Raw genomic sequence first — 144,179 nt, forward strand, 5'->3', positions numbered from 1 at the left:
AAGACCTCTGGCGAACGGGCGACTGTTTCGTCCATCCCCTCTCCACCTCCCGGTTAAATAATCTGCTGGAAGGCATGCAGTACACACTTTAAGACAGAAATCCGAGTAAATTGTTTGGTGGAATGGCTATATATTCAGCAACATAATACAAATCTTTACGCAGATACAACGCATTGTATTGATCAAGTTAGTCTCAGGAATAAATGCTTTTTGCAGAAACGTTGTCTATAAAATAACATTATTTTCGAAGCATTTGTAGTATGGTGTTACACGCTGTACTGAGGTTCACCTTTATATTTTGTTTGCGTAAGTCAAATATAATTCTTGGTGAACTTAAAATATATTTCTCAGTTAGTCTAAACAACTAAGTCTAATAAAAGAATCTCTAATATTTCAAAGCACATAAGGCAATAATTGTGTAATCGCGCACAATTCAGTTCTTGTATAGTTTAAAGGTTTTACAAAAGGCTTAGTGACAAGTGATATAATTACAGATGCATGTGCCAGTAAAGGATAGTAGAACATGTAAAACATTTTCAAGCTTTCGATATAACATGACCGTCCTTGATTCGTGTTCCTTCTTTCTCGTGACCTTACGCATTTGTTTTGAGATCCTGATGTCATCAGCTGGGTCAGTATTTTTCGCTGACAGTGATTTTAAGTGCTGATTAAGAAATATTCAACAAATAAAATTTTCAAAATAGCACTGCAATTCAAATGAAAGAAAACCTATTGGAAATGTTCAGTTGAACTAATGCCATGCTTGTCACATGTTTGTGGCCTTGGGGGGAATGTTAGCTGTTCAAGTCAGAGCCGCTGTTCACATTGGTTTTCTCTACGTTTATATTAGCGGGGAACCCAAATGAGACATTTTTATTAATACAAAAGCAAAGGTTACAATAAGATGCACTTCTTACATCATTTATCATATTATTTTTTTATATTGTTTTTATCATTATTTATAAATGTTGTATTGCAATTAATATAGCGTGAAAGGCATGCAATATATTTTGTACACAAATATTATTAACAAGGAACATCATAAACGATCAAATTATACTCCTTGGCCTAATTGTCACATTCCAATATTACGTCACGTGTAACTTATTGTCTGGGGCACGAACCATGGAAGTACTTCCAGAAATAGACAAATTTTTGGCACGCTAGGAGAAAACGGTAGCTGTCAAGGAATTTCGCGAGTTTATAAACATTTGTTCAAATGTTGAATACATTGAGCAGATATAGTTGAACACTTTCTAAAACGATTTTTATTAGTTCCACGCAATTATTATAAGATGAACGTTAAAATTAACGTCATGGGCACGAACCATGACAGGTCGAGGATACATTTATTCGACTTAACCTAGAGTATTCGAAACACTATCAATATACATATTTTTGAAAATATTTGAAATTATACAGCAAAATAGTATGCTTCTCTATGCTTTATTCCATAATTCTCGGTTTTACGAATGTAAATAATTTATATAAATGCTTCATACATTTTTCACTCCATATTATAAGCAGCCTAGGTCCATAAATCAAGCCAAGTTCTTGCTTGTTATATTTTGTTAAGAGGACGGTGCATTTTATTTTTATTAGGAAAGTATATATTGCTTAACAGATCGCGTATGATACACACCTTGCTGCATAACACCCTACGTGAAGCCAACTTTGTTGTCATGCCATGTTTCGTAGCCAACATATTGTTACGACTCTATAGTCTTAAACTAAGACAAAAGAGCAAAAACTACCATGTTTTGCAAAACTCAACAAATAATTTTCTCCTAGAGCACTAAGTGAAAATTTAAAACAAAATTACAGTACTGTGTATTAAATCCCAAATAGTCCTAAAAGTTATATTACAAGCCCAAAACTGAGAAGTAGGGCAATTGAAGTACACATTATGGGTCTCCCACTTGAAGTAACAACGGAAGAAGTAGTGCAGAAAGTAGAGACAAAGTTCCATGCCAAAGTAATAACCCATAAAATAGCAACAATATGGGGCTTTGCCCCAATAAAATCTGGTGTCAGAGTAATCTACGTGGCTAAAGAAGATGCAAAAAAAATTCCGATGTACTTTTATGTACTTGGATTAAGATTTAAAAACCTGGTATCGGGGCTCAGAGCATGATAGAAAGTGCCCAAGATGTTTTCAAACAGGCCATGGACCTAGAGAGTGCTCCTGTCCAACAACAGCGACCGCAGCACCAAATACAGCCACGTACGCAAGCAATGTTGCTACACCGACAAACTTCCAAACTATGGACCCACAAGACCAGATAATAACCCTGATAAAACAAATTAGATCAGAAAAAGAAAAGAACGGAAACAACGGAAATAACAACAATGAGGACGAAAATAAGATAGTAAACTCCCTACCGACAATTGATTTGACTGAGATCAGAGAGGATACACACAAAAATTAGAATGAGAACACATTTTGAGTCCAAATAAAACGGGAAAGTCGAAAACCCCGGCCAAAGAAGACCCATTGACACTAAGAAACAGATTTGATGGGCTACGAGAGGAGGATATACAAGAGGAAAGAGAAAGTCTAACAGAGAAGGGAGACAATGACCTGTTAGGAATAAAACCGTTAGCATCCACTCCTTTACCAAAATGGAATAGGAAAAAAAGGAAAGCTGATTCAGGATTGGAATCACCCCAAGAGAAAGAGGGAGAGTGCAACAGTAACCACACACCGAACACAGCCCACGAAAAAAACGAGACCATGATGCTAAAAACCCAACTCAAAAAGAAAAGAGCAGAAGGAGGAAAAGAGGAAAGCGAGTTAGAAAGCGAAATAGAAAGCGAACATGAAAATGATGACGAGGACGACGACGAAGACGAAAAATTTGAAACGGGAACAGAATACGAAAGTGACACACAGGACACACAAGACACGAAAATGACTGACAACACAATAGAAAACACAATAAAGGAAACAAATAAGACAGAAAGTATTACAACGGGGGAAGAAACCACTCTCAATAGCATTTCTGGGGGGGGGGGAGACCAGTGCCCCCAAATAGTAACAAATTAAAATAAATTCTAAAACCACTTTTGGGAAATATACACTCTAGAACAATAATATAAAAAGAAGTTTAACGATAACCATTACTGCGGCAACCTGGAGGAGACAAAAGTTTTGTCAATAAATGTAAATGGGATCAATAAGGATAAACTCTCAAAATTTGGAAATGATTTGATTTATGACATATTATTTATACAGGAGACACATAATGATTTTACTAATGATTTAAAAGCCTTATGCGAGGATCAACTAAACGGGATTTTAATAACAAATGATTACGAATGGAAGGATATAAAAGGGTGAGTGGCTACTTTAATAAAAAAACAAAAGGGGGATAAACTGGGAAAGGATAGATGAAGGTAAATATTTTAAAGGTAGATTGCCACACATAGTAATTGAGAACACACATTTCATAAACTTATACATGCCTGCAAATAAATATCACAAACAAGAATTTTTGGGAAAATTAACAAAATACTTAGAAATATACTCTGTGTAAAATGTAATACTAGGTGGGGATTTTAACTGGGTTGGGGATAATATAGATAGAGCAGGGGGATTAACAACAAATGACATTAGGTTCAAACCGGAAATAGAAAACTTCATGAAAAAAAACAAATTTACAGACGTATATAGATATTTAAATATGCCAAGGCAAGAATTTACATTTGAATATAAAACTAACAAGGGTAGTAGATTAGATAAATTTTTATGCACTAATTATGATGAAAAAATATAGAGAGAAGCAGGGATTACCGATTTTAAAGTTTCAGACCATAATCTTGTATATATAAGATTAGAACTTAAAAACAAAAGCATTTGGGGCAAAGGGAGCTGGAAGCTTAATAACAGGATACTAGAAGATCCAGAATTTGTATTGGAAATAGGGATATAATTAGGGAATGGGACCATTTAAAACAAAAATTTAAAAACATAGCAATTAAAATTTCACAAATAAGAAGTAAAAAAATGAAATTGGAGAAGGAAGCAATTGAACTACAACTTAAGAAAAACAACTCAGCAGTATTAGACAGACAACTCAAAGATAGATTAAATAAAATAATAGACGAAGGAAAGAGGGGTAGAGAAATAAGAACAGGAAAGTACACTCAACTATATAAAAAAGCGGAGGGTTTATACAAACGCGAGGAAATAAGGAGGGGGGGGGGGACTTTTGACAGCCTGAAAATAAATGGAAACAAGCGAACTAAATCTTACACCACATTAAAGATTTTTATATCCAACTATATACATCACAGGAAATTGTAGATGGTACAATAGAGGAATATCTAGAAGAGATTAAATGCGAGATGATATCAGCAGAACATAAAGACTTATGAGATAATTTCATCTCGCAAGAAGAAATTATGAAAAGCATCCAATCTTTCACTAATGGAAAATCCCCAGGTGGAGATGGACTCACCCCAGACTTCTATATGAAATTCTGTGGTGAGTTGTTGCCCATATTAGAATGGTCATACCACAATATTTGCTTAGAAATGAAACAATGACAGAAAGTATGAGGGAAGGGATTATAATATTAATATACAAAGGGAAAGGAGATAGGGAAGATTTGAAAAATTGGACGCCCATCTCCCTCCTAAACATGGACTATAAAATTTTAAGTAAGTTACTAGCGGAAAGAATCAAGAAAGGAATGGGAAAAATTATAAATAATAACCAGACATGTGGAGCGAAAATAATATATTGAGTATTAAAACAAATATAGAATACATAAATGAAAATGGCCAAAACGGTGCCATAGTACTTTTTGATCAGGAAAAAGCTTTTGACAGATTGGAGCATAACTATATACAAAAAGTGCTAGATAAATTTGGTTTTGGATACAATTTCCAGAAATGGACTAAAATCCTGTATAATAAAATAACCTAAAAAGTGCAGGTAAATGGAGCAAAGACAGGTAAATTTGACATCAAAAGATCGGCTAGGCAAGGTTGCCCACTAGCTATGCTATTATACATAATAGCAATTGAAATTCTAAGTATAAGCATAAAATTTAACAAAGATATAGAAGGTATAAAAGTTCCAAATATAAAAGAAGAGGTAAAAATGCTGCAACATACTGATGATTGCACCAACTTTATAAGAGATCCAAATTCCTTTAAACACTTCATCAAGGAATTCGAAAAATTTGGAAAAGCATCAGGATCCCAAATCAATCATGATAAAACGGAAATCCTAAAAATAGGGAACTGGCGGGAAAATCACTCAGGATTACCCCACATCTAATCAGAGAAAAGGTCAAACCATTAGGTATCTATTTTGGAGTAGGCGATGAGAAGGAAAACTGTAAAAAAAATGAAAGAAGAAATTGAAAAAAATGTGAAGATCTGGGCACTAACGCCGTTATGCCTCATGGAACGGGCCCAAGTGGCCAAAACGTATATGTATGCTAATATTAATTATATTTTAAAATCTACAGATATTAGTAATGCTACACTAAATATAATTGATACTAAAATAATAGACTACATTTGGGATTTTAAAATGCATTACATTAATAAAGAAACTCTATATAGGGCCAGGGAAGGGGAGGGGCTAGCTTTACCTAGTCCCATACTACTAAAATGCTCAAATATTCTACACAGATTTAACAAAATACAAGCAGAACCCAAGTCACCGTGGGAATGGATTTATATATATATTGGTATGGGTTTACGATAAGAAATAGATTAGACATATATAAAAATAACAAACTCACTAAAAAAAATGGAAGTACCCCGAAAATTTAGAAATATAAAAGAATTATTGCAAAAATACAGAGATAAAAAGATTTATGGGCTCTAGATGACAAATTAACTTATAAGTGGATAAGGTTGGATATTACAAAGAAAATAAAAAGTAAAATAGAACAAGAAAACATACATGTTAATTGGAACAGAGCATGGGGGCACTGGGTCGAACTAAGCTCCCTAAAAATGCAAAGCCTCTGCTTCAAATACATGCATAATGCATGGTTGACAGGAGAGGTTGCAGTGAGACGGTGTATAGTCAGAGCATCGCCTAAATGTCCACTGTGTAAACACGGGCCCTTCAGTAAAGAGCACACAGTGACACAATGTGAAAAAACTAGAGATAATAGAGTAAGGATTATAGCGGAAATATGCAAAAATGAAAACTATAGGAAACAAAACATATTATATATAGACGGTACTTTTAATTTAAAAAAAAAAAACACTGTACGCGTCATCAGAATACATTATCACAACAATGAGGGCCTGTGGCCAAATAATAGTTATAGGCAAATAGCAGGAGTGGACAGTGACAAAAGGGGGAGGGGTGGAGGCAATGAGACTACCCTTGGGGGATAGTTACCCAAAAGGGACATTGCCCCACCCCACCCTAGGGTAGTTTTAATTAATTAATTATATTTACCACTAAATAGGAAATTTAATACAATTACTATTTAAGAAATATAAATTTAATATGTTATGAAATAAAAGTTTCATAAGTATACTAGTAATCTATGTCTGAATGACTAAACAGGGGGGTCAGGGACCACCTATGGGGAAAGTACGAGACAAGGACGCCATGGAGCTATGTCACACGGCGCCACGCGAAGTGAACAGGCCCATGGAAGAGTCTAAGAAAAACAAACCCATGGGTGAATTCACTACATACAAAACAAAGAAACAAGGACTCTCTCTCTCTCTCTCTCTCTCTCTCTCTCTCTCTCTCTATATATATATATATATATATATATATATATATATATATATATATATATATATATATATATATATATATATATATATATAATACTAACACAGCATATTCCCGTAGTGGGAAACTAAAACAATTTCGGAAAGATTTTTGGCAATGAAATAATAAATAACTAAAGGCAGACAAATTCGAGGTGGGTCAAGTATAATAAATAAAGGAAATATGGAGCCCACTCGAACACAGCTGACCCTATCTAATAAATGTATGTGCGAAGAACGACACACAATATAGCAGACACCAATACAATAAGAAATTTTTTCCTGTAAAACCATTATCACACCGTTACTTCGCCAAAATTCAAAAACAACAAAATAATTACTTAATCACATTAAATAAAAATCAAATTGGATCCAATAATAAGGATCATAGGACAACTGGGAAAGAATTTGAAATAGAAGGTTATCCCCACATGAAGACATATATAGCATTCACAACATATAGCACACACACAAATAACATACATGGGATATAGGATACCTCTAGCCAAGGTCAAAGAAAATTAGGAAAGGAACTCCAAGCAAGGTGATAAAAACCTAATCGGATGAACAATCCTATAAATAACATTAGGGACTCTAAATACCCCGTCAAAAATTCAATGAAAATTTTTGAGCGAAATTCTGTTTATAAACATACAAACAAAACAATACATAAGGGGGACACAAAAGCACATAAAAACACTTTTTACTTTGGTTAAGTAGCGGGGGCATCTGTCTGGTGCCCCCCCCCCCCCAAAAAAAAGATTGAAACTCTCAGATGTTATTAATCTGAATGATGATCAGAAAGCAGATTATTTGGAAAGTTGTTTTCTCATATTGAGCTAACTAGGTGTGGTTAACTGGGTGCGGGCTAACTAGATGTAGCTAGAGGCCGCTGTAGTGAGGAGATATAAAGACCACCAGAAGTACCAACTCCTGCGCGCATTGGAGGGCCTGGGTAGTTAAAGTGACAGAGCCGAGAAAGCGGGCCAAGAGTATAATATGAAATGTTTAAGTAAACATTTGCCATATGTACGAGAAATGTCAGTATAGTGTTTGACTATAAAGACAAATGTCAGTACATTGGTTGACTATAGAGACAAGAGGCACGGTAGTGTTTGACTAAGCTAATGTCAGTCGGTGAATATTCCCAATAATTATTTATTTGTTCTTCTCCGTTGTTTTACACTGGGTTCATACTATGCACTCTTTTATTTATTTCAGTGTCCTGTTTCTTATTTTATAATTATTAGTACGTGAGGATAATTTATTTTTTTCCATTGTCACTCACATGTGTTTGTTACCTATCAAATCCCATTCAGTCTCAAAGGGTGATGGCTCGATTACGTTACAATCATCGATTCAATAGAATAGAACCAAGACATAAAACATGCATGATCTTCACGGGTGCTCCTTTCAAATAAAACTTGAAAATGACTTGATTAATGATTGACATAAATTCCTTTTGAAATGAGTACACATATGATGAAATGTAATGTTTTCATTTAATATTACTGCAGCATAATGTAGTGAAATGAATGAAAACCGTTCGATGCCTCGAACGCGTTTGTTTTTGCCACGTCATTAAGATATTTGCGACTTCATGAAGTACTTTCATATGATTTAATAATACTGGATATTCTATAGTTTTGTTGAGCGAACTCTGAATACTATTAGCGGTTCCAAACAAACCAACACGTGATCCATGCACTGTAAGACTCATTTGTCCAAATGATCAACTGTATGTAGGCTACATGCATATCGAGAAACCGAGAGTTGTTGTTGTTGTAGGGTTTAACGCCATTTTTCAGCACACGATAGGCTATACATGGCGGCCAGTATTAATGGTGGATGAAGAACCCGGGAAAACCCCAGAAAGAACCACCGACCCACGAGAAGCTAATGGAAAGCTTTCTCACATACCCACATTGGCTGAATCCGAGACTCGAACCCACGCAGACAGAGGTGAGATGGCAGTGATCCGTAACGGAGAGCGCTTTAGACCACTCGGCCACTCGGGGCCCCCGAGAAACCGAGAGACATTTGCGTAACTTTAAAAACTGTCCTTTAACTGGTAAATCAACCTGATGATATAAAAACATAAATGCAGTTTTAAATTGATGTCACCATGCTTGAAGTTGTACTTGTCGGATAACCTATCACCTTTTTTAAGGAGCATCACTCATTTAATATGTAGAGACTTTTATCACTCAACGACAACAATGGTCGTGAGGAGCATTTAGGCCAAGTTGTTAACAAGTTTTCGATTGATAAATTATTATTATACTATAGGCATATTACAGATGTGTATCTCATACATTTATTGCAAAACATTTATTACCTTTCAGTGTTAATTGTTTATCTTCTCCATCATTTTTGTAATGGAAAGAATCAATCACCATATCTTACCCAAAGAATTACAAAATAATACTTCAACAAGCTTTTATTGGTCCTGATCTCTAGATTTTATAACTGTGTTCATACGTACTGATACCACCATCAAAAGTAGCCTGAAAACAACCCATCGTATATGACATTCCGAAGTTTATTAGTAGGCGTGTATAGTACCTTTAATTGAAACAAGCGAAACAAAAGATTATGGAAAAGAATCAATGTACTCAACACCCAAATGTAAAGAAATATCTTTAAATTAAGATACAATAAATCAAACAAGGTCAATAACTATTTTCCAAACTGGAAACAACGTCGTGTACGTGTTTGTAAGTAAGAGAACTAAGGACAAATCCAGTACTCTTGCTCACAAGAATAAGTGTTCTACACATCAATATATATATATATATATATATATATATATATATATATATATATATATATATATATATATAGAGAGAGAGAGAGAGAGAGAGAGAGAGAGAGAGAGAGAGAGAGAGATAGATAGATAGATAGATAGATATATGACAAACATTTTTCACCATTGTGTTTTTGTGTCTATTATAACGAATGAAAATGGAAATATAACTTGAATTTTTTTAATTTAATTCTAACAATCTGAAAATGTATCAGTTCGAATAGACATGAAGAGAACAGAGTTTATTAATTCACAAACATTCTTGATTTCTCTTTCTTCCGCTCATATAATTTTTTTTAACTACCTCATATATGAGTAGGAATTTAATAATTTTAGCTATTGCCGCATTTCTGTAAGCAGTATTTGTGTATATATCGTTTGATTATAAAGTACTGTAAATGACCCTATAGATGTGCTTGGTATTAACATCATAAAACCATCGTAGAATGAATTATACCATGTATTTAGTATCTCGTAAATGAAAGTAAATAATTGATCATTCTTAGTACAGACTTAGAGAAAACGTTTGAAATTCTTATCCTCAGATAATTTATACAGACTACGCTCAATCTGTTTGAGCTAAGAGCCAGTCATTACTAGTCGATCCTAATAACTTCTCCCTGCATGATGATACTATCATCAGCTGTTAGCAAAGCTGGACATACAACTGCTACGATATGACCTGGAAGAGTATCAAGTGACTGTACTTTGTTCTGAGTTGTAAACACTCTAAAAGCTTTCTTGATCCATGACTCATACTTCAGATTCTCGACATCAAATTGTAGGTGTAACGCGGGCCAACACGTGGCAATTAACCAGCAGGTTTCAGTACACATCTGAAGAAACGATTTTACTGCAGCTATCTTGGTTTCGTCTGCGTATAAATCGGAATATTTGTCGTCATTAAATGAAAATGTGCCCGAGAGTTCCTGAAAAACAATTATTTTCTTTAATAATACCAAGTTTACCTGTTTTGTCAATTGCTGTAATACTATTAAAAATACAGCTTTAGCATATTATTTTCTCTACAAATCTAAAACCTGCATATTGATATTTCAAAGAGATAATTTAAATTTGCACATAGTGAAATTTCACCATTTACTGTCAACTGTCCGCACTTCCTGGAGGACATAGGTAGAGGTAATATAAAAAGTGTTTATGTGGCACGGACATATGAAAACCGACTTTACACTTCAAAGCAATAATTTTCGGAAGTAATAGGAATGATTGTGTGATTCCTACAGACAATGCTCAATACGGGCATATTAGTTAGCTCTGTTCTTGTAAAGTTAGCCTGAATAATTACAGCCAGGAGAATAAAACGTTATGGCAATCGTATCATATGCAAAGGACAATATATAAGCTTCTTTGGGGTTATTTTACGTAGAGCATGCATGAAGGCCGTTAATGTTTAAACGATTCAAACCTGCTTGACGCGGTCAATTGCTCCTTTCGATGTTGCAGTTTTCCATCGAAGATAATACATGTACTCGAACTCATCTTCGCGCATCATCTGTAAATAAATAAAAGATAACATATTAGTTTGACATCTAGTACGCTAAGAATTTTGCCAGCTAGAACTTGCAACAAATATCAAGAGAAAAGCTTCTCTATGAAAAAATTTGAATCAGGTATCATTGAAAGAAGACTAGCTCGCTGATAAAATATTTCCCTTTTATTTAACCTAATATTTGCAACAAATGGATCGGGGTAAGATATTATAACGATTAGACAGTGGTTTTGCACATCTTTGGTTTAGAGTTCATTTCCCAGTTCATGCACGTGAAAGAGAAAGTGATTGCCATTCTAAGGTCGATGGATTTCTCTCGGGTCTCTAGTTACCTAAATGGTAATGGATCAAACCTAATATCTACACCGCCAAGTGTATATCGTATATGCTGATACAACACAGTGTGCTAGACAAAAGCAAGAAAATACAACTACTAATTTGAACCACGACTGCCAAATGATGAAATATATGATCTTTCGAAATACGACAAGACTGTGGTGCCAGTGAATACGTGCGTGCACATAAAGTTTTGTCCCATTGCTTCAGGACATTTATTTGCATGGTACACAAAACGGACAACTAATGATGGCCTGTGACATTTGACTGTAATGATGTGTCCTTGTTTACGATATTGTTCACATCCTCTGGTCATGGGGTAAATATAGTTGTTGTTGTTGTTGTTGTGGGGTTTAACGCCATTTTTCAGCACGATAGGCTATACATGGCGGCCAGTATTAATGGTGGAGGAAGAACCCGGAAAACCCCGGAAAGAACCACCGACCCACGAGAAGCTACTGGCAAGCTTTCTCACATGCCCACATTGGCTGAATCTTTGACTCGAACCGCCGCAGACAGAGGTGAGATGGCAGTGATCCGTAACGAAGAGCGCTTTAGACCACTCGGACACTCGGGGCCCCGGTAAATATAGTAAATATCATCAGATTATTTCAAAGAGCTTCAGATATCAGGCTGAAAAACTATAGTTGTTTGACTACTGTCCGTTACCTATAAACGTTTAAGGAATAAAAACCTGTGGTACCCCTACCCTGGAACTAATATCACTATTGACCTCAGTATCCTGGTTAAACAACTACACACTGACGACCACACTGCTACCCTACCCACCCACCCCCCATCGTTTCTGACATGATTCATCTGTAATGTGACCATACCGAGAAAAAAATATCGTGTAGGTACAGGGAATTCGAGCTACACAGGTTCTCCGTTATCGTCGCTTTTTGTGCGTATTTAAGTGAGTGCACAGGAATCAGTCTTTCGGAATCGCTAAGGATTATTACTATACGCCCCGGCACGAAGCTATTCGCTGCAACGAAACCCATCTACAATTTAGTTCATATAGAATATAAATATTTTTTCTTACACTCAATTCCGTCACAATAAGTCGAGGAATTATTTTAATTTTATGTTACCTTAAACGGTATTATAAGTAACTTGTAAAAAAGAGTGCCAAGAGTACACGATGCAAATTTGGAAGGTAGTTGGAATTGTACATAGAGGTAATAAATGATACGGTGACCTTGTTTCACAGGAACGATTTCAACGGTTATTCCCGGTATTCAGAACTCGTGACTGTTTTAACAGATTTTACGAGTGTTCTATTAGCTGTGTAAGATCCGAGTCAATGCAGAAATCCAATTTCAGTAACTACAGAAGGCAAATAGCTGGCAAACAATATTGAAATGATATGAAACGGTACATTACGAAATAGTACGGAAACAAACGAAACTGGAAATCACAATGAATGATTGAACGAATCAGTAGTGGTACGGTACGGTGATGCCACTAATACACGTGTTCCTCAGTACTTTCAAGATTGGACTGTTATAAAATTTATTTCTGTCTGGTTCGTCTCAGTATCTACTACAAAAGCTTTAAAAGTTCAAAACACGGCTGTTTGGATCATCCTTAGAGTAAGAAGAACTGAGCACACTTCCCCCAACCTATGTAACCTTCACTGGCTACCCGTTTGATACAGAATGAAACACAAAATCCGTCCACTATGGTACATTTAGCTGACTGGTTCCAGTCCAATATACCTATCGGACATCACTTATGTGTACACTCCATCTATAAATTTACGCTCCTCTTCCGAAACTCGTATTCTCATTGTTCCCATTGTTAAAAGCCATACAGACAACGTTCTTATGCTTACCAGGTTCCGGCAACGTGAAACAAACTGCACATAGATCTTACACTTCCGTATTATGGTAATATGTTATTTACCATTGTTTTGCTATACATATATTTTACAGATTTTTAGTATTATTCATATTTAGTTTATCTTATAGTCATTATATTTATATTTATTTAGAAGACTTTATCTTTCTAGAGGTTGTTGTGAAAATCATAGTATCTGAACATTTTAGAACTTTAATTTTAGTCGCTCTTTGAAATTAAAATCATAAACTATATTTTACAAAAAAAATTTGTACGTAGACTAGCTCATTGTGTCACACTTTGCATTCATTAAATCTGTACACAGAAAGAACGTACTTGTTTATCTTACAGCTTGCAAACAGGGTATATATACAAATACTAGGACTTAATTTAGAAGCAATAGACAAATCCTAAGCATTTCAGTTTCAAGATGATCTTGGCATTTCATTAAGTGCAGAATGCATAACAGTAAGGGAAATACTAGTCGTCATGACTTTTGTAAATGGCGTGTATAATCTACGGGTAGCTTTCGACAAACATGTCACATCAGCTAGGGTTCCCTATAGCTGCCAGTAGTTAAGTGGGGTACATTAGCGACAATGGGAATTAGCATTACAGAGACCCCTGGGTCAGATTAGCGACAAGGGAAATTTAACATGGTGAAAAATCGTGGGTCAGATTAGCGACAAGGGAAATTAACATGGAGAAAAATCGTGGGTCACTCTAGCGACAAAGGGAATTTAACATGGAACTATAGTGTGGGTCTGTCTAGCGACAAGGGGAAATTAACATGGGGAATAGAGTTTGGGCTTTTGGGATTTTTTTAAAATTTTTTTAAATTTAAATTTAAATTTAAATTTTAAAAAAGGGTAGGCAATGGAAAGGCTATCTCTTTTCGAGAAATATGGCTGGCCCTGAAAAGGGCCTTTGGGTTTTCTTCTTCTTCTGCTTCTAATTTCTTCTTTTTCTCCACCAAGTTCTTATTTTATCTCCAACACTCTTTCTCTTCTTCTCTTTCTTTTTCTCCTGCTCTTCTTTCTTCTTCTTCTCTTCCTCCTCTTCTTTCTTCCTCTTCTCATTTTCTTCTTCTTTTTCAATCTTTTCGTTCCATTTGCTTATTCTTATTCTTTCCTCTTCATCCTCCTTCTCCTCCTTTATCTCTTTCATGACACCACTAATCTTGTCCTTTACCTTTTTTAAGTTATTAATTTCCATCTTTACACGATGGGGACTATAGGAATAATGGTCTTCAACCAGTCTTATTAACATCTGCTCCATCATTCCTAAGTTGTCTAAAACGTCTTGTAATGTTTGTATTTTGTCCATTTGGTTAGAAGCCATCTTCTTTTTTTATTCTTTGCAGAATGGTTTGAACGACGAATACTGTGGGTTCTTATACTTAAAGCGCGTACGTGAAGGAAAACATCCCCCTAAAACGTAAAATTGATCTTACCTAGATCATGACCAAACAACGCGCGAACGTGAAGGAAAACATCCCCCTACTTTTTCATTTCATATAATAAAACCCAAACTATACTTTCTCATTTCATATAATAAAAACCCAAACTATACTCTCCACATACGCTAAGAAACAATAAACAAAATCCATAATCTACTATCCACACAATCTTACGTGAGCGCTTACAAAACCCAAACTATACTCTTCACATACGCTAAGAACAATAAACAAATCCATAATCTACTATTCACACAATCGTACGTGAGCGGGTACAAACACAAACACACAAACACAAACACACAAACACATACGCTAAGAAACAATAAACAAATCCATAATCTACTATCCACACAATCGTACGTGAGCGGGTACAAACACAAACACACAAACACAAACACATACGCTAAGAAACAATAAACAAATCCATAATCTACTATTCACACAATCGTACGTGAGCGGGTACAAACACAAACACACAAACACAAACACATACGCTAAGAAACAATAAACAAATCCATAATCTACTATCCACACAATCGTACGTGAGCGGGTACAAACACAAACACACAAACACAAACACACAAACACATACCCTCACACTATCTTAAAAAAGAGTTAGTGTTTATATTCACACTACTCTACCTACACATTGGCAAATTGATGGTTATTTCTTTTCTAGAGTATTGGGTAGCCCTGAAAAGGGCTGTTTTTTTGGAACTTCATGGACACCTGGTTAATGGTGGCACCTTCCAGGCCTGGCGCCACATACACATCTTATCCCCCAGTTACTTTTTACTTTTTTGGGGGAGAGAGCAGAGGCAGGATATGTCGCTTCAGAATCCCAATTTTCGCTCTCTGGGATTCTGAAATGTATTCTTCTTCTCTTCTTTTCCTTCTCCTCCTCCTCTTCTTTGTTTCTTCTCTCCTCCTCTTTGTATCTTCTTTCCTCTTCTTCTTTATATCTTCTCTCCTCCTCTTCTTTTTTTCTTCTTTCCTCCTCCTCTCTTATCCTTCCCTCCTCCACAATGGCTTCCGCGGCCAGTTCATTCAACAGGCGCCTGGCATATTCCAGATGCACATGAAGTTCCAACAGTTTAGACAGTCTCGTGTTCATTTTTGGTGTTGATCAATCAACAAGGGTAGCTAGACTGCCCAGCGAGTTTCAATTTATAGTGAAAGCGCGGACGTGAAGGAAAACATCCCCCTAAAAAAACATAAAATTGATGTTACCTACATCATGACCAAAAACAACAACGCGCGGACCTAAAAGAAACACTCACTCACTTTTTTATGCTACCCATCACTATTTTAAAATTTTTTATAAATCACTTCATTAGACTATCCACATACGCAAAGCAATCCAATCTAACTCCAAATATACACCTCAAACACCAAAAAAACATGATTTTAATCTACTATTCATACCAACTTACTTAAGCACTTACTAACACACAAACACATACCCTCACATTTTTTAAAAAAGAGTTAGTGTTTATTTTCACACTACTCTACCTACACACATTGGCAAATCGATCGTTATTTCTTTTCTAGAGTATTGGGGTAGCCCTGAAAAGGGCTGTTTTTTTGTTTGCTATGGCATTCTTTTTTTAGTTTCTAAGAATGCGATGTCCTCTGAGGATAGACTTTCTGGCGATAGGTCTGCTTCTTCGGAAAGAAAAGAAGAACTCTTTGGTGTCGATACGGCAATCGACAAAGCCTCTGTCAGGTTCAGGTTGCTGCTGCTGCTGCTCTTGTTGTTGTTGTTGCTGCTGTCTCTGAAGTCTGTACTTCTCTGTCCATTCTTCTTTTTCCCTGTTCATTTCTTCTCTGAAGAGCTCTTCTATCAGGTCTTCAGTGATTTTTAACATTCTCACATTCTCTATTTCTTCTGGCTTCGGTATCAGACTGTGTCTGACCCTATGCAAATTCACGTAGGCTTCGTTGAGTTTAGCTAGTTTGGAGCACATCTTCTTAGGAGGATGAGTCGACAATGGATGGTTAGACTGGAAACAACCCGGTTCTTAAAGTTAAAGCGCGGACGTGAAGGAAAACATCCCCCACACGGTTTTTGAGTCGCAACGTTTAGTGAGTGTCATGAGAGGGATAGTAAGAAATGAAAGAGCATCAATCCAACATTCTTATAGCTAAACAAAAGACAAAGGCATTTTTTTCAAAACACAACATTTTTTATTCAAAAATCACTTAACACTAAACAACAACTCTAACATTTTTAACAATAATCCAACAATATAACATCAAACAATTTTTTTCAAAACACAACATTTTTTAATTCAAAAATCACTTAACACTAAACAACAAGAACTCTAACATTTTTTAACAATAATCCAACACTAAAAGTTTCTCCACTAGGTAAAGAGGGATAACAGTCTTCCATGGTTTCTAGTAATCTAGGATGACTTCTCTCAAACTGTTGATTTCTATGGTATTATCGAATTCTGCATACAGGATGACGTTCACCGTTTCATCAGGGTCTCGGTCTTTAAACTGAATTTCCACACGAATCTGGCCGGATTTTATAGGGTGGAAATGTCCCTCGTCGCTGCCTTGGTCTGGAGTGAAATCGAAAGCCCACAAAGCGTAGCCTCCTGCATAATCCTCGTACGTAATACCGTGACTGGTATTGGTTCCTAACTGTCCGGTGGCTTCGTACAGGGACAAGTACGATCTCAAGTAATTCTTCTTGGTAAAGTCAGGTTCGAAAGGTCGGGTACACAAGGTCTTGCCATCGCGACTGACTTCGATTTTGGACACGCCAAAGTGTTGAAAGTAGAAAGGATTTTTTTCGACAGCTCCGTTGAAGGCTGTATTCTCGACGATACCAACGATCAAACGTTTGGGTAACTGTCCTTGGAACAGATGATCTTCGATCATGGATCGCTGTCCCTTGGGAATGGTGAAGGTTTTCACTTCCACGCGTCGTATGGGATACTTGGCGGTCGTTCTACTCAACGTCTGACTGATGTCGTTTCCCACTTTAGGTAACACTTCCACACGGCGTACGTAGAGTCTGGCTTCTAGGATTTTGGTTTTGTAACCGTCACTATCAGCCATCAAATGGAAAGCGGCACTGCTACGATTCAGTCTCAGGCGGACATCCACCCCGTTCAGCAAATACTTTTCTTGCAACCACACGTCCAAATGCAAACGATCCATCAGTTCTAAACTTGTGTCGGCTCCCGTGATTCTCTTTCTTCGTTCTACAAATCCATCATTGTTGTCTTTCTTTTCATCAGTTTCCAATATTTCAAACTTGGTAGGTTCGTCAGCTTCCCATACCACACAGGCATTGAGATGAGTGTTCTTGGCATCTATTCCGTACGTCAAGAGATTTTCCAGGTAGGCACGATAAGGGTAAGTATCCATGCTGCTACTGACCAGTTTGTTATTCAAGTACAAGTCCACTCCACTGAACAAGGAATGCATGAAATTGTTGACGGGAGCTACTGCTTCATCGTCTATAGCACCTCCAGTCTTATCTAGAATTTTGACTTTCAGGTACAAGTAACTGCTATTCAGATCGATGTAATCTTCGGGCTGTCCTTTGATTTCAAACTCGATGGGAGCGGAATCGGTCAGTGAGGAGACGGGGTGAAATTCCACCCACTGGGATTCTTGCATGGTCATCATGGTAGGGGGCATGGCAAACAGATCCAGTTCCGTCTTGGAACAAGCGCAAGATTCTCGGTGCATCATTTTTTTTTTGTCTCTTTTCTCAATAATCGAAAACGTCTAAGTCTCGAACGGTTCTTCTTTTCTTGGCCTTTCTCGCTTGAAGTCTGGTGAAAGGGTGTTTTCTTCGTCGTCTCTTTCTGCCTTGTCCTTGCTGAATGCCTGACTCGTTAGCGTGCAGGGCATTTATAGGTGTTTCTCGTTGGCCTAAAATGTCTTTGCCCGTTTGCAGCAAGACATTTTTGCCTGCCCTCATGAAGGCTTCTTTAGGGTTTTGTTTGTCGATGATGACATTTTGGAGAAATTCTTTGCCTTGCGTCAGTGCCACATCTTTCAAGGCGTGCAATCCGCGTGTCACCATCGGTTTCAACACCGGGGCCACCGAACGAAAGGCCGATTTTAACATGTCTCCTAAACCGTGTCCTCGCTGTCGAGCAACCCCTCGGTACACTGGATACATGACTTACTTACGAGTCGTGAGAGAACCGTTTTCGAAAATGGAGTTTCACCGTGACTTTTCCTTTGGTGAATGGAATATTTTGTCCCAGATCTCCTTTTATAGCAATGTTGACCGTGTCCAAATACGACTTACTGACAGGCAAATAGTGAGGATGGACAAATTCGCGGTGGACGTGGTAAGTGTTTCCACCTTCCTCGTCAGCGTTCGTGGCAGAATCCACTTTGAAAGGAATGACACGCAGTAACGGTACGGAGGTGTGTCCCACCACGTTGTACTCCACCACATCGGAATACACGAACATCAAATTCAGTCCTTGGTTCAGTTCTACCGGGGCACGAAATAACTTCCTAAAAGACTCGTTGTCGTAAACGATGGGTAATTCGTTTTTCTTGAGCATGGCCTTTCTCATGTCCATGTCTCCGCCCAACATGTCAAACAATTCAGGACAAAATAAAATGGACACGATTTTACTTCGTTCAAATTTCATCAAGAAGCGACGAGCTGCTTTGTGGTACTCCATGGTGACATTTTTGTTGACATGCTCCAAAGCTTTCAGAAACACGACATTAAACCTGGAGGTTATGGTGCTGACCAAATGTTGACCACTAAAATAATAGCCTGGGGGAATGAACAAGTGATAGGTGGTGTACTTTTGTGTACGGGTTTTCTTGTCATATTTGACATTGCTATCCATCCACTGTTGCATTTGCTCGTCATGAACTTCCACATCAAAAAAATTTTGATTGGGAAGGACATTGAGGACTTGGGTCGGGTGAATCATTTCTACTAAAGCCACTTCCCAATGGGCTTCGTGATCTAACTGGATGGCCTGAGGTAATTTGGCCGTGTAACAGCACAAAGTGTTCTTGGGAAACACCTCCATGGAACTGTCACTGGGTAAAGTTAAGTAAAATTGGTTTTGGTGACTCATAATTCCAGAGTTCTGTGGCTGTCCGAGGGGTTACTGGACGTCAGAGGCGTGTCTCCGTCTAAAATGGGGTTCTGGTTGTGATTGAAGTGGTGACTGGCACTGGCACTGGACACAAGGTTCCCGGGGTTCCCGTTCGAGGTGAATTTCAGGGAGGGATTAGGAAGCAGGTAACCGATGCAACTGCTCAATAAAATGGTCCACAATTGTTTGTCTCCTTGTTGCAAACTCAAATTGGCGATGGCTGCCCCGATGACACAATACACCACGAAGATTTGGCAGAAAAAGACGATTTGCGTTTTAGGCACACGTTCTCCACACCACACCCACAAGGGTTGTTTTTGTAAATCTTGCACAGAAGAACTAGGGGAAGGAGGAGTGGTCGACGTAGCTGCGTCTGCTGTGTGAAAAGGCATGATGGTCACTTCTTTTTATAGTCGATGACTTGCGAAGCGTCGATCCAAGAATCAAAACTGGGTGGATATCCTTTCCAACGTACTTTGACTTCTTTGACACGTCGTTTGCCCACTTTACGGGTTCTGCGTTCGAGAATGCTTTCGATGTCGTACACGTCGTCTTCTTTTTTGGTCACACGTTGTAACTCGGGCAAATAAAACGTTCCTTTGAGCACTTCTCCGTTCATGTCTTCCAATTTATAGACGGCAGGATGACGGCCATGCACTCGTCCAGTGACGCGAAACAATTCGGTCGTCCAGTTAGGTAAGTAACCTTTGTCGAAAGTGCGTTTGGTTTTGCCAATGCGCACCCAATCTCCTACGGCCAACTCTCCACTTTTCTTGGGAACAGCCCTCGTCGGGGACGTACCAAACAGGCGCTCAAACACCAACACTTCGTTCTCGGGAGTCACGTCTTGCGGGGCACGTCCGATGCTTCGATGGTAAGATTGGTTGTACGCTTGCACCAGGTGCGGTAAGATGTCGATGTACTTCAGAGTGTGGTGATGCGTAAAATATTTCCACATGCGTTCTTTCAAAGTGCGTTGAAAACGTTCCACGATGCTGGCTTTGGTTTCGGGATTCTCGGTGGTAAAAAAATGAATGTCACGTTTCTTTAATTCTTTTTGGAAAGCTTGGTTCAGAAATTCGGTACCTTTGTCCGTTTGCCATCGAAGAGGGTGACGACCGCTTTGTTTCAACACTCGTTGCAGGGCTCGCACTAACTCGCTGCTCGATTTGGAAGTCAAGGGCACGACCCAGGCAAATTTGGAAAAGACGTCGATGACACAAAACAAATATTTGTAGCCACGATTGTAGCTGGCCAAATGAGAGACATCGGCTAAATCGGCTTGCCATTGATGATCGATGCCTTCCACTCGGGTGCGACTTCTGGCAAACTTGCGTCGAATGGGTTTGTGTAAAGTGTAGGTAGCTTGTTCTTGTAACCATCGTTGCACTTGAGGTAAACGGAGACTTTTCAGTCGAGTTTTGGTAGCACGATACAATTTTTGAACTCCTGCGTAACCTGCAGGATGCGAGGGATCGTAGTAAATGCTGGCTAAGACTTTTTCCATTTTTTTTGTGTTGGTTGGTGTGTTAATAAGACACCCACTCTTGGAGGATGCTACTCTTTTTCTCTTGGGGTATTTTCTTGGATTGCAATGCTTTGCGTGTGCGGCCAGCAATAGGCGTCGAAGAGGAGAAGGATGTCTGAGCGGGGGATATCGGTTCTTGTTTCACTTCTGTCTTCACTTCTGTCTTCACTTTCTTTTTCTCTTGTGAGGAAGAAGGGGTGGCCATCATCTTTTTAATCCATCCAATTCTGGAGGTAGGTGGTGTTGTTAACTTGCGTACTTTTTCTGGTGGAGTTTGAAACCCTTCCTCTTCTTCTCCTTTTTCTGTCTTGGTCACGGGTACTGGTGGTACTGGTACTGGTACTGGTACTGGTGATGGTGCTGGACTTTTCATCAAGGTCTTAAAATCTTTCAGAGGGGGTAGAGCTGTTTCGTCTAAAGCTTTCTGGTGAAAGAGTTGCAGTCGTTGCAAGAGTTGACCGTACTTTTGCGATTTTTCTGTTTCGGACAAATCTTGGCGATCCATCAAGGACTGCAATTCGTGTTGTAACTGGGACATCTCGCTCAAATGGGGATTGGGAGGTAAATGCGGGGTGCGTTGTTCTTGCCACCGATGGTATTCCATCCATCGTTTGTAAGGCACTAAAGCTAGTTTTCGTCCTTCCATGGGGTTGTCAGCGGTCGATTCTGAGATCTTGGGACTTCCGAAGGCCTTTTTATCTTGCTCCCACCAGTCCTCCCAACATGGTTCCCAAGACTCCTTTCAGTATGGGGCCTAACAAGAGAGGTAAAATACCTCCACGTTGCACTAACATCTTCTTTTTTTGACGAATGGGAATTTTCTTTCGAACCATTTGGCGAAGAACGTGACGATGTTTGCTTAAGCATTGTTTCTGGTGTTTGGACAAAGGGATCGTGCCTTTCAAAACGTTCAAACAACATTCGCACATGGTATCGATGACCTCTTTGGAGGCCGTTTGAATGAGTTTTTTTCGTAGGGGTGGAGAAGCTTTGGACAGGACAGATAACATGTCCCCATGTTTGGCTAAACGTGGTGGCAGTCCTTTCCTTTTCTTTCCTTGGGGTTTTCTGGAGGGTGACATCTTTGAGTCTTCAGGAGCACCGAAAAAACACTGATACCCGACTTGGTCACAGGCCTTTTTTATACTGGAACGCGTCGCCACTGATTGTCTTTACGTCGTATCAGTTTGAGGACAGGCATGACACGTCGTGCAGGGGTACGCAACGGACTAAATCGAGCCAGTTCTTGCTTGGACAAATCCAGTAAACTTTGTAACATGCCCGATCTTTCTTGAACTTTGATTTTGGGAGAAGGTACTTTGTGAGCAGCAGCCACTGCCACTAAATTGGAAGGTCCTGCCACTGGGGAAGTTCTTTTGGGGGTCATCAACGGAGAAGTTCTTGGTGTCATCAACGTCTCCAAGTACTCTTCAGTTCTGGGTGTCATTAACGGAGAAGTGGACAAACGTGAAGCTGCCGGAGACGCAGTCACCGCCGTGGCAGGTCGTGGTTTGCGAGTGTAAGGTTGCGTCCTGGCCGAAGTGCCTCTCTTGCGACTAGTTTTCTGTGGACTTTTCTTTTTCTGGGGGCTTCTTTTCTTTTTCCGGGGTGGTGTCTGGTCAGAGGAGGGTCCTGCCACTGGAGAAGTTCTCCTTGGGGACCTGGTCTTTTTCTTCTTGGGGCTTCGTTGGACTTTTGTCTTGGGTATAACTTTGGGGGCATTAGGATCCCATCTTAAGAGTGAGCGAATGATGACCCCTCCTAGAGTACCGCTCCCTCCAGGTTTCAAAATGATTTGTTTTTTGGTTTGAGTGTCGATGCGGGGATCGGCCCGTTGGACCAAAGCGACTTTGTTTCGATCGAAAAAGCGTTTGGTTTGATGAGGAATCTGAATGATTCCTTGGAGTAATTGACGTGCCGTCACCGTGAACCATCGTAAGACTTCTTTGAGACTAGCTTCTAAGACACGAGCTCGTGTTTGTGGATCTTTTTCTCGACTGATGCCATACAAGGCACGAATCAATTTGACGGGAAGATGCGACTGAAGGGACGTCATGTTCGCACTGATAGTGAGACAGACGAAAAAGGGTCTGAGGTTTTTATAGATTTTTTATGGGGAGTGAAATGAAGTCGAGGACGGAGACGTGTACAGGACAGGCCCTCCGTCTTGGCACCAGTGGTGAAACAAGTGGGTACGAAATCGCAAATCCTCGGGAGTCGTAGGTTTCAAATCGACGAGTAAATAGGCGTGTGGAGTTTGAGTGGCATCGTCGTACGCCTGAGTCAGCCAAGGCGTTCCTAACTGTTTGGCTAAGACTTGCACTTGCGATTTATCTCGAGGGCTTTTAAACAAGACCACGTAATGCGCATTGAGACTGATGGTGCGATGGGCTTTACTTTGTTGAAACAAATTTTGGGTGATGTAAACGACACTGGCATTACGGTGATGCCCTTTGCGCGTGAACCACAGTTTAATTTCTTCTTCGTCTTCTCCTAACATGTCGTCGAAAATGACCAAATGGGTTAGACGGGAGTCAGAGACGATGCCGTCGTCTTCTTTAGGAATGCCTTCCACAAACACGATGGAATCGCCTTGACTTTCTCGCAAGAGGCTGTACGCCGATTGCCACTCTTTGTAACACCACACGATTTGTTGAGGGGGTCGATCGATCAAATGATGTTTATGTTCGATCAAACGTTTGACGAATTCGGTTTTGCCCGAACCGCTAGGTCCAGCAATGAGCATGTTAAAGGGATGGCGAAGATACAAAGCCTCCCAACTGGCACGATCTAAGTGTTCGTCGATAACTTTGACAGTAGAGGAAGAGGGAGCAGAGACAGCAGAGGTAGCCATGGTGTGAGAAATGTCACTTGTGACACGAAAAACAAACAAGACAAGAGTTTATATACTTTTTCAGAACACGTTTATTGAATGTTTCAAACATGAATACGAAAGACAAAAATACATAAAAGCCAAAGGCTTAAGTACAAGAATAAAAGGCACATGATAACCATGAACGTGGAATAAACACAAGTGTCTGTACAACATGTTTTGGGTAAAGTTCTAACCAGTTCTATAGTAGGCGGTAAGGTCACACAAGTGTCCTCCCGAAAGGGTCTTTCAGGCCTGTCCACGACAGTCCTGTCCTGGGTGACGGGTTCTTCTGGCACCGTCACTAACGCAGGTTGAAAAGTAACTTTTTTCCTTGAATAACTCTCGTGCATACTGGGCCACCTCTTGTGTCCAAGCCTCAAAACCCTGGTCTCGGTGATGTCCAACATTTGACTCCTAACCAATCTGGTTTCTTCTTCGTCAACGACATGGTAAGTTACTTCAATGAACAATGAACTATCGATCTTGCCTAGGGTTCCTTTTCATATACAGACCAATACCGACGTGACCGTACGGTAAGGTGAAGTGGTTGGGAAGTCGCACTCGCTTCTGGTATACAATTTGATAGACTTTTTCCAAGGGTCGACTGACGATGTGGTGAGTGGGTAAACGTACAATCTTGTTCGGTTGATAGGTGGTCACTTTAAAGTTTCCATCCTCTCCCGATTGCAAGGCTTCTTTCAATACCCCAAAGTTGACCACTCGACTGGTACGATGATTCAGAGTCAGTCCTTTCACTTTGCACGTCGTGTGCACTTCTCCTTGTTTGTCCCGGTATTCGTAGCCGTAATTTTTGGGACCACCACTGACGAAACTTAGAATCTTGTCGTCGGGATGCTCGTCTGTCCAGGCTCCTAAACGGTCTCCTTCGATGTCAGGGTGCTGTTGAATCGGGTGATGGATGTAAATGCAACTGTCCGTGTCAAAGTACAGGACGCGTTCTTCTAACAGTTCTAAAGCTTCGTACAATTTTAAGCGAGCATGAGCTGTCACGTAAGCCGCAATGATGACATTTCCAAAAGGGTCGTCTTGTACAAAGTCCAGATCTTCTTCGTAATTGACCAAGATCAAATCCTCTCGAACGACGTCCACGTGTTTCATGTATTTGGTTTTGTCGTGAATCATCTGGAAGTAGCGGGAAGGTTCTGTCAAATATTCCGTCTTGGGTAAACACGGTCGTTGTGCCATTTTACCCCACAAGCAATTTAACATCACTTTGGCAAAACGATCGCCTGCCTTCGTTTTTTTCGATGTGGTCTAAAGAGATGCCTTCTTGTGCATAGTATTTCTCTTTGAATTGTATTTGGTCTTCGGGAGTGTGACACCAGGAAGGATAGCCGCTGGCTTCTTGTTTCAGTTTCAAAAAGGCATCCACGTAGTCGGCGAAAATGCCTTTCTGAGTAGGGTCACCCTTGTGGTACTGTTGTGTCTTGGGAAAGTGGCAAATTTCGTACACTTCTAACAGTTGGTATCCCATGTCCAGAGCTTTGAACAATTCCACGCTGACCCAGGTTCCCGTCAAGGCACGTTCTTCCTGGCTGTGATGGCAAGGTTGGTCCTGGTTGCACGTTTCGGCACAAGTACGGCACAAGGGAAACATCAGTTTGCCTTGACAATGGTGAGGTAAGACGGGATGGTATAGGTTCGTGGGAGGCAAAACTTTACACTTGATCAAGCCTTCGTATTGTCGAATGTTTTTCAGGTCGATGTGTTCCGTGAACAATTGCGGGTGCCCTACAGGAAAGCGACAATATTTGCACACGTAGGGATACAGCGAACACACGTCCAAGTATTTGATTTCTTCTCCTTTCTCTTCGTCGGCTTGGTACAGCAAACAGGTGGCATTGGTCCTTCCTCCGTACAAACTATCCCTCGGGTTCAACGGGTCCATGAACTGGTAACTTTCCACGAGGCGTTTAAACTCGGGATCGGTTTTCAAACGGTGATCGTACTCGTGTTCCCACATTTCCACCACTTGGTATCCTTGCTGTTCTAACTTTAGGCGTCGCTGACAAGTGTCCTGGTACAAGTCTTCCATGGTTCGTTGCAAAAACTGATTTTTAGTGTCACGGTCAGGGTAGCAGACGGGACATCCGTGAAATAAGCAACCGTTAAACTCGTACACGATCTTGGGGTTTTCTAAGTCCCAGCCATCGACCGAATACGTTCCGATGGTCTTTTAGCCTCCTCCGTTGCGGGCATGCTGAATCCATTTCTCTTCCTTGTCGTACAAGTAATGTAACCAACGTAGGGCTTTGACCGAGTATTGACGCTTGACATAGTGGGTCGTTTGAGGACTGATGACAGCCACGGTGTTTTCAGGCATGAATCGTTGGCGGTACACTAAGGAACACGCTTTGGCAATGGTGCAAGATTCTTTCAAAGGATCGACCCCTCCGTGTTCCATGAACAGTTCTCGAAATTTTCCACAGCAACGCCGTAAAATGTCCACGTCGGAACGACAATACTTTAACATTTCTTCCTGAAAGTCGAAGGGGTCAGAGGCATGAGCCTGGTACCAAGCGTAGAAAGCTTCTCGTTGTTCGGTACGCATGTTGTCGGGGTCGTAATAGTGAGCCTCAGGCAAATGGGGTAGAACGGCATGTTGATTGGCTTCCGTATTGAAAAAGTGTGGAAAGTACCCTTTAGCCATTTCTGTCATTCCAAACGTTTTAGGCATTCGACTCAAAGGCATGGCTAAGTAACTCATCGAATCTTTAAACTGTACTTGTCCCACTTGCATGAAAATGATTTTGACTCCGTTCAAAATCACTTTAGGACGTTCGGTGCCATGTTCCGTATAGTACCTCAAAAGAAACTGTCCATCGTATCCGGAGAAATTGTGAGCCATCACCGTGGCATGACGATGACAATCTCCGTAACGTTCGATGTCCTCTTGGCTCCACGTCTTGTCGATGGGGTTTAAGACCCATCGGGCAAAATCGGCTAACGTGTTTGGTCCTCGAAAGATTTTTTCACGTCCTCCAGGAATCTTGCTGCAGTGAGGGCAATGACTGAAGATAGGTTCTTGAATGCACTTCTCGCACGCTCGATGAGCCACGCAGAAATTAGGAATGTGAATGCCGGTCTCTTGCATGCATTCGAAATCGAAAAAGATGAAATTGCCTTTCTTCTTGTGACCGTCCTCTTCCTCTGGTGGGGGTTGGTATTTTTGCACGTAGCATTGGTGTTCCAAGTCCACGATGTGGTGACAAATGTGACATTTTTTCTTTCCTCGACATACGTGTGCCTTGGCATTATTGGTAAGTATGCCTTGTCCACAGGTAGGGCACAATCTCAGGAGTTGACAAGCACATTTCTTCTGTGAACCTTGTGTTTTCAAATGTTGTTGGTAACAGGTAGGACTGACAAACGTGCGCAAACAAGTCGAACAAGGCACTGGTCCTTCGCTCAGACAGGGTGGAGAGGCCAAACATCCTGGGCATTTCATTCCACAATGCTTGTGTTGCTCTCGATTGTTATAACCATAGTCACATTTCTCACAATAATAACTGTATCCCAGGAATCCAGTGATACTGGTAATGGTATCGAAATGGTCATCGTGATGATAGACATGAATGTATTTTCCGTCCTTAAAATCTTGGCCTCGAAACAACAGAGTTCCACGCATTTCTTGAGGGTGCACTTTCAAGGTGTAGCGTGGAGCTAGGGCATCTTGCAATTTTTGCATCTCAGGAATGCCACAGGGTGTGTCTTTGGACAGTCCGGCTTGTTGCAACAGGAGTTCTGCTTCATTTCGTTGTTTGGCTCGATCGCATCGTTGAATAGTTTTCCAGGTTCTTTTCCATTCTACCGTGTCGTTCTTGTTGGCATAGGTTCGTCCCACCACGATGGCACGGGCTAAACACATCTGGTCTTGAGGGTTGTTAATTCGGACGAGACTCTTTTTGGTGTTGCGAAGGTCGTCCACCAATAACATCTTTTTGCATCCAGTTCCTTGAGGAGGAGAGACGTGGGCCATTTTCAGTGTGGCTTTACCATCGGTGATGTCAAACTGGTCATTAGATTGTTGCACCTGTTGTATCTTGTCCATGACTTTGGAAGGGGTCAGTTCTGCGGGTCTGCTAAACTCGATCCAAACAGGGGATTTCAAACCGTCGTGATCTATGGATAGTGTCAAGCGATCGTCTTCTTTGGCTTGACATTGTCGCTTGAGTGCGGTGAGCAAAGAATCCCACATCTCGGTGATAAACCCTTCTGCTTTCTCCAAGGGTACGTCGGCCTTGAAATCTTTAAACTTCACCGTGTAGGTGTAAGCCGTGGTTCTAAATTTTCTAGAGGAGCGCTTTTCCGTCTCTCGAATGGAATAGTACTTTTCAGGGTTGACTAAGGGTGGTGAACTTGGTTTAGAGGGTTCGGAATCTGGTTCACTCATGTCCTCTTCAAAATCACTGGCATGAATTTGTGCCAAGATTTCAGCCCTGGTACGAGGCGATAGATCACGTTTCTGCCTCTTACTTTCTTCTTCTTCTTTCTTCTCGAATGAATGGGATCGTTTCATCTTGAGTGCAAAACGTCAAATGACTCAAGTTTAAACACCATAGACTAATTTATAGTCCTGGCAAACCAGCTTATATAAAAAGGGTGTGTGTCTTGTCCTTTCACTATTCATTTCACTCTCAAGCTGAGCACAACAATGGAAGAGACTACCCAGATGTAACGTTTCGTCAGAGCTTTGCGAGGGGTCATTAGAAAATTCTCTTCAGACCAGCCCACGGACTACTCTCCTTCCTTTCGAGATAAAAGTCAAGATACTTGCTATATCTGTCAGAAGAAAGGGCATTGGTCTTCAGAGTGTCCAGACCGTCAAAAAAACAAAAAAAACAGGGGCTAAAAAAGACAAAAGTCAAGATACCTGTTATTATTGTCAAGAAAAAGGACATTGGTCTCCAGATTGCCCAAAAAAGAAACAAGAGGAGTCAGAAGAAAAGAAGGATTTTTCAGAAGAAGAGAGGGATTCTTCGGAAGAAGAGAGGGATTCTTCGAAAGAAGAGAGGGATTCTTCAGAGGAAGAAGAGGAAGAAAGAAGACAATTCTATTTACAAGAAGCAAAGAAACAGGAGAAGAAAAGAAGAAGGGAAGAAAATGAGGAAAAAAAACGGTGAAGAAATTAAAAAAACAGAGAGACTAAACAAGGAGAAAGAAGAAGTCAATGAACTTTTAATTAAAGTGTTCTGTGGTGAATTGTGAATTGGATTGTAAAAAAATGGATAAAAGAATACATGAATGATATAAGGTAAGTGTCTTTGAGTTCTGATTTTAAAATAAGAAGCTACACTCACGCACTCATACACAGACACGTACTATAAGGTAAAATGGGTGGGGTTTATTCTTGAGTTATTGGCAAATTGAAATTGTATTTCTTTTCGAGAAATGTGGGTGGCCCTGAAAAGGGCCTTTTTATTTTGGTGTAGGGGTGAGTTTAACCAATCAACTTTAACTGCCTTAAGCCTTTGCCACGGCCAAGGCCTACTTCTGATGATTGGGTTGAAATCACTAAGGGTGGTACGACAGGCTTAGTCACAGGGTTGGCGTGTTTAGCTCGGGAAGGTCGTATTCTCTTCGGTCGTGATAAAGAAGTCTGATACATTTGTTTCAGACTTCTTAACTCCGCTAAAATGTCCAACAGTACCGTAGCCGTTTGATTTTCACCCTCTTGTTTCTTTGCTGCTACTTCTTCTTGCTGTTGTTGCTGTTGTTTTTTTCTTACCTCTTCTTCTTGCTGTTGCTGTTGCTGTAGGAGAAAAGCTTGTTCCGCTTCCTTTTGTCGTTGCATAAATTTCTCCAATTCTTCTTTCTGTCTCTGTCTAAAATTCTCCACTTGCGGTAATGAAGTAGGTAACGAAGGTTCCGGAACAAATTATTGCGAGGTAAGAAAATCCACAAAATCCCAATGTACCTCTTCTGAAAGTAAGTCCGGGTTCCCTTGGGCAGTCTCCCCTGCTGGTGCACCCCAATGGATCGTTTTCTGAGTTTCCGTCATGTTGAATCACTGTCGCATAGATTGACTGCACACAAGCGCTAACGAATCTATATAGACCACGTGACGTCACAGACTGCTCTCTTCGGATTGGATGCGAGCTGACTGAATTTTGTAACGCGTGTTCGGATTGGTAAATGAATTCAATCCGTTTCAATCCTTCCTGTACCTATAAATAAGCGCAGTTCACTGCATTGATTCACTTGTTCTCGTCGCTTCAAGATGTGGACCGATGTGCAATCTTCTACGCTTGTGTCTTCCATGATGTTCCGGATGGACATGCTCATGTATGTCCGAGCCAAGTGGACCGTTGTCCACAGGACAAACACCAGCCTGTGGATACGTAGGATCTACGTTGAAAGACAAGGATGCCTGAAAAGAGTGCTGATTTACGGACCAACAGTGAGACGTAGCCTAAGGACAAGAAGAAGACCAATGCGGTACCATTTATGTTAATGAATACATTAACATAAACCCAAAGGCCCTTTTCAGGGCCAGCCATATTTCTCGAAAAGAGATAGCCTTTCCATTGCCTACCCTTTTTTAAAATTTAAATTTAAATTTAAATTTAAATTTAAAAAAATTTTTAAAAAAATCCCAAAAGCCCAAACTCTATTCCCCATGTTAATTTCCCCTTGTCGCTAGACAGACCCACACTATAGTTCCATGTTAAATTCCCTTTGTCGCTAGAGTGACCCACGATTTTTCTCCATGTTAATTTCCCTTGTCGCTAATCTGACCCACGATTTTTCACCATGTTAAATTTCCCTTGTCGCTAATCTGACCCAGGGGTCTCTGTAATGCTAATTCCCATTGTCGCTAATGTACCCCACTTAACTACTGCTGCCGTTGTGTAGCTAAGATTGCTTCAAATATGAGCTTATCAATTGTTTCTAAGAATCTTCAAACCAGATGTCCTTCTTTGAGTACAGGGTTTCGAGAAAAAGACAGAAATGAGGACAAACTCACAAAAAAATCAATCAGCATTAGCATGACAATACATATTGCATCCACGCATATGATGGTACAATTGTTACTGAAAAGAACAATGTTTCGTGTACTGCGAGAAATAGATCGTCTTTGTGAAACTCTAACAAAAATATATTTTGAAGTGTAGCGAGTTCGCCATAGAAAGAACGAAGCTTGATTGCACATTGGAGGTGAGCACATTTTAAAAAGACAAAAAATCACACATAATGGCATAAAGCTGTGTTGTGAGAAACACATCAGCTTTTAGATAGGTGATATACTATTAAAAGCATTTACTATTAAAGCAACAATGTCAGTGACCAGATATAACGTATATTGTATCATTGTTCACAGGCTTGATCTGATTAAAATTATGGTCAAAGATAGTTGTGTATCAATATAACATACCAGAGAATTAGAATGTTGTATTTGTCTACTCAAAGTATAAATACGCCATCCTGCAATTGTTCGAAAAGATGCAGATTTATATATTACGTTCATGATTTTTACTTGAAAATAAGCACCAACATCTTTGAAATTAAGATGATACTGAAGAAATAAAATTGGCGTAATTGGTAAATGAACAAATAAATAAAAAGTTACAGTACAACTTTACTGATAATGTACATACCAGAAACAGACGGTGCTTATATCTAACCATATAAATGGTAAAGTTTGCATATATTTTGTTTAAAGTAATACTTTTAAAATGATGGCTGTCGTACCTCCAAATTACAATGCATCAGGATTAGCGTATTATCTCGACGTTTCTATCTCGTTTTAGATGGCCTTGAAAGCAGTAGCTGAATAATTTGTAGGAAGATATTAAAATGAACAAAAATTTAAAAATACTCAAGTACTTTTTAAGCCAATTGGAGGTAGTTAATATATATTGGGCGTATTGTACGAAGAACTTGTATATATAAACACGTAAACAACACGACAAAAATGCAAAGCTTAAAAGATTTTAAAGTTCAATGGAAGGAATGATAAAAGCTATGTACTTATGAAATAAAACTTATAAAATTAATTATTCATTAGTTGCAAACCGGTAAAAATTATTCTTCCATTGATTTAACTGATGTGTCAAATACATATATCTTCAGAGTGCACATACCAAAAGTTCGCCCCTCCACTGCGCAAATAGCAGTAACAATGAGCATTGAAATTTGACCTTTAGAGAGATTAAGGTTTTATTAACGTGATATATGAATACAAACTGTTATTGGAAAATATAGGATTTAAACTAAGCACGGCATATGAAAGTTTCTTAACTACGAAAAGAAAGTGTAAGAAGGCAGCAAATCTAAAAGAAACAAAAGATTTGAACCCCAAAATGGTATTCATAGAAAATGCGTAAGCTTACCTAAACATAAATCCTGTCCTGAGTAAAGTATTAAGTCAAGCAGAGATTTACAGAGATATCGTTGAAAATTATGAAGTTTTCGATATATTTCGAAAAGCTAAAAACATATACAACTTAAAAGAGTACAAGCTGGTAAAACAGTTCTGGACCAACATAGGTGACAACGAAAATCATATACTCCTTGACACAAATTTTCATGTAGACTTCTGTCAAAGTGCATTCACCAAAGGTATAGTAGCAATTCATGCAGACGATCAATCAGCTATATTCATTTTATAAAGCAAAATACCTAACATTTACCATTTTAACATTTTAACGGATTTAAAACACATTCAATTGCATAGCATTACCATACAATTAACTAAATCCTTTAATGGGAATAATGTTTCACAGAATCTAGAAATATAAACCAGAAATCATTATACATTTTGCATATATGTGGATTATGAGTTTTGTTTTCAATTATCAGTGAACTGTCATTTAAAGGATAGCGTTTTATGGAATTAAGAAAATGAAATAAGTGGTTCAATCAGAAGGACTAAACAATGAGTGGTAACAGCTCTTTGCGATAAGTTTGAATCTATTTGCAATGAAAGAAGAAAATGATACAGTGGAATATAACAGATGGAACAAATACTGAATGGGTTTAAAGTTTTCCTTTAGCTATATCACATGTCCCTAAAGTAACAACCAATAAGCACTTGATGACTTGCATAGAGAATAAAAACCCGCTTATTGGGATGCAATGCATATCGCGATTGTTCGATCTTCGTAAACTCTTATCAAGATAATTTTCCTTGTGATTACATAATCTTTCTACATCTCAGAGTTGCCTTATTCTTTTGTATACCATGACAGACTTTGTGTCTTTTTTGTCTTTGTTGAATGAACAGAATGTCTATCTTCATCCATAAAACTCTTCAATAGATGTGCCGCTTAATTCAATGTTGGTAATTCAGGGTATGGTATTCTTCATTTCTGGTAAATACAACAAGCCCCTCAGATGGTCGTTATTAATACAATTTGATGTTCTGTTTCATGCCAATGTAAAAGTTGAACCTTTTTGCAGTAATGCATAATGTATCCATATCAGTCATGATAAATCAAAATCTATTACCGTATTTATTTAATTATTTATAGGTACGCATTAAAATAGAATGTCAATCTATTGGTATATTTAACAATTTAAACTCTAAAAGTTCGGATCGCTTTCCTTTCTTATTTTGTTCTTGAGACTGACTAGCATTAAATCTTCTAAAATTATTTTCCTTCTAGTGAAAAATGTATCTTTTTGACATTTTGATGCTTTGTTTCTCATCTTGACATATTTTAGTGATCTTTTTTAGGCTCTCCGTATGTTTTAATTTCTGAAAGTTTCTAGGATATAATTATAGATTTTTTGTCTCAGACAAGTATTGAGCTCTATGAAAGGTTTTGATCACGGCTGTTTCTTAAACACATCCTTGCACTTGACGCAGGCCTTATATCTAACTGCCCGTACCGGTTTAAGTTTCTGCAATATTTGTTATTTTTTAAATGTACACAATAGCTCTGGCTTAGATGGTTTTATACCCTTGTAATTATATTTTAATTTTCCTTTTTAATTAGTACTTTTTATGTTTATCTTTTTTCTTTTCTTTGATTTTGGGAACTGAGATAAAGCATCAATGTCTGCTGATTTTGTCTTGTACTAGAGGGTATTCCTTAAAATGATCACGGATACGTAATGGAGTCTACAAAACTGCTTCTAACATGCAACCAATAGTACTGTCGTGGTTCCAAAGTGACGAGACTTGCTGCTTTTCATTAACGTCATTAGGTATTTCCAAACAGATTTTCTTACATTCGTTTAACTTGTTCATTGCTTGAACATATAAAGTAATCATTTACTGGCATAGGTCGTTTGATGTTCCGCGTTACAACCTTGCTCTACTTCCGGTTGTTTTTTAAGTGATGTACGTTCTACAAGAGAATTCAATTTATAAAACATGTCTTTGGTGAATAGATGTGACAGTTTTAAAAAATATCCATAGAACTGTGATATTGTTTCTATTGTCACGTATATGTAAACGAAGAAAAGACTCGATAAAGGAACCAGACGTACTTCCTGAACATACGCATGGAATGTTGTGGTACGATCTACAGTGCATAATGAAAAATGCAGTGGCATACAAAACGAAATATTACTAATCAAGGATTCCGTTAGCAAATATGTTGTTTAAAGGTTTATACTTATGTTTTTAAAAGCCTACATTTTCAGTAAATCAACCTGATGTTTAAAGTTGTGTAACCTGCAATTCTCGAAAATTTTGTCTTTCTCCTAACGAAGCATCAATCTATATGGAAATCACATATACATACTCTGGAAAAGAATTAACATTAAAATCCTATTAAAAAATCTTCTATAGCAACTAAAACCAATAGTTCCTGTATCAATTAAAGCTACAAGCGTGTTGTTTAAACATTCGCCGGTTTTAGTAAATATTTACAGGCAGTAAATGAAACAAAGTCTTTTACACGTAAATGTTACGACATTATATATGACTGGTTCGTCACTCATTGTAATGCAGCTGTCTAATGTCTGTCATATGAAGCTAACATTATCTACAAATCTTATCGTACATTTCACTGTTAATCCTGTTTGGAATATACAACAATTAATGAAGTCGCTTCCGAATAAACTCATTTTTTTAAAACAGAAATAAATAGTTAATTAAGAAGGTTAAAACAATCTTTTCTGCAGTTATAGCATAACGCCTTAATGTAATAAAAGTTTGTTTCATTTACTGTGCGTGAGCAAATTCTATGTACCAAAATGATGTACGGAAATATCAAATCACATGTAGCATATGCGCTATTTAAGTTTGACTTTAATAGCACACTTAAGATAAGAAAATGAATGATGTAATTATTGGCCAAGTTTTCCCGTCACACAGTGATGAGTAACTTATTGATTATTGTATTCGTTTGTGTTTCTTCTATACCTTAGTCTGTTTATACTCCTGTCAATGCAAAATAAAAATATTAGTGTTTGATCATCGGGCTTGAGGTTGTTTTTCGTTTGATAAATATATGAATGGTCTAGGTCTTGGGGGTATCTTTAATTTACAGAAAATATATGTAATCCATAATATGTAGAGTCAGTGTATTTACTATGATTGCTGTAATTCGAATTTATTGATGTGCTAATTAATTTTTTGTCTGGGTTTTGTTTGTTGTTTTCTTCGATCCACCGCTCACAATTACAATTCTTTTGCTAATGCACGTGTATCTAAACATATTCGTGTCACGGAGGATTAGAAAATCAAAGGCACCTCCTAAAACTACATCGAGAAACACTTTGTAGGTTATCTACATTTAGAAAATTATTCATTTATCTGGCATATCTTTAAGACCTACCTCATCATTTAAGCTTAAGTTAAGGAAACGTTTGTAAAGTCACAAAAAGAAAACGTAATATTTGCAATTCACCATACCTACCATTCTCACTTGACTTTTGATCCAATTCTCGTCACCCTGTGATCAAAAAACAGAGTTCTAGATGATGTTTGTAATAAATAATATATGTGTCAATTGTATATGAAACATTCAGCTCGTATGCAATTACTTCATAGTAATCATCGTCATATCAAAGTTAAGAAACAATTCGATGATGATAATCCAGTGTTGTTGCTTAGTATTACCTAGAATAATGATTGGTGCCATCACGATACAAATACGTCAGTTTGTTATCTATACTGCAAAGAGTTCCTCTCGAAAATATAAATAAAAACAATGGCAAACAAACAAATTTTACATCTTCTATGACCATAGTTAGTGAATTCGAAAACTATGTTGTCTTGACTAAAGTTCTAATCCTATACATTTCAGATCAGAATGTTTCACGTTTGTGCATAAGAAAATTTATTCCGAATCCTGTATACAATTCCTCAGAAATTTCTTACACATATTTTTAAAGTTATATGTTTGGCGAAAATGAGTCTCATACTATTATTTCAATTACTGTTTGCATAATATTTGTATTAGAGTGTACTTTCGTTTCTATGCTCTTGATACGAGTTGTGCTATAAGCGTCTTCCATTAATTATATTTTATAGTGTTGGAATAATGTATTTTAGTTCATGACGAATGTTCTAAATTTCCTAACTGCTTTGGTGTTTTTCTTTTTTATTATTATGTTCATTAGGTTTACAACCATATTTGTAATTATGTTTTTTCTAGTTTCATCTTCATGCATTTATTGATATAATTTTCAGTTTGGTCAATAAAAAGGTTTTTCTAAAACAAACGTCAATATGTTCAGTGAGTTTCCAAGACTAATTTAAATTTCATGCATAAAGTTCAACAAAACAAAACACAACAGAAGTATATAAAATAACAAGCTTAGAAAGCAACGTAGTTGCAAAACATGTATTGTTATATTACACTAGGTCTATGCATGGTTGATGGTTTTATTAGAACTGTTTGGGGAAATTGAGTGATGTCATTAGAGTTTATTGATGCAAAAAATAAATTAACCTGGTCTACATTTTCCAGTTTCATTCCATCAAGGAGACAAAAGTTTGTCATTTGGGAATCTGCTTTCCTCTTGCAAACGTCATAGCAGCTCTGAAATACAGAGAGACACTACGAACTTGCATAAATGTAATTTGTGTCTTACCAGATATAGTAACCAATTATCAGCAACGCTGTAGGTAAAGTTAAATATCTTCTACATCAATTACTGTATTCAAGTGAAAATATGGGATATACAGAATCTATGTTGGGGTTTGGACCGAGACAAGGAAATCTCAGTCAAGGGGTTACATAATTTGTCTCCTCACGAGGCTTGCCGAGTGGGGAGAAATATAATGTAACCCCGCGGCTGGGAGTTCCTTGTCTCTGTCCAAACCCCAACGCTGATTATTTTTCTCACCAAATATTTTCCTTTAAAGTAACAAGAATTCTTCACTAGTGTAATATAATTTACATCTAAATGTATACATGTGCTTCATTAATACAAATATGTTAATGAGGGATGTGGTTTGACCGTTGCATCCGAAGTACACAGTTTATACGCGTGAGCAAAGAAAAACAACAACATAAAACGTGGCATAGTAATGAGGTATTATCACATTTAATGTATGGATGTTATCCGAAATTAAAAATAAATAATTAATATTTATTACAAGATAATGTTTCATTTTCATCAGTTCCAATTTTGAAAACTTATATTGTAAATATTGAAACGATACTGGGTACACATTTCTAACGCAGTTATACGTAGTACAAGCTGTAACGAAGAATAACATGCTGCATTAGATTATTCAAGGGTAATTGGAGATATGTGTCACTATCGTATATAACTCTCCTTTTCTTAGGAGGATGTGAAACTGTTTTGTGACATACTTGTGTTGTAATTAATATTGATTGTAAAATTACCCCAATGCATGAAAGACACTCCAAATACGAACCCTAGCGGATAACCATGTGCTGAACTTTCAAGTTCACAGTTTCTTTGAAAATTTATTTTTCTGTCTTGGAAATATGGCAAGTGCTACAGTGAAATTTGCTTATGGGTTAATGTGTGGACGGATAAATGATTCCCTCTGGCTGATAAGTGCGTTATGTGTCATTAAAGATTGTAGGTATATGTTTGATTCAACTGGGGCACAATTTCAGATGTGTAACAAAATTAGAACAAAGCCTGTTTGACATCACACATTTCTGGTTGTTACAAAGTTTTCTGTAGTTTTTGCGAGAGTTTGGGATTGTTGTGGCCGGTAATGTATATAGCCTGAGTGTCTCTTGATTAATATAATCTTTGTTGGGATTTTGGACCAAGACAAGGAAATTGCTGTCAAGGAGTTATATTGTTTGTCTCTCCACGAGGCTATGAAGTGTGTATGCGTAGTCTATGTGCATGAATCAGTGTTTATTGTCATAGTTCATTCCACACAGCATTAGAAGTTTATCTTATCTTTAGTACAGTCAATTTTCAGGTCAGCGTCATTAAATGTAGCTAACAGTAAATAATCTGTTTCACACGAAGTATTTAAAACTAGTTCGGTGGCTTTAGCTACATTTAATGACGCTGACCTGAAAATTTACAGAGTTAGGCCTGCATATAGGATAAAATTGACTATGATGTGCGAAACTAACAACCAAAATACCAAATAGCTCAACATCGTGTGCATGTGTGACTCTCTCTCGAAATGTTTTGTATGGTGTGTTCTCAAAGATCGATTGACCTTAGGTTACTATGTTTTTTGTTATATATTGGTTGATGTTTGATTTTAGAACAACTACGTCAGGCAAAGCAGACGACGACAATGTTTTCTTTTTTCAAACGTAGTTCTGTGCTCGTTGACACCTTGACTGAGACGACGTGTCTGAGATGACTAGACTGAGATGAGAAAAGTTTGGTTAGCAAAACAGCTAAATTTCTCTGTCGCATGGGTGAGAAAATTTAAGTATAGTTTCATGAATTTTTTATAAGCTTAAAAAATGCTTCGGTGCATCTAGGTGAGCAATGTCAAAGTTTTTCGTTAAAGGTTTGAAAGTTACATCTTCAACATTACCTGATGGATTCAGCTGAATGTTTAGAATACTATATATTACTATGGGTCTACAGCTTATACGCTTTTATGTTTTGAATTCCTGCTTAATCATAAAACCTGGTTCCGCATTATGTGCAGTATTACTGTTTTGTGTGTGTGTGTGTGTGTGTGTGTGTGTGTAAATTGGATTTTTATCTTAGCTTTAATAATTTTTCAGTCATCGCTAAGATATCTGCATTGTGGCAGCTTATAGTAATGTCTAACACTAGGGCATCATGCCGCAGATATGTAGCACCATGACCCACCCAGTCACATTAACCTGACACCAGGCTGACCAGTCCTAACACTAACCTCTTAATGCTGAGCGCCAAGCGAGGCAGCTGCTAGCTCGCGCAGATGATCTAACCACTTATGCCACCTGAGCAGTTGTAACGTTTTGTATTGCATGTTATAAAATTCAAATATCTCCCACAATTATTTCTTTATTCAAGTGAAACTTTGGTATCCTAATACACTATATTTAAACTGTATAAGCTGACATTTTAGGACTTCATTTACTGCATGTCTCGCCGGCATATCGAGAAAGCTTGGTTCATCATTGTAAACAATGTTAACAAACATGAGACGTTTCTAAAGACACATGTGCAACATCAGTTAATGTACCGAACTAAAACTTTGGGGTAATGGTAACACTAACCATAAAGTTTAATTGCTGAGGCGCTCGTCTCTTGTCTGCGTTTTCTACATAGTCAGAACAAACAAAGAATTTTCGAGCTATGGTCAGCACTGGTAACGTTTTGTGCACACATGTATAAAAGTCTGAGGCAGGGAATATAAAAAGCACTTTAAACACCGGGTTCGGAGAACACTTTTAAGGGTTTCGTCTCAAGTATGAATTTCTTTTGTAATCTCATGGACAAATTCAAAGTATTTAAAAAGCTATAATTATTCTAAAACCTTGTTGCTTTTTCGTATATAGAATATTGGATGTAATTAACAACAATTGAAGTCCGGTAAATTTCTTTGAGGATATATATACTATGGATAAAAGGGTTTAAACACTATTCTATTACTGATATGCCTAAAATAGCTTCAGACTTTCAAATGAGCACTCCAGTGGCCTAGTGGTTAGAGCGTCCACCTCGGATGCGGGACGTCGTGGGTTCTATCCCCGGTCGAGTCAAACCAATGAATTATAAAAATGGAATTAACATCTGTCCCGTTTGGCGCTCAGTATTAAGAGGTTAGTGTTAGGACTGGTCGTCCTGGGGTCAGGATAATGTGACTGGGTTGGCCATCATGCTACATGTCAATGGCAAGATGCACCAGTGCTAGACATCACTATAAACTGGTACACAGCAGATATCAGTGATATGCTTGAACATTGTCAAAGCTACGTTAGAATTCCAAATCGCACACACTCAAACTTTCAAAACGTTTTGCTTTATACAGAATATTATCTTTCTCGACAAATATATGGAAATATCACCTGGGAAGTTTTGTTAATAAATAGCTAACTTTATTCTATTACATCAATGTATAATATAATAGAAATATGGACCTCTCTCTCGGACAAGGATCATTGACAACTCTCTATAAACCGTCTACGTATATGCCGTTCATGCACGAAATGAGCAAACCTAGCCAACTCTAACACCTACATAGCTATTAACCTATATATCTATATGTGTGCATGCATACACAGATACACGGCCATACATGCTTCCATGTGACTGTGAGCAGGATTTATCATAAACAAACATTTTCCGTGATCTCTTATACACGCTTTCTAGAGAATATCAAATTAATTGAATGTGGTTAAACTGTTCACCCTCACGTCGAAAACCGTTGTGTTCGTCAAATACAATAGACATTTATCATAAAATAATTATTTAGCTTTAATGTTCTGAGCTTTAGCTTCTCTAGTAATTATTCTTAAATCATTTACCTTAATCCAGTTTGACACAAATTTAGCACCTTCAACTTCATCATCAAAATATTCCAGTAATGGAAGCCCTTGATCCTCATATACACTTTTCAATCTAGCTCCTAGCTTTGATGGTGAGAATGGATTATTGGCAGCCTCGTGTCCACCGGTATTCCTCAGCTCCATTACGTGAGACATCGCTCTAGTGTCTTCGTCAATTCTAACAAAAAGATATATCCATAAAATAAAAGTTTCATCTCTATGTCGATGTGAGATACCACTGAAAGATGAAAACTATGCACAGTGGACGATCAAATTTATACGGAATATTTCAATTAGCAAGTGGTATATTCAAACGTTTATGGAAGCGAAGAAAACGTCGGATCATTTGAGAAATCTATAACGATACTTTCCACAAAAAGAAGCATGTATTAATTATTGTAACTGAGTACAAAACTGAAACGAAAAATCAAAACTGCCTCTAAACACTAATCATTAAGTCTTACTATGGAACTGAAATTAAACTATATCAGTCATTTTGCATGAATACAGTGTTCATTAATTAAATGGAAACGGTTACGTTCGTACGACAGCGAAAGTCTCTTGCCGAAATATTTATTACAATATAGAGACATGCAAGCATGACACGAAACAAGGAAGGAACACTAAAGAAGTCACACGAGATCGTAAATCGGACGTTTGTTGACGAAGTTTAGTACAATCAGAACGAGTCACTTGTCTATGATTTTCTTCTTAGAATGTTGAAGATTATTTTACTCACTAACATAAGTGGCCATATACATTTAAAAAGAAATACTAAATTTCACGATACTTATATATATATAGATATATATATATATATATATATATATATATATATATATATATATATATATATATAGATAGATAGATAGATAGATAGATAGACAGCTAGAGAGAGAGAGAGAAACAGAGACAGACAGACAGAGAGTACATGTTATTGACACATTTACAAAGTTGTATTCAAGCGTACTTTGTAAAAGTCAATTTTTCATTTCATTGGATATAATGGCCTAATCAGACAAACTGAGAATACTTTCCAGCCATATGGGCTTTTTTATGCAGTTGACATCCTTTAGCTTCAAACCTCCCATGAAATGACTACATCATTATCGTCTTTGTACAGTGGATATAGCAATACGTCTTTGCATTAAGTATTTTCAACTACCGCTTCCCAACACACTTATATACTCTGTCGACATCTGCATACAAGAGAGAGCAATCAAGTATTGGTTCTTTAGACTTATGTCACCAATACAAAAACGACCATTTGAATGCTCTAAATCTAAATGGGGGTAAATGATAATCAACTTGGGCCCCCAAAAAGATCACTGAGGCTCTCCCTTTACGACTTCACACCTTTCATAACGTTGACATTTACATAACTCTTTCATATCCGTCACGCAAATCATTTACGCAATTGATCTCTTGATCACTGTACCGATTTAAACATTCTGTTTAAATGACAGGCTATTGTACTATTGTACTTCCAGAGGTGTTCTGATAACAGTCATGAAATAGTAGTAACATAACTTTAAATACAAGTAAACAAATTAAGAAAAGAAACTAGGCCCTGGAAGTATGAAAACAGTCTCATGCCCATTCACAGACTCAGGTCAAAGCTCTGAGATCTAATTTGGTAATGTATGAGTATTATATAATCAGGCATCAGTTTCGTCATTCGTAAAACCTCACTCAACATTTGCAATAAAAAAAACGTCACCCCAAACTAGCAATAAAAACTTACTCGGACTCAACAAATTCAGTATTTTTATTAGTTAGAATAGTCTAGAATAAGATTCTGTGCTTAAGCACGAAAAGATTCTTAAAGTCTTGAAATCAGTGCAGCCATGTAGGCAATAAGTAACCTTGTAAACATTAGCATCTGAAGTACAAGACAATGAAACATATAAGGCCACATATAATAAATACATTTTGCAGCCAAAAAATGGTTTATGGCATGATTTAACTTCAAATGAAGGATGCTCTGAAGATGAGTTGCTATGTATGTCCGTATTGTGTGCTTAGTTTGTATACATGATTGTAACATATAGTCAAAGCTAATGGTCAGGTGTAAACAAACGTTTAGGTAGATAAGTTTTGTCCATGTTTGCGGGTTGTACTTTAAGATAATATTTGTAAACATGTTGACATGGCCTTTTGACCATTAAAAGTTTGGAACCAATGACTCATATCCTGGTTATCTGATTGTGTCTTAGATTTTTATATAATGTTCTGATAAACAAAAGTATGTATTCCTATTTTAACATCAGCCTGCTAGAATCACTTTTAGTTGCATTCAGTTATAAATTGAGACGAAGTATTTATTAAATCAATCACTGGAATTAAAAAATGATCTGTTAAGTTTAGACTAAAACTTTGCTTTGGGATTATCGAGGATTCATGTAAAGGCATTATGCATTATGTCATTGTGATACAGCAATACTATATCAGCATATTCAACATTTTTTAAATTCAGTCGGAACACTCTAAATTTTGAACCTGTGACAGAACACTTAGGATTATGTGGGATTTAATTCACAATACTGTACGTTCTTCTTAAGGTTTCCCCTTGTAATTTAGGAAATTCAATTATTTTGTTGGTTTACTAAATTTGATGGTTTTGCTTCATTCTGTTGTTGTTGTTGTTGAGTTTATTTATAGTGGCGTGCGCACAATTGTGCATGCGCCACTTTTATTCTGACTGCACTGCAGCTGTTAGTTGTTCCTGGGAAAGGGCATGGTGCCACCTCCCCCAGGCTTTTATGGGTTCAAGGAACCCTGATAGTTTGGCCTTCATTCTATTAATTTGCTGAAGGCCATAGAGCTGTAGCAGAACGTTAGACTAAAGGATTATATAATTATCAAAAAGTTTTTAATAACCCTTTGTACAAAGTCCAAATACTTGTCATGAAACAATGTATATAACCCTTTGTACAAAGTCCAAATACTTGTCATGAAACAATGTATATAACCCTTTGTACAAAGTCCAAATACTTGTCATGAAACAATGTATATAACCCTTTGTACAAAGTCCTAACACTTGTCATGAAACAATGTATATAACCCTTTGTACAAAGTCCAAATACTTGTCATGAAACAATGTATAGATATGTGACTTATGTCAGTTGAGAGTCATAGACCATGCAGATATGACATTTAAAGACATTTTCACTACGCGTCAAGGTCTTTGACATTGATGATCTAACTTTAACTTTACAATAATTTCGTAGATATAACTTATACATTCAAGGCGTATCTTGAAAGGAGCAGAACTTTCTAACGAAGTGCACATATAACTTTCCCTTTAACAAACGTCATACATATATGCAAGTATTACAACAGAATGAAAGAAAACAGCATGTGCAATACTTCTAGTCATACTTCTAGTCATATTTGTAGAACCTTTAAGTCTAACTAAACTTCCATTATTTCATTTTCATAGATGTAAGCCAGGATGCATTTTGGGTATACTCTGACCATAATCATGTTTGACTTTTCACAGCTGTCTTGGCGACCTTGTTTCTGGTCATCAAATTTCGTCATAATGATGAAAGTGTATGCGAGGTTAACACTAAGTTCAGCAAAGATAACGGACCGGAAGTAACCATATTCACTCCTAATATACCCGTTTGCGAGCACGAACAATGTCATGGTTTCTAGCTCACGGGCTATCGATGGGAACAAACTCCTTGGCCCTAATTAAAACTGTAATAATCTAGGTACTCATTGATAATAAGGTTTTATTGATAGATGATTATAATTTGTTCGATCCGTACGTCGCAATATGAAGTCACCAAGCTTTGCAAAACTTTACTAGTGATTGGCAACTGTTCAAAATCATTATTCTTTCACTCTGATTTATTAAACCTAAACTTCCTGTACTTACTTTTTTCTAGCTTCTTCTAATGCGGCTCTAACCTCTTCTGTATTTCCCCTTTCTTGTAATAGTTGTTGATTTAGCGTTTCGTTTGCTTTTATTAATTTCATATTTTCAGCAAGAAGTCTTTGTTTCTCATCATTATCTTCAGACTGCTGTTTAAGCAAACCTTCTATTACATCTTGAGAGTGCTGACCATTAAAGGTTTTGTACCCACGCTGCTGAAAATAAAAATAATGTCATAAACAAATTCTACGTTTAAAGATATACTGCACTGATATTTTGATGAAGTCATTGTAATTATTAAATCATTTTACTAGTAGTTTAGTAGTTGTGCGCTTAGGCATACAACGCTAACTTACAAATTCATTCGAAACATTCCTACATTATTAGCTGTACTAGCAATATTATATATAAAAGAAAATTCATTATCAGTAAGTCTTTACATTCAGTAATGTTCTTTCTTTTACATAATGTAATATGAATATTGGCAAATAGATTCAGAAACACGCAAATTGATGCTTTGACAACCATTGTGAATCTAACGTAAGTACGAAACATGATTACTTGTGGAATTATGTTGATGTTTGATCAAACAGTTACGATTACAGTGTATATTTACTTAAAAATTATAGATACAAACTATTCATTTCAAAGAAAGTCTTAATTATTCATTTTCTTAAGACCCAATATTTGCTAACAATATTCTGACATAATCGTTATAAATTTATTTAATTCGACCATAAACAACATTTTATTTAAATACTTTTGCATAGCTTTGTGAGGTTTAAAGCATTATGGAGTTAATAAAAGCCTTTAAACAAAGCCCGAGTACACGATAGACAATAAAAAAACAAAAACAACACAGAACATCAGTATGTTGTCTCTGCATGAAATCGACATTATGACCTGTAGTTCATGGAGAAACAGACTGCATAAACACCAGAATTACCAATCGACTGCAGACACGTATCATAGACCAAGAAATGCCGCTAAAATTATGTGTACTAATGATAATAAGAATCAGTATAATTCTACTAATATATGCCATATTGTTAAACATTGGATTATAGAAACAAAATAAAACCACCTACCGCAACTTTTTAAACGCGAACTAAATGGGCACTAATGAACAAATTATGTGGTCTTAGAAATAATCAATATATTCTTAGAACTGATATTGATGAAAAGAAGTATGTAATTGTATTAAAAGGTCACTACTGACAAATGAATTAGTGCAATAAATTAAGAAAGGTTGCCTATTTAAACATAATATAAATCACCAATAGATGAGTGTGTTTAAATCCAAGCATAATGAGTTGTTCAGTACTACATTAAATAAGGATGCATTACAGTCATATCATTACAAGAGATGTTTATGGGATAAAATAAATAGTTTGCGCTTTGTTTATCACAGGAAAGTGAATCTAAACAATAGCATTACAATAAATAATCAATATGGTGGACAGCATCGTAGAAAGGTCACTAGTGGGAAAACAAACATTGTTGAGAGACTCTGAGACAGCTATATATAGGAATTGGAAACAATGCCGAAAACGTAACTATACAGACATAAGGAAGGAAAAAGTGCAAAAGAGTACAAAGTGAAAATTAAATATCAACTCATTTAGCCCCAGTCCCCCCTGTAGGCATGACGAGGCCGTACCCTATTTCCGAGCTCTGCAGCATCAAGGTCATTTAAGATACACCAAAGTGGGTGGTATTACAACAAAGCAGACAGATATAGCTCTACAATGATACCAAATAAGCTGGACGTTCTAGTTGCACTACAAAATATAGAGGGAAAAACCTAATTTTTGGACCCGTTTTTTTTCACACACAATTCGACCGTGGTCGGAATCCGATTTTGTGTCCGAATATTAGATCTTTTTGCCTCAGATCTAAGGCAGACCGGTCTGAACTGCACACAGACAGGTGAACCTTTCCAAAAAGTATGATAAGGTGGGCATTTGGAATAAAGAGTTGTCTCGATACGAAAATCATGGGTTCGTTAAGCAAAAACAAATTTTAAAATCGTACCCTTCTGCTCATGCGCAAGCAAAATAATTAAAGGAAAACAATGTTTTTAATACAACTAGGCATTAGGCTAATGGAAAATCTGTTGAATGTCAATGTTTTAGGATGTATTCAGAAAAGGCCCCGAAAATGTGTTTCCTTATCGCATTTCAGGCGAAAACGACAAAAACCTCCAGGGCTGAATTAGTTAACAAAGACAAAAAGGAAAAATATCTAAAAACTACGTTTGTAAATTACGTACACTTTACAACTTCGAGACTAACCCGAAGAAGACGACTAAAAGAACGCACAAGCAACTATGAATCTGATAAACAAAATTCAAAACTTCTTGAAGAAAGAAGTATTTCATGGTGGAGTTAACGTTTTAATTATAGAAATCTATGGTTCGTAGATGCCAAAGATAATTTGCTGAACTGACAGATATAGAGATGTACAATATTTTAGCTGATGATTTCGAAGACATGTAATATTCTTAATTTGTATAAAGTTCATATTGGAAAGGCAATTCATGCCTTATTAACAGTTTATACATTTTGTTTCCTTTCAATTTAACAACTATATCATCTACAATGACTACAGCTACTAAATCATTTGCAATGAAAACATCTTCCATCGATGTTTACTCTTTTGAATAAAAGACAACTATAAACACAACATTTTTACTAATATCTTTTATGACAGATATAAAGTTTTGCACTATCACCCTAACGGATATTCCGTTATGTCTACCACTGAATGCTAACTTGTTTAGGCTGGTTGCCTTTTTTCTTCTCTTTCTTGCGTCTTCTACATTTGCACAATCAGATATCAGAAACAAGATATTAGTTTCGTGGCATACATGTGTAATTCCAATCATTTACTTTATTTACCACCACAATCAATTGCAATTATATTGTTACTTCTAAAAAGCCACGTATGTTACAGGTCTTATCGTAATTAAATATTGGATAATACAAAGTTCTTATATTAGGTTGCAATTAAACCTAATACAATCTTTGTCATTCCACAATTTGTAAAACAAAACATAATGTCAGTAACGGCTTTATCAAATACCTAACGTTATTTAAACAGCAGATATATGATATATGTGATATATGTGAGAATAAAACTGTTTTTGGTTTCTCTAACTTTTATAAAGAAGATATCAGATTTAAGAACTAGTTCGAAAACTTGATTGCTTGTAATACATTGATTTCTGTTTTCCTCCGTGAAACAAAGAAATGCCTCCCATTTTAAGTGATTTGGTTTTTTTTATGATGGGGTTTTGATTTTCGTGGTTTTATAGACTTACTGTAATAATACTTGAAAATGTCTTGCGCAAAAAGAATGGGAAATTTGTATTATGTTTACTGTCTTTGATTTAAACAATAATGGCAAAATAACTAAACTATAATCTACAACTAGCCTGATATTTTTGAATTCGCATGCTAATTTACATTCATTTTTAATATATTGTTATATTTTACTTCTTGTTTACAAATGTACTCGAAATTCAATTTTATGACAATATCCATGTTTCTTGTCTCTGAAACATAATCAACTATTTTATAAAATTGTCTCATTTACAATGTTAAGGATAAGTAATGTGTTGCTGATAATTTCCAATTTTGGTATTGTTTGTTACTTTCGAAACTGCATATAACACAACCTTCTTGCTCAACTTTACAATTTATATGGCACGTGTTGCGCTTTCTTAAAAAAGGTAAAGCCTTGTTAATTTATTTCAATGGTAATTGTCTCAAAAAAGAAATTGCTGTTCTAAATGTTTACCTGAGGATCTGACACAATCCACATTTCCGCTTAGTTGCACGTACGTGTGCATTTTTTGTTATATGTTTGCTAATTTACGTACTCCTATATGTAATCTATTAGCATGTGTGACGCCAAATTCTAGCCATAAAGATTTATCATCCGTGTGTAATTTATCAGCATATTAACACTAATATTTCTAATTTCAGTGTGTTTTGTTTCTCGTTGATTCTGTAAACTGTGAACTAATTTATATCCCTATGATTAAACGTATCTATTAATCCTTCTGCGCTAACCATTATTATTCTCATTGCTGCAGATACATACTTTTCAATATCATTTTCCCTTCCATTTTTATGGATTATCAATACTTATTTCAACTCAACCTTCGAGGAACAAGTATATAACTGCAACAGCAATAATTTCCTCTCTTGTATTGCGATCATAGAATGAAGCAATTCCATTTCTGTACCTTTGTTTACAAAATGTACCATTGTAGTCAAAATAATTGTATCGTACTACTATCACATATTCTCCAATTGAAAATTCAGGTAAACACAAATTGTTACTTCATATTTTTCCTAGTGTAATTATAATTTTAAAACGAGAAAGGGGCTAGAAAAGGCGCTCTAGACAGTGCCTGCTTTCTCTTAACCCTGATCAGAATACCGCAATTAATGGGAATCACAAATTAGCGGTCGAAAACGTATCTTAAAAGAAGACAAAGTTGATGCAGTTTGCCATCAGTGCCTGGAATGTACGCACTCTAATGGACAGCGTATTGGCAGATAGACCATCGAGACGAACGAACAGCTATAGTTAGTGGAGAATTGGCCAGATTCAACATACAGATAGCAGCATTTAATAACACTAGCTCAGCTGAGGAAGGTAAAGTCACTGAAGAAAGTTCCTAACGCACATTTTATGGAGTAGGTGAAGCGAAATAGAGTGATGTGAAGCTACTGTTGGATATGCCAGCAAATCATAGCTAATTAGCGGTACACAAAGTTCCCATATGGCGTGAATGACAGATAATACATATGAGACATCCATTGTCTGAAAAAAGACATGCAAGTATCATCAACATATATGCATCCACCATGACCAACCCAGATTTGATCTAGGACAAATTTTATAAGAACCTGGAGTCTGTTATTGTACAACTACTGAAGGCAGACAAGCTCATTGTGTTTGGTAACTTCAATGCTAGAACTGGTACAGATGACTAGACATGGTCATTTGTCATTGACGAAAATGGTTTTCGCAAATACATTCTTCTCAGGAAATGAGTTGAACACAACAGTCTTCCGTCTGCCAAACCGCATCAAAACGTATTAAATTATACTAACGCTTCAAGCTCTGCGTCTCATTGACTTACGTCATCATCAGGATAAAAGACAGGCAGGATGTTCGAGACACGAATGCAAACGACGGCAAAGCCATCAATGATGATAGCAAACCATACTTACATAACAGAAGATTATTCTGAGTTTATTGTTTACAGATATGGAGCCTGCATTATATACAGTGTTTGAATGTTTACGATACAACACAGAAAATGTATATGAATACTTAAGACCAAAAACGATGCTGACGAACGAAGGCAGTAAACAAAATTTGTCAAACGAATAGTAAAAATATTTTGGATAGTTATCGGTTTATGAATCAAGAGTAACTTATTAAAATCTAGATAATGATAACTCACGAAAGCAATACAAGTTTTGTGCAAACAATGGAGCTAGAGTATTTAAGAAAAGATATTTATTAGCACAAAATAGTGGATTCTTTTACAAGGTTAAGGAAATTAAATTATCACCAATCGATAAATGTTATCAAAGAATCTAAGGTACAATAGATGAAGATACCATTATGGTCAAGCTATCAAGAAACACTTCAATACATTAGATTGTCTTTGATGACTTTGATTTTTTTATTTAATTGCAGCTATACAGATCTTAGCAGACACTTATTGAAACATTCGCCCTCAGATAGAATTGGTAGAATCTGCGTACATAATGAATGGTCTTGACCGTGACCTACGTCCTCCGCATTATCAGTTATTTATACTTCATCGCCAATGTTTTATGTATGAATTGACTGAACATATCTTTTTTATGTCATTCAAATTCCTGTTCCAGTTCTTGGTTCTATCATTAGGATCCAGTTTTAGTTCGTAGGAAATTTGATTCTACTTTATTTAATTTCAAACTAGCATCAAAAGCTAGACTCGGTGCTATGTAATAATGTTCTAGATTTCGTTTTTAACATTTCACACAAACATTTCTAAAGTCTCCATACATATCGCAAGACATCAAAATATTTATATTCAAGTAGTAGTCACATACGTCACCAGGATATTTCAATTTGAAATGTTCAATTACATCTTGTAAATAATTTTTGATCTCCACCGTTGTCCATGGTCTTCCGACACTTTAAAAAAGAGGTAATTTAGTTTTGTAAGAACATTTTGAATAATAAATAATAATAATAATATTTTTCCTCAAACATTTATGTTTCAAGCTTTCAAAATGTTTCATGGTTACCGCGTATTTTCCATCCTAATATTCTTTCCAAGTTGTTTAACGATTTTCAACAACCCGAAGCTATCATGCACTATGACTGTCCTCTTTACAGCGACTTCCCTGATATTCATTTGAAATATATCGTGTGAGTGTATGTGATTATGATTTTTAACGTAGCTTTAACAATTTTTCAGTCATATCGCTACGATATATGCAGTGTGGCAGTTTATAGTAATGTCTAGCACTGGGGCATCATGCTGCAGACATGTAGCATGATGTCCCACCCAGTCACATTATCCTGACACCAGGCCGACCAGTCCCAACACTAACCTCTTAATGCTGAGCGCCTAGAGAGGCAGCTGTTAGTACCATTTTTGTAAGTTTTTGATATGACTCGGCCGGGGATCAAACCCACGACCTCCCGCTTCCGCGGCGGATGCTCTTACCACCAGGCCACCGGAGCGGTCATAATATATTGTTATGTTATACTTGCTAGACACAATTTATTTTCACCAACATTTGGTATGATTGTCACTTCCTAAATATAATAGCTTTGAACAAATGTTTTGACAAGCATTTAACAATCATAACCTGACAAATTATGTATAAATAGTTGCATATACTTTGGATGTCTGTAACTCAAAGCATATTCATTGTGTACATTAGTTTTCCTTGTTCTGAATTTTTTAAATGGCCTACCAAGTACATTGTGCATTTAATTTTAGTTTATGATCTTTAAATCCCTTGATCTATGGTACAATTATAAAATACCATCAATTTTAAAGACAATCTTCCCACCATTGGACCAGATGGTAAGGAAAACCTTATTGTGCATCTGCATCATACAAATATTTAGCCTACAGAGTTTCATTAGCATCAATTTTGTCAAGGAACTTCACCAAACAGGAGACCAGAGGGAAAAAGATAAACTTTATCGCCATTATATGCCAACCATGCAGATAACATACAAAGTTTCAATAAAATTCGTCAAGCTGAATGTAGGAGATAAGAATGATATCTTTTTCATTGGCGGAACGACGGGTGCACTGGGGCAACGAAAATATTCCCATTATAAGCATAAGTACTAAGATGATAAATGTGTTAGCACTGGATCTTACTCAGTCCAATAATTTGAACACGAATTGCACCATCAAAGAGATTTGAGTAGAAGAGGGGGGAATGAGAACGATTATAAAAAAAATTTTTTAGACTGAAACGAAAATTGTAAAAAAAAGTAAATTAGAAACGGAACGTGGAAGAAGTTATTATAGTTCACCTACCTCTGTTGTTAAATCTGCGTTCTGTAACAGAGGCCCAGTGTCACCAAGACCATTCATTCCCTGACTAGAACTTTCAGCAACTCCGTTCTCATTTCTTCCATCAGAACCCTACCAGATTAAATTGCATGCAAACACTGAACAGAATAAGAAAGTCTTCCCTTTCAACGTTTGAAAAATGCTTTTTTTTGCGTTAAAATTTAGACAGAAATATGGAAATATTATCACTAAATACTTGTTTAACCAGTTTGTTTATTACGAGGTATGCTTAAACATGTAACTCTGCGAACACTTGAGAGTAGAAATCAAATAATGATGGCCATCCTCATCGTACAAAGTAAGGCGGAATATGGCATCTAAATGCTGTATATATTTATCATTTAAAGTTTAAATCTCACAATGTAGTTTTAGCCACTCAAGAGTACAAAAACTGATCTTCAAGTTAATAGCGTCTTAGTTTCAAAGGAACATCAATTTATTTATAAAGCTTTATACTCTACTCTTGGGATTACTCGTTCATAAATGCTAGAATTGCATGGATTGTAGGTTCATATTTGTTACGTGGTACAGTTTCTCTCTTGTGAAAGTAAATAGGCGTTTTCGCAAGATACGGTCTCAGATAGATGATATATCCGTTTAAAATCTTCATTGTCGATGTTCAAAAATGTAAATGATGTTGCAAAAAGAAACTTTGAATTCATATATAAAATAAATTATTACCAACTGGCCATTGTAAATACAGTCATATTACGTTGAATTCAGTGATAAATAGAAACTCTTGCTAGACCTTACACTGTATGCAGGATATCAATATCTTCAAATGAACTGGAATACAATGTCATCAGATTGTTAGACAAGATTGTCTTAATTATCAGACTGGTCTTATCAATCGACACATTTCCTTTAGGTTCATACTGAACACATAAACGATTCCTAGATACATCTATTATATCTTTCGCTTAGTTTCATTCGTGTCTCTAAAATAAAACTTGCAAATGTCCGATCTTCCTTCTATTCATAAACAAGCAGTAAATACTTACACTTAAATGCACTCAGGAATATCTTAATCACGTAAAAGTTCATTCAAATCTTAAGTATTTATCAAAATATGTTTTTTACTTTTCTGGTCACATTTTAATGTAGGGATCTTGATGTAATAATGTACATACATTTCCACTGTTTCTTCCTTCTTTCGAAACACAGCAGCAACGACAACCCATTGTTGTCCTTTCTACTTTGCATCTGCAAAGATTATAAATAAATATATATATACATTCAAACTATTAGGTCTGAGAACTAAACTTACATTCACAAACCAGCCAAACTAAATTAATTATGAAATCCATAACCGATTGGTTCTATGGTATATTTTACTTACTGAAGCATCCCTTAATGTTTCAACTGTTATAATTTCAATAGTGCTAGTTAAACAAACTTACAGTGTTGCGTGAAACTGAGATCACAAGCTATGTTACTAATAAAAATACGTATTTCATTTAGAGATGGAGCACTTCGTTAAGATTTAAACACTAAAATGAATAGCGACTAAGGAATTAATATCAATCCACACATTTACAAAAGTTAACTAAACATAAAACATAACTTATTCTTACTGTATTTTTATATAAGCTTTAAATTGAAATGCATGCTTATAAAGAGTTCCCAAAACATAGAAACATAGTGTTTAACAAATACGACTAAGTCCACAGCTGGCTAAAGTCAGTTATATATTTTAATGAAAATGACACTTATAAATGTGATTGATCCCTTAGCCATGTCTTACGAATCCCTTAGCCATGTCTTACGGATCCTATAGCCATATCTTACGAATTAGCTATCAAGTCATGTAATAATTATCGTATTCAAAAAGAAAGGGTCCCGGTCACAATAACCTAATTTACAGTAGTCTGCTATTTCGAATTTAGTAAACGATACTTCAGGATTAACATCTCAACCGAGTAAAATGGTTGGGAACATAAGATATCTAACTTACTTTGTTATATCTTCTTGCCTCACAATTTTAGCCAGCTCGTATGTAGAAACCGTGTATATAATTATAAAAGATAGTTAAATCGTTCACTGCAATAAGTAAATTTGTTCTGGTGAAAATGGATAATAATAACTATGCAACGTTTCTGGTAAGCGTGCGTGTGTACATATGCAAATATTAATACACATTTAACATTCTAGTTACTAAAACAAAACCATCACAGGATTACATACATGCATATCAGACACTGTATTAGGCAAGAGTTCTATTTGTGTGAGGACAACAGGTAAGATTGATTGATTCTAAACGAGCTGCATATCCTATGAATATACAACTGCTATTATTATTATTATTATTATTATTACTATTATTATTATTATTATTATTATAGATGGATATCCCTCTCATCACCCCCACCTGACTTACTCATTCCTACCCGCACCACAGTGACCCAGGGTTATAATACAAAGTTCGTCACTAGTATGATCCATCTTCCTTTTTTACCACCTTAATTACAGTTTTTATTAATCTGATCCATGACTTTCTAACAAGGACCACAGGTCGGAAAGTCAAGGATGATTCCCTTTTTTCAGATGGCTACTCCAAAATCAATATCAATACTAACTTCGTGAGATTTTGTTCATAACGACAACTCGTAATAGAGGGACTAGCCGACAGAACAAACGGACAAATACATGTCATGTACAATGCAATGAGAAAACGACTAGCATGAAAAACTGTTAAAATTGTTAATGTAGAATTAATAAGAAGGTTAACAACGTCTTTTTTTTTCTTCATTTTCTTTCACTTCACAATTCCATTCAAGCTAAATGTGAAAATCATTTAGCACGATTCTCAAATACAAATCACACCAACACATCTTTTGGCACAAATCTGACCGTTGCCTAAGTGGTTGAAGTGTCCTCCTCGGATGCGGGAGATCGCATGTTTGAACCCAGGCCAAGTCCTATTAAATACTTATAAAATGGTACTAGCAGCTGTCTCGCTTGGCGCTCAGCGTTAATAGATTAGTGTTAGGACTAGACGGCCTGGCGTCAGGATAATGTGACCGGGTGGGACAAGATGATACATGAATGCTGCATGATGCCCCAGCGCTAGACATCACTATAAACTTTTAAACTGCTACATTTTAGACACCGTACCGATATGACTAAAATTGTGAAAGCTACGATAAAAATCCTAAAACACACACGAACAAACACATGCACGAATCTCTAATACAATATCACAACAAAACACCATTTGGCACGACTTGCTAATACAATATTACACCAAAACAAATTATTTTGCTACTTCGCCATTATAGAAACAATCCCGGAGTATTCTTACACCTGGTGCTACAGTCAACGATTCAGAATTTTCACGTTCATTTGCGATGATTCCATGCTTGCCTCGAGTTCTGTTAGTACATCAGGATGGTCCCAATTATCAATTTCTGTTTGATGCTCATCACATCATTATATTTTTTGTGTACAAGGGTGTCGTAATAAAATTCCAGAGCAGATATTTGTCAGCAAGTGGAACAAAATTATCATCAATGTTAACAGAGGCTGCCAGCTGATCCAAAACCTCGTCAGTAAATTCTGCTTTCACAACACCGCGATAAGATCCCATTATTTATATACAGTGAGAAAATCTATTCTTAAACAACTCCAAGTGTTCAGTGATAAGTAATAAACTGGGTACAGTGTCATAGTGTCATGTTAGGAAATCTGCAAACCAGTGTCAATGTTTTGATGCCGGTCCATATACGATCACAGATTGTGATATTCAGTTGCCCTATGATTGATTGTAAAGTTAGACCGGAATTCTTTAGAAGGTTTTTCACAACCGTTTAATGGCAAGGAAACCTCGGTCACTTATAAATCGTCAAATATAATTTTTCTTGATTCTGACATTGTCTCGATTTGTAACTTGAAACGCCGCAAACACGTTTAAGATCATGCTGGGTATTTATTTACCATGTAAATTATTCCGCAAGAGCAGTTGGTGTGTGGGTGTCTGTGGTAGAAGCGATAAACGGCAGCGTTGACCTGGTTCCCGACTGCATAAATGACAGCCAACGTGATTTTGTAGAAAGTGAATGGGATAACACAACAGCCACAATGTTATTGTTTTTAATACAACTCTACCATCAGCGGCACAGGCACCACTCCAAATTTCGCCGTTGGAGTTATTTTTGCGGGTTTATGTAACTGTGTTTAGCTCCAAAAATAACCTCACGAACATCTCTGCAAAATCCAGATATGTGACTAAGAGGAATTGTACACGAATTCTTAACGAGGTCCCCCGAAGTTGTCATTGATACTTGGCAAATCCACTATTAGATATACCGTTAGGGCCCACAACTATAGCTTGCACATATGCATCTTTGGCGGGGTTGGTGTATGTTTTAGGTCATCTAATTTAGTATTGTTGAGGATTTCAGATTATCAGAAGTATCCAAGATTAGCACCATTGTTGGACCAGTTGTTCTCGTGTAATCATCGCTATATCTGGCAAGTTCAATAACTGTTGTGGTCACATCAACGTTGTCCGAAATGGATTCGATTTCCTTTCCGTCGGTGGAATGACGTGCATTGTTAAACAACATCAAGATGCCATTTTTAACAAATCTCATTGTGGTATTAGCGGGATAATCGGTACTATCATTCTGTACCAGTTTTCCATCAATTTTTAATGCCTCGCCTGGAAGATAAAGCATAGACGTGTCTTATATTGGCAATTCTATTTTTAATTGACTGGGGTCTCTAGCTGTATCAGAATAATACAGGAAATCGCTCTTGCTTCGATTCACTAACGCAGACGCACCCATATCAAATGCTGGATCAAGGAACTCTGATACAGATACTGAACATTATTGATTTTCTTTGCAATTACGACATTGGCTGCTGAGCGGTCCCGTTAATAATTTTACTAACTGAAGGTGACATTAATTCAGTCGACGGTAGTGTAATTAGAACTGCCTCCAATGGTGATCGTGTTACGAATCGCCGTAATCTGTCTCGAATTGACTGAAATGCCCAGTTGTTTTATTCGATCCACAGCGACATTTTAATACTATCTACGACTCACAATGAAACTTGTTTAGCTATTGGTGATGTCTTTTGTCGTGCCTGTAAATAATTCACGAGAAAAATCACCATGGACAGTTCCATAATATATGACGAACACAGGTTTTCTCGCATTAATAACACGAACAGATTTCACATGTACAGGCATCACTGCAATTGCTATTGTTACCATTATCATTAACATTAAATTCAGGACGATTGCTATTGTACAGTTGTATCATTAATGTTTCAAGCCTCAGATCTATCAAGTGTCCACCTTGATCTACAAAGGAAAAACGAATATGGGTCAGCCGATTATTATGGCATGGAACATACACAGGTGCTGCGTGCGTGATCAATATAAAATACCTGGTTTCACGGCTGTTGCAAATCCAGAGAGAATAAAGCCCTAAACAAATACGTCTGTCGTTTCAGACCTGATTTCATACCTACCACTGATGACGTTACATGTTAGGTTAACCTGGGTTGTTAAAGTAACTCTCACAATGTCATGCGCGATATGATATCCCACACGTAAAAGTCGTTTGTCATCTGGAATGTTGCTAGACCAACGTAAAACCGATCGTATTGATGACCGTGCAACATCAACCCATATGTTGAGATTTAAGACGGCTCTGTTATCTTAAAAAAAGAACTTACGCAATTGCGATTTAACTCCCAAAATAATCTTTTGAATACAATCGAATAATTAAACTTCTTCATAAAGGTTAGTGGAAATCCGAATTAAATCCAACGCTGAAAGTGGTGATGTGCCTGTCGTGGCCCGTATCGTGGTGATGTACCAAGAGTCTTTCGTCGGATTACAATAATTAAATCTAGGAATTAAATCGATTTTTGAAATTTCACTAAAAATTCAAGTCTCTTTTTCCAAGAATGCTATTTTTGATGAGCTTTCTATATTTCCAGTAAATAAATAATTTGAATAAATTCCGGAGCAAATAAATTTCTGGAAACAACAATATTACAATTGATTCTGCTAAGAGCTTACAGCCGAAAAAAAATATTATTTCCGTTGACAAGATTATATAGTACTCTACCTGACCTCAAGTCGCAAATAGCATTTTCTAATAAAATCTTTGTTTTCTAATGGAATATTTCAATATGGAACTTTCCAGATGTTTACAAAATAAAATCTTAGTTATAATTAGAAGGACTGTTACTAAATTTATAATACAAAATGCTGATTATGTACGGTAAGCTAGGTATATTTATAGGGGAATTCCAATAAACCTACTTAATCCAGACCCAAATGCATATGTTTACCTCTATTAATAATCAGCCCAATATTAAACCCATACATATATGGAATATTTTAGCTATGTATTAGTTGCTTACAAAATATATATATATATAAAATTCAGGTCAAGTTGAAAATGAAATAGATTTTGAACAAGATTAAATCCAACATACAATGTTACATTACAATAACTTATAGTGAAATTTTAAAAACACTTTAAAACACTAACAAGCAAACAAGGCAAATTAAATATGCATACCAGATTTTATGGCAATGACAGAACTGAGTGGATTCATGGACACGTACAGAAATTGTAATGTCTTTACCAGTCAAAGTCGAAATTCTTCGTCGAATTTCTTCATTGATCGATTCTATGTCGTACGCGCCAGAGGAAATTTCAATAGTATGCTAGTTCGCACTAGTGTCTGCTGAAAACACAAATGAGTTATTTACGGGCAGACCAGCAAAGGATTGTTATCGAATATTAGGTCAACAATAAGACGCTCGCAGCGATGCAAGTGCGATTTCAAGTGTGCGTGAGTCATCAGCGGTCACAGGTTCAGACAAACATTACACTAAATGCTCAGATGGTTATCATCGAGGTTACGCTCTGGGCTGTATTTATAACCACCACCTGTTGCATTTCTCCATGCATATAATTCACGTGCCACACGCTTCGTCTCAATCTTGTCAGTACTCATAATCAGTGAACGAATATTTACATATTTACAAGTTCGTGTGTCAGAGCCCGATATATGTCTCTGTCCATAAGATATTTTGTCAGCAATCGCTAACAAATTGATGTGGCTTAATTGATGACTTCAGATACATTGTTACCTGCACAGTCTGATCCTGCAAGTATTTCCAATCGATCCACAGGGTCGTTAGGGTCGCACAATCCACTACCACGGCTCTTTCCTTGTTTGCCTGATATTCTTCAGATTTCTATAGTTTTCAGTTGTTCGACTATAAATTCATCGTACTTTTTATTCTTTCTTCCATCGGATGGATTTTAATCTCTCAGAATCTACAGGTTGATTTAGAAATTCTTCGAGAAGTAGTGGCTATGCGTCAGCGTTTGAGAAAATTTGGTTCCATACAGATTTGGTTCCACCGTTTCATTTTTTGGGGTTCTGCTAATGGAGGAGGCACAGGTACAGCACGTTGTTGTTTCTGCATATAAAATCTTCTTACCTGTTGTCTATGCGGCACTAAGTCTTCTTCCTTTGTGCTAAATTCGGGTTAGCATGTTGTAGTAGCAGTTTGTAAATTCTTGAAATTTACGTTGTTCTTCTTCGTGTGCTACGATGAATGGCCAATGTTTATGTGACCTATGACTTTGGGTTTCTGCGTGTTGACTTAGCAATTTCTGCTGGGGTAGTGAACGTTGAAAACAAGTCTCTCCATGACGCTTCGCCTTATTCAAATTATTCACCCCTATATGCATTCAGTATTTGATCCAAATGAGCCCACATACCGGTTGCTTGTTTGTTTCAAGACAACTCCCTTAATACCATTTTAGACTATTATATATCCATGTGTTTAGGATTTCTCTTAGATGGTAGTTATATCATGTAGTTTCTCCATTTGAGAGGTCTGTTAAGAGCAAAACGTACTGGACTTGTAAAGCTTGCCTTGCGAGCTTCTTTGTTAAGAAATTGGGGCGGTGGTTTTAATTCTAACTTCTGTTCCGGAGGCACGTCTGGACTTCTGGCAAGTGCCTCTTTAAGGTCTTTATAAAGTTCATTAGCAGCTTCTTCAACGTCTTCGTTAACATCCTCATCTGCCTCTAGCAAACGCACGATAGTTTCTGTGGTTCCTCTTGTTGCTTTCTTGATATCTTTGATACGTTTTGCTATCATACGACCTCGACCAGATTCTTCTTCTGTTCCTGTTAGGCCTCCCAACTCATATATTTGACTTTTGCGGCCTTCTTTCATATTCCGCATCAATTCTTCCTGTTCAAGAGCGATTTACGGAATTACTTTCATGCTTTTCTCTGGTATCACGGCCGGATTTTTTAATATAAAACTGTGTATTTGTGATTGATGAATTGGTGCATGAGACACATTCGTATCCAAACCCGTATACCATTTTCTCACGCGATTCGACGATACAGTGAAATCACTGGTTTGAAAACTCTACGGGTCCGAAGTACATGTAATCCGTGCAAACAAATCAAGAAATGAATCACACTTGTGGATGGCGGCACACTAATTCCAATTAATATTTTCAAGACCATGATAGTCAATGCCACCAATGTCATCAGCATATTACAGCTGTCAAGAATCACTTTAGGAACACGGGTGTATCACTGAGTCAAATAGATGAAGTTCTTGTGACAAAACAGTGGAAATATTTGTGCGGGATTGACGTGATTTTCAAACAACACATTGTCGTATACCGCTAGATTGTTTCCTTTGCATCCAAATCGTCAATGGTAGGGGCTTCGTTAATGGTGTATTATGTCACTTGTTTAGGCTCGAATAAACAGTAACACAAGAAAGAGTGAAAACAACAAGCTTTAAAAAATACAATAACTTATTTCCCTGGGAAAAAAATTAAAAATTAAAATAAATAAGAACTTACGGATTTATAGAATCAAATACAAAAATGATCCAAAAATAATCCGAGAATACAATTTTTGTAGCCCTAATAACAAAATGTTCTATTGATTTCACGTTCAAATCCCGACGAAGAATCCAAGATGGAAGACGATCTCGTATGCTACAATATGCAGTGTTGAAGTCTACAGTTCCTTGTAGAAATAAGAAGTAACACTCCGGTTTCTGATAGCTGAATACATTTTTATTTTTTTAAACTGTCTTTATTCCACAATATTACATGAGCACACGTATTTTCCAGAAATAAAACAGAATGAATCCTTTTGAATCCAAGTAATCTGAAATAACTCCAAACCAAGTAATTTGAAGTAACTACAAACAGCACAAAATAAAACGAACACTTTAACGGCCTAACTTCTACTGATTAAATCTCCAAAACATGGGTTAGATGAACTTTCTAAAACGCAAACAAAGGTCACGTGATCATCTAGAGGTTTATAGAAGGAAGTACTTGTTACAGCTCACGTTTACTCAGTGTGGCACAGACGAAAACCAATTATTTTTACTCTAAGAAATAAAAAAGAAAATAAAGTGTTTATATCTTAAAGACAAGGTCCCATCAGGACCTTGGAAACAATCAGTCATTTTAAAATAAAACTGAACTTGTTTACGAAGGTTGCTACAAATTCTGAAACAAGGTCAGGATTAGGATCAACACCTGGTGTTTATAAACTAACAGTCAAGGTCAAACTATTTTCTAAACAAAATATTATCTGTAGTGAATAAATTTACATTACAATATTATGTAATGAAAAATAAAATTAAAATAAACTGACAAACAATTCAAACGAAATACATATATATTAAATCAGATATAATTCAATCAAATATACATAACAGGTGCAAAAGATATCGCCGGTGGACGACAAAGTTTTCTTAGTGTTGTTTCCACTTCTCAATGTTTTTTGAACATCTTTGAAAACATCATAACACGAATGATCATCAGCCGATGGCGCAATCACGTACAACCGATCATAACGTAAACATCGTAAATCCATATTCAGCACCAGTTGATTTTCGCCAATGATTACTGCACGAACGGAGTTTGGAAACACCGTTCCATCACCATGCATAGACGATTTTGATGTTGCTTGTGCAGATTAATCTGAGACCAAAAAATCTTTGATTTTTTTTTTGCCATGATGCCATGGAATAATTATCTATCGTATAATACGATCATGTCTTCTTAGCGCAAGCGATGTCGCGCCAAAACACGTACTGCCAATCCAACTCAAGTTCAAACACATAATGGACGATCAGCGATTACTGGAACTTGTGTTCAACATGGAGCAAAGTAGTTCACGATTTTCAGGAAAGCGGCAAACGATTCAAAAGGTCACCGGAGGAGATAATATTGCTTCCGCATCAACAACGTTATCATAGACACCATGGAGTAAATAGGTAGGTGATGTTCAAACACCTAATGAGGTCTATCAGGAATATTTGTCATTTCCTCCACACGATCGTGTCCATGATCGACAAAGGTAAAATACGCACCTACAAATACGTGCTCATTATTGTCGAAGTAACCAACAGATACGAAGCGGCGGACGCCCAAGGTTGTTATGAGTGGATCATGGCAAATAATCTCTCGGATCGGTGGATGTGATGCTGCTCAAATGCCATTTGCGAGTACTTGTCGGACACGTCAGTATACATCGTGACCATGTTATTGTGAAATGATTTAATCGTACTCTTGCAGAATGGTTATTCGATCATCAGCACGCACAGGAATTGTTGATGAGGCCAGAGCGGTCTCAGGAATGGGTAACACGACTACCACTAGTCATAGCATCACTCATATATTAAAATCGTACGCATGACTGGATTAAAACCAGCCAATGCGATTCGACAAAAGACTGTCACGAGAGACCCCACCTCCAATCACATCATAATTTCATCGTTACAACCACTCGAAGACAAGTCTGTTCGGGTACTCGTACGCACCTAGAGAGCTGGAAGGCTGACAACAACGTCGTGCCACCGACCCAGTATGGTTCATATACGTATGTACAATTTCGGAACGGATTCATACTCCAATATCATCACCTGGCGCTACAAAACCTCCTAGCCATGCACTTGTATGAGAGGTATTGCAAGTATCTGCAGCAAATACGGAACTACCACCAGGATTTGTTTTGACACGTTAACCAGTATCAATCGTAAGTTGGTTCACAATAGTACGATGACGAAACGCGTAAGTGGTGATTCCATCAAAGAGTCTCCATCTCTTGGTATCGAGTGAGAACAAACTCACTTTGGTGCATTGTTATAATCCCATACAATGTTTCTTGGAATGGATGACATTAGCCGTGTGTGAAAACTCACGACGGTCTCGGAGACATTCCAGGTACAGTTCGTGTTTGTAATCATTCTTTATAATCACCTGAGGAACACCTTTAGCTTTTTATGCTATTGCCAGAGCTCTGGGGTCAAGCCATAATCGAATATATTTTGGGTAGCGGTTCCACACACTCATCACTTAGCTTACCGGGGCATTCATCTTTAAACATGCCAACCACCTTTATATTGGTGCTACTAAACAGGCGATTTTCTTTCGGATACTCGCTCCTTTAAAATTCTTTGACCAAACTTGATTGTGCCATGTCCGCGTACACATCATCGTTGGTGATATGCATCAACAACGAATTCGTGTCGGTGTATAGCATCTTGACCCGATCCTGATGAAACGGTTTAATCTTGTCATAGTAACTTCGTACATGAGCAGCCTTGACAAGTCCAGCACGAGAGAACCAATAAGGATTGGTTTTGTCAGTTTGAGGTTTGATTATTTTACTGCGAGGGGCAAAAGGTCCACCATCAAAGACTTTTCAGGTTTCAAAATATGGGTCCTCAATGAGACTTTGAAGTTTGTCTTGGTCACTATCACGAATAAGATCGACTCGGGTTCGTTTTCGCAGTTTCTCCGTGGTTTTCTCAAACACCGCATTGTTCAAGGCTTTGTAAAAAGTCCTTTTCAAAGTCACTGGTGGCCTTTGTGCAAGGTCCGTATTCATCTGAATGGACGGGGCCTTCCAAGCTTGTTGATAAAATTTGATGGATTTTGGTTACACGCATACCCAATCGCAGATACAACTACAGATTTTGTACTTGTAGTCCATAATTGTGCTTCGTTATAAGTCTTGGTACCAGTTTAGAGCATTCAGTATTTGCAGCCGGACTCATTAACGATCGCGCACTGATGCGTGGACAATCACTTACCGAGCACAGAAACCTCTTCTGAGGCCAACTGATAATTGTTGTGTTCGTCACGTAAGTGTTCAGGATATCCCAGATTAACTTCAATGCAATCTGTAAACACCGTGGATGTTGTGATTGCTCACATGATTTCACAGATTAATATGTGCAGTATTGATCCATCGAAATCCACCATGTATAACGATTATTGGGATCTAGATTCTAGACACCTGTTGTAACTGATGGGGCCAGTGGGGTCATACCCATCCGTGTTGGGGTCGTGGGCATGAGTGTATCTTTGACTTGACATGGATATTGCGCCACGAAGTGGTTACTCGAGAAATACATGCTGACCAATTTCAGCGAGCAATTCCAGCTCAGAATTTCTGTTTTGGACAACAATGCATCCCAACCCATACCCAGTGATGAAATGCAGTATCAAGACATTTCTCAAACAAGCGAGCATCAATGCGTGAGTGGGTAGATGCAAATCATGACAGTCGCTCAGGTTTTTCCTCTCGAATGCTGTCCACACTTTCTTTGTGTGTTTGTAATCATTTTCTGAAATACCTTCACGTGACAACGATGAATAAAATGCTTCGATCGGTGACAAATAAGTTTGATCAAATTTGTTTCAGTCGTTCATGTACTCGTAAGGGAACATGCCTTTTTCATCAGTAGGTTTGTATTAGGGGTGCTTGTACCCCGTGGACTATATTGACGAGTGATTTTGATGTTTTCTCTCGTCTGATTGTTTACTAACATGTCCAATGACGAATTAATAAACCGTAATGTATCGATGAACTGCAATTGTTCCATCTAAGAAGTCGTATATTTATCCATGTTGTTGGGGATCACGCTTGTCGGTAGGTCTGATACTGTGGTTACTGCTTGCATTATTAAGTAGCCATGGTACCCACGCAGGTTATAAAACATTACAGGGATTTTTGTTTTATTGGGGTAAATTTGTAGTTGCGAATTACACGCATAGCGTGACGCAGCTCTGAACGCAACAGAAATATGACAGTGATCTTTAATTGTGTCATCGCTGAAAGTAAAAAGCTTTTCAAAAATCCAGCAATGAGTGGCTGAATAGATTTCATGGACGTTTACATCCGTCTTAATTGCTTTTCCTAGTGAATCTAGCTTCCGTCGAATCCATTTGGCTGTGACTTTCATCTGTCTGATAAATACCTTAACTGCGTTTAACAAGCTTGCACTGTGGGAACGATGAGAGACTGGCATCTCTGTTTTTCCATCGCATGGAACTACAACAAAACAAAACCTGCATGGAATTTGTTCAGGAATGTGCACTGTTGGATTAATATCTGACGCTTTTATCTTTCGCAGCAACAGACTAAACAACATAAATACCGTTACAACAATAAAAAATCTTCGTGAGAACTTGATCTTAGTCAATTACAAGGAAGAACTGGTCTTTGTAGAAGCCGACGAATTTGAAAATGTCATCAATGCGGCTTATGTGACAGCCCATGCTCGCTTAAAATTTTACTAAGCTTTAGAACTGTTACGAGATCACGTCCTAAATATTACGGCTACCTATACCGGGACCCACAAGGAATAGTGCGACGGAGCGTAAAGTGAAAGGATCGACTCTCAATTATCAGAACAGTCGACTGGTGCCTTTGGCGTATTGAAAGAAGCCTTGTTGTCTGGACAGGCTTTAAAGTGACCACCGAGAATAGAACAAGATTGTACGTTTAGTCACACACCAAATCATCAATCGACCTTTTGGAAAAAGTGTATTGTGCCAGAAGCGAATGCGACTTCCCAACCACTTCACTTTACCGTACGGACACACTGTAATAAAAAATTGGTTCCAAGACTATAGCCACTAACGAGAAGGATGACTTCGACACAGCAAGAATCGAGTGAGAGACACAATTCCAATAAGAAACTCGAGTGCGATGCTGTGCCTCACGATGACATCACCAATGTCGTACCACATCTTAGTTGTTTATTTACTAACGCCATGGAAAACTATGTGCAACTAGTACAACTTCCAGACTACAAGACTTTATCTTATGGACACGCTGATATCACCCAGAATAAAAGGGAACGGCTTCCAAGAACGACACTTCATTGCGAGGGTAAGCGCCGCGAAATATAAATCACTCTACACATGAAAAAAGAGAAGAAACAAGCATCATTGGCCTCTATCACCACCACCAAACCGTCACATCAAAGTGCGTCTAAGAAGGAAAGGGATTGAGTAGACCTAAAAGAGTATTTTAGCATCCAAATGACTCAGACAACGATTTCGAGAACATTTAGGACGACAAAATACACCTACACGGTGAAATTTAAAGACTTCACGTCTGACATTCCAGCCGAGGAAGCAGCAGGTTTCAATATGGACTTATTTGACTCCCTGTTAGAGGAACTCAAACATCAGTGCCACGTCAAAGATCGACGTCGTTTGAGCCTATCTTTATATCACGACAGACTGAACTCTCCTGTATGTTTTATGTTTAGTACACCTGCAGAATAAACTTCTTCCAAACTTTTAAGGGCTATTGAAGACATGCAGACGATGAGAGAAAAATGTGACATCATCGATGAAAAAGTGACCATTCATATGGCATACTTTGTACCTCCAATGGAAGACGACAGTGACTGCACTTGATCAGCTTACCGATAGATGTACCTAGCACGATGAACATAACAGCAGATTTACGACTGAAAGGGAGTACGGGATGGGAAACATCTACGCTGGGACACAAGTGGTAGATAACCATATTTTAAACAACGTGTGTGACTGATATAGAGAGAAACATGAACTTTGTCATATTTTATTGTTTGTTACTTGCTTTGGCTTTTCTTAAAAAATGAACATTTAATGTAGCGTGAAAGAAAATGGCATTATTTTATGGAATGTAAATATGTTGTATATGAAGTGGGTGAACTTTAGTTTTAAAAAGAAGTTTACTATAACCAAGAACTAAATAACTTGTAAATAGGTTTGTTTCATGTCCAAATGTTTATTATATTAAATGAATAGTGCTTAGACCCTAGCACAGGCCACAAAGCCGATGCATATAATTGAATAAAAACAATTTACCCATACAATTGACTTTTCTTATTGGACTCTGTATTCTATCTGTGAGACTTTCTTTGGAACATCTCTGTCTTCTTTACTGTGTGTTTAGATGAGTAGTTGTTTCTTTCTGTATGTCTATGTTTGTCCCTATTAACCCTTTGTCCCTAGAAATAAATTTCACCCAATAAAATGTTTTGACCCTATAAACCCCATGACGCCAAACAATGTTCAATTCCCACTGACTCCAAGAGACATTCCCATGTTAAATTCCCATTAGAGCCAATTTTGACGTTAATATCAATGACGCTAAAGTTGCCCCATACACTACTGATGTTATAGAAACTATACTAAACTGTGTAGTAGTATTGCGATGAAGACAAATCAATACAGAGCTTTTATTTATAGTAATGCAACCCTCTCTTTAGAAACTATTGATAAAAAACAGTACATTCATTCATTGGAGTTTCATTACAATCATCAGGAAATATTTTTCATGCATACAACTACTTATCGATCAAAAACACATTAACTCGCAGTTTGTATATTGATCACTACCATAGGCTTTTCTATTTCTACAATCACTGCAGAGACTACCCGCCCATAACCACAGGGGCTCGTATCGTTGTTTACAATTAATCTGTCATACATGTACTATATAATAACTACAAGGGAGGAAACATCGGTGTTTATTCTTAGATATGTCGCGCGAGCAAGGAGACAAGTGTCCTCCTTTGTAGTTATTATATAGTACATATATGACAGGTCAATTTAAGCAACAATACGAGCCCCTGTGCCCATGACTGCATGACTCAAGTCACAAGAGTGTGCATGGAGTGCTTGCACCCCCGCGGACAAAATTTACATGCAATGGTCACTTAGGGGCTAAGTATGTCAAGGGAGTGGGTGGAATTACTCCACTAGAGACAAAAATGACTAAACGCAACATTTCTTACTACATGATGTATCTCTTATGCCTGGGAAATTATATGCATTCATTAGAACAAAATCGGGGCTCAACCGTGAAAATATGAAATGGTAAATGGAGGTTTAAGGGACAAAAAACGATTGGATTTCTTCAACCTTTCCTCTGAGAGACGACCCTTTCTTGGCTTGTTTAGCCCTTTCTCTTGTGATACTTGCACCTGATCGAAAAGCAAAAGCACAAAGCATCAGAGAGAGAGATACAGAGACAAAAACAGACAGAGACAGAGACGGAAAGACAGACATAGAAGCACAGAGAGAGATGGTTTGTCCTGATTTGAAGTCCTAATTTCTCTAGACCCCACACGCGTACCCATTCATTTTGGTACACGTGTGGCTAAATTTAGTACTATCTACACGCATCAAATCAATCAATGGATAAGAAATCAATGTGAATATTTACTTACATGAATCTGTAGCACTTTACTTTCTATATTGATGGTTAATAGCTAGTCTCATGATGTTGTTACCTTTGCCATCTGCTCCCTTATGAAGTGAACTAAATCAGAAGTACGGGAATCCCGGAATCTCTACTTTCGGTTTCAAACGTCAAGGCTGTTTTGAGTCGAACGAAGCATCAAAGTAGTAGTAGTAGTACTAGTAGTAGCAGTAGTAATAGTAGTAGTTTTTTGGTAGTAGTAGTAGTAGTAATTGTAGTATTAATAGTTAATAATGAGGGTGGTAGCGGTTGGGCGAAATACGCCTATACTGTTCTCACACCAAACAGAAAAAGTGAACGTTAGTAGTATAGAAAACGTTTGTACTGGGTCATTTTCTATCGCTAACCGGTATTGTCTATTATTCAAAATAACACTACTTCACCAAATGACCCTCCACGGTTTTCAATTTGTATTTATAGTTATGAAGGTAATGCGTTTTATCACATAAGGATTAAATAATTAAATTAATTAAAGAAAATATAGAATACATTTATGCCTAGTCTGACACAAAAGTGTAATATAAAGGTTTAATCGAACTATTAAAAGAAGAATATGGAAATATTTAACTAAAATTTAAATCAGACAATTGTATAATATATTACCTGATTTTATTGACTGGTATAATAATTCATATCAGAGATCGATATATATGTCACCAATTGAGGTCACTGACCCTAAAGATAGGTTTATGGTATAGATCATCTTACTAGTTATCTATCAAATGGCACAGAGCTAGTATTATTAGGATCCCAAAATATAAATATATTTCGTCCAATCTTCCTAATTTCATTGCAGATTATGTTTACAATTAGACAACTAATTTTAGAACCTACTGCAATATATAAATAACTGACCTAAATGAGGAGGAATATTTTACGAGCATGAGTTATCTCTATGCGGCAAACAAGATGCCGTTATTTAAGGATGTGAAAATATTGAAAACTAAATAAAAAGAATGATAAAAATGTGTACTGGTGAAATAAAAATATATTGTGAATCGTTTTCTTTTTCGGAGCTGGAAGAAAGCATTGTACCACTAAAGTAGGCTCTAATTAAACTGATAAATTGATTGCTTAAGTGAAGTTTAAACGGTGCACAATGCATCCATCTATGGGCTCATGATGGGACTCTTTGTGTTGACACTGGGTACCCACCAAGACATGATGTCATTGCCAACCAGTACATCTTAAAAAAAAAACATGACTCACTGTAAATGTCTTGTCCTACTGAGCCTATCCAAAAGACTGGATGGAAGATTATATTAAACACAGCGTCAATAGTGTTTACATCCATACTGAGAACTTTACACACCTGCAAGATGTGTTTCAGATGTAGATATTGTATTTGACCTAGAATAATTTAGCAAATGTTTTTCTCTTCCTCTGCTTCTTTATTTCCATGTTTTGGGATGATATGTTTTATCGGATGACAATGACGTCTGGTTGACAGAAAAGAACCGTCAATTTACTTATCAAAAGAGAATATATCCCGGACTGCGGTTGGAAGTGGAGTAGATTTGTTCCTCGCCAATAATTTGTCCGTGATGCAGAAAAGCTTTTTGCAACCGGTACCCTGCGTGCTTTTGTATTGATTTTGGTGGATTTTGCTGCATGAACTATATTAGTAACATTCCTTTTGGCAGCTTCATAAATCTGTTTATGTACTGTTAGACCAGATGACATCTACTTTCTCTCGGTCTTACGGCGTTCCCTCTTGGCGGCACGCAACTTGTCGCCTCTACTGTTGCAACTTTCTCCACCGAGACTCGATTCGAGGATGTACAGGTATACTTATCGAGTCTTGAACGCAATCAAATGTGGAGTTCTTTAGCAGCAGGATTTTATACATTTGCCAGGTATGAACTAATCTCGTTGATTAGTTGAGTTCTGTTAATGGACCTAATGTTACGTTTCCAAGAGTAAACATATGGTGGTTCAAGGAGAGACAGACCAAAGAGGCATATGATGCATAGGTGGTCTGATGCAAGTTCATGGGGACTATAGTGGATCTCAAAATATCCTCTTCAGAACTATACACAATCCAATCTAAAATGTGGCCACGTCTTTGGGTTGGTGTGCAGACAGACTGTGCCAGCTTGAAAATTTGAATATAATCTAAGACTTTTGACACACATAGGTTTGTAAGCAGTCGTAATGGAAGCTGAAATCTCGTAGAATCATTAAACCGCTATTGGTGGAATTTCAAAATTCAAGAAGGTCGGGAATTGTTCCAAAACTAAAGAATCTGTGAATTTATTTTTTCGACTAGGTGGTGGACGATAAAGGCAAAAGAATTAGACTAACCTTTTCTGCAGTTTTAAAGTTGCTTGAGCGTGTGAAAAATATGTAGGTGTGAAATTGAAGCAGGTTGAGAGCGTGAGGCAAGAGAAAATGGTATTATTTGCAAAGAACAATGACATCAATACCACCTCTAGGAAATAACTTGATCATGTAGCTGTCAGGGAGTCAAATCGGATTAAGCTGAGTTTCAGTAAAACAAATTAGACATTGTGTTATGATCTATTATAAAATTGCAGATCACGGTTCGTTTTTCTGACTTTAATGGGCATAAATAATACTAATAGTGTGTAAACGACCTGTGCAATTGATCCACTATATTAAGTCAAACATTTCAAAACTGATTCATTCAGGAATAAAGTTGGAATTTTGTGCACAAAGTGTACGTATAATAAACTAATAAATACCAATAAGCGAAGTCAAAGTGACTTATACGTAGTTTGTATCACGCATAAAAAGATATTAAAAGTAAAAAAATTGATGGCGGTAATCAAACGGATCAAATTAAGTTATTAAGATAAAGATATTATCAAAATTGGTACTTGAGCCAAAATGAGAACCAAATACATTCAGGCAATGTTAGCAATCTTTCTTTTCTGTGTTGTTCTCTGTGACTGCTATTGTGGAACAGGCATCTTCCGGAAAGCTGGTAGCTGCTCCGGCATATGAGGACTTCCATGGTTTGTTTCTAGGTAGCGTCACTGGACTTACGCCTCCCTTGTTTAGCAGACTGCCTCGTGTTACGCCTTCCCTTAGAATTTCCATGGTGCCACATTATTCGTCAGTACAGCTAATGTTTTCACCGGTCAACAGTCATGGTTCTGGTGGTGCGTCCTAACACTGTCTGCCCTACATTTTTGTGAGCTTCCTCGTGTTGACTGCTTCCTCCTGTCACTCTGTGCCTGTCCTGGTGAATTCGTATCAGCGGCATATAGTAAAATGTCATTCAGCTAGCAGAGTAAAGAAGAGTAAAACATGATGGACGTAATAAACAAAACAAATACAGACGACGAAGCTAATACATTATTCCAATATACAATACATTCGAAACAGCTATATCTAGCCTGGTTGATGATTATGAACCGGAACTGAAAAAATCTTTCCTCTTTTCTGATCTTTGGAATGCATTTTGCTCCCAAAACAAATTATTGACCAGGGTGGTAAGCGGACTGAGGTGAAAGTGAAAGACACGTTTTGTTAGCACAGTAACTATATTTGAGGTTCAGGCCGCCTTCTCCAAATACGAAAGAAAAATATTCTTTGCTAGGTCTACCCCATTATGAATTGCATGCACAATTTGCCTTTATTATTGAGCTATTTCAGAAATATTGTTGAACAGAGTTTTATTAGTACCACTATGCCTTTTCTCGCAAATCTGCCCAGTTCTATTATAAAACAATATTGTCACTGAATGGTCTTCCCTGGATGCCGAGTAATTTCTTTATATTTTCTCCATTAGGAAAACAGAAGCTTGCATTCATCACAACAGCATCCTACACTAAAGTGATTTCTGTCTAACTAGTGTGGCAATGTCACAAAGGGGCAAACCAGCAAAGAAAAATGCAAAATCTTAGAATTCTAACATTACCAGTCGCATTACCATGGATCTATATGACTGTTCGGTAATGACGTTTAATGGAAAACAAATATGCAACAATTTCAATGAGACAAATTGTCACAGGCCTAATTGTAGTATTGCATATATGTAAGTAATTAATGCAAGATTAGCCAAAGTTTGATCACATTTTACCAGAATGTTAAGAATGAACACTGTTTAAGGCTCCAGGTCAAACCTAAACAGGTAATAAGAAGCGTTAATTATTACCTGTCCATGGTTCAGCAATGGATAATATACAAAAGAAAAAGTTTATTCCATGTTTATGACTGCCACTACCCATAACAATATTGACCGGCTTGAACAAGACCTCCATGATCATGCTGGTATAGTTTTTGACCGATTAAATAAACGGCTGAGTTAAGGTGTTCATACTGGTGATCAGAGAGAACTTTACGAATGTTTGAATGTCACACTTTATTATCTGTTCGATCAAAATCATGTATGTTTCAAGAACTTACTGACACCAAGAAAAAAGGGTTTTGTGATAGAACCTTTTCATTCTCCTCCTTATCCCATGTAAAGAGTAAATTCATTAGAAATAGTTACCAGTAAATACTCAAAGAAATTGATACTCGTTTGTTGATCTGTCAACCTCTTATAATAATCAAGAACCCCAAGCCTTAAAAGTTTCTTTGATAAACAGGAATTCGCTTTAAAATATGTCACGATTGTTGATGCCATGAAAATAATTACTAAGGCAGCATGTACAGGTCCATGGTTTTTCAAATTTGACATATTTAATGCTTTTAGCTGATTTAAATAGGATTAAATAGAATAAGTATTATGTACGTCTGTTGTGTGAATCTCGTTCATCACCAAACTGTCGGAAGCTGAGAGTTCGATTGCAGTGAAAAATTACGACAAACTAAATTTTGCGTTTACTTATTGAACAACTTCCTTATAACTCATTACCCTCGCTATATAAATCATAGAACAATTATTATTGTGACGATGCTTTTCACTCCGTTGAGGATTCCACTTGCTCCTCATAAAACTCTTGGCCTGAATACATGTTTAGCATATATTAATGAGTACTTTTAGATACCATAAACATGCATCCGAAATCAGAAAATAGAGATAATTAGAAACCTTTTGAACGAATATCTCACAATAAATCAACACATTAAAGTGCTTTCCTCGGGTTTAAATGGATATTTACAAGGCATGAGATTATTGCAGACTATTTACTGCAAGCATCATCATTTGTAAGGGAGTTACATCATCACCTGCATATTGCAAGAAAGGTATGCAAATTTGGAGTGATCTTATCAATAAGTGGAACCTGATTTCCCTCTTTTATGATGATACCTTCCCGTATTCTGCAGCGATAGGACCGTATACTGATATTTTATGATAAATTGTTCTGAGAGTTATTTTGAAAGTCGCTAGTTTGCAAACTCGTGATCTGAGGAGTTATACCCAAACTTGTCTTGAGCTTTTTGTGTGTTGCATTCAATAGTGGTAGCAAAACTGTTTTGGAGATATGAATTGCAGCGATCCTATCCACCCTGGCAATGAAACTGTAGTAGCAATAATCAAAACGGGCAGATTTTAAAAAAAATGCCAACATCGTGAATGAATATATATATATATATATATATATATATATATATATATATATATATATATATATATATATATATATATATATATATATATATATATATCTGTGTGTGTAGGTAGAACCCATTATCACGCGATTCTGCTTATAACGCGATAGCAGCATGGCTTTCATTTTTTAATTTAAGGTGACCTCTCTTTTTAATATCATAAATATATGCTCTCGTATTGCAAGCACATGTTTAATTTTAGCACTGTGTTTAATGTTGCCTTAAGTTCCGAAATTTTCTAAAACATATTTCAGTGTTATATTTGATGTCTGGCGAAACCCGGCGAACAAAACAAACGATATATGATCAAGAATTTAATTAATATTGCTGACATCGAAATTTCGATGCAGATTTTCTATGGGAGGAGTTTAGTTTTTTTAAATTAGTTAACGCGATCCTGCCTGTATTGCGATATTATTATTTGGACCCGGCGCATCGCGTTATAACAGGTTTTACCTATGTGTGTGTTTGTGTATATATATATATATATATATATATATATATATATATATATATATATATATATATATATAAGCCCACCCCACCCAACCCCCAATTGTGTCAGTATCTAAGTATATTCAATTATTATGTCCATACACTTCAAAGCAACTTCCAAATGTGTGACAGTACCGAAATGTATTCCATTATGATGTTCATATATTTCGCACCCAGTTCCTACTGCATGCATGGATTATCGACTGATATTCTGATCACAGAAATAATACGGAATATACCTCACAAGCACGGTTTTTCAGGATCGACATATATCTCATATCAGTCACTTTTGGATCCACATATAGGTATCGGACACTCCTCAAAACGCTATAAACTCTCCCCAAGTCTCTCTTCTGGCCTAACCGTCGAGGCAAATTAGCGAGCTCGCGCCTGATGCAGTGCGCAGTAACGAGATTTTCCCATTTATGTCAAAGATAATTTTATTTGCACAATAAATATTAAATGGAACATGCATCTCGTGGATTCTTTAATTTATATTTTAATATATTTAATGTCTTTTAAACTATACATTGAACACTTATCTGACCCCTGCATAGGTCCAGTGTTCATCGTGTATCATTGCCATTAGGTACATGTTAATAAGCTCGTAACCAATTCTCTAAATGTTGTAATATGAAGCCAGCAAGTGTCAATATTCTTTACATTTATTCAGCAAACTGGGTAGACCGAGGTCAATTTTCGATGTGAATGCTATATTTGTAGTTACTGCATTGTATGGGAAAATATGAACGAGTTTTTTCGGATGGATATACTGCACGACCTTGGGAGTGAAGTATATCCATCCGACATAAAGAGTTCACGTTTTCACATACAAATGCAGTAACCTTTTTATTATATGCTCATTTTCTTATTCTACCTAAGTCTTAATTATATAAACAAAAAATACACAACAATGAAACAATGTAACTGAATTTATGTTGTATTCCAAACTAAATACACAAGCGGAGAATCATCAGTACACAACATCAAAACTATTAATGTGCACATAACTCTGCCCAGATAAATTTGAACTCAGTCGCGCGCCAGACATCACTTTCTAAAGAAAATGGCGTTTTAGTCTACTTAAAATTGAAACTGATAGTCATATTGTGAAAGGCTGCGCATTACAACAACTTTTCCATTTAGTCTGGAATTTATGGATCTTGGTACTTTTGTCGATTCTGCTAACTTTCGTGATAATGTCTGGATTTATCTGTCTTAACATCTGCAAGTGTGTTTCTGTTCTGCTATTGAATGTTTGGAATCATAATGTGGAAAAATATTGAGTATTTCAGTCGTAATTATCAAAAAGACGCTATGAAGTATTTAAAAATATCATTTTGAGTGCAGTAAGGAGGATGTAATTACACTTGGAACATAGTTAAAATTACAATACAATTTCGAAAAGGCTCGGATTTGCAGAACCAAGAAAGTACATTTTAAAGAAATTCAGGATGTAAAACTGTAAGTATATTTTTGCCATTCTTATCACCAGCTAAAGAAGAGAACGTTATTCCTTGTCACTTGTATATTATTTGTAGGTTCCCAGCAAGTGTATGACCTGGCTGGCGTCTATCGCTAGCCTAAATCAGAAACATTGTATCAAAAAAGTTACGCGGAATATTGCAACCCAGCTGGTATGTGTCAGTCCACGAAAAACGTGCTTTAATTAATTCAGAAACATATATAATTAACCCAAACGTACAGAGTCTACTGCGTGAGCGTACATGATTTGTTTACAAAGTAGTTCCTACTACACTATTGGGCACACGTGTCGTGCAGGTTAGTGTAATATGAAGGTGTGCAATATCGTAAAATATTACACGATTCTGACGATGTAAGGTTAACGGAAACAAAAATGAAGCGTATAATAATTAAGTGTATTCAATTATGTCCATATGCTTCACACCTACTATGCAAGTATGGTACCTATATATTGTGTAATGTTTCAATTCTTTAATTTATAGAAATTTATGGCATTTACGTTATACTGTTATACCGGTATACCTTTCTGACATCCGCACGTTTGAAATAACATCATAATATTCATTTATCAAAAATGTATTGACAACGAATGAATAAACTGCTTGTTACAATTGTGATGAAATCTAGCACGTTGATCAAATGGAACATCGAAATACGCACTACAAACGATGTAATAATTGTGCAAATATCATGAAAGCTAATTGGTATTATAGTGATGGAACGCTCATATATGAGAAAATACAAGCTAAAAATAATTACTTGTGAACATGAAAAATTGTGTACAAAGAGGCTCGTGATCCAGTCAGAAAAAGCTTTCAAACTAAGTTTTAACTGCAAAAAAAAAAAGGAGTAAAACTGTAAATTGAACGTTAAATGAAGAAAAACTGCTGTGTCTATGCTCGATTTCAAAATTGCAATATTCGAAACAAGGAAATTACAGGGTATTTTTATTTTTCACACTAGAATACAATATAAAATAACTATTTATCAAACAAAAAGAAGACATTATTGCAAGAAAGATAACAGACTCATTTAATAAACTAAAAAGTGAATATAAATTCAAAACTGGAAAATCAGTTTTATTTTTTTTTTCTTCAAGAAACTGAATGATATTGACAGAAAATAATAAGGGGAAACATTTGGTTTCAGCAAAAATTCATCTTTATCTACCTATTATGCAATAATTTAATCATTATACCTACTGGCTATTACCAATAAATATACTGAACAAACATTATACTGAAAATAAAATATATAGAAATGCAAAATACTTTTAACAATTATTTAATTAGTTAACTCTAAATATTGAAGGATTAGACCAGTAAAAAGAAATACCAAATGTACAAGTCTGCCTTAAAATACAAAATACTGATAACAAATGATTTCGGTATGCACCAGAATTTAGTATAAATCCATCAAAAGATCAACATATATAATAATAAAATCGCTATATTTTTGTGGTCTTTTATTATGATCTTTTTGTGGGTTTATACTTGATTCTGATGCATAACGAAATCATATTTTTATAAAGTCGGGTAATTCTGCGCAACTATACGTCATTTCTATAAACCTGATCACGTGTTGTTTTTGGTCGAAAATCCGATTTGTATCAAGAAAGAACGATCGTCTTTTAATTAAGGAAAGTGGTATTCATAAAGTGTACAAAAATATCCCACATTTATATTCCAAATGTATCTGAAAATGTGATTTATTATGTCAACATGAAGACACACTCCAGACCTTATCAACTTGTAATCCTATTCAATATTTATCTTTTAGAATCATACAAATAAATACTTTATTTAAAAGATGGAATGTTTACCTTTGATCACGACTGCATCTTTATCCAAGTTTCCAATTTTGCAAGAAGCTGTCACACACGTACAAAATCGTCTGCTATCCAAAATGTGAACTTGCCGCCTTAACGAGATTCTCAAGAAATTCCCCGGCGTATAGTTTATAAATTTTTTAGTAATTGTTTTCCCCTTCAACATAAAAGCTTTTTTATTAAATGTTGAACTTTTATATTTTACACGATCAGTTTAGTTTGCCTAATATCTCTTGCCATTTATTGGCATTGTTATGTTGAATTTTGTAAAACCAGCTATAAACCTGACCTAATTACTTTACCAAAATACTGACAGAAACAATCCAAAGTAATGTATTTCATTTACATAGCCCGATTAATAAACATTACATCTTTTCAGAGCTGTACGCATCATAGGCCGACATATTGCGAGTCACGAAAACACGGGTGGCACCTCGTTATATCCAAAATTAATAGTGTTTTGAACAGAATATTCTGGTGACAATTGCCTCTTTTCAAATGGTAAGCATATATATATATATATATATATATATATATATATATATATATATATATATATATATATATATATATATATATATATATATATATATATAAACATTGGTTTGATAAATGTCCAGTAAATATGCACGATATAAAACTGAAATTGAATTTAATTTCTGTAATAATGTATATAATCCTGTACAGAAACATATAACACCAGTCAGAATAACAAAAAGAGTATAAACCAGTGAAGTATTGTTAATAATATTTGTTGAAAACAGTAACAAAATGCAACATTATGGGAGAAAGGATTTGTCGAAATTAACCTCATCTCAACAGAACAGAGAGAAAAAAATAATTTTATAAGAAGGTTCTCAGTATTTTATTCTGAAATAAATTACTTGAACATAAAATATTAGGTAGCAAAATAACTAACACGATACACCTAATGCCAAGAAAGGATTATATCGGTCTATGTATGAACTATCAATAAAAACTAAGAATATTTTTGTTCTATATTGTAATTTTTAAAGTACACAGTGTTCAATAAAAACAGGAAAACACAAATCAGCAGGAATTTGCTTCTACCTCAAATCAAGTCACGCGTTCTTTGCGTTTTTAGTTTACATAGAACCAAACTGTGTAATTAAATGTTTACAAATGTTTGCAATCAATTCTAGAAACTTTGTTAAAGACTAAGGAAACAATGCTGTTAAAATGATGCACACAGAAAAGATTTTAAAAAATTATAATTCAACTACTATATTTCACGTATGTGAACAGCATCTCTATCTTCTGATGTTACGTGCTTAGGTTCGAATAAACAGTAACACAAGAAAGAGTAAAAACAATAAGCTTTGAAAAATATAATTTATTTCCCTGGAAAAATACGATAAAAATAAAAACATGTGAACTTACGGCTTTAAGAATCAAATCCAAAAAATAATCTAAGAATAATCCAAGAATAAAAGTTTAGAAGTCCTAATAATAAAATGTTCTAATGATTTCAAGTTCATGTCCAGACGAGGAATCCAAGATGGAAGGCGATGACGTATGATCTAACCTGTATTGTGTTGAAGTCTACAATTCCTTGTAGATACAAGAAATATCACTCCGGTTTTGGAAATCCTTAAAAAAAAATTATAAGAGATGTCTTTGTTCAAGAATTTCGTATGAGCACTCGTATATTTCCAGGAAAAAAAGAATTACTCCTTTGAAATCCAAATAATTCGAAATAACTTCAAAAGATACAACAGACACTTTCCAGTGTAAAAGCCCAACTGTGATTGTTTCTCTAAAACGATGGTTTAAAACTTGAATTTTACTCCCCGGATAAGGGTCACGTGGTCATGTTTACGTATATTTTAAAAAATCACGTAGCCCCTGTATGTCCTTGATAAGAATCATTAATTTTACTCCGAGAATAAAAGTATTTACCTCACTAAAAACTATTTATAAGTCTAGGGTCATGGATTCAATACATCCTCGATCTCACTCTTATTAGTCCCACAACAAAAATAAATAAAAAAAGAACTTGTTGACGTGACCGCTACCTATCCCGAATCAAGGTCGGGAACCAGGTCAGCCCCACGTGCCCACTAAAACAAACAGTCAAGGTCAAACTATTTTATGGAAAAGTATCGAATTCCTAATAAACAGAACTACATTATTTTGACATAATGAAATATAAAAATAGAAAGGTTTTAAAACTTACAAACAATTAAATCAGATATAAAAATTAAATCAAATATACTTAACAATCTAAAATAGATTGTCATGTTTACAAAAACTTCTTTATCGTTTCTTTCAAATGTATCAGGTTTCTTTCACAAGTGTCAGGTCCTTACTGAAGGAGATATATTGTATTATCATTATTTGGTATTCTTGATACTTCTTGATCTGAATCATGATTTAACTATTTGCTTGATAATCCGATGAACATTTTATCTAGACATATTATGAATAAAAACTGGAATATGTTTTCAATATGTACAGCTAAAATTACATTGCAGGACCCGTGAATGTTTTCAGTTAAGTGATCATCATCTCTCACATCTCTCAATTAAACTTTCTGATAGCAACAACTTGCTATAATCCTACATATTGAGAAATGTTTAAAAACAAAAGCTTGGAAGTGAGAGTACTGATGTACTGAATAATGGTGAATACAAAACATCAAGGTAAAAGTCATTCATAATGTACTGGAACGTAATCAATTTGTATGACTTGGCCATGTGACTGCCAATGTGTGGAAGAAATAATAATTGGCAATCAGGCAATGAATAACAGTAATCAAAGAAACTTAAGTGTTTTGTAAAGATCAATTTGGTAAAATCTTACAAGTAGACTTATAAAGTACTAAATCATTTCCACAACTAATTAAAGATTATTAACTCACACCAAAATACATTTTCCTAATGAGGCTTAACTTTGGCTTTTTAGCAGAAAACTTTAACAAATTTCCTATCCATGTCATAATGCAAAGCAAGATATTTTATTCAGCATCTTATTTTAAAAGCTAGGATTTAAAAAAATAAAAAAATAACAACATCGAATAGTTGTTTCATCAACATACATGTATAAAATCACACATATAGCTCAATACATCATTGGCAAGTTAAAACAATGATTTTCTGAAAGAAAACATAAAATAATCCTGTGTTTAAAAAACAGATGCAAAATTAAAAAATCAGATACAAAGTAAACAATATATACAGATTAAGAGAACTATGATACACTTCAAAAGGATATCCAAAGAAAGCAATCGCAGATGACGATGTGGTACTAGTTTGTATGAGATACACAACAAACAAAAAAAAATTAACAAATCCATTGTACGGCTGCTTGCTACATATATTTTTATTGTGTGTTTAATTTATGTCTATAATTACTGGCTGTACCTACCCGACTTTTGTCATAATTCTAAGAAGTATATATATGGTGTTTTCTTGACTTTACTAGTCAGTGGTGTTTTCACATCAAATGTAATGCAGATCAAGTGAATATATATATATATATATATATATATATATATATATATATATATATATATATATATATATATATATATATATGTATGTATGTATGTATGTATGTGTGTGTGTGTGTATATAACAAATTCATTCCTATTGCACAAATGTCTTGGGAATCTAAGGTCAGCGTATTTAGGTGTGTCTAGATACAATTTGACAGGAATTATTTATTTAAATTATTTTTTGGAAGTGTAGAGTGCCAATTGACTTTTTAGAATAAAACACTATTTTGGAAATTGAGAACTTATTCAAAGTCATTCTGCATTACACCGTTGTGTTACATCATGATATTCAAGCAGAAGATTATGTACTGTTGAACCTTTGTTAGAACATTTAGGACTTTTTGGAGTTTTATTCACGAAACTGTGGTTTGAATTTTCACTTTTTTATTCAAGGGAAAAAAAATTCTTGAAGTCTACTTAAATTGTTGGTTTAACTTATTTTCTATTACATAGAGTTAAATCTATTGTCATAAAACTGATCTATAGTATTAAGGTGCTTACATGCGACTTCAATGAAAACAAGTTAAAAAGCAGACTTTCATTAAAAGTTTATATGGGTCTTATTTTAATTTGATCCAAGTTTTCATCCCTAATTGCCACAGGTATGATCTTATGCTTTTAAAGATTACTACAAATCTAACATTTTCAGGAAGATTTTTTGTTGCATACTCACTCTGATATTCCATAATGATTACAATTAGATGTTAACTTTCTTAACTATTTTCCATTTTATTACATCAGAACTCTCGCAATCGTCAATTGGAAACAAATTTGTTTTCCTGGTATATTCTAATTAATAATTCAAACTATATATCTATGTTATCACCATGATATATACCTCAACTGTGTAGTCTTCTCCAACAGGGATGTCTAATTAGGAAACTAACTGGAGAAAACAAAGGATTATTCTCACTGAGCACAGAGGCGTAGCTGGGGGGGGCAGGGGGGTACATATGTCCCCGGGCGCCAAGGTACAGGGGCACCAAAATGAGGCTTACAACGTTACATTATAATAAGTAAACAAGGGTAATATTCAAAAATGTGATTAAACGGGGAGGGGGCTGGGGCGCCAATTTTATAGTTCGTCCCCGGGCGCAAAATATCATAGCTACGCCTCTGACTGAGCTTGACAACAGAAACTCCCTGTTCTCACACCTATTAAGCACATAAACCTGTCATATAAATGGACGAAACATGCATATACAAATTCCTCTCAACAAGGTGAACTAAGCTGATGAGAAACAGATGGAATGGTGGTTTCATAAAATCGCATTTAGTTGTTTTGGTTCTGTGAGATTTAAATACTATTTGTCAGCACATGGTAAGCTATACTTGGCAGCCAGTATATCTGGTGGAAGAAGATCCGTGTAAAGCTACTGGCAAGCTATCTTGCAAACCCACATTGGTTGAGCCAAGACTCGAACTCAAGTGGACACAGGTGACATGTGCAAGTGATCTGTAACGGCGAGCGTCTTATAGGACTTGGCCATCCAGGGCCCCAAAATCACATCTATAGCAAAAATAATTCGATATTGAAGGCGTACAAAATGACGAAAAAAAAACAAAGAAATTAAGGCAGTTTAAATTGGAACAAATTCTCCACTAAAATGAAAAAATTTTCAATTCATAAAATGAACATAACACCTAGAGTTCACTATTTTAACATGCAATTGGTCATGAAATAATGCTGCAATATGATTATGTTGACAAGAACGAAATATAATGCGCAATCCAATTTTAATATTTGGGATTACAATCCAAGAATTTGTATACATTCACAACTATTGTCGCACATGAATCATTGCATGTCAATCTCTTGAAACAAACTCTCATCTACAAAGTATGAGTTTTCTTGTGCATTTGAAAATTGTAAGTTCATATTTAAAAATGACATAGTTTATCTAAAAAATACCCCTGCGATTTGGTGCTCAGCTATTGCTTCTGTATAGCTCTTCCACAACCTTTAGACATTGTTTTTTCATTGTCACAGCCAAACATACACTTTGTTATCCATTCCACAGGACTGTAAAATATTACAAATTCTATCCCCTATTGCTGGTAAGATGGTATATATATATATGTAAAAAAATTTACGACTGTTTGCTACGGTTCTTTCATTCATAACATATTCTGGGTTCACCTGATACTGGCTCGAGGTGAAATGAATGTAGCATTTTGATTGTGGTGTTTGTATTTATATTTTTGAACAATAAAAAACTAAAAGGACAGAGGAGATTATTGAGAAGAATGAAGAAATGTGTACTATTTATAATGTAAATAAATACAGAATAAATTATGTTTTACATTTTATTGTGTTCACTTATTTCCTTTTTCTAATACAAGATCGCAATTGCATTGACATACACAATAATAATACTTCATGACGTACATTTACTATACAACATAAGCAAACAAAATTATTTTTAATACACCATTTTTCATTTATACGTTAAGAAATAATGATTTTAGCATAAATGTTTTATAAACTACTTTTTAAAAAAAAATGAAGATTATGTTTTTATAACATGAAAGTATAATCTTATTGGTGGAGAACTGTACTAACCTTATTTATAGAAACTCTCTATAAAATAAAACCTTCAAATGAAAATGTGGGCAATTCCGAATTTTTAGACAAATCCGAAATTTGAATAAATCAAAATCTGGGCAAATCCGAATTTAGATATTGCAATAATATAACACTTTCAGAGATGGTTTTTACCCGAATAAAATTAGTCATGACTGATAAAAATTTGGATTTAGAATTTTTTAATTTTGGTCCGAAAGGAGACAGACGGTTCAATAATGTCAGTTTCCCTCCCGTCCGGGGGAGGGGGAGCTTATTTATACTCTCTGTAACCTTGGAGAATCTCGGATGTTTACAAAAGCAAACAATGAGGACACTCGAGTATCTCCGATTCGGGTTAGAAACGGGAACGCTACCACCTCGCTCTCAGCAACATTGAATGCTGAGAACAATGGCCCCGTTACAAGCCTAGCAGAACACGTTCCAGGAGGCAATATTTGATTAAAATACACTGGAAACAAGGAAACATACAATATCTTCATTTAGTAATACATAAGTATCAAAAGTTACTCGAAACATAGTGACGAGTTGAAATAATCATCACAGTGGATGAAATGAGTGTCGGTCGATCTCATTCTAAGCCGACATGTGCTTTCAACGAAGGACCGTCTCAAGGCAACTTAATCATTGGAAACAAGGTACATGTACGCAACATTTTAATAATTGTGCTGAACATATAGATAAGATAAAATTGTGAGACTGGCATAGCAATATATATATATTTGGGGTGAATATACAGCATAGTCAACGCATATCTTGGTGATCGTTACAGAAAGGAATAAAAGTTATATTAGAGACAGTAAAGTGTATATAATATTGGTGTTTCAGACATTTCAGCAGGTTTCAAAGAAATAATGGATATGAATTAAACAGGACTTTATTAACCATGGTGATATTTAAGTGTGCATGAAAACAGGAATTTGACAAAAAGTCCATCTTAGAGCTAGACGGACTCTAGATGGATTCATCTTTGATTTCTCAAATTTTCCATGTCCGCCTTTGTATTAACCAGATTTTTAACATTTTAGGCAGATTCCGCCTGGAGTCTGCTTAAAGGAGACCAGAAACCAATGGCAATATAGAATAATAATAAAAGTACTATAGCTGAAAACCTTATTCTGAAGTATCATCTGCGACCGTAATGCCAATATTTAAATATTGGCCTATCTTCTAGGAGCTGAATTTCCGTGACCTCGTATGCAAAATTTCCGCGCCTATTCGGTTACTTTCGGGATGTGACGTCATAGTAGCGACTCCAGCAGCCCAAGTGGGAGTTGCCAGAGTAAAAGACAATACCGTTTTGCGTTGCTTACGGGTGTAATAGAACATTAAGAAAAGCCTGTTGACATAAATTTTAAAAAAATCTTTTACGAAAGATAAAGGCATAATGAAAGAATGGGTACATTATTACAAACGAGTCGATTTCAAAGCAACACCATACAGCACTATGTGATCGTTACATTTCTCAAAGGAATGTTACGAGAGGGATCATGAAAAAATAGCAGCTCAAAGATACGCAAATGCTAGGCCTAGACTAAAAGTTGGCGCTGTTCCAGACATACCTTTGGACATTTTAAATCCTGGGAAAAGTGTTAAATGTGTGAGTTACGAAAATAGGCAGAAGGACGAGTAAGTGACCACAAAATGCAACAATCAATCCACATATCTTTTATCTAAAAACAGCTGTGCTAAAAACAAATCTGATAGCCCGACACCCTGGGCTCCTTCTGGTTTCAGTTCCGGCCCATCCTGTATTCAAAGTGAGGTGCCTGTCAGGCTTGTCGAAACAAAAATTGTTTGCCTGAGGAAACTTTGATTGCGCTGGTGAAATGAGTAAATGTATTTTCAAGATGTTGACATACATGCCTTAACACGGCACAATCTAAATCAAATCGACACTGTCCTAGGTGAAATTTAGATTTGATTTTAATCAAATGGAAGCTTTGCTAAAAATAATAGTCTAAAGCTGTCGTGTTTCGAGAAAACACAATTTTCAATAATCTTATAAAAATTAAAAATTTTTAAAAAATGCATTGTAGACATGTAGTATGCATAAACGGTAATCTGTAATAATTGGAACTGATATAAAACTATTCCTTGGGCAGTTAAAAAGCAGCGATTAAAAAAAGAGGTAAAAGTTTTACATTAACTGTCTGACAATAGAACGAGGGGGGGGTTTACTGAACCCCCCCCCCTTGCCCCAATGTGCGACCGCCCATTTGACGTGCCTTTTCTCCCTGTGATACGCCTTATTATTCCCCCATGACAAGCCCCTTTTGCATATTCTGGTCAGTTCTGGCTAAATTGCAAAATAGCTAAAGTTTTGATTTAAGTACGCAAACGATAAAGCCGGTGTGACTAATGAACATAATCCTTATCCTTGCATTGATCTTGTGAAAAGGACTTCCCTTCGGACATACTTCAAAGAAACCATGTTCGACAGTGTGTGTATGCGTAAGCACCAGCAATTGATTACCAAATAAACGATGCCTATTTTGTTGTTACTTACGATGCCATGGACTTCATTTTAACAGTTCAAATCTGCAGTCACAAGTTACCGTACTTGTGGCAACTGTTTTTCTCACGTTTTATGCCCCACCTTATTTCCTTAGGTTTAAGTCTTAATGCCTGTAACAGTTTGCTGAATAAAATATTTATTCAGAATTAGTTATTTAGGCCTACATATACTGCATGGTATATTTTGTTTTATTCTTTGTAATTTAATCATGATAATTAAACTTTTCATATTCGGTAGAGGATGGTCAGGTGTTAACTGGCCGAGTTTCTTTGGCGGAAATGGAGATGCGATTTTGTTTGCAGAGAAAATTTCAAAGTGATCATTCATTTAAACTAATTGGTGACAATTTTATTCTTTTAATTTTTTTTAATACTATAGTACTGTTGTAGTTGTTTAAAAAATCTGAAATTTACTTGAATAATGTTTAATCTTCACGTTCTATTTACTGAAGAAGAAAAAAACTGTTGTATGATATTAATTATTTCGTCCAGTGCCGGTTTAGATGTGTGTGCGTGTGATTTGAATTTTTAACGTAGCTTTAACAATTTTTCAGTCATATCGCTACGATGTCTGCAGTGTGGCAGTTTAGACTGTGGATTGCATACGTTATATTTAAAAATGGTTTGAGTTTGGTTTTTTTCCTTCTGACAAATGAAAATTGACAGACATAATGTAATAATCGGGACTTCGCTGCGCAAAATTGAGAGATATTACGAGATCGGGAGGTAGAAGAGGAAATACCCCGAAAATCAGGAGGTTTTTCTCCCGGCTTGAGAGTTGACAGGTATGAACTGTCCGGGCTTGTCGAATTTCATTCAGGACTTTAGTTTATTTAAATCACCAGCCCGGGGCCTGTGCCTAACAAATTTCTTTTAGCACTTACCAGTACAGTACATAAACTATTATATCAGACTGCAGATTCAACTTTTGAATGTACAACCCAAATCTGGTCTCCTGTCTGTCTCGCTCGCCAATGTTTATGTTTGTATTCGAGGACTCGCTAGTATAGCGTCACGGTACCACGTGATCTGTCGTCTCATCAAAACTCGGAAAAACTCGGCAATTTACGGAATCGTGGTATCTTCCACGCAATATAATCACTACCCGCTTACGATATTTAATTTATAAACATTGCAGTCGAATTAAAATCTGTAGAGAATTACATACGTAAAAGGAAAATTTTGATTTCTAGTCTCCTTTAAGTTCCAGGTGGAATCCGCCTAATTATTTCATACGGGAGCCATTCCTGTAATTGGTTCTTTTAGATATAGAATTTGACACAATAATTGTGGTCATACGATTTGAAGGGAAAACACTTTTAAATCTAAACAAAACAGAAGACTTGTTAAATGAGACAAGATTCACGCTATAACCCTTACAGTCTTTAATGGGATTTCTTACTTTTGCTGTCAGCTAATAAGACTATGCAGAGCTTTTATAGAAGATGGTCAATGATCCCACTGGAGCTACTAAGCTAATACATACGATTAAGTATCTCATAGCATGAAAATACACAAATGTTTGGCTTGATATCATAGTAAATCATAATCATCTAATTGTAATGAAAGAGTCTGCAAGGTATATACATGTTGGGGTTTCTAGTGTGCTTTTAGTGCTGGTATCTTTTATCTCAAGGTTCAGGATATGTTTTCAATAGTGCTGGTCTCATTGCATCTGACTCATTGACAGCGATGTAAGGAAATAACTAGTGCTCAAATTAGTTTGTCCAAAATTAAACTTGTGCTATTGAATATAAAGCACATTTCAGGTGTGCACAATGCATAAATTTATTCAATGTCTTGTTTTCAGTCAATCGGATTCAAAGAATTGGCACTAAAGGTGGCAGATAATTCCAGAGAGACCACACCCAATGTGGCATCTATTCAACAAGAAGCATCCCCCAATATTTTAAAACTCAGTGTCCTATCCAGTGTTTTCATAAGGTGTAACAATGAAGAGTTTTCAGTCTTTCAAAATTCAGTACAACTTAGGTAAATAATGACCTATTGCAGGTGCTTAATATCCAACAGAACTTGTGAGGTTTGTTTAAGGACTGGAGAACAATTTTCCCAACCCCAAAACAAACTTTACAATTATTTTGGTGTGTGAGTGGACACATGACCACTCATTTGGTCATATCTTGGGAGACTGCAGCTGAGTTGAGTTAGCCAGAGAAGCACCCTTAAACTCGGCTACCAGAGGGAAACTGCATGCATGTGCAAAGTCAGCACAGGAAGCAGGCATTTAAAATATATAAGTAAAAAGCTGGGGGTGGTGGCATGTGCTGATTTTTATTCTCCACATTCTTGGAATGTTTCACCTAGACAGTTATTTGGACTAACTTTGATATCAACGAGGCACTGATAGGAAAGAGGCAGCAATTTTGGCCACCATATTGTCTCCCCTGGATTAACTAACAGTAGAAATAATAGGTATATCCTGACTTGGCAATCTATTTTCTATTCAGTGTGATTGTTGTCATTATTTACACTATATTTTTCGAAGTTTCTCAGAAAGCAAAGTTTAGATTTTAATTTATGCTGGTTCTATCTATCCTCACCTATTTATCTGTTTAAGTTTATATTTTATCTACCTGCCCTCTAAATGAAACTACCTCTCTATCTCAAGCATTCATTTAAGTCTAACCCCTAAGCTCTCAATAAGTTAATATAAATTATCAGTTTAACTGAGATTTGTCAGAGTCTTATTTAATTCAAGTACATCTGGTATTAACAGCCAATTCAGTATCTTGTATGACTAAAGATGCTAAATTGTATTGTGTATAAATGGCATTGTGATCTAAGGGAGATAACCCCTTAAATTTTGTTGACTTGGGACTTTTGCCTAAGATATTTGGATTGTTTGTAAGCAAATAGGTGAAGGGTTTTGAGCCAGTTTTTCTTCCTCAGAATACTGTGAAAGGACTTAGCAAGATTGTAATTCCACCCATCCACCCATTAATGTGTTCAAAGGATATACTTGGATATGCAGATGACAACACTCCCAGTGTTCTTTGGGGTTTTTTTGGGGGGGAGGGGTCTTGATTTTTTGGGGTTTGCTTTGTTTTTATTCTTGCAGGGAAGTTGGGGGGGGGGGTCTTAATGAAAACAAAATGATACTTGTGGTACTTTCTGATTCTCTTTCCAGTTACCTGGTAGCACAGGTATTTAATCTTGCGTCAGGGAATACAGTATATGATACATCATATAATCCACACAATGCTGTAAAAATAGGTGACACAAAGTCATTCAGGATACAAAATGCATTTTCACAAACTGTCCATCTCCAATGCTTTTTGTCCTTGAGATAATGATTTATATTTTTCACTATATTGTATCAAGATATTGTATCAAGATATTTGCTATATTCCATTGAAGGATTTCAGTTTGTGGACATCCAGTATTACACATAACCAGCTTACTGGTAGTATTACTTATTTAATATCATTACTACAATATTGGTACAACAAGCTTGCTGCTTCATAGTCACAAGCATCTGTTCTGATTTGTGTGCAGCTCTCTATCTGGAAAAAAAAAACAGAGGGATAAAGAAAGTAAGAAATAACATAAATACAATTTTCTTTTGCAGCAGCAGATTCACTAGCAAGATTAGACAGTGAACTAGTTCACATTTTCAATCCCTATCTGAATTTTAGTGGGAGGTTTATATTAATAAAGAGTTCATGGGTTAATAAAATGTATCACCTTCGACGATACCTACCTATCCAAGGACAACCATGGAGGCAGAACATTAAGGGTATGCAGTTGGGGGAGATTCAAATACATTTTGCATCGACCAACACTCTGAAAATTTCCGACCTGAGATATTTAGTCAACCTTTATTACCAAAAGGGTACTTGTATGCAAGGGACTGCATGCAATTAAAACTAACAGTTTATCAAATAAGGGCCACTATAAGTTACAACCTCTACCTAGGGCAGTCTCAAACTTCCTTTTTTGTTTCAGTGTCAATTTGTTGTGCTTATTTTGTCAAATGTTCAAATAAATGTTTGCTAGTTAGAAATTTTCAGTTTATGCTGGTGCTATCTCTCTGTCTGTCTGTCTGTCCATTTATCTATCTATCTATCTATATATCTATCGTCCATCCATCCATCCATCCATCCATTTTAAAACAAGTTCCATACCTCAGATTATCTTGGGATTAATCAATGGTTATTACTTCTCCTCTTTGATGTAATAGACTATCATCACTTGAGACAAGCACAGGCCAAGCAACACAGACTATAAATCCCTTAGGGTAATTGTGCATAGCCACTGCTGTTTTGGTCGTGTATTTTCTGAAGTTGCGCTGTATCCATCCCTCATACATCTTGTGTTTCACGTCAAACCTCATTTTCAAGGGAGGATGGCAAGTGGCAATCAACCATGAGATGTCAGCACAATCACAGATAAAGCTCATCAAGATGTTTTTAGCTTGATTTTCTTGAAATTTAAGTTTGATCCCATCATCAATATTATTTGTAGCGAAAGTTTTAAAATCCTTTAAAAAAAAAGCAATAAAACAGATCAGATTGCCTGAATGTTCCCTTGTAACAAAATTTACCTCAAAGACTAATACCAGACGGGGAAATTATACAAGAGGAGTTAAATAACTGCAAATAAATCTATGTATAAAATATATCTTGCCTAAATAAACTATTTTATAATTATTAGAGAGTACAGATAAAATTTGACTTATGTAAAATAGAGTACTCATCAACAATGAAACTATCAAAGCATGTCATCATTCTACTGCTTCTATGTTTATGTTTTTGTACATGTATATTAACAAATTAAACTCTCTTCTTTTCAGAAACCTAAGCAAACTGTTATATAACTTTATGTACTGCCTTAACTCTGTTATTGTATACAAACAGGCAGGGTATGAAATGTAAAAAACTGAATCACTTCAACTAGCATGATTAGACCTCTAAATGTGTGTGTGTGTGTGTGTGTAGTCTTCCAAACTAGGAATCAGGCAATGGATTAATTATTACAATATAAATACATCTAACACAATAAGTAGTTAGTTCTGGAGCATATTACACACAAATGAGAACCTGAGAACCACAGTACAAATAAAGACAAGCAATGGTACTTTGGTGAAAGCTTAACTATGTAGTGTTATTATTCATATTTGACAATAACTTTTAACTTTTCAATCACATACACAAACAATATAGAAAAAGCAACCTGCAACATATCTGGGACAATCTCTTAACATCGCTCACCATCCCATTAAATGATGTTAACAGTCAGCAGATATTAAATCAGTCTGCTGATGAAGTCCATAGCATATGGATGACAGCTCCAGGCTGCTTTCTTGACACTGTGTATGCAATTGAAAAGTTAAAATCATTGTCAAATATGAATAAGATCTGGAAGTATTCAGCTAATGTATTTAAGAAACGTGTGTGTGTGTGTATGTGTTTTTACCAAGGCTCCATAGCTGATTTCCTACCTTTCTTATCTGGTCTCTAAATGTTTCCGACTTGGCTGTTTTCCATCTCAGAAGGTACAGGTCATTTATCTCGGTGTCTGTCAAAATCTAATTATAGAAAATACATACACTCATATTATTGGTTTCAAAATTGGAATAAAAAACTGTAGGTTTGTTGAAAATTATGGAAGGTCAGTTCCATACACATAGTGCCACCCATAAAATCTGTATTTAATCTGTTTACTAAATACAAAGCTTTTGCTTATACATTTTCAATTCAATTTAGAGTGAGTTTTTTCCGATGTGAAAAACAGGACTGAGTTTAGTACACCATCATTAAATAAAACTTTACAAGAGATTCCTTCATTTACTTTCAAAACCAGAGCTTCATGGTTCAATAAAATAAAATTACATGTGAATTTGAAAGTATGTATCTTACTGTTGGCACATTTGTCATGTGAAATATGTTACATAATCTGAAGCTAAAAAATCCATAGAAACTCTGAAACCAAGGAAAATTAAAGGGCAAAATAGGTCTGTCCAATTAAAGCATATTTAAAAACTATGTTCACAAAACTTATCTGAAACTTAGCATCAAGCACCTGCGAAAAAATGAGTGATCCATTATCAGCATTTTCATCTTCCTAAAAAGAAAACAAATATTTGTATATAAATAACAATAAGATAACTATGACCTGACAAAACATGAGTAAAGTGTCACATGGTATTATTATGAATTATGATCATATTGTAATTTTATATTAAGTTGAAATGCAGATAAATATAAAGTACTAAATTCAAGACCACATGAAGTATTCCCATGTAATTCACCAAAGAGGATATTGATTTTAAATAACTCAAATTATACAGTGGAAGTTCAGCTTTATTAATTCTATCTAAAACATGTTATATGTACATTTATACCAAGGTGGGAAAAGTTATGCTGTTAAACATGTGCTTGATACATGAACTGGAGACTGGGAAACTAGTGTGACAAACCATTTAAACAAATCTTACTATTTATTATATGCTCATTTTGACTCCGTTAAGTTTACATTGTCAGAATTGTGCAATATTTTACTATACTGCACTCACATGTGTGCCCAATAGTGTATTTGGAACTACTTTGTAACAAATCATGTACACTCTTGTAGTAGACGCTTTATGTTTTGGTTGATTAAATTTGTCTCTGAATGAACTAAAGCTGATGTTTTGTGGACTGCCACATACCAGCTGCTTTTCCACATTCCATGTTTTGGAATTAAGCTACTGATAGATGCCAGACAGGACATAAAATTACTGGGTCCCTACAAATAACATGCAAGTGACAAGGCATAAACTGTCTTCTTTAGCTGGTAATAAGACTGGCCAAAAATATACTTAGTTTTACATCTTGAATTTCCTCAAAATGTACTTTCTTGGTTCTGCAAATTCAAATTACATGAGCCATGTCATGTGTTCTCAAGCTTGATTACACATTTCGAAACTGTACTGTAATTTGGACTATATTCCAAGTGCAATTACATCCTCCTTACTGCACTCAAAATGAAATAAACATTATATACATCATAGCATCTTTTTGATAATTGCAGTTGAAAGACTTCATATTTTTCCCACGTTAAGATTTCAAACAAAAATGACAAAACAGAAATACACTTGCAGATGTCAACACGCTGCTCCCTCACTGCTGAAATCAGATGTACTTCATGTAGAACTGACACAGATAAATCCAGTCCATAATCACAAAATTTTGTAGAATTTACAAAAATACCAAAATCTATTCATTCCAGACCAAATGGAATTGTTGTTGCAATGCGCATTCATTCACAATATAACTATAAATTTCAATTTTAAATAATCAAAACGCCATTTTCTTTCAAAAGTGATGTCTAGCATGCGACTAAGTTCAAATTTATTTGGGCAGAGTTATGTGCGCATTAACAATGTTGTTGTGTACTGATGAATCTGCACTTGTGTATGGAATACAGCTCAGATTCAGTTACTTCATTTCATGTAATGTATTTTTGTTTATATAATAAAGCCTTGGGTAGAATAAGGAAATGAGCATATAATAAAAATGTTACTGCATTTGTATGGGAAAATATGAACTCGTTTTGTCGGATGGATATACTGCACTCCCATGGTTGTGTTGTATACCATCGGAAAAACTAGTTCATATTTTCCCATACAAATGCAGTTACCTATAATTATAAAATACCTGATGGTTAACTTCTTGTGGCAATGTAGAGGTAAGTGTCAATATTTGCATGTGAGCCTTATTTCTGCAAAATTTATAACTTTCCTGAAAAGAAAATTAGTTTTTCTAAATAAAGCTTTGAACATATACATACATATATATATATATATATATATATATATATATATATATATATATATATATACGGAAACTTCACAGAATATGACATACATCATAAATCTGGTAACCATGTGATGTTTTTCACTTATATGCAGCTTCATGACTTATCACATTTATCCCCATCAGTTTTTCAAATGACCTCACACATGTTACAATCATACAAGTTGTATATATCTAATGCATGACAAATATGATAAAAACCACAGTTAAAGATAAACCCAAGTACTAAACCACTGGGACATTCCGTAACTTTGATACACATTGCCTATGGCATGCTGGTTGTCATTGCTGCCTTTCTAAGTGACAGGTATGTTATAGGTATACATTTAAAATCCATTTTTTTTATCATCATCTTTCGTGGTAATGATCATCAAAACTGCATGGAACAAGAAAGACTCTAGAATGCTGAAAGTTAGTTAAGTAACTGTATTATTTATCTAGTCAATGTAAATGGTAAAGTTTGGAATTTCATAAACCAGCAAACAGTAGTCGATTTGAAAATGTACGATGAACAGATTTGAAGAGCTGAAAATTGTGATCAGTAGAATAACAGACCCAAAGAAACAAAAAAAACATGCTGCAATAACATCTGAAGCATGCTGAAAGTGTAACAACGAAATGAGTTATACAACGAGCATTTAGAAAAGGGTTTTCGGTAAAGCATCAAAAGGACAGTGAAACTGTTTGATGAAAATATCCATTTTCTTGAAAGACTGAGTAACTGTTTAAAGAAAAATGTTTAATAATGGCTAATACAACAACTGCAATATGTATGATAATTTTAACTGCTGCTCTGCCTATAACAAATTTTGTTAAAAATCCTTTGTAGGCCGGAAGGAGAAAGATGTTCTATTCTATAAGTAAAATCTGCCTGCCAATGGTCACCCACATCATTAATTCGGACCCTTCAATAGGGTAAATGTTTTATAGGTCACCTGTGTACATATTGTACAGGTAGACTGTTGAGGTAACCCTTTTTTTCAATTCAGTGTATTTTAAGGTATTTTTGTATTACTTATCTATGTTGGTACTATAGATTTATATTTGTGTAACCATCTTGAATTTCAGTATCATCATAAAGATGTTTTAGCTTCTGGTGTTTGTCAGTCATTTCAGACAGTATATAAACATTCAGAGAATGATGTACGCTTGAGAAATTGTCTTCAGGTGTTATCAACATGCCAACATCACGACTGTCTAAAACATGTATTTTTATTATTTACAACAAAGTGTCATCAATCCTTTCAAACCATTACATTATTTCGGATTATACCATATTTTATCATTCTTTTAGCTGGACTCTGTTCCAGTTTTTTTCGATCCTAAATCACCTTGTAATATTATAAGTTGTAGGGTGAGCTTTTAAGAATACAATTTTTTAATTAATTAGTAATACTTGCAAATGATCATAATAATGTCTGTCATGTTTACCCCAACCCAGAGTAGCCCCAGTTTGAAACATGTATAATCAAGGTAATTCTGACAGGCCATTGTTTGATGTTAAACATTGCCGAAGGCTAGCACTAATCCGTTATGTAAGATTGCCGTAGCTAGAAGTGGAGAGCCAGACATAGGAGTTGCGAAGCCACAGATAGCCAATTATCACCTAGGTGTGGAAATGTTATCCAAGATCAAAAGAAGTTGCCTGAAGAAGTGGGAGTGTCTTAACTTCTTTTCCCTGCAAAAAGACAGACAGGTTGAACTGGCCGCTAAGACGATTGGACAAGGTCACAGCGCCACCCAATCAGGATCGAGATAGGGGAGAGACGTTGATTTGGGTAGAATGATATCTCCGCGTCTTCCGGCCAGAATTAGTTCGCTGAGAGAAATTACCCAGAGTGGAGGTTAGCGTAACTCTGAATAGCCATTCGTTATTGGCGGGAAAATCTTAGAGCAGGAAATTCTAAGTAGAGAGCTTCAAATAAGGAAGCTTTGAGGGACAGACCAGTTACAGTTTGGTCCCATAGTCTCAGATAAAGAGACGGAGGAAAGGAGAAGAAAGGAGAGAAGTCAGGAAGCTTTGAGGGACAGACCAGGTACAGTTGGTCCCGTAGTCTCAGATAGAGAGACGGAGGAAAGGAGAAGAAAGGAGAAGTTGAAGTCTGGGAGCGAAATTGGAGGAGGAGATAGTAGGGAGGGAAATGGAGACAAAGGAGGAGTTAGAAGAATGGAAAGAAGGAAGTAATTAGCGGGAAAGAAAGAGATGAGTAGATGCAAGGACAGGGGGAAAATCGAACTCACACTGTAAATCATGGGATGAATTAGGCTGTCACTTGGTTGAGGGAAAGACAAGTGATTGGAAGTTATCGTTTTAAATTATCGAATTTATTAAATTGTTATTGATTGAATGTCATCTTCGTGTTCTCTATAATTTAACCGTCGGCATAGCTGACTGGGGGCTCAGAGCTGTAAATCTACCTTGTCACTAATTTAACTTTCTAACCTCACGAGCCAGGGTGAACTTTCATCATAATTTAATTAATTTATATTGGCAGAACCCCACCCCAATACGTGCAAACCCCACAATGTCTTTTACATCTAATAGACTCTAACAATGCTTTCTTTGTGGCAACCATACACTGTTGAACCAAAGAAAGTAACGAAATCCATGTCATGCACCAGCAAAAGTCTTTCACCCTTATCCTTTAAAGGATGGGCAGCTCCACACTAATACAATCTCGAGTGGATTTTTACGCTGCAAGTGACCATTGTTACAAGCTTTATTAATTAATGAGTAACTTGATTACCTATTTCAGTTTATTGAAGTTAATACAAAATGATCAATTCTCACCTGCATTATATTAGCGATGAATTCTACCCCTTCGATTTCTTTGTCACCAAACATTTCAATGATGGATAGGGCTTGTTCTTCATACAGTTTTGTAAATTTTGTTGCTATTTTTGTGGGATTGAAGGGATCAGAGGGAGACTCAAATCCGCCTTTATTTTCTCTGGTCATTATATGTGCCATATTTGCTGTCATTTCATCCAATCTGAAATAAAGACAAACACGTATTGGAAATAGGACTGTTCCATTTACATGCTTCTATAAATGGCAGTTAGTCAAATAATGTTCACTATATTCTTTATCACTGAAACTGGTAGGGCAATAAATTTTTAAACCGATAGATGACCATTAAATCTCTTAGATGTTAACCTAAAAGCTAAGTGTAATCTTTACAGTGGATTTATACAGATTAATAAGCACTTATTAATGGTCATAAACACAAGGTACAGGGAGATTCATATTGCTAGAGTGATAAATAGATCAATGTTACTCTATATATATATATATATATATATATATATATATATATATATATATATATATATATATATATATATATATATATATAATTTAAACATTATCTATTCATGTTTGTTTTACACTTAATCACTTGAAAAGGAAATGTCAAAGAACAAACAAACAGTATAACTCATGATAAACTCCCCAAAAGTCTAAGCTGTGATAAAAAAAAACAATATGATAATACGCTATGAAGTTGAGATGCTAACACAAACCCTAAAATTATTCCATATCAAAATTACTGATGCAAACAATATCTTTCTAGAAAAGACTCCAAATATGGATTGACTTAACACACCCAGAAGATCCTGACAGAAAATAAATCAAACTCTTTGCACCTCTACTTTGAATCACTTTACCGAAATGAGTCAAGTTATCAACAGGAAATACACTTACAAAAGTCGACTGAAGGAGTAATTTTAATTATGGAGAACATCATTTCAGTTATGACCGAAAGTGTTTTCTTTATGTCTAAAATTAATTTTGTTTGCAGATAAAATGCATTAGCCTTGCGAACAAAGTTCCATTTCCATTACAAAATAAAATATTTCAATTCTAAGCGAGAATACGTTTTTCATTCCAGGTAAAATAGCAGAAAAATTCACAAAACAATTTTATTAAAATGAAAATAATATGCATTGTGTCCAAACGAGGTGTTCTTCATTGGAAAAGTAATTTTATTTCCACCCAGATCAAATAAATTTCCAAATTTAATTATATTTTCGCCACGAAACAAGGTTAACTTTCTTCATAGAGGAAACATTGTATCCAAGGTGAAATCAAATTTTCTTCACTAAAAGAAAAATCTCTCGAAGATAAAGCTATCTATTTTTATTCCATAGCAATGGTTTCGTTGCAGTGAAAATAAAATAAAATAAAATGAAATATAAAGTATGTTGTATGGAACAAAGATATAAGACATATAACATGTCCCTCTTGTTGCTTTAAGAGAAAAATATTGATGTAGCGTTGAAACTTTATAAACCGTAGATCTTATTAAACATATTAAAGGCAGACAATTTATGAACTAAATATATTCAATGCAAACTATTAGAAAAAGAAACCAGAAAGAAGAATTTATTAACTTTTCAAAACATAATTTCCAGTGACATTCCAAAAAGATTTGGAGATAACATTTTCTATTTTATCTAAACATTTTGTTTCACTTTTTTACATTCAAAAAGACTTATGAATTATTACAACAGGCTTACAGTGTAGTTTCTAGAGTAGATATAGCTTCCTGTCTAGTTCTCCTATTAAAGATACCAACCGACACAACATAAGGTGGTATCACTACATTCAGTTATAATAGTCTCTCATTAACACTGATGTTAGTGGGCAAAGATATTTTGGGAAACAAAGATTACATAACTCCTGTTCAATCATTCTGTATTTTGTCTGATAATATTTCAGAATTAATCTCTATAAAGAAACTGATAGGTTATTTTACCCCTTTTTTCAAAGTTTTCAAGACTATTCTAGAAGCGAGGAAACCCTATAGGAGATATATATTTGTACCTTTGCCTGAGCAATTCTTTTTCAGCATGTATCAGTCTGGAGCTTTCTTCGAGCATAACAATCTGATCATGTAATTGTTTCTTCTCAGCTGATAATTTTTGGCATCTTTCCTGCATTTCCTCTAACTCGATCTTTCCATCTTTCAAAGCAGATTGCAACGCTCTGTACTTGCTGCAAGTGTCCAATATATATTAATATTTCCTCAATCTGTGATGACTTAAGTCACAATTTTCTGAACATTTAAACCCCCCTATGTTAGAAATAGGAAGGTTGAGAACAGCTTAAAAAATGGGCTTCTAACCCCATTATTTTTGACATTTACCGCTCCGGTGGCCTAGTGGTTAGAGCATCTGCCTTGGAAGCGGGAGGTCATGGGTTCGAACCCAGCCGAGTCGTACCAAAGACTTACAAAAATGGTACTAAACTGCCACACTGCAGACATTGTAGCGATATGACTGAAAAATTGTTAAAGCTACATTAAAATCCAAATCACACACACATCTTAGACATTTTGATTATTTTGGCAAATTTATTTGGCAACTTTATTCTATCCCATCTCACAGACAAGGGCATATAACAATTTAGAAATCCAATTCAAGTGTTCAAACAAGACATAGTATGGTAATTCAATCTGTAAACTTCTGTGTGATGTGCGTTAAAGCATTGGTCCAATTCACAGTAAGTTGTCACATCAAGCGAGTGACATTTAACGATGGTCCTCAAATCTAAACTATCACTTCTAAATATAAAATTATGTAGAAAACAAAATTTTAGTATTATCATCATGAAAAGATATATAAAAGGAAATACTTAAAAATAAATGTGCAAAGAAAAGGAAACATTACCGCGTCCGACCCCCTCCATTTAGTACGCTATTGCAAAGAATCATCGGGTTCTAAGCATGCCAAGCAGATTATGAAGGAATATATAACTGACATTTTAAATGTATTAATGATTTACTAAAATAATTAATGTTTCAAACGAATCAAGGTGTTATAATCTGATTGGAGTATATTTCAGAAGAGGTGAAAGTTAGTGCTTAGGTGCTTCAAGACCAGTTACTCCAGGACAGTAGTAATAGTTACTGTCATTAAACTCTTATTATACATTTCTCCCCTGGACTAGCAATGCATAATGATATGTGAACAAACAAAACACATATGCTGCCATACATTTCAATTTGTAAGAATAGTTATCATTATAGTTCTCATTATAGTTATCATTATAGTTATCATTATACGTATATAGTATCAAACGTTAAGAAAAAATATGCACATTTTCAAGATATTCTATATTATTGTTTATAATGTTATGTATATATTGTGTTTTCAATTTTGGAGGGTCTCTATTTATTGCATTCAAGCTATAAATAGATCTTTACAACTATTAAAAGCAATGTTAACAATAAACATAATGTCAAGTTTAGGGTAATTTCTCATTCGATTGTTCAGTCAGATGGGTTCTGTTGCAACGTGAAATATTGTGAAGAATGATACGTAGGAAGTATTGCCACATGAGTCGAGTATGAAAATATTGCGATGTATATAGCCTTATGAGCGTATATAAGGAGAGAGAGTTGACAACTGAACAGTTCTAGTAATATAAGTCCCTCCTGATTTCCTGTACTTTTGCATCTTTGTTTTTACTGCTGAATGTTTCAATAATGGATGATATCTGGTTTCCTGGGTGAGTATATTTTCATCTTATTTATAAATTATATTTTACAGAACCTAGCCACCAGGTATAAATATGGAAAAAGAAAATTGAAATAAAAGAAATAACTAAAAGTATTAAACAAAAACAACTACCTCCCTTTAGTGTAAGATAAGTTTTCATCATCCAATATGAATATTTTGGCATCCAAAATAGTTTATGCTACACACGTTAGTTTGATTTAGAAACTGTACAGTATGTAATTATAATAGTCACATGGCATGTGTCTGTGTGTGTTAAAATGACATGTATTCAGCTGGATGAAGAATAAAAGGTATTGATCATCCAAACCCTTTGACCGGTCGAGTATGAAAGAGGTGCAGCAGTTTTCAGAGAAATAAATTCAATGGGCCATAAAAAAAAGTTGTTATAGGAATTTTAAAAAATAGGTGAGTTCAACTTGAGCCTTGTAGAATTCAAGTACTAGGGCATTATAATAATGCTGGACTTTTGTAAAATCCAAGTAGCAATGTTTTATAATAGTTCTGGACTTTAACACTAGTGAGGAAACGTGTTTTCTGTTGGAGGACTGGTGCTCCACCCACCGTGTACTAAAAGAAGAAAATGTGCCTGACACACGTTTAACTACAAGATTATTTAAGCTAAAATTATATTTCTGTTATAAGCCAGATGTTGCTTTTGCTTTCATTTTAAATTTTACATCCAATCCATCAAATTTAATTTAATTTGTATCCTGTATTCACTGATAGTTTTTGTTCTTTGTGGTCTACATCAAACCTGCAAAGAGTTATGTCTGTAAATAAGGAAAGAGTGCTATTACCGACAACCAAATTAGACCTTATATAAGTGTTCATGCATGCTATGGTTTACTAACCTTCGCCTGAAACCTACATCAAGGACGGGCCAGCCAGAGTATGAACCTTCATTGAGGACATGCCAGCCAGGTTATGAACACTTGCATGTACTGAGGACAACCTAGTCAGGTCACGAACTGTACAGATAGTGCAAGAATTGCATCCAAGGCAAATATAGTGCATGCCGAAATAAAATAAAAATTAATATGTCTTCTTCTCTTTCAAAATAAACATTTACTGTATTCACGCACACTGGTTTATTAGTGTAAGCCGTTATAAGCGTACCATACTAAATAAGTATTTAATTTAAAACGAGTTGTATTATTGCATTTTAAAAAATAACCTTCCGCCCCTTCGAAAATGGGACAGCACACGCAACATACTGTCGTCTACCCAATGTCTATGGAGCAATGTCATGTGCCTGTGAAACTAAGATCAGAATTGTCGGAGAAGCGGCGGTGGAATACTGAGAGAAAGGATACAAACTGTTTATCAAAAAAAAAACCAAATATAAAAAATATTTAAAGTAAATGATGAAGAAATTATCATCTTTGCTGCTAGTTATGTATTCTAATAGAAATTACTATGAAAGGTAAGACAGTTTAAAAAACAACAAATGGATTTAATCTAATTTGGAACAAAGGAAAAAACAACAGGTTATCATAAGAATCACATATATTAATGCATATGCCGATGTTCGATGAATGCAGGGCCCTCCCATAAGTTTGCTTGATCGTGCGGCTAAGTGCTGTAAGCTAGCCATGGTTGCTTTGAAATGCGACCAATCCAAAGATGAGATTCACCATCTGAAATAAAACGTGCAAACTTACTTCACTGGAAAATTCACGATCTGCCACACGATCTTCCATAACCATAGGCCAAGATAAAGGGGTGATAAAAGCATTGCGGACGTCCAATTCCTGTAAAAACATAACTGAGAGTTGAGATCAAAACAGGGGGGTGTCCATACAACCATTTTAACAAACAATGTGTCATAGAAGGATCTCTTTCATTTAGGCTGTGTCAATTCTGTACTGAAACATGTATAATCAAGCCTATAATTAATGGACACTTATGGAAAACATAGTCTAGCCTATACTTAATGAACACTTCTGGGAAACATATACAAACAAGCCTGTCTTGTGAACACTTCTGTAAATCATAGACAATCGAGCATACACTTAAAAATACTTCTAGGAAGCAATTATACAATCAAGCATATACTTAACGAGCACTTCTGGGAAAACGTGTTCTCTAAACTCTCAGCCTTATAAAAAGAAGTTCTTTCTTTTGTATAACAAAAATACTTACCTTGAATGCTCAGTTAAGTCCATATTACCTCTGACATGTTTTATTTTTTCAATATAAGCAAAATACATATTTCACAAACATGTGAATTTAAACGCGTCACTTCTTTGAAATCGTAAGTATTTCATTTGGTTTATATATTGTAAACTATCAAAATTTAAGTTTGAATGTGCACTAAAGTTTAGAGTTTTTGTGAATTCTGGACCAGGTGCTTTTCATTTTCTTAATTTAATTGTTAAGTTAATAACTACAGTTATTATATCACAAGAAAGATTCTCCAGCTTCGACTGGCTAACTACAATGATCTAGTAGCAGGGGGGTGACCAGATGGGGGATGACAAGCCGCTCCTGCCAAGGCCACGATTCTACAATCCGATCTTGTAAAAATGTTGATTTCTTTGTCGCCAAAAGCCAATCCTAACTTTGTATGTAAGCCTGATTGGCAAAATGAAATCCACACAGACCAACCATTTTACTGAGGCGCGACAAGAGCTAAGGCCCATATGTGATGTCGTGGTGCAAAAGAAATATAAAAGTTAATTAGCAAAAGGAGATGACCTCGCCTAGTAGAATGACTTTCATATACTATTTCATAGGAAATTGTTATATTTATTGTTATAATTCTCAGTTTGTAATCAGGAACACATACACATACACACACATCTACATCCAAGTGAGCCCATGTGTGCAAAATGAACACCACAGTGGGGGTAGGGGCAGGCAAGTTCACCTGGGTCAAGTTATGTTCGTTACAATTACCCGTTAACTGATGTTTCAACATCTTCTAAGCCGATTGCAGCTATCCGCCAATATATATATATATATATATATATATATATATATATATATATATATATATATACCGGTATATATATATATATATATATACACCGGTATATATATATATATATATAAATATATATATATATATATATATATATATATATATATATATATATATATATATATATATATATACCGGTATATATATATATAAATATATATATATATATATATATATATAAACGCCGAAAAATTGTCCGCACATGATTTGAATCCGAACAAAGTTCCCCTTAACAAACTTACAACCACGCTAACCTCTACACTATGAGCTCGCTGTAAAAATAAAGTACTTGAAAATTGATGAATAAAGGTGCCTACGTAACAAATCAGTAACGCTAGCTGCTACCCCCCCCCCATGTGTGATTTGTATCTGTTCTCAACAGCCTGTCAAGAGGCTGGTTATTGATACTCCACCAAGTGACTCACAAAGTGATCACAAACGTGGTTACTGAAATATTACCGCACACAGTTTATTGCACTCTTGGATTTTATATGAACGTTTACTTATTAGAGCAAAACAATACGATAACCTTGTCCTTTTGTAAAGGTTTGTTACTACGATGTGTGCGTGCATTGTCTTGTGTTTATTTGTGCAGTCCAGTGTCTGTACGCTACTAACTACATGTGTTAGTTTAGCCGCGAATAGGTCATTCAACCATAGATACGTTACTGGGGAATTTTATACTGTTAGAGGAATACGACGCATTTTTCGCAGGGGCTTCCGGTGGGTCGTTAGTGGGTTAAAAAAATATGGTACATTACTATGTACACTGAAATTTTGTCTCTCCGCTGACTGGTGATGTTAAATTAAATCACTGTTGTAATAATAATGAGTGAATCTGCTGTAACTATGGAATCGCGTACAGCTAAATTAGCTCTACAATGACTAGTGGCCATTAAGAAATATCTCCCCGTCCGTGATTCTGTCAAACAGCAATAACGACATCAGGAATCTCAAGTGGAATTTACAGAAGGTGCAACAGAATTGCTTAAACCGGTTAGTGAGGCTACTAAATGTATTCTTCCGTCGCTGGGACAGAACGCTAAAGCTTCTGGAAAATAGCAGAAAAGAAACTATTTTTAAGAAAGATTCTATTACAAATTCTAGCTGAAATAGCTGCTGCTCAACAATAACAGTGAGAAAAACAAGGTGTAATTGGGTGTATCGACCAAACTAGTGATGAGATTGATCATATAAGTGATCTTGCTGCGCTAGAAACAGACCCAAAAGCTACTATAAAAACTACCCACTGAATTTACCGAAGCAGGCATTAAAATACTTCTCGAAAAGCCATTGCGATACTTTTTAGACCCAGAAACTGCTGATGTTTCAGAATTAAAAAATTGGTTCCATTTGTGTATACAAAGTTCAATTGTATAAATCGAATCGGGGTAAACGTAAGGGTGGCTTTGAACATTTTAAGAAACAAGTCAAAGAATCTGCGAGAGCTCCATTATCTGGAAATATATTATCGCCATCACAATTTAGACCAACATGCATTAAAAAAGAAGAATTCTACGAAGAAGCAAACAGAAGTGGCCTTGCCACTCGCGATCATGGTCGTAAAAAAACAAACCTCGCCGCCGGTTTACGATAAACTTTGGCCCAATAATGTCCTCGCTGATGTTGAAATGTTGATTGGTGGAAGACGACGGGCAGTAATTCCCCCGAAATGATCAATGAAGCAGGTGTGATCTGTCAGTGATGATTTACCTTTAGTGTCATGGATAGCAGCATTTATCGGGCACTATTAGCCGAAATTACTGACGATTTCTACAGTGACTGATCAATCAGATCAACGATAATAAACACACACAAAAACCCAACATTTTACACAATACTCAACGCGGACCTGTGATAGTCAGGGTCATCATTCACGATTACCAGTAAATAAAGTTATTTACGGAGATGTGATTGTGATGTTCAATGTTCATTCAGACGGATAGCCCTAAAAGCGATCCCGATTACAAAACAATTAGGAATGAAAACCATCGGAGTTGTTCGTGATAAAGATATTTGCGCTACTGATAGGCATTCTCTGCCACCCCAGACAGACTCACTCGATTAATACGATGAAAACTGCAGCCACAAAAACTGACAGCACCGAGGTGATTGCAAAAAGTATCAGTAAAATAGTAAATCAAGCGGAAAATGAACAACTAAAGAAATTAGCTGGCGTGCATTCACTAACAAAATAACAAGCCAGCGAGAAAGCAAAAATACATCCGCAAGTCTGATAGCGAGATGTGGCCTGAGTCGACGGTCGTTTTAAACAAATAATAATATAATAACATTTTCAATCATGGATCTGATCCCGCATCTGAAATGGACGCTCCAGTCCTCAAATATGAATCGGTGCGTGATTTTCAGTATGATTCTTATAATGCGCGTGTACCTGACGCATGTGGACGAATCGAGCTACAAGTCCAAGATACAATCAGATATTTTCTATCCGCTGAGGCATTCATTGAGATCGAAAGGCGGCTTTTGAAAACAGATGTCAAAGTATATGGAATTGGAGGTCGAGTTGGTTTTGTTAACAATGGCGTTATTTGTTGTTTAACAGTGTGACGTACAGCAATAACAGAAAGAATATTGAATCATGTCTCGAAAATATTGACGTTGCCATGGCGATACCGAGCCTCACAAGATTATTTCGATGATTATTCGCGGTCAGCTGGTACATTATGCTCTGATCATCATGAGAACCGTAACGTTACAATGAATGCTGCTGGATAATGAATGCAGATGGCGTTCTCGGAGCTTGTGCAAAGACGTTTCTGAACTTATTTATGTCCATGTCGACGGGACCCCAAGTCTGATGAATATTTTGCAGTATGTGTTTTGTATCAACGTTGTTAATGATAACCAACAATTTACATCACTGTGAGGATCTCAGTGTACTCGCTGTGTAACGTAAATGACATCTGTGATTTGTTTTTGTTGTTTTTTTTTTTTTTTTTTTGTTTTTTTTTGTTGTTTCTTTGTGTCTGCCTCGTGAAAATATGTTTGGTGGATTTGTTTGTTTGTCACCCGGGACATCATCGTAAACCACAAGATTATTAATACTGCCATCAAGGACATCGAGCAACGGTGCATCATCAACCTCGGTGATAAATTCAGCAAGACCTGTATCGTGTTCTAAGGGATCATTCGCAACTTCACTGAATTCCTTGATGACATCATAACATTGCTGGTCGTCTGGGGATAGCGCTATTTAATAAAGTTTGTCCCATTTCAGCCACCTCATTATCAGGTCGAGCAGCAACTGAGTTTTACTAGACCCAAAAGGACTAATGATATTTTCTTTAGTACAGTTAGGTAACCGTGGATGATTTTTGACGGCTGCCTGTGTTTGTGTTGTGTCGCTGAAAGGTCAATCACGTTCATATTGTATGAATATGTATTATTTATAATCATGAGTCTATATTTTGTTCGATACAAGTAGGTCATGGATGCAACTGGGCTAAGAGCAACAACGACAGGGAATAAGAGGCGTGCACGCACATGAAAGTATGTAAAATGCGGCACAAAAAATATTAGTTTCTGGGCGGTGACGAGTTACCGACGGTCGCCAGAAACACCGGCAGTGACATTATTCACGCAATCGGGAGATTAACAGGAACTCCCAAGGCTAAGTAACCCGGGGAAAACATTCAGGACATAATTACTGTGGTCCTGAAACACGACTTAATATCAGAGTGACGGAAAAATCAGCCAAAATAAGGCGAATGTCATGTAATTGCGATCTATTATTAATCGTGTCATCCTCATGGTGTCGCGTATCAAAATAAAGAACGGCAAGAACGACATCGCCATGAAAAGATCGGCAATGAATGATAAGTTAGCCGTAGGGGCGGGCAATTAATTGTCCTGTAATAATAATAATGGAGACAATTTATTATAGTCCAAGAGGATATTAGAAAGGTGTATCAGCGATTAACAGACTCGCCGATTCCACAGGTGTATTGTGTGGTGTTAACGCTGATTGGTCGTCTAAGCAGGCAATATGGCAAATTTATTTAACACCACCTAAATCGAATAAACATGGACGGTTTGATGTCAGCACGCATAATGATGTTCATCATGCAGATACCTTGAGTTTGCCACATGACACTATTGTAAATGGCGCAGCACGACGACGACAAAGTCGCACTAGCAAATACGCGTTGACGGTCGTCGACGTTGTGAGTAGGTACAAGGAAGTGGAACCGCTATCGACTAAAACAGTAACTGAAGTCGGAGCCACATTTGAACGAATTTATTCGCATGGACCTTTACGATGGGCGCGATTGCTGATGATTGATCCTAGCAAAGAAGTTCTTAATGCAGTATCATCGCTGATGAAACAACTCAATGTTAAAATCAGACGCAATACATTGGGATCAGACAATCATTGAACAATTTAATCGAGCACTTGCTGAGCGATTGTTTAGACATCAGTACGTCCAGGAATTACTGAGCAAGGACATATCTAATGTATGGGTTGCAAGGTTACCGCGTTAAACAACGAAGTCACGCGTGGAATTGCTATGAAACCCGTCACATACCAGCTACGCGACGCGACTCGCCTATGAAACCATGGTTGGGCAGCAACGTGAAATTCGGATATTTATATGAATCTGTTGAACTTGAAGTTTGTAAAAAGAAAGAGCAATCCTATCTGAAGTGTAACCACACAAAATTTCCAAAGTGGTAAGATCTTTAGGAAGGCCTGCAATCTAAAGACTAGATTTGGCGGCTTCCCAACATGGATTTGTCCGTGAACAACTGCAGGTAATACCTAAATAATACCTAAAACTACACAATTACCACCAGATTGGAGTCGCGCTAGCGGCCTGCATTTATATGCAGGGCACTAGCTCGTCGACGTCGGTTACACTCAAGACATGTCAGCACGATATTTTTACTTGTGTGGCAGAGACTACATTCGTTTCTGTCCACGGTAATTTGTCGTACGTTATGAGGACAATATTCCCACATCATTACTGTGTTACAGCAGCAGCAGTTAATTTTAGTTGCTGTTTTAGTGTCGTGATAAATTCAATATCAAGATCAAAATTGCGTTTATATATAAAAAAAAGTTTGGTCATCTCGCGGATATCCAGTTAATTTTTTCTTTACCTTGCCTAGAATTTTAGTGAAGTTGATTATAAACCATCTTTGAATTGTCGTGGACAATTCTCCGCAGTTGAGAGATTTTTGTAACTCTTGATACTTCCAGGTACACTAAATTTGACCATTCAACATAATTGTCTACAATCCAAACATTATTATCTGAGAGTGTTAGTCCCTGCGATGAGTGAATTGTTATTGCATATCCTAGAGTCCAGCATAGTAGCTGTAGCCTGCTCAACAATCTCCATGGGATCATCAACGATATCATTAAGAACGACGGTTTGCTGGATCGACGTTCCTGGAATCTCAGCGTCAATATTATGTTGACGGGTATCATCTGAACGATAAAATAATGAAACTGCCAAGGTTGGAAACCTTTCCTTCTGAAGCTCAAACAGTCTACATTGAAGAGAATTGCAAATTATTTTAATGGATGCAACTATAAGATCATTAGGATGCATTTAGTTCCAGAAGTCATCGATCGCCGTTTGTTGAATTGTACTGCGCATTATCTCACAATGAATCTTGTCAGGCTAAAGTCTAATTAATGCTTTCAACTCTCATAATGATTGTTCACTGGCCCTGTGATCCATTTACATTTCCTCGTAAACGTCGATATGATCTCGCAGACTTATGTGGTGATTCTCCTGTAATCATAGGGGGTTGTCCTTGATCGCCACACATCTGAAATCGCCGTTTGTTTTATTTCTTACCAGCAAATAAATAGTTCTAACATTTCTTTGGACACAGTACATATTTTGTCCCAAATGATGATTTTAGGAATCTAATATTTCTTTCCCATTCGCGTTGGAGTCCACGCACCACCGCTCCATCGAAAAAAGCCATGATAAGTACTGGCGGTGAGTTGGGGTTAGCACCTCCATATCGAAATTTCTAAATAATTCTAACGCACATGCTATTTACAGAATTCGCCAGAACCACTAAAATAATAAGTTTTATGTCGTGAAATGGGATCATGAACCGATGGTTCCGATGACCGTTGTGATAATTTATTGTTGCTATAATACACACGATGTGGTTTATAATCTGCAAGTTCTGAATAATTACGTATTCATTCATTGTTTTTATTATCCAATGACCCCATGGAACAATGCAGTCAATATGCATCATATAAAGATTTTTTTAAAAGATCTATTTTCGATTTACTTATTTAAAATGAATCTCTGCTGACTCTAACAGCGGAATTTGTACATCGGATAATTATTGATAACAGGTTTATTGATGCAAATGCAAGCATCGAAGATCTAAGATAAGTAAATTGGGGTGAATCACCGTCGTAGCAGCGAGCGATGGTACCGATAGTGTTCCATTTGGTAAGTTTACACACTCCCAAGGACGCTAATACACCTTTTGCTGCGGTACATGCGATTATAAAATCAAGTTTTGCTTGGTCTATAATTAAACTTGTACACAGGCGTTTGTTATCAGATGAGACTCCCTGGTAAATTTGCCAATAAGTCTTTGGCTCATGTCTTTTACAAATGATATATCGCCATCCGTTGGAAGCCAGATCGTTTTTTGTGGCCTATATGAAATTATCGCCGTAATCTCTAGCAACGATGTCGATATCCTCGCATCAGTCATATATCTCAATAGCACTTATGGAGTCCAACCACGTTTATTCTTTGCACAGCAGTCTAGAAGGTTTATCTCCGTATCTTGTTTATTAAAATGCCGACCAAACCAAGCAACAATAAACGGATGAATGTTTGCTGAAATCTCAATTAATTCAATCTCGGCAAATCTAGTTAGATACACTGCTGTCAGCGGAGAGTTTATTACGACTCTGTTCATTTCATGTGCTGGATGACCAAATCGTGACAAATACCGTTCACATTCACCCGCTTCAAAAACACTAGCGGGGTAACAAGCCACCATATCAACTTAAATTACACAGGCAGGGTTATAATTTGTGTTCTTAAGTCCGTCGTGCTCTAATTTAATACTTGGTGTTCGGTGCCATGAATTTGTGTCTCCGGCTACACGAGCAGCCGCAGACGAGATTGTAAAACAATTTTTCAGCAATCCATCTATGTCTGTTTGTGAATCGTCGATGGTATATCTTAATGCCACCTATTTCATTTGATCATGGAGAGATTCTTCTAGGTAAAGTTTACCCATCGTTAACACGAATTGATCAGACCCCAATTCCGATTTTGGATCACTCTGAAACAGCCACACTTATACAGGATCGCGCTCACTAATATTACAGATTTTCTCAAAAATATTACCGTGGTAAAAATCTAGTAGGTTTGGCGGCGGAAAATTTTGTTAAAGTTGCCGTCCACGTATGTACGTTGTGGTCGACTATTGCTTTCGTGGCACCTTTACTACGATAGTTGCTGTAATCGTACAAAACGTCCTTGGTTAGTGTTTTTACTACTATCGGAAATTTAAATCACTTTTCCAACACGGCGATGCCTTCCATGCGGGCTACAATCTCTTTAGCATGCTCTGCCCATTCATTTATCTTTTATTTCTGATTCTGTCAGTCCATTTCCTCGGGGGCGTTAATAAAATGTTCTGTGACCCGCTAAGTTACACAATTTGGCGCGCCAGTGGCTGATGCTGAACCTCGCATCGATTGAAGAGCATTAATCTCCGGCTCCTTTAAACGATAAAGTGTATAAACAACAGCAGTTACATGATGTGACTTTTCATAATACGGCCTTTCAATGCTGTCAGCATTCCCGGCGCAGAATTTGTATCTGCAATGGCGATATGCAGGCCACTTGCTGAACAGGGTCGAGTTTATCCCGGATTATCGATGTTTGGCCATCTCCACCATGGTGTTCGATATCAAATTTAATTATAAATAAATACTTTTTATCACCAGCTAAACGATTAATAATCATCCCCCTATGTTGGTCATTCATTGCAGCATCAATGAAAATACCCTCGTGATCTATCCGGAACGTTGACGGAACATGAGCTGCACCGTCCCGCTTGAACTCCTTCTTGGCCATTGTAATTGTAAATCACACGGTGGGCGTTTTGTCTTATCGTCTACTCTATAAAAATCAAAACTAGCTGCGGCTTGTTTAATTATAGATAATCTTGCAAACTCTTCTCTCGTAGTTTCTAACGATTTAATCTGATTTCGCAAATTTCTTGGTAAATTTGTAACTTAACAAGAGCTGGTCTAACACCAGTGAGATTATAATATGGTTCCTGTAATGGTTTTTCTACAGTCCACCTACCTATTATGTAATTAAGGCAAGTGTTTCTCTAATTTAACATTATCACATAATATTATATAATAATCTCACGAATAAAAAATAGTTGTAGTTAGCTTATGATGGGATCGAGAACCTCTTGTTGAAAACCTTCTTGTAATGAGTATTGTGCATATCATTATGCAAGTGTTCGACGGTCGAGTTAAGGGCCAAAACCATGCTTGAAATGCGGGATGGGTGTGAGGGGCAACTCTGAACTTGATATTCAGTGTGGTGGTAGAAAATGCAGAGCGCTAAAACGATACTACGATAAACGAAGCGAGGTTGGGGGGGGGGGGGTCACAATAAATGTTGATAAAGATTATCTCCATTAAAAATAAGCCATGACTAAAACCGAATTGTAATCATAAAATTTTAGTAATATGAAAATAATTTACAGGTAATTAATGTACCGTATTTTTGTACTCCGTGAACTTTACAACGCCCGGATCTCGCTGTGAATTGAGCTAAAATAAATAACATGGAATTCCCCCGTGATGCATTTAAGTTCAGTGACCTGACAACACCATACCTGTAGAGAGATATTTTCATTAATTTTATTGGTAAGTGAATATTTATCAAATCGCTAAACTACATATTTGGCTTGGTTTTAATCAATCTCTGACATAATCTGATATACCGATTTAACTTTATAAACACCCTCAATAGACGCAAATGTTATTGATTTGGCAATGAATGTATTTATTCACAAATAAAAGTCGTATTACTGATCAACCCAGAGTGGCTGAAATTAGTAAATTCAGGTGGGTCTCGAGATTCGCGAGAACAACAAGAGAAGACACAACACAACAGAACTAAAATGAAATTTAAATAATATCCCTCATTATGCTAATAAGGCACAGAACTCAGCTGAGACATCAGTGGCAGCATTTTCCATTGAGCCTTTTCGTGATATTTAAAATTGGTCTGTCAAGAGTAATCAGTAATATTATTTTCCACTGAGCTTAAAATGGTATATTTACAATTGGTCTGTCAAGAGTAATCAGTGCCAGTATTTTTCATTTGAGCTTAAAATGGTTTCCATGCACAAATTAACATTGATCGGTACATATCGCGGGTGTGCGGCTCTTCAGTTTTATAAAAAATGGTTGACCCAGTATATTTCAAAACAACCCCGGCTTACATACAAGGTTCGGATTAACTTTTGGCAACAAGTAAAACAAAATTCGGGTCCTTGGCGAGAGGACTGTCATCCCCCCCCCCATAAAAAATATTCGGCTGACCCGCGCCCCCCCCCCCCCTGGCTATTTAAGGAGAGTATTACTTCCACTTGATTACGCAATGCTATTCATGGCTATGGGAATAACACCTGTTCCAGAGGGCACTATTCTCACTCACTAAGGTTTTTGAAACAATAAATGGAGTATTACGTTCTCTCTTGGGAGCTGTTTTTCTATAGTTTTGTCTTTTGGACTATAGTGCCCTCGCATTTGACTTAAATTATGTAAAGAAACAGTATACTGTATATTGTTATTGTACATTTTTTCGATTATATGTACCCGTTTATAATTATATATCTTGGCCCGTACTATCAAACTACTCTCTACACTGTCTTTAGAAAACCGAATAAAGAGGACAAAAGTTGTAATGCATGAGTGCCTGTTAGCAGATCTTAATTACAGACCAATGTTTCTAACCAGAATCTTGTATGTTCGGGATAATATTCGAGTAAAAGCTTAAAGAACACAACTGCACATGCATGGGCGGACTGATATTTTTCTATAATTCTACCTTCTGTGTTGAACTGAGCAGAGACACAATATGTTTCTTTAATTCAGTGGTTTCCAAAAGTTTTCGGCCACCGCCCCCGTGGTTATTCTCAGCGCCCCATACCTTACCACATAAAAATCATTATTCAGCATTAGTGCTCCCCCACCTCGGTAATCCCACCGCTCCCAGGGGGGTGGTACGCCCACTTTGGGAACCAATGCTTTAATTTATGGACAAGTAATTTTAAAATGTGTTTACAACAGAAAACTAATAAAAAGGAATAGATATCTTAAAATATCAGCAAAGTTCAAGACTAATTACTGATTTGTGAAAATTCCAACGACAATATATACATTAAACTTATAAAAATTTTCTCTTTTCTCACCTATGAGCCTGCCTTCGGTGAATCATCGTGTCACTGAATTCGTAATACGATAGAGTAATATAGCCAGTCAAAACTTAAACTTTGGTAGTCTTTTTTGCATTGAATCTGTTCCTTATGTGTCATGTACTTATTCATGATATAACCAATACAAAGGTAAATATAAACAACAGTATTTCATAGTGTTTTGAACATTTGTCTATATTGATACCCTTCTGAGAAAATCAGCAAAATATCTTTGATAGGTACGTTCTGGTCGACTCTTCAAAGCAGTCTCGACCTCTCAGATAATATTCAGTGTTTGACTTCAAACACGAAATAAAAGTCGCGACACCACTTCAGTGATAATCCATCCTCTCTCCATTTTATGCACTTTACAATGCGAGAGAGAGAAGGGGGAACGGGATGAGATGGCTCATTCGGCGTATCCCAAAAGCACCGTCATAGCAGTGGTTCAGCTGCTCATGTACTGTTTTTGCTTAAATGTGCAAAATAACATAGTTCTGAGTTTACTGAAAAGTGCATTTGTATATCAAACAGTCTTATGACCGAGTTTTTATGTGTTTCTAACTCAGCAGTTATCCAAGTCCACGAAAGCTTAAGATATACGATCTTTGAATGCAGTATGAATGTTAGGGTCGACATGATAACTGAAATAACATGTTGCAGCCTGTATTATTTCCTTCCTGATTATATTTCTTTTTTTAGTAACACATATAAGATTGCTCTGGTGTACATGAATAATGAGGCAGTAGGCTATGACAAATAGGTAAAGATCCGAGAGAGGGATTAACGTCTGTTAACAATGTGCAGCAAGGCATTATTATCCACTCATTCCCGTTATAAACATTTTCCAATTGCTCCAATGATATCAACTCGCCTTCAACAAATTCCCACTTACGTTTATCGACCATAATTGGAACGTTGATAAACACCTCCATTTTTAGTGTACTTCAATCAATCACATTACCAAATAAAAAAATCATATGAATGTTATTAACATTAAGCTGTGATACACGCACGTACTGACTCACTTGATCGCACGCACACGCACACACGCACGAACATAGTTCATTCTTCTAACAACAGGAGAACAGTAACATACCGTACATATTCACAACATACCTGATCACCGATATCCGCATTTTCATGCAGCTGTAGAGACTGCAGTATACAGGTTCTGGCTGGAAGCTAATGAACCGATTAAAGCTACGGGAGGGTTTCCGAAAACGCTTGATGCACATGTATGACTCTCTCGCTGTGATTGTAACCCACGCAATGTCTTATTAATAACCTTCTTCTAACAAATGATTAGTCGATAGTATCAAACAAGGCGGATATAAAGTGCTGAATAATTACACAGAAAACTACATCTAACTGTTCTAAATAATGAATTTATTTCCAGGTCAGAAAACTAGTACGTATTTAAAAATAGCAACAGTGTCATTCCCGTATTAAAAGCGAAACTTGAATGAACTTTCATTTACAGTATTTTAACAAAAATACCCTGAAATAGTTGTTTATTTTTTTTAATTTATTTTTTTGCGATTTTGTCATACAAGAAATTATCAGGAAGAAATATCAGTTTTCTTACTCTATTTCATGATAAATAAATCATGGTCTTTATAATTACTAATTAATTGCAGGAAGTAAATTTATTTTTAAAAAATATTACAAAGGTTCATAAACATTTTTGGGTTGCATGTATTGTCAACCTCTGTAGTTTTTTCACCTGATTTTAATTTCGTTGTGGTTAATAGTTTTCATTGTAGGAACTGGGATCTTTGACAATAAATATGCTGAAACATACTGAAATTAATACACGATCAATGCAAGAATGTTTTGATTTTCGCGTGAAGTGGAATTATACTTTAAAAACTGTCCTGATTACAAATACGACCCTTTAGAATATATTAAGAAAGCATGGTGACCATAAAGCCTCTACGCACACACATCTTCTTTCAAATAAAGGAGAACAATAGTATATACAAGGTATGTTCATTAAATACCTGATCACCGATTATCGGATTCTCGTGCAGTCGTAGATGCTGAATGAGAGCTAAGGATCCAACCAAAAAGCTAAGAGTGGGTTTCAGAAAATATTGCCTGTATACACCTATATGACTCCCTCACTGTGATTATAACCCACATATGAATATATTAAATGTTGATGACATTCTATATAAAAAAAAAAATATCAGTGAATAGCATCAGACCAGTCTGACATGGATCGGTGTATATTTATTTATACAGTATGAATTTCTTTGCAGTTCATGTGACTCGTACATAACTTATATATAATCACACACATTTGTCTCTGTCCCGACTGCCAACCAAGAGATCGCGCGTTAGAAACACGCGGCAGCATCCCAAATTTTCTTTAACTTTCTTTGTATTTTATGTTCAAACTTTCTTTTAAGCTCGCTCATCCCAATTTTTTGTAAAACTAATTTTATCTCTTTTTCTTTATATTTTTAAAAAAAATCTCTCGTCCTAGGATGTGTAACAGCTAGTTTAAATACGGCAACAGATGGACTCCAGTATTAGAAGTGAAACTTGAATTGAAACGAAGCGAATCTGCTTTAATTTATTTCACATCTCTGAAAACCTACTTTTGCAATTTCAAGGGACATGACTTCGACTTTAGGAGAAACAGATGAGGACGAGATGTACTATATAGAACCCGAGAATTACGTATTTTATTCCGAGCAGTTGAGGGGTGGTGGTGATGGCCTCTTCCTCTGATTATAGCATCCGTGGATGTATCGCAGGTCTGGATCGTTTTGTTCTTTTTAAAAAATAAATAACATTAGAATATGTTTAATATTGGGATTATCCTGACGTATGCTTAAGTTTAGTAGTAAATCAAAATTAGGCAAACTCTAATTTGTCATCGACGACTATTTTCCGTACATAGAAGACAATGTTTGTTCACATTTTCTTTATTCGGATTTGGAAATGCCCAAATATTACTTGGTTTCTTTGTTTTAAATTATAAAATAAAAAAATTTATATTGGACTTGTGTAAAATTTTCCCATTGCAGATAATACAATCGCTGATAACCAAATTTTGGAAATAGTGACTTAATGCTATCATTTTATATGAACTGTTGGGTTTCTCCAGCCGTAATATGATATGATATGGGTTAAAAAATATTATAAATATGTAATGCCGAGGCTGAAATAAATCTAAAGCAATTGATTACAAAACTAAATATTTAAAAATACCTTGCGAATAGGTACTAAAGAGTGCATTTGCATCTCAGGCAGTCGTATATAAAAACTCTTCGTGTTTCTACCTCTTAGAGTCGCACAGTTTATGCTAGTCTAAGCCATTAAGATATCTGAATACAGTAAGAATGTTTTGGTCAAGGCCATCATTGAAATAACATGTTGCGACCTGTATTATTTCATTCCTGGGTTGTGTATATAAGACTGCTCTGGTGTACATGAATAATGTCACTGTATGCTAAGACAAATCGCTGAAGATCCGAGAAAGGGAATCATGTTTGAAAACAATGTGCAGCAAGGCATTACTTGTTGTTGTTGTTGTAGGGTTTAACGCCATTTTTCAGCACAAGATAGGATATACATGGCGGCCAGTATTAATGGTGGAGGAAGAAACCGGGAAAACTCCGGAACGAACCACCGACCGACGAGAAACACCTGGCAAGCTTTCTCACATACCCACATTGGCCGACTCCTGGACTCGAACCCACGCAGACAGAGGTGAGATGGTAGTGATCCGTAACGGAGAGCGCTTTAGACCACTCAGCCACTCGGGACCCCCGCAAGGCACTACTATCCACACTCTTTGCTGTTAAACTCCTTCCCCTGGCTCCCATGCTACCGACTCGCCTTGAACAAATCCCCCACTTATCTGGATGGACCAAAATTGGAACGTTGATAAACACGTTCATTTTGAGTGTTCTACCATCAATCACATGACCAGGGTTAACGTTAGTAAAAACAAATAAATACAAATGATGTGCAACACTTAGTTCTAACATCTATGCATGCACGGATTCCCTGGATAATACAAATATCATGTACACACACGCACATATAATCTTCTAAATATAAGGGAACAGTAACATACCGGACCAGTGGCGTAACTACCGTGGTAGCAGGTGCAGCCGTGCTGTATGACGCTCAGGTCTTAAGTGACAGTAAGGGGAGGATGTGTGGTGAGATAGTTACGCCACTGTACCGTACATATTTATAACATACCTGATCAAGAAAAGGAAGTGCACAGCTGCCGAATGAGAGCTAATGATCGAATTAAAAGTTATGGGCGAGTTTCCGAAAATACCTTATATATACATATATAGCACCCTCTCGCTGTGATTATAACCCACATAAGAAAATGTCTTACTTATTAACAACATTCCTTTTTTTTTTTTAAAATGATGAGTCCATTGTAGTAGACTAGTCTGGCATGCTTTGGTATATACTTATGTAAAAAAAAATGATGCAACTATCCGATGTAAATAATGAATTTCTTTAGGCCCTACGGTTCGTGTGACTCATATCTAAAAATGGCAACAGCGGTATTCCCGTATTAGATATGAAACTAGAACCGAACGAAATGAATGTGATTTCATTTCTTGCATATCTCTGAAGACCTAATTTTGCTACTTTCAACGGATATGGCCTCGAATTTCGGACAAACTGACGAGAACGACATCATTTATACAGCGCCCGAGAATGAGGTATTTATCCCCACCGATTGTCCTCTATCTAATGTATCTTTGGATGTATCGCAGGTTTGTTAACCTTTTGTGGGCTCTTTATTTTCAAATCCATCCGCTTATTAATTGACCCTTTGTCTTGCTGTCTGTGAATTCTTGTTTGTGCATGACTGTGATTTTGGAAGTCCCGGGTGACCGAGTGGTCTAAGGCGATCGTCTATAATATCATTATCTGTCCGCGTGAATCCGAGTCCTGGCTCGGGCATTTGGGTAAGCTTGCAAGTAAGTTCTACGGGCCGATTATTCTTTTTGGGTTCTTCCTTCATCAAGATATACTGGACGTCATGTATAGTATATTATGTGCTGAAAATGACTTTAAACCCCACCAAACGAAACAAATTGTACGACTACAAGAGTAATGTGTTATGTAGGTTAATATTATAACTGTTATGTATGTTAAACGCATTAAAAATGCAGAAAACGTCACATGACGTCAGGATTTACCGGAAACTACATTGGCATAGCTTGCTTTGTTGGCAGGGCAAATGCTACTATACTGCCAAGCGTTTTGAACACTATATAAAATACATTTTTGGGACACATTAAAAGATAAGTCAGACTAAATACTTCCATTTGAGAAAATGTAGAGTAACTTGGATGTAAGTCTGTTCCTCACTTGATGTACTCTCGATCTTTTGGTCAAGATATTTGGGTCATGGACGAATCGCTTGCCTAATCCAGCATCGTAGCAAGAAATTCTGTCCCCACCCCATCTCCCATCAGAACATAATTATGGGGCCCCCTCGCAATACAAAAAGTTGCTTGATGAGATTTTTGGCCCCTACCAGGTCTGGTCGCACATCACCCACCCACCCCATCCCACCCCCTTCCTAACCACTCCATTGCATTTGCGGGGGATCGCTCCGGCGGTTGTTACGTCACAGTCTTGAACACCAAAAAAGTAAATGGACAATTGAAGATTGAGATATTTCTGCTGGGAACCTAATACTCCACTTTTGATTAAACTCTACGGCACTAACGGCTCAAACATAATTTTATGCCGAATTAATTAACGGATCCAGTGCCTTTTTTTTTACAATGATACGCACCGAGCTAAACTGAATGATAACTGAAAAAATACAACGAAAAATGAATCGGTTCCCACCTGGAACGAATTGTAAGATGTAATATGAAACGATCTGTCAACAATAAACGAATTGAAATTGAACAAATATTAAGCACAAAAAACAACCGCTCAAGCAATGACACGTTAATTTCAAAGCAATAATAAGGTTTCACCCAAAAAGTGATACTTGATTTAATATAAATTGGGACATCTTATGGTGTCAAATTTATAACCAAAAGGGATGTTCAGCCCCACCGCACCGCCGGATGGTCAATGAGCCACCACGAATGGTCCTCCCCTCACGGTCTGACTATGGATCCGCAGAACCTCTTGTTCCCTGCTGACCAGGTGGTCCCGAAGTTTTGGTTCCTCACTACGAGATGACCACTATCTTCTTCCAGGTCAACGTCACAATGACAGCAGCACACCGGGTATATGCCAACCCAAATTAGCACTACGGCTAAAACACCTTCAGTACGGTGCAAATACAAAGATACAGTATAGAAAGGACGTCGGGGGTGGGTGGGTGGGGGCTGTGCTGTAAAATTGATCTAGTCTATATACTAAAATTAACAAGCCCGTCAAGTAGTGCCGTTTGTAGTTACAGTGCTATGGATATTCTTGATAAATTAATTAGAGTGAAGAGTTTGCCAGAACCTCCCAGTAGGAAGAGTCGTATAATAAGCCATTGGTGACGTACGGAGTCAAACGTCTTCCTTCTGTCCCAAAAATGTGACAACGTTTGATTTCAATTATAGGTTAGCAAAATTAGCTACATGTAAGTTAAACAATGCCGTTAGCAACTCAATCCCTTTTGCAGGCGCTTCTGTTGAGTATTCGGAGTATGTGTACATTATTTTTCAAGTAATCTCTACAAAACAGGTAGCAGAGATACAGCCCTGTAGCTGTCTGGGTCAGTTGTACATGTTCCTCCGCCTTTGGAGTTTAGTACAATCATGCCAAAATTTGATTGACATTGTATATATATATATATATATATATATATATATATATATATATATATATATATATATATATCGAGAGAGAGATGTATGTATGTAATATATATATATATATTATATATATATATATATATATATATATATATATATATATATATATATATATATATATATATATATATATATGTGTGTGTGTGTGTGTGTGTGTGTGTGTGTGTAGATGATAGGTCTTTTTATTCACTGTAGAGCTATGGAATTAATCATGGGTGTTAAGGTATTTCGCAAAAAAAAAAGTTAGCTTTCTCTTATGTCTTGCATTCTCTTTTTCCGTCAAATTTTAGTTCGAAACTGCTTTCAGAGTTTCTTTCTCTATTACGTTGTTTATCTTATAATTTGCAGAGAAGTTAAATACCTAACTCTGCTGCCTCATCCAAGTAATTACATGGTTGAGAGAGGCTTGATCTGCACACCAGGTCGTGAAAAGCAACAACGACAATGCGAAAAGCCATTTTCGGCGATGTTGCCGAAATACAGGCAAAGAAAGAAAGCAGATGCTATCCTTCGAAACCTTTTGGATCAGCATGCCGCCCCCCCCCCCCATGTCATCGCGTCAACCCTCAAGCTGCCCCACACGTTGCTCAACGATATGCCCCGTAAGAGGTATATCCGGTAGAAAACGAAGTCCTGTTCGCAAGCGCTGGAACGGTAGAGAAAGAAGAACAAACGATTGCCTTCAAAATTTTTGGATCAGCGCACCGCCACGCGAGCTGCTTTGGGCGCCGACCATCGCGCGTCTGTAGCTGAAGAAGCGCTGCGAACCGAGCGTTTGCCAGGGTTTAAGTTGGCTAAAGCGAACGGATGTTGACCTCTGTTCCATTTGGCTAGGTTAACGATGCCGACGCGTTGGTGTTTCTGAGAACCATGAAGGTTAAAATCAGGGCAGTGAAAGCTATCGGTAGGGGGAGGTTCGCCCTGTAAAGGATGTATAAGCTAGAAAGGAGCACACCAACCAATGAAGGAGAGACAGAGACAGTGCCTAACTTTCACTCTGGATCCGTGATTTTGCTATGGACAGACAACATGGAAGAGGCATATTGGGGCAAACATCCAGGAAACAGAGAAAAATGTACATCAAAAGGTTATGGATGGCAACTTGTGAGGTGCATTGCTCTGGATTTGTTTATTTCCAAATACTGGTCACTAAGTGGGGGCAGCTACAAACCGATACTGAAATGCATTCGTGCCTGTTAATAATAACTGAGGACAACCGCTCCTATGAATGGTTCATTCAATAAGCATTGTAACGGCTGAAGACAATGTCAGTTGCACGACAAAATCGCTAGGAACACATTGGTGAGTTTAGCTTTACAGGAATCGAGTTACCGGTGAAGGCTATTGACATTCCAAAGTTTGAGAGACAAAATCCAATAATTTCAGTCTATATTTATGCTTGGAAAAATTGTCCGTGCCCAGTATCTAAATGCAAACACGAATGAAGTACGAAGTTGACCTTCTTGAGACTGCAGAAGCTCTGGCCAAGCCTAGCCCCCGCCGCACCGCTGAAACCCAGGCTGAGCCCAACGCCTGGACTAAGAACACTGTCCTGGCAGCTAAGCCGAAGGCTGCTATCGCCACCACATCGAAAGTTACGCTTGCTGTGGTTGGGACGATGGTCAAGCCTACTGTTTCAGCACTTGCAATCGCTAAACGTCGCGTAGATAACAGAGCCTTTATTTGAATTAAAAACAGACTTCATACCGGCACAGCAAGCATTGTGGATGGAAGGCAGTTCGCAGAAATTGCATGCGAGCATTTACAGTTAAAACATTTTTTAAATCACTTGAAATATCGCAAAGATAAATTTTCTGTACATCGATACTGCACATCTAAATACTGATATGAAATATAATATTGGCTGTACGACACAAACAGATATCCAGCAAAAAGCCTTTTACATGATGGTGCATATAACAGAAGAAATGGGGCCTTTGCGCTGTTTGTTTTCTTATCTTCCCGTTGTGCGCTTGAACAACGTCGGGCAGACACTTGACCCCGGCACCCACGGCGATTTTGAGGACGAACCGGTGGCTGAATAACCGCTCGACCAGCGTACCAGTGACTGAATAACACTCGACCAGTGTGTGGATAAAGGCTCAACAATAGATTAAAAACGATGACCACTTGCCTGCCCATGGCGAACGTCCGTTGTTTTGTTCGGCAAGCATCATCATTAAGTCGCAAAGTTTTGTAAAGTTCTAAATATAACTTATTTCCCTAAAATAGAAAGCAAAATTTTAAAAAATTGCTTACAATATAGTGAATGAAATTCTAAATAGTTCTAAACGTTCTATAACACTTCCAAAAGTATCGAGTTATCCAAAATGAGTTAATGTGATTATCCAAATGAAGTTTACACTATTATGGTGATGTGCCGATGGTCTTAAAAGTATCACAGTTATATAATCCCAAAATGTCTTTAAATGAATTCACAGTAATTCAAACAGCTACTAATTCCAAAAGGTATGAGCATTTTGTAATTCTGATGAGTGATTGAAATATAAACATAAATCCACTTAAATGATCACAACTTTTTGTCCCTTCTAAGACTTATAATAATGCTAGGAAAAATGCATTTCCAGTTAACCATCCCTTGTGTTCAAAACTGAGACGCAATATGTAAGGCGAAAGTATTTTAGCAACTAGGCAATCAGAAATTAGGTCAACTAAATTTCCCTTGTGGTGGAATCCCATTACCTGTACTGAACTCATCAACATGATTACTTCAATAAAAGTACATCTGACTATCTTTGAAACTATGAATGTGTTTACAAGAATGACCTCATATAAGAGTACAAACCTACAACTATAAAGTTTTATGGTGTCAATATATTTGTAACTCTTGGCTCATGACTGTATCTATTCGTGTGTGTGTGTGTGTGTGTGTGTGTGTGTGTGTGTTGTATTCATTCTTTATTTCCATCATAATATTTTCAGATACATACTAGACAAACCAAACTAAACAATAGAGAAATCATGCGTAAATAATGTTCAAAGATGCAAACGTTTAACTTAAATGATTGTACACTAAAAGGACATAAGCAATAGTATGAGAGCAACAAATGAAGATTGGTGAAAGTAGATATGATGAAAATATTTGAAAATGCACAGATGAACCCAAAACATTTGTTTATAAACATGTGCTTGAAGAAGGAGTACGTACATGTGCGTATTTATGTTCATATGTAATGATATTTTCCTAGAATGACAGGTCTAATGTATTAATTTATACTGCATTATGCGACGGCGGTTCTAGGATTGTGGACTTGGTTAGCAAGATTTAGCAAAAGCCTCTCAACGTGGACAAAACAATTTTTGTTGCTTATTCCTATCCATATGTGGATTACAATTAAATTTTCATGCTGTTACAGAAATATTTCCATTGGCAACACATTTCTGTTAACTTTTGGTATTTGAATTTTATGCCAAAAATCTTCTTAGCAGTCAAGATACACAATGCAATTTGAATTTGTTTTTAATGTTATATACTTATAATCTTAGATTTTCAGTCCATCAGAGCAATTCAATTTTGCAAACATTTTTAATTGTTTTATTTTGAGACGTTTGGTACAAATACATTGTAATCATGATGAATCAAAAACTGATCGAGAGACAAATATGATTCAGTGTATATCTTATTAAATTTTCCAAATATTCATAATTTTTAATATTTTTTTCTTTTAATTTTCGGTTTGCACTGCAGCAGTGATAATATGCATATCTGATAAGCACAAATTTACTTTGTATTCATTGTTCCTCATTTACATTCAATCACTATCGTTTGAAGTTATTATTATTAGGTTAATATTTTTATAATGATAATCATAACTAATGTAAACGAAGAAAGCAAGGTGTTTTACTTACAAGAACATTCTTTTATTGCATTTGACCAAAAACAAAAAGAGTGGATTAACTGAGAGTAACAGTTTAAAACATCACGAAAACAACCTCATATCTTTGCTACCCTCAAAGCATAGTACTTGTTTTCGCTGAGTTTCGGACAGGACACCGCAATGGTGCTATCTACCAGTATATTTATGCAAAATGTAATCTTTTTTCAGAGCAACTTTGATGTCCCCAGGCTGGTAGTTGCCATAGATTTTGGAACATATGGCTCTGGCTACGCCTTCCAATTTCGGTCAGATTTCGAAAACGACCGTACAAAAATAAATTTTAACACCAAATGGCAAACCGGGGGACTGTGCACATACAAAACGACAACTTGTATTCTTCTTAAGCCTGACCAGTCTCTTGACAGCTTTGGTTATGAAGCACAAATGAAATTTGCAAGTCTAAAGGAGGAGGTTGGAGAGGGCCATGACAAATGGTTTTTCTTTCGCTTTTTTAAGATGATGCTCTACAGGAAAGAGGTTAGTACCATGTTATGTCTGCACAAATAAAATACACATACATAAGTTTCAATGAATATCTTTTTATTCACCGCATATAATCAAATAGTTTAAAACTAACTGTCGTTGTCATGAACATTGTCATGTAATTCTGGGATGGTTTACTTTGGTCCAACTGAAACCTTGATTAGCACATCACTTTCAAAAGAATTCATTCATTTTCATGTAAATTCATTCAAGGCAACTGTAAAAAGATCAGAAACTGTGTCATTACTTGAATCATTATTTGTGAACAAATAGTTAATATTAAACAACGGGATAATGGCCTAACAAATAGTTAATATTAAACAACGGGATAATCGCCTAACAAATAGTTAATATTAAACAACGGGATAATGGCCTAACGAATAAATGAGCTTTACAATAACATTTACTTTATAGCATTTATCTGAGAGAACTCCCCTTGAATCGGCGTCCGGAGCTTGTCTTCCAGCGATTCTGGTATTTTCCAAAGCCATAGAGTACATGAAAAATCATTTCATTGAGAATCTGGAAACATGTGGACTTCGGCACATGGAGAACCAAACCCAGTGGGTCCTGACAGTCCCTGCTATATGGAACGACCAAGCAAAGCAGTTTATGAGGAAAGCGGCAGAAAAGGTATTTACCTGATTACATCATCGTTCAGTTCCAGTGTGCAGTTCCCTATTTGATCTAGACACGTGATTGCAAAACATTGTATCTGAGCCCTGACATGAATAACCTGGATGCTTTACCTTTCATTCGTACCATATTTAGGTCTAGACCAACTGAGAAACATGTATGCATATAGTGTATAATTTATCATGTATGTGAATGGGAGAATTGCTTCTGATTATGCAAAACACACACAGATAGACAAATTAAATATGCATAACAGTGTATGTTCTAAAGACAGACATAGGGAATGTTGCAATTAGATATTAATTATGAAAAGGGATTAAATTATAACACCAGAATAAATAGATCAAAACTTTATTTGTTACACAAAGTAGGATGTATGTCCCTTTTATATGTTTTATAGACTTAATGTTAATATTTTCTCTACTTCATCAATCAGTCATTCCTGTTCATTACCTCCTAGAGACGTCACGACTTGTACATTCACGATGCAACTGGATCAAGTCTGAATTACAAACTGTATTGTATCACATCAGCTCTCTTTGTATTACATCGTTATGTCAGCAAATACTCGGATCGAATCTGCGTCTCAAACAGTATTATATCGCATTAGCTCTCTGTAAATACTGCATCATGTCTGAAGTTCAAATTTGAAAACTACAATACTTTTTGAGTTTCAGATTTATTTTATCACAATATCATCATTTACATTAATATAAAAAATCCTTTTTTTTCTCAAAGAATTTATTTTGAGATATATATTTTTTTTTGGCAACATAGCACATAGCAAAGGTTTATGGTTATATTAGGTATTACGTACATACAAAAATAAAGTTTGTCCCGTAGAACTTAAAGACCTCAGAAGGGGAGGGGAGGACTGGGCAAAGATTTTCAACACTGTAACTTGAATGTAGTCGTTTCACTAGATTTCTGGGACTATACCTATATGAAAATATATTTGATGAAAAGATAAAAGGGTACGCTTGATTGTACCTTATATTTCGTTACAGGCCGGTATTCCTAGTGACAAGTTGTTGCTGTCACTAGAGCCAGAGGCAGCTGCCATCTACTGCAGTCAAATTTCAGCCAATCAGTTGGAGATACAGGGGGAGGAAGGGAAGCTCCAGTATGTGGCTGCTCCAGGGTCCACCGTCATGATTGTAGATCTCGGAGGTGAGCAGTGAATATTATAAGTAAGAGTGTAGCCAAGTGCCCCTTCGAGTTCAAGATGATTAGCATATATGCCAGTAAAACAGTTGTAAAGTTCTACTATAATTTTTCCACGTTTTCATTGACTTTATTTCATGCTGCCTTATATTTTTTTATCAAACAATAGTATTACCAGATATATAAAAATATAACTTTATGTCATTTACGTTCTCAGTCCAACCCTCGGCCATTAGCATAGCCGGCCGATTAGCGTATTGGGCCCATTAAAAACTCGGCCTATCGGTCCACAAAACGTATAATAGTAATGTGGATGTTATGATCTCTTTTGTGAATGAAATGTTCTTTATTTCAACGGTCATTTCATTTTATTTAAACCTTTTACGTGTCTATTTCAGTAACTTAAAAGCTTAATGCAGTCATATTAATAAGAGAAATATAAATTCATGACGAGAATAATATGACAGGTTTAATTCTCAAGGAAATATATGGTTTAATATTTGGTATACAACATATATGACTTTAAATCAGCTTTTATTCACAAAATATTGATTGCTTGTACCAATTACAACGATTATTTTTGCATAGATCAACTCCCTCCCGACCTTGAAAATAGTATATAGAGGATGTAATAAACAGACTGCTCATTGGGAACATATTTAACATAAATCTAACTTTCTTCTTGAGTTTCTCTGTATTTGCTACAGACAAAGGAAATAGCATATTTCCTCCATCGACGGTAGACTGTTTGAAAAATCCCTAAAGTATAATAAAAATGAATTGCAGTAAGATATAATAAAGATTAAGGGGCAGTACACTGAAATAATGACAAGACGTTGGTTGAATTCTCCTTGATATAATTAATGAATAACCTGGAAAAATGTAACAAAGACATTATACTTTTAACTTTAATAAAAGAAAATTGTATTTATTACTGTATTGATTTGTTTCGCTTTTTTCTTTTACCAGGTGATAATCGTATCAAAACCGGCACCTGTCGATAAAAAAGTGTACTAATAAAGGCTTTTATAAGTTATACTCAGTCATTCTGTCTTCAACGTTTGATAGAAACAGTTAGGGGGTCTTAAAGACGGTCATTTGGCCTTGCTTATCTTGGATCTTATCCAGACTGAACGTTGTCCTTGCCAGTATAGCATTAGGTCCCTGTGTAAAGTTTTCAGCTGTCAGCTCATATTCAGAGTCCTAGTATTAGCAAGTTCATACCTTTTTATATCCTTAAATTTGGTTTGAAACGAAGCGTGCTTCCTCCAGAGGCGTAGTCCGGAGGGGGGGGAGGGGGGCAGGGGGGTACATATGTCCCCGGGCGACAAGGTACAGGGGCGCCAAAATGAGGCTTACAACGTTACATTATAATAAGTAAACAAGGGTAATAAATCGGTCACAAGATCGCAGCAGATTAAACGGGGAGGGGGCTGGGGCGCCAATTTTAAAGTTCGTCCCCGGGCGCAAAATATCATAGCTACGCCTCTGACTTCCTCACAAACATTTATGAGCAGATTAACAGTTCTTTTATCAGTGCTCTCTCTTTATGCGTCGAACTAAAAACACCACAAAGGGCTCGTTTCTCATTGCAATTAAAGTAAAATGAATGCGGCGCTACCATTTTTTGATAATGTATATCGTACTAATGTTTTAGTCGGGTCTTTTCCTAATACCCGGGTAGAACTCCGAGATATTTCGTTCAGACCGGGATGGCTGCTTGTTTGGCTGCGCCTGGAAGCCACAGATTTGTTGTGAGCCAGACCCCAAGAAATCCAGTAGGCACTGAAGTTCCCGATGGAAACACTCCAAACGTAATGCATGATGATGTTCATGGAATGACAGCGGGCTAGAACAAACACGCTCACTGACCGAAACTATCAGCTCTTCTTAAAGACACTCGTTTCCCCAATCCCCTCCTCAATCCCAGCCCCATTTTCGGATTCGAATTATCAGGGTTTTACAGAGCAGGCAGATACACACACACATATATAACAGTCAATACCCAAGCGTGAATCTACGTTCCGCTGCTTTATATTCCCATCAAGGAAATAAACACAAATTAGTGTATTCTTGATTGATAAAAACAGTACCGTGCTACAAGCTATTCTTGTAGGTGTTGAGACCTAAGGGTGAGAAGGTATCTCATATAGCAAACTACTTTGGCGTAGATTATGTGAATGCAGCATTCAGAAGTTCATGATATGTATTTTAGATGAGAAACAATCGATAGTGAATGTGTTTGAGTCCACTGTTGCCCAATAGATTAAAATTCTGCACTGGACCTGTGAGAACAACTAATGACAAGCGCACTGCGAGTCTATATGGTCCTGGCGTCTTTACTAGTCGCGCTGCACATGCCTCTCGGGCCATCGCCCCGGTTATGTGTCTCTCTAGCTGTTAAAACCCTCGGCCACGTAGTAGGCTTTCCTTGCACATCCAAGGCAAGTGTAGAAACTGGTGCTCCATTAAGGTCGAGTATTTGACGAATGATAGCATCAAAACTATTTTAAACGCTGGTGGTTTTACCCTCAACAATAACAATCACACGGTTATCGCTCTGGGCACCGGTTTTCATTTCATTAACTTCCACATAAATCATGGTGACGGTTTATGGGCAACCATTTTAGTCCATGAGAACGGCGTTATACAAGTATATGCTGCCAGCAGTAACCAGCCTGTCGTTTCCGCCAACATCTTACACGAAAGCGTTACAGCTAGCTTTGCATTTTCGTTTTGCCGTTGGAGACATGACCCAGTGTAATCGTCGCAATCTCAAAGTACAACCATCCGAATTTTCCGCAAGCTTGGGCATATTCGGCTTTTGCAATTAGAATTCGTTGTATAAAAAGGCAATGTTTATGTAAATCCATGGTAGAGTGACCAGAAATGGGCTGGGAATACGATTCATTGGTGTCGCCTGCCAGTCGAGAAGTCGACGAAGGAGTATTGGAGCAGCTCGCACAATAAGTGCACGACGTCGACTAGGAATGGAAAACACTGCTGCGAGAGTATATGCATCAACTTTAATGTTGACACGTACCCATTCAGACCGAGGTGGTACGACAATGAAAAGCAGACAGACACATTATACTGGGTCACACCAATTATCCTAATCCAAACCTCGACCATCTAGGACTAATTACGCATGAACTGTCGGAGCAACATCCAACAGCATTTCATTCGAAGTGTCATGGGAACAATTGCTACTATAATGACAAATCCCGTGGTTGTGACCTTAGGGTAACGTATCATCCTTATCCTTTTTGTTTCGCCGGCAAAAGAAAATAGCACAGACAAAACAGAAATATATTGAAATAGACGCACTTTGTCGCGTGACAGTAATCGGCCTGAAAACCGAACAGCTTGATGTTAGATTTCCAGTTTTTATTTTAACTTAATTTGTTTTGTCGGCGATGGCCTTCCGTAGGCGGACATGTTGAAGACAGTGTTATTTTAAGATCTAGTGATAGCAAGTAAACTGATGCCTTCTATGACATATCGCTCTTGCAAGTACGACGGCGACAGATTGGAGGAGCGTGTTTCGCAGAGGAGCTAACCTCCTACCTCTCCAGATCAATTAAATTTTCATATCATGCTTCTTGTAGACGATTTGTAATGTCGCTATACCCAAAACACAAAGACCCACAAGATTTGATCCTAAAAGCGATCAGCTAGGCTATAACCTCCTTACTGGCCGAGTCTGAACAGCAGCATGCTCTATACAAAAGGTACAGGCGCGCAAAAGCGAATTAATAATAGCCAAAGCTCACGAGGAGATCATGAAAACTCTCTATGAGAATTCACGATAATCTCTTGATGTCTTATGAGCATGCCTAAAAGCACGGTACAGTTTGTACTAATTCGGAACGACATGCTTCCATCCGAAAAGATATGCTAACACTAACTGCACAGCCGTACTGTACGCACATGTTCGGCATGAGTGGTAAAATAAACATAAATACCCTTTGCCTAAAAAACAGCTGTTTCAGAATTTTAAAAAATATTAGGGTTATAATCTTTTAAAAAAGTTATAATGATTGATTCACACTGAAAGGTTTAGTAGATGCTTGGCGTCATAAATTTACACTCTTATGAAAAGGAAGTAAATATTAAGACGTGTTACGGCTCAATTGACATCAGAAAGAAACAAATTTACTAGATGTAACTTTTGTCTACAATTAATACATATAGTTGGTGCGTAAACATTATCACTGACAGGTGAGCAAACATCAAACTGATGCAGTATTCATTCTAATCACAAATGTTCCTGATGAAATAACCGAAAACAACTTCATCAAGTATCCTTCCAGTTGAAACCGTTCTGCGTGCATATATTAGTGTATAGTCCTTCGACTTCATAGTTTTGTTTGCGTCTTTCTGTGACTAAAGTGTGTGACTGAAAAGATCAAAAGGCGACCAAAACTAGCAAAAGAATAATCATTACAAGGCGTGCCCTTGTCCCCTACCCCACCCCATGAACATATCTGCCCTTACATTAATTATCCAGATATATGTAATTTTTGCAGCAAATATTTTCACCACTGCCATTAAAGCCGTATATTTACGATATTGTAAACATGACGGTCCTTGGTTTAGCTTCATTTGTGAGTGAGTGCCCCATAGGGATGGTAATACTTTTATAGAGATCCGAGCAGGCAAGCGGGCAGGCGGGGGGGGGGGTCCTTTATGTCTCTAGAGAGACTACGCAAGATACGAACAATTTATCTTGGATCTTATGTTTAGGATGAAAATCTCCGGATCATTACTTTTCTTCACTAATTCACTGTAAAGGTATTAAAGTTAGAGGGGCAAATCTTGTGACACTTGTGCGTTCGGTAAGGTCATATATTCAATACTGAAGTCATCAAGCAACGTTTCTTTCCTTTCAACTATATTACTACAACACATTTACACGTGAAGACAGCAAGGAAACGTGGTAGACATATCTATTACTGATAAGGAATGTGCCATTTATTTTATGTACGGTATTATAGTCAAGGTCGCAAGGTCAACGTAAGTTTTATTGATTGCTGTCAAAATTATAGGTCAACATAATTATTTTTAAACATTCTGCTCAGGACTGTGCAGCTCGAGGTCACGGTGAAATGAAAAATGGGGTTTCTATATTTATATCCCATTTTAAATAAAGGAATTAAATTCTGTATGCCTATACATCACTGCAACAAAATGTTATGGCTACAATTTTTGTGACTTCACAATGGTAGACTTTGGACGCAAAGCCACCGACTTTGTTCGTTAGTAACTATTGACTTTGTTCTTTCTTAATAGAATTGTATTCATTAGTTATCCTCGTTATCGCTACTATAATTATTTTTACTTCTAAAATAAATTAAAATTCATTGCGTTGCTTTACTAGGTGGCACAGTAGATATAACGACTGTGAAGATTGGAGTGGATGGTTCAATGAAGCAAGCACACGAGTCAAACGGCGACGACTCTGGTGGAATGAAGGTTAATGAGAAATTCGTATCATTACTGCATGATGTCATTGGATTGCATATATGGGAAGAATTTGCCGCCAATGAGGCACAAGACGAGCATGAATTCAGCATGGAATTCGAGTTAAGAAAAAGAGAGATTGGGGTGGGAAATGATTCTAAGAAAAAGCTCGTCATAAGACTACCATCCACACTGAAAGACATCTGGGAAAGAAGATCCGATCGGCCGGTGAATGAAAATCTCAGTCGTCTAGGAGGACGGCTCCGAGGAAAGGTCAGTTTTGCATCCGGTAGACTTAGCTTTGACGTCGATCTAATAAAAGAATTCTTTGAAGATACAATCACCGGGATACTGAATAAGGTCACAAGTGCGCATAGACAGTCATCAACTTGTGGGCATATTGACGCTGTAATTTTGGTCGGAGGTTTCTCTCAATCAAACCTGGTGACAACACGAGTTAGATCTGGTCTTGAGAACCTTCCCATACCTGTGGTCCGACCCCAAAACCCAGAACTGGCTGTGCTCGGAGGAGCCGTTCTCTTTGGTCACAATCCAAACATTATGACAAGCAGAGTGCTCCGCCATACGTACGGAGTTGGCATGACCGTGGATTTCGTACCGGAAAAATATAACGAGGAATACAAATTCGAAGCACCAGATGGGAATTTCTATGTGAGGAATGTTTTCGGAAAACACGTAGAAAGAGGTCAGGAGGTAAAAATTAACGAGTGGACTAACCCAGTGGATTACTGCGTGGATGAGAGGGGACAGATAAGTACCGAAGTATATATTTATACGTCGGAAAATAAAGGTCCAACATACACAGATGAATGTAAATACGTAGGAAAACTGTGTGTCGACTTTCGTGATGGCGAGCGCCCTAGGTTTAATGCAAGGAGGAATAAGTCAATAGAAGTTTCCATGTGCTTCGGTGGGACAGAACTTAAGGTGCGTGCAATCGATAAAACGACCAAACGTGAATACAGGGCAAGTTTAAAGTTGATCTAGGAAAAGGATCATGCAAGAAATCAGGATACGCAAACACTAAATACCGGACAATTTTTTTTTTCGATCTAGGAATAATAATGTAAAATTAAAGACATAATTAGCTCCAAGAATTTGAGCTAGTTGATATCTACACCTTATATTTTTGCAGCACAAAATCTTTTATAAAATCAGATTCAACTTCAAGAAAGAGCACATTGTTCATTCGAATATTACCTCTGTATAAAGTGGACAATATAAATTCCTAGGATCATTACATCTGCACAAGTGGACAATACAAATTCACTGAAGACATTTGTCCTTAAATTAAATTTACAGTTTATCTTGAATGTAATATAATTTGTCGATAATACTGAATTTGTATTTGTTGCATGCATGATTCAGTTACTTTCATAAAACACTGTTCTAGTAGCAGGAATCAGTGCTAAAAGTGTCCCTTTTGACAGCACCTGGATCTGGGACCCAAAAAGAGCGAACGTTGTCACCGCCAGTCACAAAAGGAGCATTATGTGTAGGTTTGTGAAAGCTTTCTTAATTCACTGGGATGGCCTGCAAGTATAAATCTCTAATCTGCATAAGAAAATGGACAATAAATTGAATGCATTTTATGCTCTCCTGTTAGAAAAGCATATGATAGTGTAACCGAGATTATTTTTTGGTAAAATTTAGATATAATCGTAAGTAGCTAAAACGCCTCAACTAAAATTTCACTTACCACTCCTTAATACAAACAAATATCATACTTATATGAACATGAATTGACCTAAATTAGACGAAGTTTCGTCAGTGAGTGAAGTAAATCTTTATGGTAAATCATTATCAAATTTACCTCTTTCTTTGCAAGGTGTGCTTCAAAGCGTTGATGGTTTGAAAAGTAATATTAAAACAGTCCAACGAAGTTATATTGACGCATTTTAAAGAATTCTTGAATGATAATTTCAGTGTACGATGACAGAAGAGGAAAAGATACTATGATTTTAACTTGATAATATGATTTCATGTAAGAGTTCATGTAAGTTATAATAAATGTAAATAAAAGCATATTTCCAACAATCTTAACAGTTATTTATATTCACAACTGTCTGTGACATGTTCCTTAATATAGTAACGCTAGTAATATAAAACTAGGAGTAACTAACTGGATGAAAGTGAGAAGATTCAGCTCTGCCACAATTAATTTAGTTTAAATATCCAACATGGTGCTGACTAGAATATTTGTGATCATAAATACACAAGCACAAAGTAAAACCTTCTCCTTGTGTCTGAGTTATTTTGTTTGGCTGTCAGTGGCAACCTTGCCTGCATTTCGCTACTAGAACGTAAGTCTGGACACAGACATTAGAATATAATCTATTTCACTGTTTGACTGAAGTTTAAGTTGTCTGACCCATTGACTGGCCAATCAGATGTTTTAATTCTGAATCCTAAACTTAGTATCAAACTTATTTGGTGAAATTATGCTGACATCACTTATTTATTTTGCATTTAGTTTCGTATTCTGCTCCAGAAAATATAATGCAATTATTTAATAGATACATCATTCAACAGCAATTATACTTTTGGCTATATTACCTTACCAGTGTGACACTATAGGATTTCTCTATCTTTGTGTCTCTTGAATACCTACGTTATATAATCGTGTTGTATGTGTTCGCACTGTGAATAGTAGAATCGTAGAAATTATGAAATAAGAAACTTAATTAATATTTGAAATATAATAAAAGCATGCTTCAAAAGCGGTCTATTATTATACGCCATCTTTAGTTCGACATAATGTTATGGGATAATTGCATCCATCCGTCTGTCCTTAGTCAGTTAAAATTTCTTTATACAGCCCATACATGTTGTAATGCTAAATTTTGGGATAACATTTTACCCAGATATATTTCACTACTAAATTGTGTGTTGTGTACTGTAAGCAGTTACCCAGCTGAAAGGTCAAGGTCACATACAGAAAAAATTACTGCTTCCTTGCCTCGGCCGTGGCTTTGGAATCGCTAGCTATGTTAGTATGAATATATCCAGCCATAGGTCATGTATAGACGGTGATTCGCATGTTTCCATCTCACCACCTATTTCAAGATCAAAACAATGCAACATGTAACCCATTAATATTTTTCTTTGTTCAGACATTATATTTTAACCACTGAAGACATCTAAATGAAATGAAATGACACACACAAACACACACACACAGATATATATATATATATATATATATATATATATATATATATATATATATATATATATATATATATATATATATATATACATGAAGTCCAGGTCTTATAAAAAAGAATATGAAACTCCTTGGCTTCTTTTCCTGCCTGGGCTGAAACGTTGAAACACAAAATATATTTGAATGACAGTTTGCACAGCCATGCATCATCGCTAAACGGTGTGTTGTGTGCAGTATTAATGATTTTTACCTTGAAGGTAAAAGATCACAACAAGGGACTATATATGTGAACGGTTTCCTTTGTCTGAGGTTTACATTTGAATCAACATATATAATTTTATGAAATTTTTCTCAAGTATACAGCATGACCTAACATCATTATGATGCATCACAATCATTCCCAGTCTTGTGGAAATGTAATTAGAACGATATCTCATGTATGGCTTGTGGTACATGTGTTTTTCATTGACTTTCTGCATTACAATTGATTGCGAATTACACTTGGTGCGGTCGTTGCATTATTATTACTACCTAAATCTTCATGCACATTTGCCCTTTATTACCCAATCGCTGCTAAAAGGCTTTAAATAATCCGGATGTTTTCTTGTTGATAATATTGTTTAGGGAAATGCCTTTAGATGGTTCTGTTAATTTATTGAAAATGTACTTTGAATAAAAACTTCCTTGTATTTTGTGCCTCGTTTTTCTTGGCTATGGAATAAATTTCACGCTATACTTGGGCATTGAAAGTAACGTCAGCGCCGTCATCATTAATAACAATAAATTTCAACCTCTTTATGAATGATTTTCTTTTCTATCTACATTATTACATTAGTATACACTGTTATGTTTACTGAAATGACACTTGATATTTCTTAATGAGTTAAAGAAAGTGGTGTTACGTATACTGATGTATTTCAAATATATTACTGTAAATCACTCTACACCTCTTGTTCATCACTTCCGCCCCCACCCCACCCCCTGCCCTCCAAAAAAAAACGATAGCGCAAAAAGGAGTCTCAAAAGAATGTGTCCACTATGTGTAGCAATGTTGTATGAGACTCTGAACTTCTTGGGTTTGGGCTTAGCATTATGTAGAAATTTACTGTTCACCGACGAAAAACATGTACTCAACTTTGGATCCCCCTTGAGTTGGTCGTTTCATAACTCCTTACGATTTATTGAGATTTCACAGAGCCAAAAAGTCGATTTATTGTACAGATGAGCGTTTTCAAATATGGTTCAGTGTCATTGAAATACTAATTCAAATCTTGGTTTGATGCCACCATACAATCTACACTCACTGAGATCTATTTCGAATTGTGCCTATTTGTCAATCCAGTTTCTACTCTAGTTAGAAGACGTATTACGGGGGAGGGGGTTATACTTTTTATCACTTGTTTTAGAATTGCCATATGAAGTAGCGAATGGTTCTTTTGTTATTTCTTTAACAATAAATATTGTAATATATGCTAAGTTGTTGTGCATGTTTGTTTGTATTGTGTGCGTGATCTTTATCACAAATATCAGAAAAGCCATTCTGATCTGTTAATCCCTGGAGGCAGCCCTAAAGTTCTTGGAGCACATGCCCATCCTAAGGAGAGTATTCGTAGCGCTTTTTACGATGAATTGTCTGGTCTTTTTTAAGTCAAATCAGTATGTTGTTGAACTATCTCAATTATACGGAAACCCAATAACATCCATGGGTCTAAACTAAAAGTTAGAAGCTCCGAAAGTAATTGAGGTCGTGCGATAGTGAAGTACTCTTCAGATATTTGAAATGTACCGTAGTTGCAGATGCTCAGTAATCTAAAGTAATGTAAACTCATTCTTTTATCGCTAATTTGGTGTCATATTCCCCTTGACCCTAGTCATTCGGCTCGATTGCATTGCCGTTATTGACAATGAATCGAAGAGATAGAGAGCAGGTGTGTGCAAGTTGTATAGAGAAACACTTCTCCTCTGAGAAGAACTGAACTTCAGACATTTCATCCTGTAAATTGTGAGCAATAATCCTTTAACATGTGGCCACAATTTCTCTAAGTGTATAGATATCTTATATGATCGATTCCTTCAAACCGCTATTTAGTTTTCGCTTTTCTCCGCTCAGAGCAAAGTAACTTCACCCATTATACGTGTCTTGCTGGTTGCAAATTTTAGAGTAGGTAACAATAGGGTAAATAGTTCAGTTTGTATTTGTATAGACTTCATGAATCATTCATTCAAATTTACACAATGAGCAAGCGCATCTCATCAAAACATAATTATATCAGACTGAAGTAAAAATTCCCTGGCATGCATTCTAGATATGTGGAAACATTCTTTGACATAATCTGAATACTTCTCGCTCTAACGGCTATTTAAGTGTGTGTGACGTGATGTGATTTGGATTTTTAACGTAGCTTTCAAACTTTTTCAGTCATATCGCTACGATGTCTGCAGTGGGGCAGTTTATTGTGATGTCTAGCGCTGGGGCATCATGCCGCAGACATGTAGAATGATGTCCCACCCAGTGACATTATCCTGACACTAGGCTGATCAGTCTTAACACTAACCTCTTAATGCTGAACGCCGAGCGAGGCAGCTGTTAGTACCATTTTTATAAGTCTTTGGTATGACTCTGCCGCAGATCGAACCAACGACCTCACACATTCGATGCAATTGCTTTAACCACTAGGCCACCGGAGCGGTGCAACGCTATTTAAACTGACTTTTAAAATCATTTATTTTCAACTGTTAATTGTTCAAAATGTCTACTTTGCTATTTCTAAAGACCTCAAATCGAACCTCGTTTCTGTGTGCTGCATACTTAATGCAATAAGATATGTATTAGAATAGACTAGTCTTCCCTTAATAATAAGGGACAACATTCATTGTGGACATCCTGAGTAATCTGCTTCCTATATATATCAAAGACAAGTTTCACAATAACGCTAGGCGTATGTTAACCATTGTAATCAGATAAGTTTGTATCACTAAATTGTCCTCATCGTATAACACATATAAGAACATAGTAAAACGCCCCTGTTAAATCCATGTCTACATGTCGAATTTATTTTTTATCAGCTGAAGTACGTTTCAGCAAATAGTCAACACAAGGCGTCGTATCAAACAAGTTCGTATCAATGTAATTATGCCTATATCTGGAGATGGTGCATCATCAAAATCGCCATAGTGTATATTAGCAATCATTTCGCTAAAAATAACACAAATAGTTTTATCTTTAATGATCCAATGTTTGCAAGAGTAGCAGCAAGCTCGTTTACGGAATATATGATGTGATCTTTGTATTTTACGACACGATTCAGGAGTGTTTTTGACCATATCTGATATTACATCTTGATGCGACTGCTCTGATTTATTATCAGGTAGCGCTGGCATATGCAAAATCGTTTCTGCGTTATTCTAATCCAAACCAAGATCATTAGAAAAGAATTCTAGACTTGTTCGTTCGTCAGTGCAAGCATAATCCAATTTATGATTTCTTTTTCTTCGTTTTCGTTCAATTTGTCCCATTTTTATTTGTGGCCTGGCAAGAATTGATTATACTGGATGCGGATCCAGTTCGCTTACTATAGTTTTACAAACGTGTCCGGGTTTTCTAGCGAGGCTATTGAACTCCTTATCGAACTTTTCAGGCCAGCATACGCGTCTAAATCTTCCCACAGCTGTGTCCATCACAGTTTTGCTACTGAAACGGATTCCTTATGCGATCATCTATTTTTTTACCAGTTGGATCCTCCCAAAAACCCTTATGCAATACGTTTACCCCGCCAATTGAAAATATGGTACTGCGGCTGATCTATCCTCAAAATCTGCCTCATCTTGTTTTTCTTCAAATAATAACGTGTTAAGTTCGCTCGCAATCCTCACAAACTCTAACATCTTATATGCATTTTGTTTTGCAAACTGTTTTTTTACATAAGCTCATCCAATGTAAAATCTGAAAATGACTTAGACAGGGATTCAACGTCACAGAAGGAGAGGAATAGTTTGTCATTCCAGGACTTGCAATGTCCAACGTAGCCTAAGCCGACCCTAGTGTTGCAGTTCTCGTATAAAGCATTATCCAGTTGGCGTTGACAGACGACGCATGCAAAAGCCAATTGTTGTTATATTCGGTTTCAAGAAATCTACCACTAAGCTGAAAGCGCAATATAGCAACTGTCACTAGACAACTGATCTGAATCCAAAAATTACTAGAAACACCCGCCATGGCCCGATCATCGCCTGCAGTTAAGTGACCCACAAATATGTTTTGTACGTGGCTCAATATTCTGAAGTTGCTAAGACCACAAAACCGTTGCAATTATCAGAACACCGCAAGAATGTGACCAATCGTATCTTTTGTTCGCTTAGTATCCACGTGCAACTTTTTTGTCACTTCAGAGTTTGCGATTGTTACACCCAAACTGCTTATCACTGCAAGCTTTCGATTCAAAGCATTTTGCATCTATCAATTTTATCTACTTAAAATATTTGGTTAATTAATATTGTTAGTGATTTTGAAACCCCCTGGCTTTTGTATAATGACTGGCGTGTACGTTTTTACAAGTGATATCTGAACAAAGATTCGCCTTGACTGAGCACCAAAACTGAAATAAATATTGTCATTTACATCCTTTTGTTATTGCTTCATTTTCACTTGTTGGCCATGTAACAAAATTTGTAATTGTTTCGAACCTATGTTGATATCGTCAGGCATGACGCTTCCAGCTTTCACTAAAACATCAACGATGACAACGTCGTGCTGCCAAAAACCTGCGATGGCATCTAGCACCCATAGAAAGTATTCTCATTTAGAAAACTTGAGAGTCAGTAACCAGAACTCGATGATTTTGACGAGACAGTAGCAGACATAATAAAGGCGTCAGGTGTCCACGCTGGTTCACAAAACCCGGAAGAAAAGAAAACATTTACAATACTCGAGCCAGAAGAAATAACGCCAGAAAAAGTACTCAGTGGCGAAAAGTACCCTCATCGTATTTGAAAACATTTAAATTGATCGTGACAGCTTGAACAAATATTTTCCCTGTCGCGAAACAAACACTGTAATTCATTTTCCTGACGCAATCTTACTACGATGACGAAAGTACATTAGATATTACTAGAATTAACATTATGCTTATTATTATTATATAAAGTTCTACCGCAGAAGACTCTTTTGTTTCTGCTCGAAAGCCATGGACATGTCATTTATAGCTTTTCTAGAAGTGTATGACCAGGGCTCTGGTGGCAATTAAACCGTCGCCATTTATCTTATCTCATCAAAAAAGTGTTTCGACTTCTATTTTGTCTCAGTTATGTATCCGCTATGTTCAAGAGCACGTATCCTAAAGCAGATGATTCATTAGTTCTAAGCTGCACCCTTATTTGATTTTATTTCAATGGTTGTTAAGTCCATCATTGTGGTCTTTATCCTAATCCATAATCAAATGTTCCAGTGAACTTGTCTAACGTACAGGTTTCCGCACCATGGAAGCATATAGATATGTATTCTTCTTTACTGTATGCCAAGAGATTTCCCAGGTACATTCAATAAAAAAATAAGTATCCATGCTGCATACACATTTGTTATTCAAGTACAAATATACTTAGCTGAACAACGAATTCGTGAAGTTGTTGACGGGAGCTACTCTGGCATCGGCGCATGGATTGGTGCTGTCCACCTTAACAGCTTTATCTTTTATGTATAACTGACTGCTGTTCAGATCGAAGTAATCTTCATCTTGTCTTTTTGATTTCATATTCGATAGGGGCTAGCTAATCAAAGGCGAGACGGGATGTAATTCTACCCATTCGCTTTCTCGCATCGTCATTTTGAATGATGGGTGGAATGGCAACCAGATCGAGTACTGACTTCGAAAATTCGCAAGAATCTCGATCTATAATATTGTTTCAGTCAGCAATCAAACACGTTCGATTCTCTGGCTGTTCTTCGTCTTTCTTATTTCCTTCTGAACGTGTTTCTAAGCTTTGAAGGTGTTTTGATGTCTATTTTGGCCTTGCCCTTGGCCAGAAAGTGTGACGCAAATATACTGTTGTGTCTCGGCGATCTTAAGATTTTTTTTTCCAGTCTGAAGTAACTCTATTTGCCTGCTCTCGGGAAGGATTCTTTGCGACTTTGTCCATGAGAAAATATTTAGAATAAATTCTTTTCTTTGTGTCGAAAGGACATCTTTAAAGCACGCAATCCTCTAGTGACCTTCGGCTTTAAGGTCAGTGTTACTGTTTGAAAAGCTGATTTTAACATATCTCCTAAATTATGTCCTATTTATCGAGCGTTTCCTTCGTCAACAGGATAAACTGCTTAAAATTTGCTAGAGACTTGTTTTCGAAAACATAGTTTCATCGTGACTTTTCATTTCGAGAATGGAATACTGTGCTCCAGATCTCCTTGTACATCTATGTTGACCCCATCCAAATACGATTTAATGACAGAAAGATAATGAGAATGTACAAATTCATGGTGAAGGTGATATGCATATCCACCTTTATATCGAGCGACTATGACAGGATCGACTTTGAATAACGAGCAGTTGTTTCCATTACGTTGTACTCATCAAAGTACACAAGTATCAAATTTATTTCTTCGTTCAGTTGTACAGGTACTGTATATACTTGCTTATACGTCGAGTCAAACTGCAAACAATAAAGATCATGATCTGCCGTAGCATAATACCCATGCAGATCACAGTCTATGCTGCTTGTTCTACTAATTACTCCTGACAAACAGCACATACCCAGATCTGCCAGCGCAATATAAGTCTGTGCAGTTTGCAGCTGAACTGCTCTTATAAGAGATTACGTACGGTAACGAAGATACTCAAAGAATCGTTCGTTGTTAATTGATTTATTGGGAACCCGAAGAGTAGTCATTCCACCCAATACAGAAACAAAGTCGGACAAACGTAATGCAAGTGTTTTGCTATCCTTAAAATGTATTCTAAGACAACGAGAACTTTCATGGTACTCGATCTTTACACTTTTGCTAGTTTCCTCCAGGACTTTGTTAAACTCTTCGTTGAAAATATATGCAATCGTTCCAACCAGATGTTGAGCATTAAATTAATCCTCCACATAGTTGTGTATGGTATAGGTGCTCACTTGTTGAGGATTGTGGCGTGCTGAATTTGTAGACGAGTGGATCATTTTTATCCAACCGAACTTTTTCGTTCAGGATATTGACGAAAAACGTCTTTTGATATTCATTAATATTCAGGACTTTTTCCTTATGAATGATTTGCAGCAAAGCTACTTCCCAATGACCTTCATGTTCCTATTGTATGGCTTGAGGTACTTGGGCCATGAAACTACCAGCATAATAGTTCAAGGAAGGATTGGATAGAAGATAACCGATACCACTGCTGATTACAACGATACACAAAGGTTTGCCTCCTTATTTAAAACTCAAATGTTTAATGGCTACTCCGTTGACATAATACACAACAATGATTTGTCAGAAAAGGATGATCTGAGCACACGTTCTCCAAACCACACCCATAGTTGATGTGTTTTTGTAATTATTGAAGAGAAGAACTCTGAGAAGTAGAGGCGTCACACCACAGCTAAAACACCGTAATTTGTTTCCTTCTCTCAAGTAGACAACT

At 36.5% G+C, this 144,179-nt stretch overlaps 3 protein-coding genes across 9 annotated transcripts; 1 reads left to right on the forward strand and 2 right to left on the reverse strand.

Moving 5' to 3' along the window:
• Positions 1-9,730: 9,730 nt before the first annotated feature.
• On the reverse strand, positions 9,731-69,244 carry LOC149788624 (uncharacterized). 4 transcript variants are annotated; one of them, XM_089974707.1, is made up of 9 exons: positions 69,135-69,244; positions 53,711-53,783; positions 52,545-52,652; positions 44,966-45,174; positions 41,059-41,257; positions 37,090-37,179; positions 36,052-36,087; positions 10,992-11,078; positions 9,731-10,494 (listed from the first exon to the last, which is right to left on the reverse strand). In XM_089974707.1, the coding sequence occupies exons 2-9, from the start codon at positions 53,759-53,761 to the stop codon at positions 10,162-10,164; spliced, it is 1,113 nt and encodes a 370-aa protein (XP_089830833.1). In that variant the 5' UTR covers positions 53,762-53,783; positions 69,135-69,244; the 3' UTR covers positions 9,731-10,161. The 4 variants fall into 4 exon arrangements, with proteins under 4 accessions (XP_089830833.1, XP_089830831.1, XP_089830835.1 ...); XM_089974705.1 differs by having other exon boundaries at positions 44,966-45,177; XM_089974709.1 differs by lacking the exon at positions 53,711-53,783 and having other exon boundaries at positions 69,135-69,239.
• A 20,994-nt stretch (positions 69,245-90,238) lies between these two features.
• LOC149788625 (uncharacterized) lies at positions 90,239-119,127 on the reverse strand. 4 transcript variants are annotated; one of them, XM_089974713.1, is made up of 10 exons: positions 119,007-119,077; positions 117,602-117,695; positions 103,119-103,208; positions 99,761-99,931; positions 97,727-97,928; positions 94,777-94,860; positions 93,161-93,202; positions 92,580-92,666; positions 91,264-91,619; positions 90,239-90,642 (listed from the first exon to the last, which is right to left on the reverse strand). In XM_089974713.1, exons 3-9 carry the CDS (start codon positions 103,190-103,192, stop codon positions 91,281-91,283), a joined length of 999 nt encoding a protein of 332 aa, XP_089830839.1. In that variant the 5' UTR covers positions 103,193-103,208; positions 117,602-117,695; positions 119,007-119,077; the 3' UTR covers positions 90,239-90,642; positions 91,264-91,280. The 4 variants fall into 4 exon arrangements, with proteins under 4 accessions (XP_089830839.1, XP_089830838.1, XP_089830836.1 ...); XM_089974712.1 differs by lacking the exon at positions 117,602-117,695 and having other exon boundaries at positions 119,007-119,127; XM_089974710.1 differs by lacking the exons at positions 117,602-117,695; positions 119,007-119,077 and adding an exon at positions 116,033-116,179.
• Positions 119,128-119,455: 328 nt separating this feature from the next.
• LOC149788626 (heat shock 70 kDa protein 12B-like) lies at positions 119,456-137,258 on the forward strand. The gene is made up of 5 exons (XM_089974714.1): positions 119,456-119,619; positions 125,805-126,113; positions 126,534-126,752; positions 127,763-127,925; positions 133,300-137,258. The coding sequence occupies exons 1-5, from the start codon at positions 119,557-119,559 to the stop codon at positions 134,388-134,390; spliced, it is 1,845 nt and encodes a 614-aa protein (XP_089830840.1). The 5' UTR covers positions 119,456-119,556; the 3' UTR covers positions 134,391-137,258.
• Positions 137,259-144,179: the final 6,921 nt, after the last annotated feature.

Source organism: Sinohyriopsis cumingii, chromosome 11 (assembly GCF_028554795.1).
Source record: "Sinohyriopsis cumingii isolate HCF-2022 chromosome 11, ASM2855479v2, whole genome shotgun sequence".
In the NCBI taxonomy this organism is placed as follows: Eukaryota; Metazoa; Mollusca; class Bivalvia; order Unionida; family Unionidae; genus Sinohyriopsis; species Sinohyriopsis cumingii.

Excerpts from the sequence above, each read along its gene's own strand:
- LOC149788624 (XM_089974705.1), bottom strand. The coding sequence starts at position 53,761 with ATGGGTTGTCGTTGCTGCTGTGTTTCGAAAGAAGGAAGAAACAGTGGA. Across the intron at positions 52,653-53,710 it reads AAGGAAGAAACAGTGGAAAT|GGTTCTGATGGAAGAAATGA; the intron begins GTATGTACATTA and ends TTAATCTGGTAG. Across the intron at positions 10,495-10,991 it reads CAATTGACCGCGTCAAGCAG|GAACTCTCGGGCACATTTTC; the intron begins GTTTGAATCGTT and ends ATTGTTTTTCAG.
- LOC149788625 (XM_089974710.1), bottom strand. The coding sequence starts at position 116,151 with ATGTGCATCAAGCGTTTTCGGAAACCCTCCCGTAGCTTTAATCGGTTC. Across the intron at positions 99,932-103,118 it reads ATCGTGAATTTTCCAGTGAA|CAAGTACAGAGCGTTGCAAT; the intron begins GTAAGTTTGCAC and ends GGACACTTGCAG. Across the intron at positions 92,667-93,160 it reads GATCACTCATTTTTTCGCAG|ATTTTGACAGACACCGAGAT; the intron begins GTGCTTGATGCT and ends TTCTATAATTAG.
- LOC149788626 (XM_089974714.1), top strand. The coding sequence starts at position 119,557 with ATGGCCTCGAATTTCGGACAAACTGACGAGAACGACATCATTTATACA. Across the intron at positions 126,753-127,762 it reads TGAGGAAAGCGGCAGAAAAG|GCCGGTATTCCTAGTGACAA; the intron begins GTATTTACCTGA and ends ATTTCGTTACAG. Across the intron at positions 127,926-133,299 it reads CATGATTGTAGATCTCGGAG|GTGGCACAGTAGATATAACG; the intron begins GTGAGCAGTGAA and ends TTGCTTTACTAG.